The sequence below is a fragment of the Sparus aurata genome, chromosome 3, assembly GCF_900880675.1.
Source record: "Sparus aurata chromosome 3, fSpaAur1.1, whole genome shotgun sequence".
Taxonomy (NCBI): Eukaryota; Metazoa; Chordata; class Actinopteri; order Spariformes; family Sparidae; genus Sparus; species Sparus aurata.
Window position 1 is genome coordinate 19,053,139 of NC_044189.1, and position 121,896 is coordinate 19,175,034.

The 121,896-nt window shown below is 40.5% G+C and overlaps 1 protein-coding gene and 1 long non-coding RNA gene across 3 annotated transcripts; both read right to left on the reverse strand.

Moving 5' to 3' along the window:
• Nucleotides 1-37,186: 37,186 nt before the first annotated feature.
• LOC115579467 (uncharacterized) lies at nucleotides 37,187-39,442 on the reverse strand. 2 transcript variants are annotated; one of them, XR_003983655.1, is made up of 4 exons: nucleotides 39,206-39,442; nucleotides 38,394-38,492; nucleotides 37,690-37,960; nucleotides 37,187-37,592 (listed from the first exon to the last, which is right to left on the reverse strand). It is a non-coding gene; the product is annotated as an uncharacterized LOC115579467 (long non-coding RNA). The 2 variants fall into 2 exon arrangements; XR_003983654.1 differs by lacking the exon at nucleotides 37,187-37,592 and having other exon boundaries at nucleotides 37,649-37,960.
• A 14,795-nt stretch (nucleotides 39,443-54,237) lies between these two features.
• On the reverse strand, nucleotides 54,238-118,666 carry nxph1 (neurexophilin 1). The gene is made up of 2 exons (XM_030413010.1): nucleotides 118,028-118,666; nucleotides 54,238-56,150 (listed from the first exon to the last, which is right to left on the reverse strand). The coding sequence occupies exons 1-2, from the start codon at nucleotides 118,079-118,081 to the stop codon at nucleotides 55,395-55,397; spliced, it is 810 nt and encodes a 269-aa protein (XP_030268870.1). The 5' UTR covers nucleotides 118,082-118,666; the 3' UTR covers nucleotides 54,238-55,394.
• Between the last annotated feature and the right edge of the window lie 3,230 nt (nucleotides 118,667-121,896).

Sequence of the window (121,896 nt, forward strand, 5' to 3'; positions counted from 1 at the left end):
ACTAATACTACTGACCGTGCGTGCAAAATCCAGCTGCTGACCCTCCGCTCCGCTGTCACACAACGGATCCCCCGTCCGCGCTCCCTCTCTCTCTTATAATTGTTTTCCCTGAAAAATAATTTCCATGAAGAAAACATCGCCTGACATTTAAATTTAAATTCCCATTGACAATACAAATCTCAAGAAATCTGGATGTATTGCTCATTTGTAAACACAACACTTATCAGTCTATAGGCAAGAATCTAAAGGTTTATTAATTCAATTCATTTCAAATTCACTTTATTGGCATGAATGCCACAACAACAATATTGCTCCAAGCACCAAGAACCACGAAAAGAATACCTAGCACAGTACCATTGCTGTGTGTGTGTATGTGAAATAATAATAATAATAATAATAATAATAATAATAATAATAATAATAATAACTTTGAACATTATCACAATTAAGTTATCAATCTGCGATGTAAAGAAAATGCAAACATTACAGACTTCTAACCATTTTTCTAAAAGTGTCTGTATTTTAATTGAGAATAGTTTTTATATAAATTACAGAAAAGGAAAAGAAAATGTGATTTGTTTTACCTATTTCAGCCATAAGCGGTCATATTGACCGCACATCATTTCGCGGGATTTCATTCATTGTCTCTCTTGTCTCTATCTTTGTTAGCGGTCTCCAGCTGTGCAACTGTAACACAACTTTGTATGAAAAAGGACTAACACTAATAGCCTAATTCTTATTTCTTACACTTACAGAACTGTTTACGACTCGAAACAATATTATATATGACGTTTCTAAACCAAATGTCGCGGCTTCAAATGCATCAAATTCCCACATCCAGTTACGCAGACAGCTGTCCAGGGTGCTGAACCAGGTCACAGACAAAGTAGGCAGCACTCTGCGTTCTGATGTTTGCTGGGCAGATCTGTCCCCCTTGCTTTCTCATCCACTCTGTTGTGGGAGATCTCCCACAGAGCAAAAGAAAGAGAATTTTTCTCTCTCGGCTGAACTCTGGCTTGAGCCCACTTCACCCAGGCGCGAGCCTGCAGCCCCCGCTCCTGCTGACAACAGACCGGGGGAGAAAACAGACATTCCTTTGCTCAGAACCCATATCAGGCTGTGTCTGAATATGCACAAAGATCGGTATAACGCATTGGAGCAATTTTCATACAATTTCGGATATTTAGCATGATAAAATAATTTCAATTCAACATAGCCATTTGTCCAGCTGAAGCATAATGAGCGTTATGTCAATAATATGAAGTAGGCTTGTTTTGCGGTTAATCAGCCACATGATCCATTTTAACCCACAAAGGAAAAACGGATAAATGTGCAGCCTCTGTTTCCTTTCTGATTGTGTCCGTTCGGAGTTGGGGGGGTTTCGGAATGGAGGGGTTTCCCCAATAGACTTTTCGGAATAGCGGGGTCTATGAAAAAAAGGGAAACCCCGCCATTACGATGAATTGAAGTCTATGTTCGGAACAGCAGGGTTTCGGAAAGGCGGGGCTCCAGGCTATAAAGCGGCCGGTGATTTTGTGACCCGCTGCAGGTGCGTGGGTGTGGGAGAGAGAGAGACATTAGCTTATGGCACTTTGTAGAAGAAGCTTTATAAAGTTCACTCCATTGACTTGTATTAGTTCACGGGGCTGAGCTGCCACATCCAATATGGGGGCGATGTCGATGTACGGTCCAGCGCTGATACCTTCAGTTTATTATCGGGAATACTGACTGTAAAGTACCGTGTGTGTTTCATGGGTCTGACTGTGAGACTGCAGTCTGACCCACAGTCACTGCCAGCAGCTCTTCAGAGCGGCTTCATTACGATCACCGTAAATTTTAGAGAATTTCGCACTGGAAAAAAAAAGTGCGGCTGATTTAACCAAGCAAACGCGAACCATGGCTGGCTTGACCGCAGTACAGAAATGGACATGGTGGTGATTTCCCCGCTGTTTCTGAAAACATGTACCACAGTCTATGCTACCAACACAGCCTTCACACTCTCCTCTTGTCCCTTCTCTTGCTCCAGTGTCGAATAAGCACACCGCCGCCCCCTAACGTAGATGCGTAGCACGGTCGGTCAGACTGGGGGCTGAAGAAGAAGAGAGGCCGCTGACGTCACTCTCCTGCGCCGCTTGAGATTGCGAATTCAAATTGAATTTTGGACCTTTTTTTGCGGGGGGAGGGCTTCAAAACGAAAAAGCAGTTTTTTTTTGTCTTTGTGTAACAAAATTAGCAGTTTTGAAGAAGAAAATGAAAATGCAATCTGGATGATTTATTACTAATTTTATTTATGAGTCAAAAATGCAGCTCTGACTTTGAAATGAGAAAGCATTTCGGCTAATGCATTTTAATTTTCAAATTTGACATTTCAAATTGAATTTTGGTACCTATTTGCTGGGTCATCTTTTGAAAATTAAATCTTAAATGTCCTTTTCCTTATCGTTTGAATTAAGTTACATAATAAGCAGTCTTGAAGAAGAAAATGAAAATGAAATTTGGATGATTTATTACTATTTTTATTTATGAGTCAAAAAATGCAGCTACATTCTGAAAATGAAAAAGCATTTCTGTAAATGCATTTTAATTTGAATTATGGTACAAATTTGCTTCCATAATATATGGGCATGGCCAAAATAATTTCTTGCAAAGTCAACATCAGTGTTTGTCTCTCCCCCTCTATGCGTCATTGATATTACCAAAGCCCGTCTATTAGCCTACTGTTTAGTACCACTGCAGCATTTATAGTTAGGTATTATGGATATACGGAGGTTCTTTGGCAGGTTTTGCCAATACTCACTTTATTGGAAGTGCATTTTTAAAAGTAACGCCAAGCACGGCATTGATAGTAGCAGGGATCTTGGTTCATTTGGCACGAAATGAGGGCGAGTCAACCGTGTTTAAGGGCAGCATTTCCTCTACAACATACCGCCCGACCAACTTCCTCAACTCTCCCCCACTTACTTGTTTTGCACCGAAGTCCAGCATTTGTTTTTTGGGGACCTCCTGCAGAAGTCGAGGCCGTGGCTTTGCTCTCAGCTCTCTGCTTAACACCACCTGGTGAGATCTGCTCTGTCAACTTAACTGTGCTGTGCTGCGACTTCAAATTTGACATTGTATTTTTGAAGCTTGATAGTACTTTGACTAGCACAGACATCCGGGGCTTTAGCCCCGCAGCCAGTGTTGCCTCAGTTACCTTGAAAAAGTAATCTGATTACTGATTACTCCTTTAAAAGTAACATTGTTACTTTACTGTTTACTTGTTTTAAAAGTAACTAAGTTAGATTACAAGTTACTTTATTAGTTACATTCAGCAGCTGAATGTCATGCTCTGTAAACTTAACTGTGCTGTGCTGTACTGTGACTCCAAATGTATCTTCAAATTTGATTGGTGTTTTTAAGCTTGATAGTAGCAGAGAGTGTGCAACGGACCTTAATATTCTTAGCTGCCACAAACTCAAAATAATGACTGTATTTCCAGCTAGAAAATGTGCATCTTTCTCTCCTCCCTCCATTGTTGCTTGTATTTGTGTCGCTACATGGTGTTACACGTGAGTTGTCCTCATGCTGAAAACGTGACTTGTCGCATACATAAAATGACTCCCCGAGAGGGCGCAGCAGGTAATCACACAGGAGGGAAGGACACAGGGGCGGGAGGTGACAGACCTAGAACAGAGACAACAAGGTGAGTAACAAAATAAAATACAGGAAGCGCAAGACAAAATCAAAGGGAAACACTTAGCTGGGGCGGTATGACAGACTTTCTTGATTCCAAATATTCTTGGATTATAACATCGAGGTAGGTTACCTGAGGCAATTAAATCTTTTGTATACAAATCATATCAACACTATTAGTTATCATAAGTTAGCAAGTTAACTGCCACACTTCGGCTTCTGGCTTTTCAACCTTGTCACCAATGAATACAGGCAGCAACCTTAAGAAGTTCCAGTTCCAGTTCCAATTCCATTTTTTTTAAAGTCCAAATGAAGCTGGGAGGTCGGAGGTTGGGGCAAAGGCTGAGACCCTCGGGAGGCCGACGGCAGGAGTGAAGGCTGAAGCCCTCGGGAGGCCGACAGTGGGGGCAAAGGCTGGGACCCACTGGAAGCCGTCAGAAGTGCCGTAGGCTGGGACCCACTGGAAGCAGGCGGAAGCAGGCGGAAGCGGCGTCGACGGAAGCCCTTACAAAACCGGCGGCCTCTGGACTTTGGAAGGGCCACCGACGAAGGACCACTGGGAATTGTTGGCAAGGGGGTCGACAGAGAACCACTGGTAGATGTTGTCCAGGTCTTCTGAGAGGCACTGGCAGATGGCCTGGGTGTCAGCCACGCCAGCAATGGAGAAAGCCCGGCAAGTGCTGAGTAGAGCTGGGGCTCCAGGCAGGCAATGTTCAGAGGCATAGACCAGGCACAGCTCCAAGGTGATGTACATCAGAGGAGAAGAAGCCCTGGGCAGCGGCGAGGAACAGCAGAAAAGTGCACCAGACCACAGGTAGCCAGGACGCTCCCAGGAACGTCGCCCTCTTGTAGGGGGGGGGGCTGGGACAGGTGCTGGCAGGGCCGGCGACAGAGGGACACTGGCAGGTGTTGGCCTGGGAGTCGACAGAGAACAACTGGCAGGTCCTGGAGCGGACAGGAGGCTAATCAACAGACGGCTAGCTAGCCGAAGCCGACAAGAGGCTAGCAGGCAGTTGACAAGCAAGTTCATTGGAAGCACTGCCCTGCAACCCATCTAAAAGCCCCATTAGTCTCTTTGCCTCAGATGCTACTCCAACAGTTCCCTGAACCTCCCTCAAATATGGCCTATCAATAAGTTTTTTTCAAAGTCCAAGATGGTCTGAAGCGTATCCACCAGACCTATCCTACCACTAAGACAAGCAGACCATGTGTCTCGAATGCGCACAAGTTTGCAAATGTCTGCTGGTAATAATTATGGTCAGTTTGTTCTGTCAGGGTGAGGTCATAATTTAGGTGGACCCAAATGCAGACATACGAGAGGCAGGATAGGAGGAGGACAAGAGTGAACTTTATTCCTGACAAAGCTGGATACAAAAAACTATCAACATACTAGAAACCAAAATAGACAAGGACTCAACAAAGGAGCAACCAAAAGCGAAGTTCAAATCAAAATACAAAAATAAGAAATCTAAATCCAAAACATACCATCGGGAGGCAGGAGACAATGGAAACACAGAGTAGCTCAAGGGGGACATCACACAAAACAAACTGACAAACACCAGAGGGAAGACAAAGACTATATACACTGACACACTAATGACAAGACGAAGAACAGGTGAGGTGAGAGGAGAGGGAAGAGGACAGGTGAGTGGAGCATGGCTGACGGGTAGAAAACAGGTCAGCCTACGAAAACACTGACAGACAGAGGGAGACAAACATGCAACAAGAAGGGAGAGGAAAACACAGAGGAGACACTGAAAAGACAGAAGAGACACAAATTGGCATGGAGACACCAAACCATGACAGCATCTCCACATGCATTGACAGCAGGACTGACAAATGGTTTCCCTGTACATGTTACTGATGCTATCCACTGAACTTGCTCTATGTTTCCTGGACATATAAGCAGTAAATGATGATTTCACAGTGAACGGTCACTGGACATGCCACAGGTCGCCCCTCTACCAGATGATCTTTTAAATACGAAAAAAGATCATTCACGGTATGAAATTGGCACTCACACAATGAAATGGCACATTTTAAATCTCTGAAAACGGTGCTAGGAGTAACAGTGGGTATAGGTTAGGGCTGCACAATATATCATTTGAGCAATAGTCACATTGCAGGGCTTGCGATGTAGGAGGCAAATGAACTCATCTTATTTCAAGGGTACCTGACAAACACTGTGCATGCAGACTCTGTAGCGCAGCGATCCACCAATCACATTAGTTCTAATCCAGTGTGCCGAAGCAGGCAACACCCCTGCACATGGAGTGAGTCCCTGGTGACAAAAGAAAAATGAGCAACAGCAAGAGAAAATCGCGGAAAAGAAAGACTTGGTGCCAAAAAGAAAAGCAACGCCAGGTATCTGGAATTATTTCGGCTACAAGAAGGATGATATTGACCAAACACGTGTTCTGTGTCGACAGTGCCTTGCATCTGTTGCCACAACAAGAGGTAACACATAATTTGTTTGACTATTTATGTTGGTACCACACAGCTCAGTGCGGAAGTGCTATTCAGGTCTTCTGATGAAAATTCCTGTATTTTTTCATATCGCAATATATATCACAAGGTTAAAAAAAATCGCAATGTCAGTTTTTTCCAATATCGTGCAGCCCTAGTATGGGTTCATTGTGAACCTGACAGAAATGTGCTTTAAAACCTGCGTAACTACTATATGTCTGTGCACAGTCATTGCCGGTGTGACTGTTTAACTGGTGTTCATTTTAATTGGTAAGGGTCCCAGATGTGCTGGAGGTGTGGTTTGAGAATCTCGTCTCGAGAGGGGTCCTCGGCCTTGTCCGTTAACCAGGAAAAACATTCCTATCACACTGCTCATCGATTCAAGTCATGTATATGTTAGTGACCTGGGGGGGTTGGGACTCCTGCACCAGCAGCGATGACAGGCTTGTCCATCATCCTGCTCTCTCCCACCACCAGCACCTGTCAAGAGGGCATCCCAGGATGGAGCTGGCCTTCTTGATAAGTTTATCAAGTCTCCTCCTGCCTGCTGCAGAGATGCTGCTGCTCCAGCAGACTACTCCACAGAAAATGGCTGATGCCACCACAGTGTCATATAAATTAATCAGGAGTGCCCATTGCACTCCAAAGGACCTGAGCTTCCTCAGCAGATGGATTCTGCTCTGACCTTTCTTATAGGTGGCTGCAGTGGGATCAGTCCAGTCCAGTATTGTTCCCTGGATGTTCACCAGTGTGCAGGATTGTTTGTGCCTGCAAAAATCCACCACCAGCTCATCGGTCTTCCCGCCTCTGTCGTCCCAGTCCCTGATCAGGCCGACAATAGCAGAGTCGTAGAGAACTTTTGTAGATGGCTGTGGGGAGATTTGTGGGAGAAGTCTGCAGTGTACAGGGTGAACAGGAAATGGGCCAGCACTGTTTCCTGTGAGGCTCCTATACTGCAGACTATTGTGTCCGACATGTAGTCCTGAGTCCTCACATACTGTGGCTGGTTGGTAAAGTAATCGAGGATCCAGGACATGAGATGTTGGTCCACCTCGTGAGCTCCAGCTTGTCCCCCAAAAGTGCAGGCTGCATGGTGTTAAAAGCAGTGGAAAGGGAGGTAGAGGCAGTAAACGGGGGGCATGGAAGAGGTGATGGGGGGCAGCAGAGATGACTGAGCCGGGGGAGGGGTGGGTGACTGGTCAAACCTGTTGAAGAATAGGTTCAGGCTGTTCACCCTATCTGATCCCCCACAGCCTGGGAGTCTGGTTTCCTCTGCCCTGAGATTGTTTTAAGGCTGTTCCAGACTCCACTGACGTTACTCTGCTGCAGCTGGTCCGCCATCTTCCTCCTGTGGCTGTTCTTCCCCTATCTGATCTTCTTCCTCAGCTCCCTCTGTACAGCCTTCAGCTCCTCCTTTTTTCCTGACCTAAAGGCCTTCTTTTTCTCCTTAAGTAGAGCATTAACGTAAGGATTAATCCAGGGTTTGCTGTTAGAAAAACACTATACAGTCCTGTGGGTACAGTGTTATCAACACAGAAGTTTATATAGTCCGTTATGCAGTTATGTTATCCTGTTAAACTGTCGATGTCCTTCCTATGAGAAACACACAGTTCTTCCCACACAGTTGAGTCAAAGCATGTCTTAACTGTGTGGGTTTCCACTGGTTGCCTGTTAACAAGGGGCTTGTAAACAGGCGGGAGATGCACCAGGTTTTGATCAGATCTTCCTAGGGAAGGTAGGGGGGATGAGTTGTATACCTCCTTGCTGTTGGCATAAAATACATCCAGTGTTTTATTGTCTCAGGTGTGGCAGGTGACATATTGTGTGAATGTGGGCCGGGTGGAGGACAGAGAGGTATGACCAAGTCCCCAGAGATGAGGAAGAGGGCCTGTGGGTGCTGCGTCTGCAGTGAGCTTGTGACTGAGTGGAGAACGTCACAAGCTGCATCAGCGTTAGCAGAGGGGGGGGACATACACAGTGAACACAATCACCTGTGTGAACTCCCTAGGGAGGTAGTACGGCCTCATGCTGACAGCTAAAAGTTCGATGTCCTTACTGCAGACCTGTTCTTTAAAGGGGCCCGCACACCGCCCAGACTCAAACCAACGGCCAACTGCCTTCATCCGATCCACTCGATTGCCTCTCGTCTGACCCGTTCGGCAGAAAAGTTGCATTGAAACATACTGCCTCGGCAACTGCCAACTATACCGTAGCGTGTAGTGTTGTCACGATACCAAAATTATGACTTTGGTACGATACCTGCCTCAAATATCTCGATACAGATACTGAAACGATACCACGGCGGAAAACTAAAACATCATCAAAATTAATGGCATATATTTTAGATGACAGAATGTGGAACTTGTGATTTATTAGAAATGATTTCTTATATGTATATATGTGTGTGTGTGTGTGTGTATATATATATACATATATATATATATATATATATATATATATATATATATATATATATATATATGTATATATATATACATATATATATACATATATATGTAAATATATATATATATACATATATATATGTGTGTGTTTGTATGTATATATGTGTGTGTGTGTATGTATATATGTATGTGTGTGTGTGTGTGTATGTATATATGTATGTGTGTGTGTGTGTGTGTGTATGTATGTATGTGTATGTATGTATGTGTGTATATGTATGTGTGTGTATATATATGTGTGTGTGTGTATGTATGTATGTGTGTCTATGTATGTGTGTGTATATGTATGTGTGTATATATGTATATGTATGTGTGTGTATATGTATGTGTGTGTGTATGTGTGTATATATATATATGTATGTGTGTATATATGTATATATATATATATATATATGTATGTGTGTATATATGTATATATATGTATGTGTGTATATATGTATATATATATATGTATGTGTGTATATATGTATATATATGTATGTGTGTATATATGTATATATGTTTGTAAAAGCTGCTGAGCTTTATAGCTTCTGTATCCAAGAAGACAAGTGTCTTCTTGTTTTGTTAATTTGTCTTGTTTGCTCTCAGAGATGCTCGATTTGCATTTCATGTTGATATAATTCACACCCTGGATTATTAGCTGCAAACTACATTAGTGCACTAAAGTACAACACAAATGGCCCAGACCTGGTGGAGGTCTGTGCTCTAATCAGACCATTTTCTAATAATATAAATTACAATATATATCATAAATGATTGACAAAAAATGTACATGCTATTATTATATAACTAGTACTGATTGACTTAAAATAGATAATTTAAGTGGATTTGTTGATCAGCATACTTGTAAACACCAGTGCATGTTATGATAAAGTTCATGTTACCAGTGTGAATGTTGAGTTTGCATACAGAGATGTGTGGAACCACATCTGCAGGTGATCATTTTTAGCAAGCTAACGAAACCATCCTTTTTTAAAGCGTTTACCCTCTTCAGAAGACGCTGCATTAACCACAGCTACGCATCAAAGATGTAAACAATGAAAAGAAATATGTTAGCATCAATATATGATTATGACTGCAAAATATACCCTTGGTCACAAACACAAAGTTTTAAGCAATCAAACTGTTATCATACCTGTGCTAAATGTCGTGATCGTCCGCATCATACACACAGCTCTATGCGCTGGCGGACAGACTGGCCGGCAGTGAACTTGGACACTGAGCAGTCCTGAGATAATTGGTCCAGTGAGAGAACAGAATCAAACTCTTCTATTCTGTGATTGGATGAGCAAGCTCATCTTTAAAATTCAAACAGACGTTATTTTGCAGGGATAAAAATCATTACTTTTCGTAAATCCTTACAAATTTGACCCATTTTGTTATTGAAAGCAGAAATACCCCTACTGACATTCCTGAAGTCTGAATTTGAAACCTGACTTCATGAAGTGTCCCAGTATGGAAATAATTCAATTGGTTTATTATTATGATTGATTGATTTAATCGTTATAATGAAACCATTCAAAACTGTTGTTGCAGCCCAACTTTCAATCCCACTTGGGAAAATAACATTTTTAACACACAATTCCACTATACAATTGCGCTATATTATAGCCGTAATTATTTGCATTCATTTTAAACCAAAGGAAAACACACTCTGAAACATTTAAACAATTAATTATTAAACCCCTCATATTAACACAATTTTACTATATTTATACTTCATCTCTGTAAGTATAACATATGAATCTCTAAAATGTAATACGGTTTCTTTCAGTATAAAAATTTACCTGACAAAAAAAAAACTATTATTTTAATACTCACATGTAGTAAATGCAACTATATTGTCTTGTTTTTTGTATTACAATTTTCATGTGTTAAAACTACAGTAATATGTAAATGTACAAGGAAATATGACTCTTTTTACATATAATTACATAAAATTAACAGCATTATTTTACAAAGTATTTTACAAAATATGAAAATTACACACTGGTTGTTTGCATTGTTTCTTCTATTTAAAGTTTTTAAATGTCATGATTTAACAGAACTTCACTGTTAATTTCACAGACATTTTTTACAGTGTAATGCACTGACTTAGAATTCTGTCAAAACCTACCCACAGTGTCCAAATGTCAGGATCAAGAGGCTCCCTGTCACAGCCATTGTAACAACATATAAAAGATTCAATGTCTCTCTGTAAATCATTATGGAATACATGAAAGAATGTTGCCCTACAAAGTGAAGCAACATGAAAGAATGGAGAGAGAAACATATATTAGGTATATTTCTATTCAAAGGGTTAATAAGTGACACAATGCAAAAGCAACTCTTCAGAAACAAGACATTCATTCTTGAGTAGCAGACAGTCATTTGACTCAGATGAACCTCTGGCTGTCAAGCTTAGAGAAGATGTAGTGTGTAGACTCAAAATGCTATGTTAGGGCACTTACTAACCCCCCCCGTCAGAAGACATCTAATTGCTAATCTATAATCCTTTTAATACGCTTTTGCCTTTTCCGATTGATCCTTTTCCAACTGGAACAGCGGCACCGGGGGCTATATTAATCCTTTCATTGAAAGCCTGGAGAATGGCTCTAAAAATCCAAATAGCTCTTTCACCCAGACTCCCCACCCATCGCCCCCCGTTATTGTTGTAATTGATTACCCCATCAAAATGAAACAAATCTTTACTAGAAAGCACTATGTATTTGAATGTTAAGAGGGGAATAAACTCTTCCCACTGTCTTTGATATAGGCACCAATGCACATATTGCAAGAAGAAACAGCAATTGCCACATCTGACGTTACCTGGCTACCAACAAATCACCTTGTTAATTTACTCATAAAGTTAATGGAGTTAACAGGGGAAATGCATTCTACCATCTCGTACTGTCTTTATATTGATATGTTTTGAACAACAGATGATGCGATCATACTGCTCAAGAAGACAGTAGAGACAGACAAGAAGCTCTTTTGTCAAGAAATCTGACCAAGTTTGTTCATCCAAAACCATGACAATAAAAACCATGACAACCCAGAATTGAGACCAGTCCTACATGCTCCTCTGTGCTTCTTGTAGAGCATTTACCCATCCTAAAACTGTGACTGTGTCTGTCCCCCACTTAAATCAATCAGTAAAAGAGGAGTTCCACATAAAAACTTGACTACAACTGTTCAAAAAAATAGGAATGTTGAATGCAAATTTTCAAAATCTTAACCATCGGATCAATCATTGAAAGCTTTTTTAGTAAATGATTTAATATCATATCATAATATTGACTTATGTCTCATTGAAACTTGGCTGTGTAATGATGAATATGTCAGCAATATCAATACTCACATTCCTTGAGACATGGGTGGAGAAGGTGCAGTTGCAGCCATATTTGACTCAAGCCTATTAATCAGTCCTAAGACTAAAATTGATATCTCGCCCAAAGGCTATACTCTTAGTCTTTCTCACCTGACCTGGAAAACAATATGGCCAGTCCTGAGTTTTTGTCAAGTTTAGTCCTTAAAAACAGATATAGTAACAATCGTGGGTGATTTTAATAATCATGACATGACTATAATGATAGTCTTGGTACTACATTTACCTCATTATTAGATTTGATTGGCTTCAGTCAATGTGTACAAGAACCCACTCATTGTTTTAATCACACCCTCGACCTTGTTCTTGCATATGGCACTGAAATTGAAGACTTTTTCCCACATAATCCTCTTTTATCAGACCATTATTTAGTAACCTTTGAATTCCTATTACTGGACTACAGTAATTAGGCCACGAGGCAAAAATATATATTCTGGATGTCTATCTGACAGTTGTGTAGCTAAATTTAAGGACATTTTTCCACTGGCTTGTTATTCAATGTCATGTCCCAACACAACAGTCGACTCTGGTCATGGTCCCTCCAAGATTTGTCATTTTGAAGATAGTGTTGCAAGCTCTCTGCGAATGACACTTGACTCTATTGCCCCTCTGAGAAAGACATCAAGAAAGCATAAGAGACTAGAGGAATGTGAGTAACTCCAGTTATTACAGAGTCATACTTCTATTGATGCTTGTATCCCTAAAAAACTCAGCAGTAATGATTTAGTAGGCTTCTTTGATGATTAAAGATTAGTGATTCATCACCTTTGACCTAAGATGGTATCAATTCAGCCTCTAACACGGAAACTTCAGAAACAGTTATAAAACCATATACATCTTGAATTATTTTCTAACTTGACCTTGACTTCAATGATATCTTTATCTAAACCATCAATGTTAAAGAAGTTCTACCTTTACTTAGCACTTTTATCAATATGTCCCTATTAACAGGATATATACCACAGTCCTTTAATGTAGCTTTCATTAAACCACTTCTTAAAAAGCCGACACTTGATCCAGGGATTTAATCAAACTATAGACCCAAATCTACTGGCTCCCCCTTTTCTATAAGATTATTGAGAACACAGTTGCCAGTCAGCTCCATGACTTTCTAAATAACATTGGTTTATTAGAGAATTTCCAGTCAGGTTTTAAAGTGCACCATAGCACTGAAACAACATTGGTTCAATGGCAAATGATCTCTTAGTTGCATCTGACGAAGGTCTTATCTCTGTGCTAGTCTATTTATCAGACCAATCTTAGTTTGAATCCTCACTGCACACCAAATTTAGTCACATTACTCTGACCAATACTATTCACTTTATATATGCCTTCTTTAGGGAATATCATTAGTAAACACTCGATTCATCTTGATTCAATGCAGATGATACACAAGTATGCCTGCCAGACAACATTTATCAGTTAGCTAAACTTCCGGCATGTAATAAAGACATAAAAACCAGGATGACCTGCAATTTTTCCAGCATATCTTAAAGACTTATATAGAACCCCATTACCCCACTTGCACTGTGGTTCTTAGAGTATCCAAAGATAGAATGGGAGGCAGAGCCTTTGACTATCAACCTCTTCTCCTGTGGAACCATCTTCCAATGTCAGTTAACGAGGCAGAGACCCTCTCTATCTTTAAGAGTAAACTTTCCTTTTTGATAAAGCCTATAGTTAGGAAATGCACAGGCTGTCATAAGTTTAGACTGCCAGGTGATTTCCTATGATACACTGAGCTCCTCTCTTTCTATCTATTCACATTCATGTCTGATTAATACATGTTACTGACTTGGATTCTTGCCGAGAGTGTCTGTGCTCTCTCGTCTTGCTAGTTTCCATGAATAGTGGTTGGCCCTGCTGCTGCGGTCCTGCTTGAATCCTACTATCATCATCATCATCATCATCATACTTTTATTAGGGCCCGAGCACTGACCAGTATGTATCATGCCCAGACGCATAAAAAACCCTCTTGGACCCATACCCTTAGTCCAATAGGAAGTCAGCCATTTAGATTTTCGTCATTTTGACCCATTTCCATGCCTTGTACTTAAACTCCTACAGATTTAACGGCACAGACCACACATTCACTCAGTATCATCCTCAGACACTGAAAATGAAAAGTTATCAAAAGCTTTTGCCTCAGTCATACCTGGTCAGCATGGTGGTGGTGCAGTCCATTTCGATGCTTCGCCATGAAGAGCAGGAAGTCCGTAATTTCCCATCAACACCAAATTGCTGACACATGTAGAGGGTGTCGTCCTGAATACATCTATGCATCAATACAATGTTGTATCCATAGCGCCACCCACTGAGCACAGGAAGTACACCTCATATCAACCAATCACACTTCCTACATGCACATATGTTACGGGTCTCAACATGGTTAATACCTGAGTAACAATTGTTTTTTGGTCCAGTGCCATTCAGGTTCCTGAAAAACACAGGTGAAAGTTCAGAGGAATCGAGACACGAACTGATGCTTTCTCTTCCCAATTTTCCTCTTTATTCCAAGATCTCAACAATATGAAACATATATATGAAACAACTCCCTGTGAATGAATGTCCTTAGTTTTTGTATATATGTCCATCATTTAATTCACTTCGTGTCTTTTTTAGTAATGTTCATTAGTATAGTTCACCTCATTTTGGTCATTGTTAGTTTCACCACACTCTTAGACTTGGACTTGACCCTTTTGTCCAAGAACTTTTCATCAGCATCAGTACTGTATAAATGGCTACTTTAACTCAGTGCAAATAATTCAGCTAAGAGTTAAACTCTGGAATCTTTATATACTGACTTTGTAGTATAAAATAACATACTGGTCCTTTAAAACCTATCAACTGCAGTATGAAACTGTACTTACAACAAAAAACATCAACCATGTCATATAGGGAAGCAGTTTGGCTTAATTCACAAAATTCACATTTAATTTTAACTTGTTGCTTTTCTGCATAAACTTCTTCATGAATCTTAGGAAAATCCTAATCAGAGGAATAACAAAATAATAACATATATGCCAAATGTTCAGGGCCCCAGCCAGTTAATAGTGAGCTTAACCTATACAATACAAATGTAAACATTGTGTGCATATTACGTTGCAGGCAACACAGGCGCCGTCATAAACAGTTTGACTTTCCTACACTTTTTTAAAATTCATTAATGAAACACTCAAGTTCGTCAATAAACTCTATACACTCGCGCTACATTTAGTGTCACTTTGGGAGTTATTATTGGTGTTTTTCACTCCATACTAACCTGAAAAACACAGGTGGAAGTTCAGAGGAATGAAGACACAAACTGATGCTTTCAGTGTTCTGGATACGCTTTAGTCGCAGAGGCTTGGAGTCCAGCCAAGAGTGAGTTACAGTAGTCCAGGTGGGAGATGACCAGGTCTTGGACCAGGAGTTGTCTGCAAGACATTCAGAGATGCACACTGCAACGTGGGTATTGGAGGATGGGGAAACAGAGGATCAGTTTAGTGTTGACTGCATAACAGTGGTTAGTGTGATACTAGTACAGGCATTATACAACATGACCACACACAAATTGCAACAGAAACTCTTTCAATTGTTCTAGTCTCATAAATATGTAATTTATAATATATCAAAAGTCCTAAGAAATCCAAGTGGTGGAAAGTATCGAAAAATACTGACATCGGGAATGCCACAATTTCCCATTGCCGCCCATGTTAAAAAATAGATTTATGCATGTCTTCTTGTCTGATGTCCACACAAAGGGTTCAATACTGTCCACAGTCAACCAGAAACTGTGTTTTAGCTTTCATAAGCAGTGTTTCCTCTAGGATTTTTTTTCAGCAGCGGGGGCCGGCTCTCCGGGGAGCCGTGGCGGCGTAAACAAATGACACTTGACTGCAGATTTTACTTTTATGCCCAGCATAATCCCCCTTTTTATTGAATGGCTGGCATGGAAAAGGGCTTTTTAAAGGCTGAATGTAAAAATAAAAAATAATAACAAAAATACAACAATAAAATAAAACAATAAATAATAATTTCTTGATGGGGCTGTAGTTTGGGCATAGAATACTGCCATAAATTGCACGCGCACAATAAAGCATCCACGCGCGCAATTAAAACATCCGCGCGCACAAATCAAACACCCACGAGCACATTTTTTTTCCCCTAGCGCTTTTCCAAGCACTGGCGAACTATTTTTCATCCTGCATCTCTGCCCCCTGGAGCAATATTGTGGCCTGCGAGGAGAAAAACAGCTCGAGCGTGCGCAGAGTCCGCTCGCAATACTTTCCCCTGCTCGCGCGCGCAGACTGCTCGCTCGCCCAACACTCCTCTCCTCGCTCAGGAAAACTTTCACTCTGCTCGCACGCGAGTGAATTTTTTTAATGGGCGTTTTTGTCAGTAAGGGGGCGGGCCTTGGGTGCATGCCAATCACCATTGTATCCCCGAATAATTGGTTGAGCGTATTGGCCAATCGGATAGCAGGGTACGGCAACACCACTAGGACAAACGGGACAAACCACACAGCCCTGAATGCCTGAATGATAAGTATTGCGATTTGGTGTCCTGACTTGAATGTTTGCAAAATGTCACACAGAGCAATGAACTTCAGTATGTTTGTCCGCGTGCTGTCTTTTCTTTCCTCCATCGTTGACATTAATCTGATAAAATGCTGATCATTTTTTGTAACTTGGACCCTGTTGCACACAGACATTTTTTATTTTGGTAAAACTGTATTGTTCATATTCTCGATCTAGGCTATTTCTGTCTCCCTGAAAATTATAAACGTAATATTATTTTTTTTTTTTTAAATTAAAAATTAAACGTAATAATAATAATAATAAAGATAGAAGGCCTGTAGTTCATAATAGGCGTCAGCAACTCTCGATATGAGAGCAGCACATAAGCCTATGTCCAGATGCAGATGTGTGTCAATATAGTAGGCTATTTCTCTATTTGGGAGAGGCTTTTAATTAATTCCGAACAAATCTTCTGCTCAGCAAAGATGGAAAAATATAATATAATCAACTCATTATTACTGTTTAAAAGAGTTATAGAGAGAAAGAGCCGGATCTGGAGCACACATTCATTTAAGTTTACTAGCGATTAAACTAATAATAATTATAATAATAATAAATAAATGTGTTGCTCCGACCATAGACTGTAGCCATACAGGCTCCAGCTCTTTCCTTGGGTCAGTCTGAGCTCTCAATGGTCAGGCTTGAACAACTCTGTCCAGACGTGCTGGGTTAAGAAAAAAAAAAGGTGTGAACAGGCAGCGAGTGCTGTCAGCAAACACAGCGACATGTTTCCAAACATAAATCAGCATTTCATTAAGAACATGCAGCCAAGCAGCGATTCGGATCGAAAACATTAATAACCTCGAAACAGACCCGGCTTCTAATTGAGGCCGGCTTTTATTTACTCAAACTTGTATCCAGACCTGGCCCAGTAGGAGACAGCGTCGCAGACTGGGATCAGTATTTGAGTGTACACTGCTGACCAAATTGAAATTGTCTTGGCATTAAAGAGGATGGGAGAAGTGACGGCAAATAAACTACTCGTTCATGCATTAAAACAGGACCAGGCACTGAGATTTCATATAAGCTGTTGTTTAGCCCCATACAGTTCATGCAGTAAATAGGGCAACGATTAGCCTACTACAGGTCTACAGAACAAAAGACGAGTTAGGCAAAGATGGCCATGGACACTCTTTTTAAAGTCCGTGTAAACCAAAATCAGCCATTTTCTTCTAAACACATTAAACAGGTCATAAATGTGTTTACTTAAAACATGTAAAAGCCATTCGGCCATGTAGAATTTAATTTTGGAGCTAGGCTCACAAACAGTTTTTCAACATTTCTGTGTTCAGGATTTAATGGGCGGGTCAGAAATCATGCAAATCATGGCCGCGTTACGTAACGCGGCCATATGATTTGCATAAACCCGGCCCTGCTGCGGAAGTGGTATAAATACGTTCAGCGCATCGGCTTCAGCGGTTCTCCCACTCACTCTCCAGTTTTGGATTGCATTGCTTACAATAGTTTGCAGCTAGCTAACCAGCCAACCAGTCAGCTAACCAGTCATGTCTCCTCCACATCGCTCTGCATCTTTCCTGGATGCCACACTGTGCAGGGTGACGGCGCTGTTATCTTATTTAAGTTTCCTTCGGATGAAACGTAAGGAAACGGGGGAGTCCATTGACGCTGGTCAACTCCGTCCCCGGCTTGCATCCTCTCCTCCGCCGACGAGGAGATGTGGCCGCTGCTGACCGCCGCTGACACTCTCCGTCCCGCTGACGGCGGGTCCCACCGGCATGATGTGGCCGCGCCGCAGCCGGCCCTCCGTCCCGCTAACGGCGGGTCCCACCGGCATGATGTGGCCGCCGCACCGCAGCCGGCCCTCTCCGTCCTGCTGACGGCGGGTCCCACCGGCATGATGTGGCCACGCCACAGCCGGCCCTCTCCGTCCCGCTAACGGCGGGTCCCACCGGCATGATGTGGCCACGCCACAGCCGGCCCTCTCCGTCCTGCTGACGGCGGGTCCCACCGGCATGATGTGGCCACGCCACAGCCGGCCCTCTCCGTCCCGCTGACGGCGGGTCCCACCGGCATGATGTGGCCGCGCCACAGCCAGCCCTCCGTCCCGCTGACGGCGGGTCCCACCGGCATGATGTGGCCGCGCCGCAGCCGACCCTCTCCGTCCTGCTGACGGCGGGTCCCACCGGCGGTATGTGGAGGTAGTATCAGGGCCGCATTATTGGTGAGCCGTCCCAGTGTGAACGGATAATCCGGAGGCGCGGAGCGAGGGCGTGTCGGTCTGACAGTCTGATAAATACACAGGTCCTTCACTCAACTAAATACAGAGAAATGTCCCACAAAGCAACGTTACATGACCGAACAAAGTAACGTAGTAACTATAACTGTCTTTAGCAACTTATGAGGAAAACAAATCCCACAGCTGTATGTGGAGAAGCGTCTGTCCTCCTGTCCGTCCCCTCCCTGTCCTCCCGACTCTTCCTCACATTTCTGCTCACAAAACAGCGTCTGTCACGCTTGTCACAAGAGTGTTTAACTCACCGAGTGTTTGACGAAAATAAATCACCGCGACCGCCAGCCCTCCTGACCGAGACTACAGGGAACTGTCCCCCAGAAAACAGCCTCCGTCCCGCGAGTGACAGAGTCAGACAGCGTCCTGTTTACTGATGGTGATTGTGTATAATTATGTAATTTAGCGCGAAAAACTTCACTCCGTCACTTTCCAGGATGTTTAGTGGGTCAGGATCTATAAACTGTCCGCGGGTTTAGATAGACAAGGGGAACACCTGGGGAACACCTGGGGAGACACCGACGTCATTAACATGACGTGTAGCCCCCGCCGCATGGGCGTGGTTCCAGCGCCTCTAACTGACACGCCCCCAGCGTTTCACAGCAGAAAGAAGTGCTTGTTTTTCCATGATTTAGAGACCTAATTTTATATACTTAACATTTTTTTTAATCTTTCAAATTTGGCTCAGTGGTCAATGATACATGTTTCTTTGGTGTGACAAACTCATAACACAATTTTTTTGCCGCTTTACACGGACTTTAAGAGACACAAGATTGATGTGCAGAATAAGAAATAATGTAAAATGATGAGACTGTCGTGCAGGTGGCGGTATGCACCTGACAATTGTTCATGTTCCTTCAGTAACCGTGGCTGACTGCAAGGAGGTAACGTTAATTTCGTATCTAGAAAAGCATAGCTTGCGGTATCATTTATTTTGATTGACAGACAATACAGATACTTTAATACATTTGAGACAAACTGCTTGTAAAAATGGGCTGTACAAATGAAATTGCCTTGCCTTTTAATGACTACACAAAAACGTACACAAAATCTTCACCAGACAAAAATAATATGCAGTTGTTATTATTATCACTGGTTGATGTCATTTGATTTAGCATTTCTAACCAAAAGTTGTGCTGGCTTCACAATATCGTTTGAGCTTTTCCCATGTGAGAGTCTTTGAACATCCTTTATGTCAGCTGTCTGTGTGAATGGACAGTATATGATTGATAATATCTACTGTCAAACAGCTACAGAAAGAAAGCTGGCAGCGACTGTATGAACAAGTAAAGAGACTGAGAAGAACGGCTGACTGTTTTACTAACTTCAAGTGTCACTGTCTTTTTTAACACTATTTGTCTTATTGCTGCTTAATGAAGAAAATTAGACTTATACAGTGTTTAACCTCTGTTAACCGTTATGTCACAAGCGACTCTCTGCAGGTCTTCGTATCTGCTCTGCTCACAGAGCAGCTGATTTCAAAAACTTTAGGGACAGAAAGGGAGAAACTTAATGTAACTACATTAATATCAAAGCCTCTAAAATGATGAATATACAGCTAATATAATTGACTTAGAACAACAGAAGGAGGATAAATACAATGGTTCAGTTTAACCAGGATAGAGATCCACATTATCTAGCTGTATTTTCAAATACACCAAGCTTATGAATAAAAATAATCTTATTAAAATAATAGATGTAGTTTAAGGAACAGTATATGTATAACGACTTCTGTTTGTGTTTCTGTTGTATGTCTTAAGTCTGATAATAGTCCTGATGATGTCATTGTGCGTCATAGTGATGTCATCAGGGTTTTTAAATGGAGAGTCTGAACTACAAATTATGATGCATAGTTAAGAGGAAGCTGACACGTACCAGACAAGAAGGATTGAATGTTTTAAGAGCTCAACTCTTACTGGTGGCTAAAGCTGGAAAATAATTTTTTTAATATTACGTTTATAATTTTCAGGGAGAAAGAAGTAGCCTAGATCGAGAATATGAACAATACAGTTTTAGCCAAAATAAAAAATGCCTGTGTGCAACAGGGTCCAAGTTACAAAAAATTATCAGCATTTTATCAGATTAATGTCAATGATGGAGGAAAGAAAAGACAGCACTCGGACAAACATACTGAAGTTCATTGCTCTGTGTGACATTTTGCAAACATTCAAGTCAGGACACCAAATCGCAATACTTATCATTCAGGCATTCAGGGCTGTGTGGTTTGTCCCGTTTGACCTAGTGGTGTTGCCGTACCCTGCTATCCGATTGGCCAATACGCTCAACCAATTATTCGGGGATACAATGGTGATTGGCATGCACCCAAGGCCCGCCCCCTTACTGACAAAAACGCCCATTAAAAAAATTCACTCGCGCGCAAGCAGAGTGAAAGTTTTCCCGAGCGAGGAGAGGAGTGTTGCGCGAGCAAGCAGTCTGCGTGCGCGCGAGCAGGGGAAACTATTGTGAGCGGACTCTGCGCACGCTCGAGCTGTTTTTCTCCTCGCAGGCCACAATATTGCTCCAGGGGGCAGAGATGCAGGATGAAAAATAGCTCGCCAGTGCTTGGAAAAGCGCTCGGGGAAAAAAAATGCACTCGCGGGTATTTGATTTGTGCGCGCGGATGTTTGATTTGCGCCGTGGATGTTTTATTGCGCGCGCGCGAATTATGGCAGTATTCTATGCCCATACTGTAGAATCAGTGGCAAAGATTGCACCCAGGCTCATAACAATGATTTTTTTCTGGGTTTTGAGAAATATTTGAAAAAGCTCACCTGAAAATGCAGTCAGCAGTTACATCATGGTGTGTATATATTCGGTTAATGCAACTCAATTAGTTTACTCACGTTAGCGACACTGAGTTGAGTTGGCACCGGGCCCAATTAATTAAGCTATCGATATGTTACGTAACCTTAGCTGGCCATCAATATTTTGCGAATGTCTGTTGAACTTATGAAATCTATTATATTTTTCTTAAGCTAATAAGTCTACCTTTTCTCCGGTGAGTCGTTGCCCTATTTTCAAGATGACACTCCCTTGACTCTCCGACCTGGTGCCTGGGTGCTTGCCGTGATGTCACTTTCAAGGCCGCGCTCTCGCGAGTAATTAACGTCGATGGCACCGGTAAGTAAGTAAGAATCTACTCCAAAGAGTAGATACTGAACAAGATAGTTATCTAGTTTACCTCAGCACACGCGACACCCGACCCAGTGCAGGACTCTGCTGTGAAGGTGGAGATATGATGCAGCGGTGGTGTATTTGCGACAAATAAAAAAGAAAAAAAAAGAAATTTGAAGGAGCGGCGGCTAGGATTTAGGAGTGGCGGGCCGCCACTCCTAAATGAATGTAGAGGAAACACTGATAAGTGGGTATCTCTATGGAACCTTTGATTCTTATCAATTGTAACTGTCAGGTAAATTTACTAAGGCCCACACATACACATATCAGTAGTGTCACCAAGGTCCCAGATACATATAGTCCAGGCAAAGTGACTCATTTTGGAGCCAAAAATAGAACTAATTGTAAAAGTTTTTTTTTTTTTTTCAGCTTAGATCATTTCTATGAGGTGTCCAGAACAACATACTAAAAGTCCTAAGAAATCCTAGTAGAGGAAATATGTTAAATTCTCATCAATCCAAGATACACCCCATTGGGGTACAATACACCCCAATGGGGCTATTTTTTTCCTTTACTCCTACCACAATAAAACTTTACGCAATGAAAGGCTACATTAAAAGTAAAATATTTTGTATAAGAAGTTTCTTTGAAAATGAATTTGAATATGCAAATGAGCAATATACTAATTGAATATGCCCAAAATACACCCTAATGGGCTTATTTTTTCCTTTTGTCCTATCACAATCAAACCTCACACAGTGAAAGAATACATGAAAAGTAACATTTTTGTTTTACATGTTTCTTGGAAAAATCAAATTTAAATATGCAAATGAGCTAAACACTAGGCCTAATTGACTTATGGCCAAGAAGCCATAAAGTCACAAGTAGAAAAACAGGGGCCAAATAACTAACACATTCATGTCCATTCAGTAAGTTAACCTATGCATAAACACTACATGGACCCAAAGACTGGGGGTGGCATGTTTTGGATGGGAGATTTATGCCAATAATGACCGATCATCCTGCGGCACCACCAGAAATAATAGATGTAGTCCACTGTAATTGCAAGAAAGACTGCAGCACAAAGAGATGCAGATGCAAAAAGCACCATTGCCATCACCCATTGGCAGGAGGATGATTGGATGAAGATTGGGCCGATGCATTTGTCATACATATGAGTGGTGTTTCTGCCTATGCAAATTATATTCAATAAGTGTGGAGCTCATGTGCATATTCAAATTCATTTCAAAAGAAACTTGTAATACAAAAAGAGTTACTTTTCATGGGTACTATCATTGTGTAAAGTTTCCTTTTGATAGGAGTAAAGGAAAAAAATAGCCCCATTGGGATGTATTGTTGTCTGGCCTTATTGGCACACATTGGATTGATGAGAATTTAACATATTTCCTCAACTAGGATTTCTTATGACTTTTAGTATGTTGTTCTGGACAACTCATAGAAATGATCTAAGCTGCAAAAAATTATTTTGCAATTAGTCTGTCGTAAAACGCCACTTTACAAATATAAGTATTATCTCTTTTACCTCAGAACATTTGATGTCATCAAATTGATATATTTCAACAACATATTTGCACATTCATGACTATTGTGTGAAAGATTATGTTATTACTATTATGTACCATCAAATTAGCCTACTTTATAGTTAGCTAACTAAGCTAGCTAACATTACTGTAGCTAGCTAACTGTTTATGGTTGTGTTGTTGACAATCGTTTAGCTTGATGTGCATAACATGGAGAGACAGATGATATTTCTAGCTTAGATAACACTAGCTAGCTAACTAAGCTAGGTAACATTCCTGTAGCCTATGTGTTGTCGATGTGTTGATGACATAATTGCGTAGCATGATGTGCTTAACATTGAGAGACAGATGCTTACTATAATATTTCTAGCTTGCTTGTAATGACATCAAACCTGTTAGGTAGCCTAGTATCCTAGTAATGTTAAAAATAAACATATTTAAAACATGAAATCATTCATGTGTGGACCAAAATATCATACAATTCCATTGGGATTCCATGTGGTCAGACAAAGTGATCGCCTATGGGCTGGCCTGTCCGTAGATCTCATCATCGAGCAGGTGCTGATGAGAAGTATGAATACCAGTGGTGGCCTCACAAGAGGACAAAGGATGATGGAGCTGCAACGATTGACATGGCTGCTTTCCATGCCAGTCAACAATGCCATGCAAGAGCTGACAGGGGTAAACCACAACACTGGCAAGCAGAACAAGGTCATGACAGATGCAAGACAAGCACGTAACAAGAAGGACACATTCACAGTTTTGAACTATCTCCAAGAAAGACACCCCTTCTGCTCAGATCCAAGCTTGCACAGTGTCTCCACTGGGGTCCATGCGCACCCTTCTGTGAATGTTGATAAGGCAAAGGCCATCGGACTACTGCTGAGTACACTTTCAAGAAGAAGGATCTGGCAATTGCCATGAGTACGAAATCCTCAGTGAAGATTGATTGTGAAGCAGTGCAGGTGGATCCTCAGCTAATTTTCCAGCGACTCACAATTGCTGCAAAAGCTTCACAAGACCTGGCATCAGTGTTCAAGTATGAGCTGTGTAGTCATCCTCCAGCGCTGTTTGACACCTTCCTGCTGCTTCGACAGCCACAGAAGCTAGTGCTAGCAGATGCCATCTGGGCGCTCCACACACCTGACCTTCCAGGAGTCAATGGCCATGTTCAGTATGTGCTTGATGGTGGAGCACTTGTTAAGCGCATCCTGTGGACACGTGGATCCACATACAAGGAGAGGTTGTTGATGACATGAAACACAGCAGGCAAGCAGGTGGGAGGACTGGAGCAACCATAAGCATGGATGGGGACATGTCTGTTACAATGAATAAAGATGAGTTCCTTCCAAACCACACAAACAAGCAGCAGTTCATCAACATAATCAGTGGTCACCTACAGGAGAGGAACTGTCAGATGTACCATGCCCCGGCAGATGCTGATCTCCTCATAGTGCAAAAAGCAGTGTCTGCCAGCGCAACAAACACTGTTCTCATTGGTGATGATACAGATCTGCTCATTCTCCTCATCTACCACACCAACCTCAAGTCACATGACCATTTCTTCAAAACATCAAGGAACATCAAGGCTGTCAAGCAGCAGGTGGGTCCCAGTGTATGCACTCACATCCTCTTCATCCATGCAATAGCCGGATGTGACACTACCTCCCGCCTTTATGGCATTGGGAAAGGAGCTCCCCTCAAGAAATTCACAACCAGTGCTGACTTTCGTGAGCATGCTACAGTGTTTGACACACAGTCAGCTTCCATTACAGATGTTGTGTCACAACACAAGCACGTTTGTGAGAAGGTGGCTACTAGCACTTCTCATGTACAGCCACAGAGTTTGCCACCTACGTCAGCAGCAGCGAAGTACCAGTCTTCGTGTGTACTACCAGGTGCAGCAGTGGAAGGGAACCATAGATGAACTCCTGCCACAAGTATGGGGATGGAAAGAGAGTAATGTGGGGCTTGTCCCTGTCCAAACTGACTTACCACCAGCTCCACAGGAACTCCTACGGGCCATCAGATGCCCCTTCAAGACAGAGGTGTACAGAAGCGTGACATTGACTGCTCTGTTGCATGTGGCCACTGTAAAGCATCGGAATGTGCAAATTAATCTCAGGCTGCATGTAATGATGATAAAGATGATGGAGATGAGCCAGACGACTGATGATGACCAGCAAGTTAAAGTTCAAGTTCAAGTTAACATGTTTGAAGTGAAACATGTTAACTTGAAGTAGATGTTCATCAGTGCCAACATTTATGTTTGCCAATTTGGAAATATTTTGAAAGTCACATAAAAGTGCTATTTTAAGTGATATTTAAATAATTTTCTTTTAAACGTATGTTAATCAATCAATACATTAATAAAACATTTATATGGATTAGGGCAAAATGATGTTGCCTTGCATACAAGTATATAGTATATAGTGATGTTGCTTTAAAATATTATTTTAGGAAGCAAAAAAGTGGTACCAGGGTATGGTTAAGAAAGTCCTAAGTATTTTCCACCACTTGGATTTCTTAGGACTTTTTATATGTTGTAGAGGAGACTTTTATGAGTAATAAACATTTGTCAGATATTCTGTTGCAATTTGTGTGAGGTTTGCCCCTTTTTTTAATAAAATGCCTGTACTATACTAGTGATCTAGTGTATAGTAAAAAAAACAGAAGTGGTCCTAGTGCTGGGCCTTGAGGGACACCAGTTTCCAGGAAGCAGGGTTTGGACAAGGAGCCATCCCATGTGACCTGAAAGGTGCAATTTGGTATGATGTGAACCAGGTTAAAGCAGAGTCAGCGATGCCAAGTTCAGCCAGAGTGGAGAGGAGGATTTGGTGGTTAACTGTGTCAAATGCTGCTGACAGACAAATAAAAACTAAAAACAGGATCTACTTGGCAGAGGCAAAAGATACATTTAAAATAGATCTCTAATGCTAGGCCCAGTTGCCAGGATAAAATGGTAGTGGTTAATGTTCCTGCAATCCACAGAAACATCTATATGTATGTGTCTCACGGTATGTAGCATATTGACATTTCTACTTATCATATCATATCGAGTTCACATTAAATTACCTGACTTTTATGAGGGAGGTGGAGGGGACCACTTTATCACATGTCTTGTTTTCACTGGGTGCTGTCAGTCCAGGAGAGAATCAGCATCTTCGACTCTGCGGCTAGGGGGAGGGACATAAAGTAAATTCCATGCTATTGGCTGCTGCCTGTTTTTACAGGAAACACTATGCTGAGGCAAATACTATAGCGCTCTGTTTGTCATTGGAAATTTGAGGCAACTGCAAGGCTCTTTAATTATTTCTTGATTCTGGTGAGACCTGTGTATGAAGGTTTTAGGGGAACAACTGCCTATTATAAACATCTCAATCTGGCTCGTGTGTGCCTTTGTTTTTAGAAGCGAGTGAAAAAAACAGTTTTAATACTATTTTTCATTTGTAAACACAGCTGTTTGCAGGATGCATAGAGATGAGGCAATGTCTTTATTTGTGACTGAAAGATTGTCTAATCTATTCAAGATTAATAATACAAATTATTAAAAGGTACATCAGCCTCCTACATTACCTTATTGTTGGGCCTCACCCCACATGTTTCAAACAAAGAGAAGGCCTGTAAGGAAAATCTAAAGCCTAAGGGCCTTATCTTCCTGAGGAGTTCAAGAACAAAGGAGCTGAGCCAACACCCAAAAGGCCTGGCAAACTGTAACTCAAGGTACGACCCACCGCCAAAACGTTCACCCGGTCCCAAATGGATTAAAGTGGCTGTGGGCCATAAAACTCTGACAGGATGACCATGACGTCCCTCAGAGTTTAAAGATCAGGAGACCCCTCTGTACGTCGCAGTTCCAGGGTAACGTGATGCTGTGAAGAGACTTGATTCATTCAGCAGTTACCGTAAGGGTGTACTTTGAGAAATGTTTTTCACTTTGCCTGACCTAGGCTTCAGTTCCCTCTTTGCTGGATGAGACAGAGACTGTTTTTTGTTTTATTCCTTTCATTTTTGTTAGAATATTTTTAAGCATTGTTTTGGATCCATAGAGTAAGACTGCACAATCCAGTCGGTCCTAACTGCCTGCAGAAGGAAGAAATTATCTTTAGAAGGAGACGGAACCACCAAGGTACAGTCCTTCCATCTGATCGATCCTGCTGTTTGATAGCAGCCTGCCTTCATCAGCTGTTAGGACGCTGCAGCTGATCCCGCGCTCGCATCACAACCGAGTTGGAGTTTCGAGTCGGATGGGACACACGCTAGTCACAAAGATAGTATATAGCGTGCTTATGTGCTTATATTTGTTGTGAAGGGACCGCCAAGTCCTACATATGGTTTCCTGTACTGTGTACTAACTGTGTTATTACGCCCGCTAGGAGCTCATTCATGCTGATCCACTCAGTGGATAGCTTGTGTAGTTTTGCCGCCGTATGTGATCACAGTACGTCATATTCCAGCTCAATCAGTGGACGATAAATAAACCTTGATTCGCTTACTGGCCACTGGTTGAGGGAGAGAAGACCGCTTTGTATCACATGGTCATTGTGTTATTCTTTGTTTTCTGCTAAGCGCCCGCGTAGCTTCTTTCCTTTTGCTAACTAACACACACTTACAAACACATCCTGAGTAATATTCATGCGTAATCTTATGAGCGATCCGTTGGAAACTTATAGTGAATAACCTCGCTATAACATAAGATATGTGTGTCTAGCGATATTCCCTTTATTGACTTCATAGGCAGACTTCTCTCAGTAGCCCAACTACCTTTTTGGAGCTGTGGGTATCATCCCTCCAATTTCACCTCGCGTGGAATCAAACTGCACACAAAGCCAAAGACGCCAATTCAAAATTTGCGCGCACGTGTAGTGATCACCTTGGGTCGACACATTTATTGCCACCATTTTTTAATTCCAGGTATATGATTCAGTTGAATTGGAATCTTCACCTCGGAATTTATGTTCTCGCGTAACTGCCAAGTCACGTTCAGTGTCTCCTATAGTCTCCCCAATGGTGTACCAACTAGAGCTGGTGATAATAATCTGGCAGCAAGCAGAGAGGAGATCAGGGTATAAGTAGGGAGGCTGGTTGCTCCCAAATGCGCTACAGGTTCTGGCGGGGGCAAAACGCTCCGGCCAGCAGGAAACAACACCCAACTTCTCTCAGCACCACTGAAACATAAAAAAACACAGCAACAGAAAAAAAAACAAGGTGCAGTAAAGTCCAAACCATGACACAAGCATTCTTATTTCTATTTAGCGCAGCATAGTCTTATTTAAATTTCACATCTGCTGCTGTTATGGCTGCACAAGTATTGTATGGCAAATGTCAGCACAGAGTGCATCATCATTTATGATTTCATTGGCTTAGCAGATAATGAACTTGGTTTTAACTGCATAAAAAATTTAACTATGAGCGTTGAAAACTGCCTTCTCTCTTAAGTATCTCTATAGCACATGTGTATAATCCCCCTTATTACCAAACACTTAAGCCTGACCCCTGAGGTCACATTGATGTGTGGAGAAAATGACCGCCTGCATGTGACTCTATTAACCCCTAACTAATATTGAGACTTCTTTTAGTGCTGAGAACATCAGGCAGAACGTTTATAAAGAAGAGCAGTTTCCAATAGTTATGGCAGGAAGTGTTTAAAATAAGAGGAGGAAAGATAAAAGGAAAGGTCAAAAAGATAAGACCTTGAAGGGATGTGACATAGAGGGGTGTGTACTTTAAAAGGTAATTAGCTCTCCTATGCCACATATTTCATCAGATGTTTTCCAATGCCCTGAGGCAGTACTCTTTCAGACACAGTCAGTATTAATTAAATTGTTTTCAATAGTGTTATTGAACTTTTAATAAGGATAACAAACACCCATTGAGAGGTCCCTCAAAATTCTCTTGAGTCCCTTGGGAAATCTGTATGATTAAATATGAAGGTAACCTTAATCTCGGTGTCAGTTCAGACTCACTGATGTAGGTCTAATGGAATTGGGGAATGAGAGTGGGAGGGTTTACAACTTTGATAAAGTTTGCCAAGAACATTAATTCTGGTGATTGACACTGATGTGCCCCTATTATCATCATATGGCCATCATATGTGAAATAAGGATAACCTCAGATCAAAATAGTTACTTAATAGTAGGGCTGGGCGATATGGCCAAAAGTGTTATCACAATATATTTTTTAATACTGATCGATGTCGATAATTATCACAATATATATTTAACAATAATAATACTGTTGAATTTACAGTTTTAAGTGTATTCTCCTTAGGACAGAACCTAAAACAAACCAAAAGCTTATTTATGTTTGTATGTTAATTATGGTTTATAAAATACAATTATTTATTAACCAAATGAATAGATGACAAACATTCAACAGAACCAACCAACCAAATGGCTTTATGTTAAACTCTGAATAAATAAAATTATGAATATGTACAACAATTTGCTCGTTTCAAATATGTCTCAAACATTTTAGAAGTAGTATACGGAACTGAACATTGATTAAAGAAAATAAAAAGTTAAATGTTGAGGATGATTATGCTACTGTATCCTGTGAATATTGCACATTCTTGAGCTTGCAGGTAGTTGTTCGGTTCAGCTTCATTAGCCTCGTGTTCTGTAAGACCTGATGTGGTTCTGATGTGCGACAAGACCACATATCATCTCTGAGCTGCTCCTTCATCTTGACCCTCCACTCTGCGTACAGCTGAGGGACTGATGTTTGGCAGAGTGTACTTAGTATCCCTGACCGTCATTAGCTTCTTGAAGCCCTTTTTTAAAACTCAGTAGTTAATGCACTGGTAATGTCTTTGTATTGCTTCGGTTTCTTCTCATAAGTGAAATGAAGTTTGACTAGTAGATTGGGACGGTACCTAACCGAAGTGGTATGACCTTTCTTCTGTTCAATTTCTTCGTCTTGTCAGTTTCCTTGCACTCAGTTACGCTAGTCCGACTACTCATTTTCTTATATCAGCTCAACATACAGGTGGTCATCGTGAGTTGTAATGTGTGAGAGGGGCCGGAAACTACATGTAATTGTTTCTCTGCTGTGCAATTGACTGTTGGTGTAGTGTTTTCTAGGTAGAGGACAACAGATTAAAAAAAGAACAACTTCATCATTTGTAAAAAAAAAAAAAAGTCATAAATTTATCATCATTATTATGGAAAATTTCATGGTGGAAATGATCGAGATAGGGGGTAGATAGACAGGGGATTACTAGCAGCAAAGCACCACAGGTCGTATTTGAATGCTGGGCCACTATGACGAACAATTGGATGCCATTTGTTCATCAGAATGAATACATGAAAAATAAAGAAAATAGATATAGTATATCTATTATTATATAATGTTCTCATATATTGTGGAACTTATAGAAATAGACGAAAGTTAAACTTTGATAATATTTGTGTGTGTGTGTGTGTGAGTGTGTGCGTGTGCGTGCGTGCGTGTGCGTGTACGTGCATGTGTGTGTTAACAAAGCTAAAAGTGTTAGCAGGCACCCTGTTTGGGAACCTGGGCCTTCTGGATACTTGTGCCATAAATGTTTGAGGACTGTAAAACTTTTTATCAGCTTGGTGAGTGGATAATGACGGAAATTTTATTTTATAGTGAACTCTACCTTGAATATTAACTACATTAATTATATAAAAAGAACCAAATTCTTGCTGATGGTCTCATCTACTTATGTAGGTCGGAGAGGCATTGGTATTAAATTGAGATTGTTTCCTAAAAAATCTTGTCATGGGTGACATTTTTTGTAAACAGAGTTCTACCAGAGCCCATGGCCCACCCAGCTCCAATGGTGCAGCATTGTCCCTGGAGGCAGTGCCTGCTGGTGGCTGACAACATCAGAGCGGGCCATCTGCCCCACTGAAAAGCTGAACTCACAGCCCTCATCCCGGGCAACGACTTCCTCCTCACTCCATAAAGATCTGTTGTGCTCAGACATTCCAGAGGTCTTCCTTGACTCAGCCCTGGTTGACCAAAAAGTAATCCCCATCAAAGCCATTGACGTCCACAAGACAGTAAACACCTTGGATGGACGGCATTGGCTACCATAACACATCGCACACTGTCCATTACCATAACCATATCTGGTAACTATTGTGAGCTCCTCCAGTTGTTTGTCATTCCATCACCCTCCACCAGTGGTATTGGGTCTTGCCTGGCTCAGATTACACAACCCTCACATAGACTGGCAGCCCCCATTCTTAGCTGAAACCCCTCTCTGTCATTTCCACTGTCTCCATTCTGCTGCCACACCTGCCAAGGTATCCAAAATGTTACAAATAAATGTCCGAGGTTAAATGAGGATAATCAGATGGTCATCTTTGCTATTGTCTCTGTGGGGAAGGGCTGAGGTGCTGAAGATGAATATTCTACCAAGACTGTTATTCTTCATATCATCCTTAACCATTCAATTCCCTGCAAGATGGTCCAAGAAGCTAAAATCTTTGTTCTCATCCTCTTTTGTAGTCAAACAAGAAACCAAAAATAACACTTTCAAGAAACTTTCAATACCAAGGTGGACTGATATATGCTAACCTAAAGTCTGCTGCCAGAAATGTAGGAGTTATTCATTCAGGAATACTCTTGTCATTGATTAAACCATTTATTGCAACAAATGATATATATGTGGCGACACGAGGGTTATTACTATGTTATACACCAAATACCAACAACGCCGCTTTGGGTTAGGGCCCAAGGACTCGTACTAAAGGTCAATTATTACCTTCACTCAGGGAGGGCAGGAGACGGAGTTAAATGTTCGCATACAAAACTTTATTGTCAAAAATAAGCACAAGGTTTGGCACAACAGAAAAGAAGAAGGGAGCCCAAATGAAAAGGGGGATACAGTCTGAGGCTTACTGGCTGGAAGAGGGGTTTGGTAGGGAAAGTGACATCCAAAAGAAAAAGAAGACCACCCCATGCACACAGCAAAAAGTGACTTGTAAACAAAGAAAATCTTGAAAAGGGATCACACAGCACACAGGGGACCACCACCACCCAGGAGAACCACCACCACCACTGTCGGCCTTCAGCACTAGGGTGAGAGGAGAAACACAATTAAGAGGGCTCAAAGTTAAAGAACAAACAATGACACTCACAATGCGTGCCAACAAATGATAACTGATCAAATAATAGACCGAAAAGTCTTAAATTGTAATAGTAAATCAACCAGACAAGAGAAACAAAAGAGTCTCTGGCCAGAGATATGAACTCAACGATTAACTAGTTTTAACACAGTTTTAACTAAAATTGATCAAATTACCAACAGAAATTCAACCATTAAGCAGAAAATACATAAATAAACAATTAAACCAAACCTTGGCAGATTGCCTTTAAAAACACTCACGCACACACAAATGCACACCGAACGCGACAGACGCGAATACAATCGCTTGAGATGCTTGTATCGCGCCGCTTGATCATTTTGGACTATTCGTGTCATTTGCACTTGACGCTCAGGGGGAAAAAAAAGACGACGCGCTTGCCCACTCATTTTTGAACCGGTATTTCTCAACCTGCTCCCTTTCCACGTCGATCATGGCTGATATCACCACCGTTGCTGCACTGTACCTGCTGTACAAGTCCCAGAAACGCCGTAAAACCACCCACCGTCGTGTCTGGGTTCATGAAGTCCTCCGGAAACGTACGGAGCTGGGGGAATTTCACTGTGTCCTCCAGGAGCTCCGTCTGGATGACGATCGGAGCCCAGTTCGAGGACCTGTTAGCTCAGGTCGGTGCCAGGATCTCCCGCCTGGACACCAACTACAGGCGCTCCATCTTTGCTTCGGAGCGCCTGTCCATCTGTCTGAGGTGAGTTGCGGTTTCATACTAATTACAGTAGACAAGTAGAGCAAAATGAACATGTAAAAATATTATAGGCTACATTATATAAAGTATGCTACTAATTTTACCCACTGTACAGGAGCCTACGTGGTGTGATAAATGCATTACAACCTATAAACCTGCATAAACAAACCTTTTTAATTTTCACTTCATTTTTTCAGTCAAATACAGTATTTATTAACTCTTTACTTGTTAATGTTATCAGTTTTCCTTATTAAGATTTGAAAATGGTTCTTATTTCAGAATGAGATTACACAGATATACCTAATCTTTTACATATGGATAATATACATTGACTTTTTTTTAATAACAAAGCTTGCAGTTTCCAATAAATGAATAATAAAGTGTAAATGTTGTTAAATGTTTGGAGAATTTTTTACTGATATTCCATGGGCTGTTTTTAAGGTTTTCAAGAAAATTTAAGCCTGACCCATCATCTATTCTATGTTGCAGGTTCTTTGCCACAGGAGACTCCTACAGGAGCATTGCCAACAGTTTCCGTGTGTTTCTACGGTTTCTGCCATTGTTCCTGCTAGTGATGTGTCGGTCACGAACGAAACGGCTCTTAGAGCCGGCTCTTTGAAGTGAACGATCGGAGCAGGAGCCGGAGCCATTTTTTTAGGGCCCGAGCAGGGAACCTGTGAGGTCCCTATTGTAATCGTAATGATTTTTTATTTTTTTTTCCTTTGTCCAAAATAATCGCATTTTTCACTGCCTGAACATACCCCAAATCTCACCAAACTTGGAATATAAGTCACACCTGGCGAAAAATTTTATAATCTATTCTCGTCCCGAATTTCCACCACTAGATGGCGCTGTTATTGAGGAAAGTGCGTTTTGGCTAATAACTACCATATACTTTGTCGCACATTCAAAATCCTTATATCCACGCGTTCAGTGAATTGTGCTGAATCTCGTGGTATAGGCCACGCCCATTTCCGCCGAACGTTTTTTTTTCGCTTCGTCGCAAAATGTCAAAAACCTACTTTTTCAAACTCCTCCCAGGCAATTTCACCGATCTGCATGAAACTTGGCACACAGCATCTGTGGACCCTCCTGACAAAAAGTTATCAAAGGATTTTAATTAGAACAAATAACTTTAAAGTTATTAAATAACAACTTCCTGCAGATTTGGTTTAAAACAGGAAGTGTTGGATATTTCCACAATATTTGGCCCTATTCCCGCACCATAACACTTATGGAAATGAAATTCATAGAGGTGCTATAGAATGGCCCCTGTGACTCACACACCAAAAATGACCAGCAGGTGGCGCTATTTTCAATGCAAAAGCGTTTTTGGCTCTTAACTCCCACTTAATATGTTGCACATTATTACACCTCATCCCTATGTATTCCCTGCATTCAGCTGAATTGCTTGGTGTAGGCCACGCCCACTTTGCGCTAACTTTCCATTTGCAAAATCGCAACAAATGAAAAACGTACTTTTTCGAACTCCTCCTAGGCAGTTTGACCAATTTGCACCAAACTTTGCGTGTAGCATCTGTGGACCCTCCTGACAAAAATTTGTCAAAATAATTTTGATAGTCCATAAACTGCCCGAAATATAGAATGACAAATTCTTGCATATTGTGTTGAAAATAGACAAGCTTGCATATCTTTACAAAATACTGTCTGATTATCTCATAAATGTTCATCATTGTGTGGTATGGGCTGATGAGGCTTTGTGTAAAATTTGGTGCAAATCGGCCTATAGGCGGCGCTCTGGTGGCAGTCTAATTAGTGTCAATGGTATTAAATGGGGAAATCTTCAAGTCCTCTTCAAAACTCATCGACACACCATTCTAACTTTTAAAGAGTCAGAAGACCTCAAACTATTGGGCATGTATTCAGTTTTCAAAAATCTTGTACGGTTTTCAAATCATCACAGTTTTAGCTTTAAGGATTTTTAGGCCGTCTTCTGATTTTATAATGGTGTGTGTATTGCGTGAGCTAGAGTGCGTGACATCATCGCTACAGTGGAGAGCAGATGGAAGAACTGGAGAAAAGTTATCTTCAGCTTGATTTGGATCCCACATCTTTTACTTCACATAGACAATATATACATAGAAATGTAGGAAATCTTGTTGGCTTTCAGCTGATGGTCTTATTTCAGAAGTAGGACTTTTGGCTGTTAAAGCCCCAGAGGGACAAGCACAACAGCAACTCCCCCATGAGCTGCAATTTCTTCCTCTTCAGCTTCAGCCAGCTCCAGAGGCGGACCATTGACTCAGTCTTTGTCCGGGGAATCATGCAGCAGTTCACACAGTTTTTCTGACTTCAGCGTACATTATTTCATACCGGCAATAGCAGGCCACCGAATTATAAAACAACGACTTCCTCAGCAGAAGGTGTTGCTTAAGCATGCCCCGACGGCAGCATGCATGGACAGCAGCATGCCCTGACGCACGTGGACTGCGAGGGCCCGTTCAACGCTGCTTGCAGCTTTAATTTTTTTTCTTTTCCTCTTTTTTTTCTGTTCAAGCCGCACGTGATTGGTCAACTGCACGATGTGTGATGCCGTCTGTGTGTCCGCACTGAGCAGGAGGGGCGGGGCTTAGGGAGAGAGAGACAGAGAACTACAGAGACAACACGCTGGAAAGGTGAGTGACAGCAGGAAATGCAGTAAAATTGAATGTGGAGCATTGAAGGTTAAAATCTCATGCAGCAGGCTCTACAAATAACCTGCACATGTTATGGGGCAGATTGTGGGAACCTAGATGCAGAGACCGGAGACAGAGCTGCGAGACGAAACAGAGTTTATTCAACTAGGGAGGAAGGCAAGTGTATGGTTTATGGTTTAACTACAAGGGGACATTCTCCATTGTCCTCTTGGCCGTGGTCGATGCCAATTACTGGTTCAGGGTGATTGATGTCGGGGGCTTCGGGAGAACCAGTGACTGAAGTATCCTGGCTAACTCTGCCTTTGGCCGGGCACTTCATGCTGGAATCTTCCACTTGCCAGCGGACCAGCCTCTACCAGCCGCAGAACACAGAGGACCCCAGCCTCATTGTTTTGTGGCTGATGAAGCGTTCCCACTCCGGAGGAACCTCATGAAGCCATTCCCTGGGCGCATCCTCCCCAGAGACAGGAGGATCTTCAATTACCATCTGTCCCGGGCCCAGTTGGTGATGAAGAATGCCTTCGGCATCCTGGCGGCTCAGTGGAGGATGTACCACCATGTCCGCGAGGTCCAGCCGGAAGTGGCAGAGAAGTGCGTGAAGGTGAATTGTGTTCTTCACAACTTCCTGCCCATAACAGCCCAGACACCGGGAGTTGGAGGAAGCATCACAGGGAGTGAGGTGGAGCCACAGGTCTGAGAAGAGTTGGGGCGAACAACTCGGCGAGAGAGGCCATCAGGGTTTGGAAGACCTTCTCAGCCTTCTTCTCCACGGAGGGAGTGGTCCCGTGGCAGCGTAATGTTTAGTGCACAAGCACCCCAAAAACGGCTCTTTTAAGAGCCATCCAAATAAAAGTATTGAGCAATAATCCTGCAATATAACTACCACAATTCATGTCTACCAGTCACTGTGCATGTAACATCAATTCATACAATACTGACCTCTCTGATATTACACCATTAAACTTTTTCTTTACTTTAATTATCATTTTGAAACTGGACAGTCTACAATCTTATTGTACTTGAAAGAATGTGTGAAAGAATGACATGAGAAATAGTAGTCATTACGGGATATATATATATATATATATATATATATATATATATATATATATATATATATATATATATATATAGCTAGATAGATAGATAGATAGATAGATAGATCTCTTTTAAATGCGAAAAAAATATAAATCTCTCTCTCTCTCTCAAAAAATATATATAGTATTTATATATAAATATACATAAGAAAATATATATTTATATACATAAAAATAAATAAAAAAATAAAATAACCAAAAATGGTTATGGTTGGTTAATGGAAACAGAACAGTACAACAAAAACCCGGCTTAAAGAACAAAAACGAATCACCAGCCTGGCTCGTTCCCAGCAGAGGCTGCCACCCCAGCTACTCCAGTACATCCATATTTAGTGTAACAATTGTGTTCTCATAAATTAATTTGTGAATTTGGAATTTGATATACTCCCTTTGCTGGGGTGGCAGCCTATGGAGGGAAGGAGCCAGGCTTGATAAAAATCTCTTCTCCTCAATCCTTGCAGGTGGTGGAGGTGGCAAGGGGGCAGGTGGCCTCTGCAGGCTTTGAATGAGGAGGTCCTCGATTATCTGCTCCCTTCCATCCTTGGCCGCATCAACCCCCCTCCCTCTCTTCCTCTTCCCTGTCCGTGCACCTGTGTTATGATAAACAACAGAGGTTGAACCCAAATGCACGACTCGACTCAGGTGATTCAGTTCAAGGTGATATTTATTGTGACCCAGTGAAAATACCATGGTGCAGGATGAAATAATGGAGTGCTGGGGGGGTCCCGGAGTCCCGTGAGGAGTGCTGGTGGTGCTAGGTGAAAACGTGGCGATCTCCCCGGTAATGGCGGAGCCGCGTCTCTACGCGGTCTGCATCGTGCTGGTCGGAAGCTTCCCAAGATGGAGGTCGGGTGGCTGTGACTGGCAGTGGCAGGAGGAGACAAACAGGCGTGGTAGCAAGCAGGCAGACGAACTGACAAGCAGGCAGGCAGGCAGGCAGGTAGGCAGGCAGGATTAACTGAAACAGAGGAATCAACAAGTTAGTAACGCTACACAAGCGAAACACACAAGAAATAACTAGAGGCTGGTGTCAAACTAGGTACCGCTCAGGCTGAGAGTATGAACTGGCGACGAGTGGCTGGGAATATGGAGGTTTTATGGAGAGGTTGATTAGTGAGATGAGACACACCTGGCTCTACCTGCTGGAGAGAGAAGACCACGCCCATGCACAACACTGACTGGGAAGGGGGAGACGAGGATCAGACATACACAGGGAACAGACAAACAAAGGAGAAGAGGTGCTGCCATGATGTAGATCATGACAACCTGTATGAAATCGAAATCACAACATTTCTGTTGGTGACATAGTCTGTAAACATTCATTTTCAATTTAGACTGGAGCCCTACAAATAAACACAATAATCACAATCCCACTTCTGTACAGTACATACCACTGGTCGAAGCAGCAGTAGCAGTAGCAGCAGCAGGACCAGCAGCAGGAGCAGCAGGAGCAGCAGGAGCTGTGCCCTCGCTGTCACTCGAGGATTGATCTATAGAGAAATTACTATTATTATATGATCCAAAATTATTCTACAATAGGGGAACACATAATTTGAGATTTAATGGAAACAAATGTGAGAGAAACAATACACATAAAAACTGCTCTTTCGCCTACTGAATTTGAAAGTGTTTTCACATGTACTTTACTATGTGTATGTCTTCACTTAACCAACCATCACAAACTAATGGTCCTGATGATGGCCCTGCTTCTCCTGACCACAGTTCTCCTGAGGGCCCTGCTGCTGCCTCATCACCCAAGCTCTCTTCGTATGAGTTCTCTGCGGTCCAGTCTTCCTCGACCCCCTGACCCATGTTGCCACTGGTTTCCCTGGGCGTGGTGAAGGGATCGAGGAAAGACAGGACCGCAGAGAACCGCCACTTTTTTAATGTCCCCCCCACTGACCCGCTCCTTTTCTCTCCTTCTCTTTTCTTTTTGAGGTATGTGTCCCTCAGCCCCTTCCATTTTTTTCGACACACCTCAACTGCAAACACATACACGCACACACAGAAAGACATGCACATTGCATAAATTAACTTCTAACCAAATTAAATATCAAGACAATAAACATTCACACAAACTGAAAGTGGTATCCTGCAAAAGGGGATAGATAATGCTATGCAAGTGCTAACTGATGCTAACACTTCATAGAGAAACAAGGTCAGTAACGCAGTAAAACAAGCCACAGATAGCTTCAAAACTTACCGGGGAGTCCCACCTCTTCACTGACCTTCACCCACGCCTCCTCTTTTTTATTTTATCCCGGTAGAAGACGGCAGCAGTGTCGTAGAGCACCGGGTGCCCACACACAGCTACAATCAGCTTCTCCTCCATGTTGGTCTGAGTGTAAACAATCGTACGTGAGGGAAGTGACGTCGTCGGCTCACTCAAAGCAGGTAGAGGCTGGGGGGGTGGGGGTGGCAAGCTTGCCGGCAGCAGCGATCTGAGTGCAGCAGTGTTGAAGGAGAGATCAGTGAATGACAGCTTAGGTTTAAATGAACCACCTAATTTGGAAGAATGGATATGGTTGGTCAGTGACCGATGCTGATCTGATCAGCTGGCTGTCAGCTGATTACAGCTGGGGCTTATGATTTCCATGTCCTGCATCAATTTTCGCTATGCTTCATTTCATTCAGGAACACTCTTGTCATTGATTAAACCATTTATTGCAACAAATGATCTACAGTTAGGTTTGTCGCTGAAGGCTCCGCTCCAAAAGCTCCCCGGATTTGACAAGCAGCATGCTAAGTCACTCAGGGGAGCATAGCCCCAAAGAACAATGGAGCTCAGCACCGGCTTAGGTGAGCCCATGCAAGCATCAGCCAATATGGGAAGAACTATGTGTGGCAGCAGCTTGCTGTGGACTTCAAGTTGTTGTCCTAAACAGGAGCAAGCATGCGTCCCAAGGAGGTCATACTAACTTAGTGTGCCTAACTACGCATTGCAGCAGCTTGCTGCAGACCTCTACAATTCTATTAACTAATCGGGTGCAAGCATATATCCCGAGGAGGTCATACTACTTCAGTGTGCCTAACTATGTTTTGCAGCAGCTTGCTGCAGACCTCTAAAGCGTTTCAACTAATCGGGCACAATCATGCATCCCTGGGAGGCCAAACTACCTAAACTCATTGACTGCCAACCATTTTCAGTACAGAGAGCCCCATACTGCCAAGTGTTTTATAACATTTTGACTGATTTTCCAAGACCCACAGAACAGTGAGTTCTATGACTATGTAAACATCAAACATCTTTCCAAAAGAAAGAGTAGACTCTCTTCTTTCATCAGAAAAAAAACGTTTGTTTCTACCTTTTTCCATTCTTCATCAATCGGCAGTAGAACATAGGTTGGTTTAACCAAAAACACCAGTTTTTGACCAAAAAAGGGAGAAAACAAGCTTTTTGTGTAAAGAAACTTTTTTTGCTTTAGTGTCACCTCCAACATCTGAAAAGTGGTTTCCTTCCATAAAACAGCAAAAACAACATTGAGAAAGGTCTTTTGATGGCAAAATAATAATTTATTTATAAATACACACACACACACACACACACACACACACACAGGATTTCATATAGCTGCGACAACATACAAACATGTAAAGAATTGCACAAAGTCCACCTTTTGACAAAAATGAATTGACTATTTACTTGGTTATCTATATGTGTGTGTGTGTGTGTGTGTGTGTGTGTGTGTGTATGTGTGTATGTGTGTTTCCACCCCTACACAGAATAGTTCAGCTTAGTGTGATAATCTGTAAAACACTCTCCTGAGTGCAAGGGGACACAACAGGACTGACACCACATTTTGGTCTCGCTGCGCAGGCCCCTGCGAGCACAGACCCTACACTTCCTTGCTGGTCTCACCTTCTTGCTTGTGGGCATCAGGTGTTCGAGTTTGTGTCTGCTTAGGTCTCCGTCTAGCCTGCTCTCTGGGTCAGTGTTATATGGTGCTCTCGGATTACGTCGGCCTTCCTCCAAGTCCCCACACCCCTCAACCCCCACACCTGCCCCTTCCTCCTCCACCTCACACCCCCCCACATGTCGCTTTATTGTCCAGGACTTCACTACACTGCGAATTAACTCCAAGAGGGTTTTACACTCCCCTGGGGTTCTGGCTCGGTAGAGGACATAGGCATTAAACATACATATTTAAAAGAGATAGGCTACAAACTTTTTCGACCAGTTCAGCGATCTTCGAATTAAGGGATTGTATGCAATATTTTGGTCCAACTTATCCACCCCATTCATGGAGGAGTTGTACGCAACAATGCACTCTGGCTTGAGCTGAGCAACCTTGTCTTTGTATCCCCTCTGCCACACATCAACCCTCTGCATCGTATCTTGGTGGCAGGTAGTTACCATCCTCACCAACCGTTTGTCCTGCCACGCTACTACCATCACCCTCTCATTGTGCCGCACAACTTTTTCCCCCACCCCCAAGTCAGTATTTGTTATCTTGTTGATGATCTGAGGTTCCCCCCTATTTTTCCTCAGTGTTCCACAGACATTGGTTTGCGTTCCCAGTAAACGTTCACACAATGTTACAGAATTGTAGAAATTATCCATAAACAATGTATAGCCATGACCTGGGAGACGATCAAGGAGAGAGAACACTATCTCTGGCAGAGTACTAGCTTCCCCGACATAAGGACACATATTGAAGCAGTACCCTGTGACAGAGTCACACAGTATGTAGGATTTGATTCCATATTTCACAGGCTTTTGTGGGTTGTACACTCTGAGAGATACGCGCCCCCGCCACTGCATCATACGCTCATCAATGCAAATGTTTTGCCCTGGTTGATACAGCTCCTTGAACTTTTCAACAATGTAATCTAACACTGGGTGGACTTTGTACATTTTGTCAGTTCCATCCTGTAGTGCATTATTGTTGTAATGAAGGAACCTCCATATGATCAGAAATCTGTTCCTTGCCATAGTTTTGCTGAAATGAGGCGTGGCATCTACCTCATCAACACTCCAATACAGTTCAAGGTTTGGCTTTTTGATATAACCGGTGAGAAAACTGAGTCCAAAGAAAGATTTAAGTTCCGGGATTGACACAGGTTTCCATGCATTACCTCTGCTATATGGCAGATTGTCAGGGCGTGCTTCAAAATACTGATGTGCATACAGGTTGGTCTGATCCACAATATGTTGGAGCAGCTCGTCGGTCAGGAAGAGCTCCAGGAAGTCAGCTGGCAGGTCGCTGTCCAGCTCCGCAGCAGCCTTCCGGGGTCCAGGGGTTGCAGTGAAGGGGAAATAGTTTGGTTGCCAGCCGGCTTGATGCCAGTCATCCTCGCGACCTCCGCTTGATGCAAGACCTGTAAATTATAGAAATATATACAATTACCACAAAATATATATTTTTTATTGCTATGGTGTGATGAGGAGAATACTTTTTTTTTTACCTTTCTTCCTCGCTCTGCCAACAGGAGTGGAAACTCTGTTTGATGCACGACCTGTAAATTATAGAAATATATACAATTACCACAAAAATATATATTTTCATTGCTGCCATCTGGTGTGGAGAAAACTTTTTTTTTTACCTTTCTTCTTCGCACTACCAACAGGAGTGGGAGCTCTGCTGGATGCATCATCTGTAAATTGAAAATTGCTTCACATCAGTAGGCAACTGGCAACAGATGTTACAATATGAACTAGTGGAACTAAATGGTGTTCATATGACATGGACTGAAGCTACCAATGGTAGTGGGAGTGCTAGCTCTGCTGGCTGCACAAACTGTAAATTACCTCACATCAGTAGGCAACATATACGTTTATGAACTAGTGGAACTAAATGGCGTTCATGTGACATGGATTTAAGATAACAGTGGGCTAACAGAGCTCTCCTGGATGCACAATCTGTAGCTAGCTGCTAAATTGTAAATTCCTTCACATCAGTAGGGGAAGGGGGAAAAGTTCGCTCTTACCTCCCTCATGTCTTCTTGGAGCCGCGTCTGGGGATGAGGATCTGCTGTTCCCAGTTGATCCAGATGGCAACCACTCATCTGACGAATCCGGGTCAGGTTCGCTGAGCTCATCATCTGACTCGGACCTGTCTGAGCCGAGCTGTGGTGAAAGACGCCGTGTGCTACTTCCTCTGCTTGGCCCAGGATTTTGGTCAGTGGCTTTATCGTCTCGATTGTTTTCAATGTTCGCGACGGGATTTTGGTCAGTGGCTTTATCGTCTTGATTGTTTTCAAGGATCGTGGCACTGCCACTACGACACATACTCTGCTCGAGTGTTAGCTGCCTAAACTTTCTCTTACGTCTCAATGGCGCCATGCAAAACATGATTAACGTCTACGGACGTTTTTGACAGTCAAGGGTTGTATTTAAATAAACGTTCATAGACGTCCGCGGCAGTCAGTGAGTTAATAAATATGATGAAACCCAGCCATCCACTTCAATGTAGCATTTATTCACAGAAAAGTTTACGTGACGTTATCCTGTAAGGTCTTGCTCATGGCCTTCTGAGCATATATGATTTCTTTGAGTTCTGGACAAACATAGCGCATAACCCATTGCCTTGACTGTGCAGGAACAACTTTGGTTGCGGTCAGAGGTGTCAAAAGTACTCACATTTGGTACTTAGGTAGAAGTATAGATACTTGTGTAAAAAATGACACTAGTAAAAGTAGAAGTACTGATTCAGCCACTTTACTCAAGTAAAAGTAAAAAAGTACAGGCTAAAAAGTAAAAAGTAAAAAACAATTTTTGCTGTCAATGATACACAATACCTCTTTTGATAACTGAACAAAACGAAAAGTTCTTGGCACACAAAATAGGATAGTTTTTTTTTCCCCTATTAACTACCTGCACAGTTCTGGTACAAAGAAAAATAAATAAATCACTGGTCTGTTGCTGCAAGTTAAATTTCAGACAGAATAATCAAGACTGAATTGACCAGAGGTCCTCATGAGCACCTGGATAATTCAGCTTTATAACAGCTTTGGTACTCTCAATACTATACTTAACATATTACTTTTAACAGAATTTGTATCTTTTAACACTTTATATAGAAAAAAACTTTTGTTTTGACAGGCTTAATTGACGCCAATGTGCAAATCAGTTTTCCATTTCAGCAACGAACTTAAAACATTATGATCAACATGGAAACTAGTTTAATCAAGTTGTTTTTCTTTGTGAGATATTCACTCATCTCTACAGGAATCCCAAAATAGTTTATTTAGCCGATCTGGTTCTCGAAGTTCTTTGAATCCAGGCATGTACTTTTGGGTCTGAAAATCAGTCCTGCAGTGCTGAAAAGCCTCTCGCAGGCAGCTGAGGCAGGTAGAGGTGTGTTGAGCTTCAGTGACACGTTGCAGACTGCTGGGAAAGATTTCAGGACATCCATGGTATCATCCGGGCAGGCCAGGTAGGACTCTAGCTTGGTTTCCTACAGTTTATGCTGCTTGGATGGGCCTTCATCTGAGGTAGACTTCCTCTTTAAAGTAGGTGCAGTGAGGTTTTTGTATCTCTCCAAGTGACTCACGTGCTTTCTGTAGGAGTGACAACACACACATATAAGACACAGATATACACAAAGATAAGAGAAAAGTGGTTCACCTGACAGATTTGTTATATAAATGTTTAACATTGTCTTAGTGCGGAGTTGACGTAGATGATTAACAACTATTGGCACACATGGGACATTAGCCTTCAGACCTTTCGGCTTAAAAGCTTTTACTGACAGAACATGTATTTATTTTAACCTAAATCACCATTCAACCCCTAAACCTCCCCAAGAGGGGCTTTCTGGCAGAGAGCCCAGAAGAGTAACGTCTCACAACAGGGGCAAAACGGAAATTAATTGAGGATTATTGGGTTGTTGTTTTTTTTAACCAAGCGCTTGCTAGTGTTAGCTCTAACGTTATAGTATCAAAACAATGTGTTGTCATAGCATTGCTAACGTTGTAAACTGGCCTACAAGAAATGCTAAATGAGCTAATGATAACAACTGAAAATACACCTTACCTGTATGTGTTTATTCAGATTTGACGGAGAGTTCTTTAACGCCAGAAGCTCGTGGTTTTTAGGTTGGCACAGGACACAACGCATTCGCCATGAATCATTCTTGGAGCTGACAACCTCACACAGTTCTCTTAAATAAGGTCATGAATGGGGAATATCTTGCTTCTCCGAATATGATGCGTCGCCGTTCCCTGGTTTGTTCACTTTCTTCCTCCATGTCGCTGCTGCAAGTTTTCTCTCCAACATAACCTGTAACTCACGGCTCTTCTCTCCGCGGTTGACTTTCCCTCTCTAGGTAGTTACATCTTATATGTCGCGTCGTCATCCGCGGAGGGAAAAAAAAAAAAAAGTAACGAGCCTGTTTTGACAATGTTTAGAAAATATTTTTAAATGTAGGGAGTTAAAAGTAAAAAGTTGTCAGAGAAATAAATACTCAAGTAAAGTACAGATACCTGAAAAATCTACTTAAGTACAGTAACAAAGTATTTTTACTTTGTTACTTGCCACCTCTGGTTGCGGTATACATTTACAATTAGCAAATCTGCAGACATTTTCATTTAAGTTGATGCAAGCGATGTCTGCCATGACTTTCTCTTCGGAGTCACCTTGAAAATGTTCTTCTCTGCCATTTTTTGAGACACTTGGGATTGCTGGTCATGCTGAATCACAGTTTTGGACAAAGACTAACTGTGTGTGACAAGATCAAAACACCGCACAAGAGAGGGCCTGGTGCCCTGTGAAACATCTGCTAATTTAAGTCAGATCAACAACAGACCAATCTAGTCTTTGGTTGAATTTTTTGGATGTAGAGGGCTGCAATTGCTGAGAAGGATTTGTGATACTCCAATGTACCTCCATATGATATGGCTAGATCTGAGATGATGGCCAAATATGTGTCCATCTCAACTCTGCGCTCTGGGTACACTTTACAGATTACATCTCCATAGACGCCAAAGGCTACATTAAAGTCTGCCATGGTTAAGTTTTTGATAGTCTGGAGTCACTCTCTTTTAAAATCACTATAACATCTCCACAGTCAACCAGACGTCTGCCAGAAGAATCAGCAGAACACAGTAGGATTTTAACCAGATTACCGTCATTACCTGCAAGGATCTGATTCCTCAGCTGAGGAGAGACAGCAGCAGCTGGCGAACAAAAGTAACTGCCGCGACTGCATTTCCTAGGGTTCTGTGTGGCGTGATGACGATGGGGGCGTGTGGGATGCGGTGGTCGCCAGTGAGACGTCCGGCGGTCCAAGCTGAGGGGATGTGTTTTGGATTGGGATACTAACGCTAGCGTCAGTGAACTCATTTGAAGTTAGAATTGGCGCTGGAACAGGAACAGTTCTTCTTGGCTGCGCATTTCTTTGAAGGGGAAGAAGGAGTGACGGGAGAACCAGTGGCCACATCAGGAATGTCAAGGTGACGCATGGCGAATTTAAAGAGCTCCTTATGGCTTGCCCCCGAGGGAGCAGGGATGTTACGGTTATAAAGAGCTTCCACAATTTTTGACACGGGCCAGTCTTTGTAATGACGGATCTTTGTTGCTTGCCAGCTGGGAGCTAGGACGAACCTGGCAGCTCTCGTCCACTCTTTCCTCAGATGTGTCCTCTCATGAAGAGTTTTGAGGACGTACCCGTCCAAATCAGATAAATTGTCCGGCTCGAGATGGGACATCATGAGCGGATAGGGGTATGTAATAAAAAGATATTCGATCAAATTGTATACTCAAGCTTGCCGCCAGCAGCGATGTGCGACTGATGCTGATCTGATCAGCTGGCTGTCAGCTGACTACAGCTGGGGCTCATGACTTCCATGTCCTGCATGAATTTGCGCTATGCTTCATTATTGGATTCTGATTTAACCTTTAATCCACAAATCAAAAAAGTTGTCCATCTTTTAAGAACCATTTCCAAATCAAACCAATACTATCCCACCCTGACCTGGAAAAAGTCCTGTTCATAAGTTGATCTTTTCACGAACAACTGCAACTACCTTCTTTCTGGTAACACCCAAAAGTCTCTTTCCCGCCTCCACTATCCAAGTTTGTCTCCATTGGGACCCTGTCTATTTTAAGAATTGATGTTATGATTTTAATTATTTCTTCTAAAGTTAGTCTGGGTCTTGCCTCGGGGTGAGTGATATATGGAGTATATGTAAAATATTCTGAGACTTGCTCCGCGTGAGATGAATTAAATGATTATCGCGAATATCAAGTACAAATTGTCATGTGAATGTTTTAAGCCGTCAGCATTTAATTTGCTTTGGAGTTTTGCTCTTCTCACTCTCTCCTAATATCCTCTCACAGCAGACAGCAGAGTCCCCCGTCCATCCAGAAAACTTTTGTGTATGCATTCGTGTATATGTATCAGGAAAGGAAGGAAACAAGCATGGAGGGAGTGAAAAAAAGTGAAGAGGCAAAGCGAGTTTAGGAGTGTTCAGAGACTGTAACTGAAGATGGAGATGGACGACTTGGTTCCAAAGAGTAGTGGCAGTGGTTTGGATTTTGCCAAGCAGACGGTTATCTGAAAAGCCATTGCCACAAAAAGTGACAGTTCCATGAATTTAATTCACCACCTGAAATGCCATCGCTTTTTAACGAAGAATGCCGCAAACTCTGCTTGTCCACATCGCCACCCACACCAAGTCATTGCCAAATCCTAACCATATGAAAAAAAGCCCAAAAAAGCAACAGAGCACAGCTGCAGAAACAAATATCAAAGACCTGACCCCAGTTACTGGGGAAAGCCAGGATTCAAAAATGTCATTAAGACAATTGAAAGTACCTAAAGTTTGATTTACCTGGTAGCAAATTTCAATGAGAGAAAAGGTGGCCCACCATGTGCCAAACTACTCCACATATAGATCTGTGGTCTAGCAGACCCTTGGAGTCTTATTTTAGCTTAACTCCATCGACAACTGGGAGTTGAAAAGTTTGTGCCTCCAAACAAGCTTTTTTCCTGATGATCATACAGGCTTGTCAAGTTCCGTGACAGGAGAGCGTCTTGCAGCTATTGTGCAATGAGCTCTCCTGTCATGGAACTTTTCAGAAATCAAGTGAGCATCACCACAGATAACAGGACTAATGTAATCAAAGCTGTGAGCCTGAGTGAGTGGACAATAGTATTTTTAATGTTTTTTCATGCAATTCCAAACTGTGTGTTAGTATTTCATGTTTTTTATGCAGTTAAAAACTATGTAAGAGTGAGATTTAAGAGCTAAGCCTACCATGGCATTATTTACTTAAAAGCTTATGAATGCAGCTGCCTGGATCAACATAGAAAGTTTGTTCAATTTAACTTGAATGTCATTTTATCCTTTTTACATGCAAATGTAAAAAAAATCCAATAGAGCGGCTACTTGAATCATCATATTAGAATGTTGGGCCATGGGGGGCTGTGCCTGGTCTAAAATGGTGTCTGGATGGTTGATGTGCCTCGGGTGGTGCCCCCTTTAGTTTCGGGACCCGGGGTCTCCCGGCGTACTATTGCACTGTGGCAGGGTGGCTGGTGTTGTTTGCTTTGTCTGTCCGTTTATGTTTGTGTATATGTGCATTAATACATTTATGAATGTATGTATGTATGTATGTAGGTATGTATGTATTTCTCTTTTATTGCCTTCTTGTTTTAACTTCTCCTTGTTTGGCTTGACTGTAGCATTTATCCTGTTATAGTATCTTTCTGAATGTCCTGCTTTCTGTCAAAGCACTTTCTAAACTCTTTTTTTAAAATTGCTCCATAAATGAAATACTACTACTACTACTACTACTAGTAGTAGTACTACTACTAATAATAATAGTTATTATTATTATTATCATTATTATTATTAAAGCCATTAGCTACAACTTAAACAAAAGTCTTGTTTTTCTGTAGTGTGAATATAGTTTAAAATGTGATCACATTAGCCTACCATTCAATTACATTTCTAAGTACTGATCTCTTAAAAATTATGTAATGTCACAATTTTGACATGGCCAATTAATACAATTTTGAGCAGCAAGACAGTGTTTGTAATTTTGTGTTTTTAAAAAAGGGAAGAAATACACATACTTTCAAAACACAGTGCATCAGTGTTCCTATTGGCCTTGGTCTCTTGCTGATAACATTCATGGTTATAGATGAAAAAAGGTGAATTCTGACCTCTAAATCAGCTTAATCCATAGACAGATTTCCCGGAAACAGGACAAGTTTTCTGGTATTTGTCAGTTTGTTTCTGTATTGTTTTCAGTCAAAATTAATGGATGCTTAGTTAATGGGTGCTAAGCATGTAACCCATGCCACCCCTCTAGTTTACTTTAACCCTTTCAAAATGTCCTGCAAATACTTAGATGGTCTGTCTATTTGTAGAGAAGGCCTGAGAGCTGCAAGAATTCAAAGAAAGATTAATTACTAATCCAGTCGAACTTTGTCACTGTGGTAAAGAGACCTTCAGAGAACTCAAACAACTTCTAAGAACATTCACCTGCCAATCCAAGATGGGGATGGGAAATAGAAATAGGACATTTGAGTTATTATTGAATAAATGTAGTATGTCTGTAATCATATTGGTTACTTCAGGTTTAGTATTGCACTGGTGGATTTGAATGCCTTTAGAGTTTTCTTGTTACCAGTGTTACCTTTCGGGTATTGCTGTACCTGAAATTATCTTTAGAAGTTTCTCTAAAAACAAAACAAAAAGAGGCCGGAAAAAAAAGGATTTTAATGAAGTAAACATCTTGTTGCACCCAAGATGAAGCTTTCCTTACATCTTCTGAATTCCATGTAGATCATCCAAAACCTTGCGGTAAGTCACAAGCAACAGTTTGGAAAGGAGTTGTAATGGCAGGTGTCTAATTGTGAAGATTCAGGAGTGATTAATCAAAACTAATATTTCATGGCAATTAAAATGATTAAAGCTGGAGGGCTTTTTTGCTGTTAGTCTGAATTGTTAAAGGAATGAGGTGGCAACAAAGCTGGGAAGCAAATTGCATTTGTAAGTTGAGGAGAACTGTATTAAAATGCAAATGTACAGCTGTTAATAGTTCTTCAAAAACCAATAATCCCCCACAGTCAGTCATGTGTCAAAATGGTTAATGGAAAAATATCCCAGAGGCATGCAGGGTCCTTTTTCCATTCCACTTTTGATTAAAGCAGAAATTCTGTTTGGGGAAAAGTGGGGTTTAGGTCAGGGTGGGACTGGCAAAGATGGCTTATTGTGGGCAGGATCCCAAACTCATTGTTCTGATGCCCTGATTTCAAAGATATGACTTCTCATGGGAAGAACCCTTACCATGAGCAAGAGGTAGCCAGGCTGCATATCAGATCTGCAGTTATTACAGGCATTCATCATACAGCTGAGTGGAATACAACCTGTGCGAGGAAATATTGACATGAAATAACATTATTTGCTGCTAAATAAAGAGGAAGGGTTTAAAATGTGTCAGTGGCAGGACCAATACTGTATACATGTTGTTGTTTGTTTGTTTTTTGCTCTTTCTTTATTATATGTTTGCTTATATATATATTTTTTTATTTCTAATTAAATAAATGAATAATACAAAAACAGTATGCCCCACAACTTCACATCTAAAGCCTCAAGCAAATGAATGCAAATTACATTACATTCCTCAATGTTAAAGTGCTGGAGAGAACAAACATATTCATGATATTGAATTATATCATGATATTTGAGCAGTGCAAGGAATGTGGTAACTGGTCCAGTATTATCATGGATTAACAAATGTTGTTTTACAGAAATAATGGTATAATTGTCCTTATATCTTGAGAAAACAAACTCTGTTATGTCATTGTCAGACAATAACATTCTGTGTAGAGTCAGGGCTGAATGAAACAATAGTCTTACATACAGTGATCAACCCCAGGCAGATACGTTATTGTCCACTAGGCTGCCATTTTGAATGGTCTATGTTAATAAAATGTATATAAATGAATAAGATTGAAGTGCACTCTGATACATTCAACTATTAACTATTATTTTTCTTTATCTGAAATGTGTGTTAATCAGCTATGGCACATCAAGACTCATTATCTCAGGATACCAGAGTTATTTTCCAGATCTTGAGAAATTGTTCTTGTTTTTGCTGGAAAACAACATTTGTTATTCTGTGATAAAAGATTTGTATCCTTGTAAAAACAAATAACATTCACCTTGTTATCATGAGAAAATAGATAAATGTGCAATTATACTTGTATCATGTAACTAATTATATGTACACAATCTTTTTCCAAAACTTTAACCAAAGATTGTGTAATATACATCAGACACAAAGTCACTCAACCACTTTTTTTAATATGTCTGTAGGATAATTTCTAGTTTAATAAAAGCTTAATTAGTTAGTTGCCAGTTTTATTATCATCGTACTCTTCACCAACCATTCTACCATCTATATCAGCCAGTCTATGTGCTGTATATTTCTCACCGTTTTCACAGTTCTCTTTCATTCAGCTATTGTGCCACTTACTTTAGTTGTACATAATTTATTATTGTCCGTGTAAAATATAACAATCCCCCATGAGTCTGCATGGAAATTCAGTCACAGCGTTTTCTACCCTTATTGCATTAAGGTTAACAGAAAATCAATGGCTCCATACAGAATGAACAGAAATGGTTTCTTCATGTGTTTGCTTCTACACTGATGATATTTAGCCATATACTATGAAATCCCTTCTGGCTTGTTAAAAGTGAGCATTGAGGGCAAACTTTTGGCAGCAGCTCCTTAATGAGGACAGCTATAAAAGCACTCCATGGACCGCCAATGAACACACAAACCTGGCATCCACTTTAATTACTGATAAGTTGTGAGCCAGCTAAAGGCTGCGGATATCCCTCCCCCAGAGCCCCTAATCTGTTTAAAGCCGACTGCTGATCCTAACTGCCGAGTCGGAGGATTCGATGGCAGGTGCCACTGTGAAGTCCCAGAACAGACGCTATCAGCCTCGCATCCCAATCTCCACATCTCCCAGGGACTGAAATACAAGTTCACCTCTATGTGTTCAACTTTCTGGCATGGTGAATTATTATGAAATCTGCTCAATCACACGTGGTGCAAAATCAGAAGAAGATCCAAGAAGTAATTATAGACAGGCATGGAGCTTATGTGTTCTGGGCCACTTTGAATGTGGAGGCATTGTGATGTTTTCCACAGGCTGTTGACATAGATTGTTTATATACTATACACATGAGAAATATGGAGGCTCTGTAATTTGTCATAACGCATACCAAATACTTAATTAATTCCATCATCCAGTCACTTCTTCAGTCTTGAGGATTAACACAATTTAACATTGTACTGCAATAAATTAAACCAGTGAAGATAGCTAGCTCTAGGTACCTCGTATTGAATTGTAAAATGTAGGGCAGACTTTTTAGCATTGATAAATAGCCAACCCTACATTTGAGTCTGGACCATTTTTTAAACACCGAAAGTGGCAGAAAATTACTGAATATTTGGTTATTGTACCTGCTGCTGGGTTGTACATCTTGAATTGTTGTCTTTTTATAAACTTCAACACTTTTGTTTGGTGAGCTTTTATAGAGCTCAATTAAGGCTGGCGATATATATGATATTGTTCGTATTGTGATATGAGACGTTACACTGTTTTAGATTCTGGATATCGTTATATCATGATATGTTATGAGTGTTGTCTTTCCCTGGTTGTAAAAGCTGCATTACAGCAGTAAAATGATCTAAACATACTGGACTGTTCTACTTGTCCTAGTACTTGCCTACCCACTGGGTGAATTCATTTAAGCTAAAGTGTTATAATTTCTCTTCTAACAAAATGTTAAAAAGGGCTTGTACTATAAGTTTAGCAAGTATTCCAAGTGCATGAAATCACATAACTTCATAGGGGTGATGTCACAGAAAGGGGAAGGGCACTTGTCAATTACAAAGCATCCCAAGGAGTTGCAAGACATCATCAGTGACACAGGATTCTGATATGATTAATGTTAACGATACAATGTTGTTATCAAAACATATTTTTTTATCCAGGAAAGTTATAGTTGATTTACTCATGATGTTAAAGGTTGAATTTTAATCGTTAAAAAATATATGATGACATTTTAAATGAATGTTATGGTTATTAATTTGAATTAATTAACTTGATGAAATGTTCGCTTTCGAAATATAGTGTAGTTTTCCTTATATTTGCTCTATGTAGTTCTACATGAAAAATGACTGTGCTTTTATATGTTTATGTGAATTAATTAGCTTTCTATGAATGATGCATTTTCTTAATCAGCATTCTGTTCTTGTTATTTTTTTCAAACAAACAAACAAATGGTGATACTGATCCTGGCATGCATAAAGTCAGGTGATTTAGCCTTTTTTAAGCCTAACACACGTGTCTCAGCTCATTAAATATTGGAAGTTTTTTTTTTTTTGTACAAATAGGTGTGGCATGTCTCCTCTCGGTGTGATGTGTACATTATTTTCTTCTGTTGTAGTTAGATATCATCTAAGGGATTTCAGAGAGGACTGATGTGTTTGATACGAGTTGAGCAGATATTTTACCAGCTTTAGGTTGAGACAAGCTGGGTCATGGAGTAGCGGAAGGGCAGCCCACTGTTGAGACACTGTTGCAGTGAGGAGTGGCTCTGGAGGATGAGTGACCCAGAGACAGCTCAAAAGCCACCAAAAACAGACTGCTACTTCAACAGCTATTGAGTGAGTTAACAATTTTAATCAAGCAAAGAGAACACAACCAATGAAGTCCTCCAATCAGAGACCGAGTAGGGCATGTCTTGTGACAACTCACGATCTGCATATCACTGAACTGAGTGTAAGAAGGGTTAGAGTGCCCCCCCCCCCCTTTTGGATGGTTAAGACTGTCAGAATTGTTGCAGTCTGGTAAGGTCTGGGCACTGAAAAATGTGTTTAGGTTATGGAAAAGACCATACATGACACAAGTATGTAACATTTATGTTTGTTCACTGACTTATGCAAAATGCATTAAAAACAAATCAATCTCGACTTTGAGTGGCAAACAGGGTATATGACCTATAGAGGGGCACCATTGTTTTTTTTAATTCAGTGTATTACTTTACACCACTGCAATTCAGTGTATTACTACACACTGGTGTCGTAGCCTATTCATCTTAAACCAATTGACAGGCATAGTGACAGCAAGATTTACAGAGAAGAACTCACACATACAAACATTCAATTGATAAAATGTTCTGTATTCTTTAATTCATATGTACAGCCCGACCCCCCCACCCCATCCCAACCCAACCCACCCCACCATCCCCCAATAAAGAAACTTTCAATGAATACTTTTAATATATTTAGTCAGTTTTACAGCTTCTGTACAGGATTGCTGTTTTCATGAAATTCACACGTAGGGCAGCAACATCTTTTTCTTTGTTAGAGGAACCAAGAACAAGCATAAACGGAGTGAACAAGATGATTTAGCAGTTAGGTGGTAAACACACAGCTCTTGGAGGGAATGTACAGAAGCAGCGCAATTTGGATAAACTATGTACAATACAAACCGTTCATACAAATTAGGCTCTAAGATATATAATTCAATACATTACATTTGATATATAAGTGACAATGAGCAAGCCCCATCCCCCAACGAACGACCAACTGATCAATCAGTATGGTAATCAGATCATAAGTCAGCCGAGAATGAACTGATAACCTAACAATCTCAACATCTAGCTGCACTAGCAGGAACACTCTGATGACAGCTGAAGAGCGACAGTGTTACAGTATCTGACCATGTGAAAATGTTTTCTCTCCTGACTTGCCTGAGGGAGAAGCCAGCTAATTTCCAGCTCCTCCCTATATAGTTACATTTTTCATAGGGCTCTTCACTGTCCTCTTCAGCCGCCTTGCAGGTTTTGTAAAAATGTCTGAAGATTTATTTCTTAATTCTTTTGAAATGAGGAGTTTTTTGATTTTGATTTCCAGTTATGCAAGATAAACTGCAGAGCATAAATAGCACAGCAGGGTCAACCAGTTCATATGTTGTAGTCCAAAGGGTTCATATGCTGTAAGAGGCAAAATTTTACAAATAAAATGTGAACAAAGAGCAAACAACATCTAGTCTGAAAAGAAGTGTGAACTAAACATGAAGCAAACAACAAAGGGCATCAATGATAATCCCAAAAGGAGCAATAAGGGCAAAACACAATTCAGGTAGAATAACCTAATCCTAACTGACAAATAACATTATTTTTTATAGGTAATTTTTAAGCATATAACAGCCCTATATACCACCATTTAACAGCACGTATCTGCTCTCTTTGCAGCTTTCAGAACATTGAATTGTGAAATAAATTGGGATAGTTGACGCTCTGTTATGGACATTTTTAGGGACAGTACAGCTAACATTCACATTTCTCTGGTATGGGTAGAAGCCCGAGTCTGTGCTCCACACATCCATCTTTTTGTATGTGAGTGTACTGGGAGGTCAGCCAGAAGGGAAGTAGGGAGTGTCACTGTGGTAGTTGTAGTCAGGGCACACTTTCTGCACCAGTTTGTAGTCGGTGCTGTAGAAGGAAATAAAGATGCAGATGACTTTGAAAGGTTTGGAGCAGAGCCAGGAGACGTGGCTCTGGGTCTGCTCCTGGTAGCAGGTCTTGGATGGGTCAAAGTTGCAGAGCGTGTTCTTGGCACCCTTCTCCACCTTCTCGTACTCTATGCGGCAGTTGAAGGACTTAGAGTCCTTAGCATCGATGACGGACTGCTGCGCTGCCACGTCAAACTCCACTATCTTGGTTGGAGGTACTAAGCTGACAGAGACGTTGCCCTGGCCTGTCGAGTTATGCCGGAAGTAGACACTAAAGGTGCCGTTGCCGTGATCCACAATTTTACCAGTGATCAGTAGGTTGAGTTTGACCGTCTTGATGTTAGAGTGGAAGTCCCCCCAGCCAAACATCTTCTTGAACTTTCCCGTCTTGACCATTGGCCGCCGTTTGGCCCGCGGTCGTGAGTCCTGCAAGTCTGTGGAATTCCTCAGCCAGTCCCATAGGTCCTGCTCAGAGTAGGGTTCTGGGGTATCATAGCGAAGGTCCAAGGCTGTGCTGTTCTCTTTGCCATGTAGAGTTTGTGACAGCAGCCTACTGATGGACATATCCTTACTGCTTTCTGTCCATATATGCTTTAGTGTGGATTTGGGGCTTCCCGACTTGACAATATCCGACTTTGAGGCGTGGGCACTTGTTACCTGTGGAAGAGAGAAACAACATCTGTCAGCTTGTGTGTAATGTGTGTAATGGGATGATATCCTTGATCCATGTTGTTGTTGTTTTTGTTCTTCTCATACACCAATCAGCCACAACATAAAAAAACCCACGAAAAAACAAAGACCAACAGGTGAAGTAAATAACATTGATCATCTGGTTGGAGTGCAGCATTCTGCTGGGTCCTGGCATTCATGTGGATGACAATTGACATGCAACACCCAATGAAACCCAGCTACATACCAAGTATACACCTGCATGACACTGGCACTCTCCTATGGTAGTGCACCCCTAATGCTGGTACAAAAAGACTACAACAGTGTTTGGATGGATTGTGTACCAGGGTTTCCAGAACATTGCATTGTAATGAGATGATTTATGTTATTCACCTCACCTGACAGTCCTTTTAATTTTTTGCTATGTGTACTTTGATTGCTGTGTAAAACCTGTTTAGTTGTTTATTGAGAGCTACTTTTCTTCAGGCCTCCATTTAATTCATCCAAAAACTGGCATGACCTAAGGTATTTTTGTCAGGGCAATAGAACATACAAAAATGTGAAATTTGTGAATAGACAGGCAAACATTTCAGCACATACAGAGAATAAAGTAATCCAAAACAAGTTAATTATTAATACACATTTTCTTTGTTATAAATGTAGCAGTTGTGCCTCTCCTATGAAAAATACCAAATTACAAAGTTTTCACATAACTGTCATCACCGCATTTCTTAGCATGTTACTATCGCCAGCTGTCAATCAGTGGAATAGCATGAAACAACAGGCGTGTGTGTTATGTCATTAGAGTTCATTTGCACACATGTTTTGCATTTTAGTTGAGTGGAGAACACAAACAAGACGGACACCAGATCATCACAAAAGTTCTCCATAGTGCACCAAGGGACAACACTCCACCTTTAATCATATATAGAAAAGGTCGTCCCACCTTCAACCTGAGCAGAAGCCACAATAAGTGAAAACACCCGTTTAAAGTTCTCATGAAATGGGTAAGTGTTATATACTTTGGCATAGTTACATGTTTACTGTCAAAAGAACCAGCTAGGAGGGACTTGTAGCTAGTGGTCTGCTGACTCTGCCCAGAATACCAGCTCCCAGTCAGGGATCAAGGTGGTTTTCTTGCCATAATTGACCCCTGACACCTTAGGGCTGAGTCAGTATATAGGACTGCTAATAGGCTAAAGGTGATCAGTAGTGAGGGATCACTTTAGCTACAAAGGACATGGTAGTCCAAAGAGGAAACCCCATAAAAAGCATTCGTTGATACTGTAACTGCCTTTCATTGTTCTTGGAAGCCGCATATGGCCCCGTTCTGGAGTTGTTCATTGGGAGAATCCTGGTTAGCACAAGTTAGCAATGACTTTAGTAACAAGTAAAGCTATCCATCCAGAGTTTAGGCAGAGCGTCAGAAAATACTTTCTGTATTCACTCAAATCAGTGACTTAAGTTCTAAAGTTTTGTATTGGCACAGTAATGGTGGGGTCATGAAAATTGCGTTTATTGGACACAATAAACGCAATTTTTTTTCAATTTTATTTTCAGCTTCGAGTGCAGGGTGAGTCATCAATATGTTTTTACATTTCCAAAAAGTTACAAACCTTGAAAGAACGAAATCCTTCAAAATAGCTTTTAGCGTATGTTTAGCCTTATAGTGACATATAGGTGAGATATAGAGACAAAGAGCCAATACATATTGATAAAAAAACACTTTAACATGACTTAATGTGACTGAAAAAAACATTACTTGAATTTGATACGACCCAGAAACATCTCCTAATCCCCAAATTTCCTGACACCTCATTGGTAATATGAAGTCAACAGTGTTCATAGCTGAGGACACTGTAACCAAATACATATCTTTAAAAGACTTACGCTCTGGTTTGCTGTAATCCTGTTCAGTGATTCACATTCTCATGGTCACCAATTCCACTTGATTACAGTATTGAATCCAGTAGAATTTCAAGGATGGGTGGGGAGGAATTAAAGGCCTAGAAAGGCATGCCAATACTAAAACATACTTCTATATTGGGTGAAATATTGTGTCACGAGATATAATTTATCTAAATCATTCACGAAATATAGACCTTCACAGTCAAGCATGCAGATTTCTACAACATTGACTACTCAAATGTATTCCATTTGGGTTTAAGGAAATCAATCTTTGCTTCAAGATTTGAATTCAAATCGTGGACAGCCTCAAATTGGGAATAATAGCACATCAAGCTGAGTGCGAAAGAGAATATAGAAACATATTGTTCCCATCTCCTACCTTTGTCAAATAGGGAGTATCAGCTAGCTCACACAGATAAATGCAGTGGCCGTTCAGCATGTTAAGACTGGACTATTAACTAAAGAGTGCTCCTTGAATTGATGATTGATGAACCCAAGGGTATTCACTATTTCACACAGATGACTAGAATTGGGCCCATACAGGCCCCTTTAGAGGTATGTGACATTGATTGCCTGATTTGTACTGTAAGACGTGACAGCAGATCTGTCTTGCTGAGGTTTTTGCATTTTGTGGGTCGCCCCCAGGATCAATACTTTGAAAATAAGGTTTTGCTACCAATCAGTTGGTCCTCGGAATTGAATTGCCTCACAGTTGTGTCTCTCAACACCATGGGGACATGCAGAAAGCTCTTTACATACTGTTTCATGGAGACAATGTCTGTACTATAAAGTATATCACAGACTTGGTAGACTGGCTGGCTGGAACCCAAATATGGTCAATTCGTTACAGGGTTAGTCAGAGGTAGAGTTTATGATATAATTTCCTTGTGCAAATCAGCAGCAGAAAATCATTTGTCAGTGTAGTAACTGAGGAATGCATTGAATCATTATTAAATTCAGAAGATACATTTCTGGATGTTTTTAGGCCTAATAATTTAGTCATTAAAACAGCTGTAGCCTAAAAAATATGTATTACTGAGATCTACTGATTTTTTCCCCTTGATTTAATTAACAGCTTTAAGGCGCACTATGTTGTTTTGGAAAAGCAATTCAGGAACTCAGAGTAAATCTAGTATTTATTATTGATTAGCCTAGTTAATGATACAAACTCAGAAATTTCCACAACTACATAAATAAGCCAAGACCCCCTGACCCACACTCTTTGAAGCAAGAAAGGTGCTGGGGCCAAAGACATATAAATAAAGTTGTCAGAGTCAGTTTGTACGGTATGTTCAGTTTATTCACTCATGAAAATGAAGAGAGATTGTTTATTTTGTTTAGGCATGAAAAACAATCCTTCATTAATTTAAAATCGTCCCATTTAATTTTCTTCCCAAAAACGACCTAGTCCACCCACAACTATTCCCCATTGCACATTTCCTTTGTCTTACTTCCATTAATATTTCCAATTTCATGTTTACAAATGCTTTTACTTTGAGCATTTCCTTTTAAGATTTAGCATTTTAAATTTTACTTTATTTATATATATTTATATTTTATGCATTTTACCTTTTTTTTCAATTGAGTTTTTCTTGGTTTAGGTAATTTATGACCTGATTACTCCTAGTTGTGTAGTAAAATAATAATCTTTAAATTGTATTTATTTAATCTTAAATTTTATTTAGACTTTGAATTTTAATAATGACCAAAAATATCCTCCATACAGAGGATGCTCTGAGCACACTAAAACTGACACTGAATTTCTGAACAACAATTTCTGACTGAAATTACATATGAAGGCACTCATATGTATAGCTGAACAAACACACACAATCCAGTAATGAGTCAGCTTCCCACAGATTCTTTTGCCAATGAGCAAATGCTGCTCCACTGCCTGGACAAATCCTGTAACTTTGTCCCTCACTCACTCACTCTGAAAAAATCGTGATATTGTTACTCTGTTTGAACAGCCAGCATTTGGGAACTACTGGATCTACAGAAAGAGTATGTCTGTTGTATAATAATAATAATAGTATGCAGTTTACAGGTAAGTAGTGCATTTGCTGCTAACACCTGCAACCATGGTAAATGCTAATTTAAATAGCTTGAAGCAGCTGTCCTGATAATTCCTGAGATACATATTTTAAAAGCTAAAAGTTTAATTTTGTGTCCTTTGGAGAGTTTATAACTACAGCTTTTAGTTTTGCTGATTAAATGTGCTACAATATTTGTTTCTATAAAATCAGAGCAGATGTACGGTGTGAATCTTAGCCTAATATCTGAATAATGCACCCTATAAATAGCTGGAAACAGACTGTGCCTTGAATTTCAGACATGCTTCTTGTTGGCGCCAGAAGCATGCTGCCTCAAGATAGCAATACACCATCAGTGCGCCTGACCACACCTCACACCCTTAAGACACGGCCAGGGGCAAACAGGTGGGCACAATTACAATTGCTATTTACACAGCGTGGGTGCTGGGAGTGAAAAAGACAACTGCATTAATCTGAACCTAGCAATGAAAAAAACTATAACAGGATTCAAACCTATTCACACACTTAGTACAGAGAGTTAGATAATGAACCAGTCACCCCCTAGAGAATGTTTTTCTTATTCAACAAGAGGAAAATCAGAAAGGAAGAAACAAACAGAGGCTAACTGAAGTTCACAGCTCACTTGGTGGAGTTGAAGAGGGTCTCAGGTGATCTATCTTAAGCCTCAAGGATTAAAACTCAGAGAGCACTTGGCTGCATGAGGCAGACACACTCAGCAATCATTTTCTATTCAAACAGGCGAGGTGGTCTCCTCATCTTGACGAAGGGTGAGGATTACACCGGATTGGATTTATGATAATGTGCATGCTTATGAAAGAGATCTGGAAAGTCAGTTTTTTCATGGTCCATCAATAGAATAACAAAAAATGAACTAAAAACACAAGACAAAGCGCTTTAGATGCGGTTGCTTTGAGGGGATTCATCTGATTTCTCCAGTCCTTGCACAGGTAGTCAACTGTAAAAACTATGATTTAAGCTAGCAGTACAGAAGCACCAGAAATTGTGCCCTGTAGCCACTTTAAGTAAAAGTAAAATTACAACTATCAGATAGATGTCGGTAATAAATGTTTTAAAATGAGCTCTGAGCCCCTATCAGGACAAAACCCCTGGAGTGCTCAGTAAATTGGGTGGGAATGCCTTAACTAATTTATTTTTAATTTTTTTAAAGTAGACTTTACTGCTGCTTATTGTCAATGAAATTTGCAATTAATTGGATTACCATAAAGTGATTGCCAAACAGCAATGAAGGGCCTTTGGGGTCACTGAGAGTCTTGGATCTGTTGGTAGGAAAACATCCTTGTTCGGTTTAACCACATATTCATGTAATTTCATTGACAACCATACCTACGTACATACATGACTGCAGATATGTTGTTTATGTGACTTAACTCGACTATGTTAGTTAACCAAACTGTCTTTCCCTTTTCACACTGGACAAGAACAGCTATTTCCTTGGTGGATGTCCTGTGCTTGTTTGACCCAACCATCAATCTCCGACCTACTCCCGACTTTTTGGCTCTTCATACTACTTCTCTTCGCTTCTTCCTTTTCTGCCATAATAAATACTACGGCCACTAGAGGCTGGACTACTCTAGTGGCTGAAGACTACTTCAGCAAGATCAAAGATGTTCCCCTGGGAATTCACACCACTCCGTCACCAATGTTTCTGATATTGTTATATTAATGATCAAGCCATTGACAAACTAGAGTGTTTTTATCACAATTAATTGCAGTGGGGCCATACAACTGTCACTGAGTATAAAGTGTGCAGTCTGTGGTTGTTTATCTGTACTTGTTTGTCTAGTCCTGTGGGTGGGCTCTATGCAGTGCATAGAGGCATATTTATCTGTGCAGTTCTCAGGTTCAGGCATCATCCAGCATGTTTCAGGCAGCGGGCCAGTGGGTTTGCAGGATCCAGGAGCTGCCAGCTGTAGTGTGCTCACCTGAGGGAACAGTGCATCTGGTAAACATGGCCAACACCGCAGCCAGCACAGGCCTTGCAGATACCTGACTACTGGCCAGGCAGCCAGTTGGTTGCCCCCAGGCAAGGAAGACTGCTGGGCAAGGCAAGCAGTATAGTCTCTGTTTGTTCAGTCCAAACACAAATTATTTGCTAGAGTCTCTGCACATGCTGTTAAGCACTTTGGCGTTTGACTGCTTTCAAAAGTTTTCGATGTTTTGTAGAGCCTCTCAATCCTTGTTTTTACATTCATTCCTGAAGTCAGAGAGATACGCTTTTTAACCATTCAATCCAAAGTGATACATCTTTTTTAGTACATGACATTTCATTTAACAAATACATTAGTGAATTCATTAAATGAATTTATATAGCCGAGAGAAGTAAAACAAAGTAACTCATTGCTGATAGAGGTATCTGTTAGGATAACGGAATAGAGACACACCTTGTGACAAATCTAGAGGAACACCTGTAGCTGAACTGATTTTACACATCAGATTGGTTGTCATATGGAGTACAACTCAGCTAATTAATGGTTCTGTATTATGTCCTCTGTGGCTGAAGAGCAGGGGTTCTCAAAGTGTGAACACTATTACTAATACTATTTATTTTGTAGAATAGATAATGAACTGCTGGCTGACCGGGGAGTACAAGGAAACAGTTCATGCATGAAAATTAAGTACAAGACAATTTTTATTCTCAGGTTCCTCTCAAGCAGAAAATATAAATGTAAACAAGTTAAATATAGACTATAAGAGTTATCTTATCAAACTCTAAATACTCTCCGTGCTTTTACCATCCGTCTTTCGTGATACTCTCACAAGTAGGCAGCTTCAAGCAGACCGAGCATTATATTTACCATCTGAAGTGATGTCTTGTGGGTTTACTTCCCTGCTTTGTGCAAATGTACACCTACATCTCTGTAATAAACCAATGAGATGTTTACACAAGTTTTTATGAGAGTCTCCACGGACAACAAGAAGTAACCTATATTAGTTACTGTTTTCTGAATTTGTAAAACTGTACATGTTTACTGTCTATGTTATATTCCCCTTACACATTTGGTGTAAATGGTGAAATCAGTTATTGACAGTGTGTTCAAAATACTGCTTGGACAAAAGACGCAATTCAGACACAGAAGCAGACGGGATGCACTCTAAATAAGCAGGCTTTTTCAGCGATGCTGCAGCAAACACTTGTTAAAAGATAAGAAAACATCTTAATGTTTTGTGTTAAAAGCTGAATTTACAAGAAGGCACTGATGATTTAATTTAATTCAATTAGCTGTAGCTGTTTTGTAAAATTTGTCAAGATTCTCCTCATGCAACAACTCTTAAAATCACGCAAGGATTGTAAGGGAGTCCAGGGATATTACCGTAACTTATATATATAAGTAACTTAAATTCATTATGTGGTCTATGTCCTTGACTCACACACACACACACACACACACACATAGCTCACTTTTTGCAACAAATGTATCAAGTGGATAACGGCAACAGTTAATTAAATATGAAATGGTATGACCATGCACATCCCAGAGAGAGACACTTCATTGCTGAGAACATATTGACCCTCATTTATCAAATGAACGTACAGCAGAAAACCGTGCGTACGACCATTTCCACGCAAACTTCGGCATTTATCAATTTGGACGTGAGCGGAAGCTACAATCAGATCTCACGTCAGGTCTGAGCTCGTGTACGCAAATCTGAGTCTGTGGATTTGCGGTGCAGCACAGCAAAATCTGGCTGAGTCTGAAAAGAATTATTAAACGAACCTCAGCTGTCATTAAGCATAAGCAGTCACATATTTAGAACAGATCAAAACGGATTCTTAAAACGAATGAAACAAAATTAAACTATTTTAATACAAAAAAAGCCCACGTTTTTACTGATACCACTTTTTTGTAAAATAAAATATGACAATTACCGGAATACCTTACCCCGCTGGCAAACCCTGCCACAGAGCAGGAACGCAGATTCAATGGTGCACACACACGCACACGGGTCACAGTGGAGCGCTGCTTCAGGTTACTGAAGGGCAGGTGACTCCGTCTCAGACCAGCAGGGGGAACGCTGCTGTATACTCCAGAGAAAGTGTGCGATATTATTTTGGCCTGTTCAGTTTTGCACAACATTTGCATTAGTGAACGGAGTGCCTTTGATGTGCCAGCGCTGCCAGGATGCCGATCTCCATCTTGGAAAAGTGTCTCTTCTTGCCAGTCAGTGCGTTTACATGCACAGCTTAGTCAGATTACAGCCATAGTTCGACTATGCTACTCAATCAGACAACTGCAATTATCCGAGTATACATGCCGGTGAGAAAATCGGATTATTGGCCGGAGCATGTCATACCCCGGTACGCTAGCTGGCACTGTACCCATTTCAACTAGTGGTAAAAGGGCCACCTCCAGCTGACCTCTTTACGTCACCAGCTGCCTCGGTAATCAAGAAAGATGGCGTACGAAGAGCGAGACAAAGCTACATCTTTGTACACTTCGTAAATGGTGTACATGATAATTACACAAACTAGGGGCACAATGGCGGTCTTTCTTGCTGTAATTTCGGAGGAAAGACGCCGCCACCGCCGCCACCGCCGCCGCCGTCGCCGCCGTCCGTCTACTTCTGGCTCACGGCCCCGGGGAAAAATCTCGCGCCTGCACCGAACGCAAAATCCGATCCGATTCGCTGGAACGTATTCATGCAGGAGTAATGCGACTATCAATCGAATAGTCTGGGTGCTTTAATTCGACTATGAGAAATCCGATCCGGTCCGATTTTAGTCAGACTAAGGTGTATACATGCATCTTAGAAATCCAATCATAGTCAGACTAACACAGTAATTCGGTTTTCTTGAGTGTCATGTAAACGCACTGACTGTTTCTTCTTTCCATGTTTGACCTCAGTGGGCGAGGCCTCCCAACCAGGAATATTTAAGGGCGTAACATGTTAATGACGATCCAATTCAGCCGCCGCATTTATCAAGACCCGATCATTCGTGCACTGGAATTGGTCAGATACGAATGTTTCATAAATCACACGTGTGTCCTGTCGTAAGACCAATTCTGCGCTCAGATCTGCACCCGTTTTCACGCAAGATTGATAAATGAGGGCCAATGTGTGTACTTCCTCTGGAGAAAAAAAAAAATCTGTTAATCTATATCATTAATGTAAAAAAAAATATACTAATTACACTGAAAAAAAAATCATTATTTAATGTTTAAAATAATGGTCGTGGGTAATGAATTAGCGATCCTACAGATGTGTGATTTTACTGCTTTTATGGGAGCTCAGCTCCAATTGACTCATTCATAATTTGAACGCAGATTTGCTCTCCGTTGTAATTTTACATACTCCTTCTTCTCCCTCTCTGTCTTTCTTATCATTATTCTGACCTTTTGATCTAGGCTTTATTCCAGCTGGTATAAATCACTGGTCCTCTTGATGTCCAGCTGTTTCCACAGGTGATTTGCCACAATGTGTCACAGTGTGTGTATTGGTGTGTGATGAAAACTGTCTGATGACTGTCTGGGACTTAGTCAGAGTGGATTTCACCTGATGAAATTCAATTACGTGCTTTGCAGAGAGTAGGCAGGACAGGATATTGCGTCGGCTTACAACAGCATTCCACAAGTTGTGAATTATAGCTTTTTGTCATTTTACTGCAGCTCACTGCAGCCAAGCGACATCCATCTCTTACTGCTGCTTGTTTTATGATGCAATGTTAGAAAACAAGTATAAACAATCAATACTGCCTGGATGACAAATTAACCCCACCGTCACTTAAAAGTGGTACACTGAATTGACAATGTTCATTGTCACACTTGATGGAGTTTTTTTTTATGTTTATAAAATGAATTAAAATGGATTTGGCAACCAGAGATTTTGGGCTTCATTGCTAGTTTCAGACCAACCCCTGTTCATCCCTGGGCACGGTGGTCTTAAAGTGAGGTGTGGTCTGGTGTAGAGATGGCCCACTGCTATCTTGATGCAGGAGAAAATGACAGCACCATAGACCAACAAGAAGCTGGTGTAAAGTCAAAGGCTATTTAAAGGACGTATTATTCAGATGGGATGATGCCCTTACACAGGCGGGTTCACAACATACAGACACTTGTTTATGAAGCTGCTTTTAGTAATTTTTAACATTTCCATGCATAGTAATGTCACTGTAACAAATATTGTGGCACATTTAAGTAACAAAACCAAAACCAAACTCTGTAGAGAAAACAGAATTAATCATTTAGCTTTTGAAATAAATACTTTTAGACCAAATGTCAGGATTTATCAGGACAGTGGCTTCACAGCAAACTATTTTACTATATGATCCGGACTGTGTGTGTGACCTTTTGATGTGTCATAGAACATAGAACACAAATGAACATGAAGTACTAACTGATCCTTTTGGCGAATCAGGAGTTTTAAACAACCAAAGATGTTTATCAGCTGCTCCTCGCTGCAAATGTGCATGTTAATGTATAGAGATACACAAATAGTTTCTGCTGCTGGGGGATTACTACAGGTAATGTCATTAATATATTTCCACATTTAAAACATATTTCAACCACCCACATCCCACCTGTTATTCACCAGAATGATCATTTTATTACCCGTCCCACCTGATCCAACGAATGAGATCTGCGCAAACACAGAGGGATGTGCAGCAACGCGCCGCCTCCTTCTCCTCAGTTAAGTATCTGTATTTTCTCATATTCAGTCAAATGGAGTTGTTGATGATTGTGAGGGTCCAGCGGCAAAGGACAGCATTCCTGTCCCTCAGCGAAAAATGAGTGCAGCTATTTAAATGCTCTCAGTCCTTGTGCATCTGGCTCTTAAAGGTGATAGGAGATAGCACCCTGATTGGTTTAATTTGTGTGTTACACAACCGTTGACCGTTGTCTATTTCTTCCCAGGTGAAAGTGGTCCTGGTTGATTTAAGCTAATCAATAACCAACTCCACCTGCAAATTGGTTTTATTGTTAATGTTAGATCTTTTAGGTTATTTCTTAAGGGTATCTTCACACCCAAACCACACCCATGACTAATGAAGAGTCCAAATACAACCCCTTTGTGCCATGTGCCCTACTTTACGCCCAGATTATCTGCAGTCTAACTTGCAAAATTGACCTGGAAATGCCCTAAATGCATTTGCACCATGCGCTTTCAACCAAGCACTATAGATCCTTTAAAAAGAGCCCTTTCTGTTCCTTATTTTGTATATTCTCCTCCCTTGTCAAAACTTGGTGCCTACATTATAAACAATGCTACTCCACAGCCAGCAATATAGAGATATGCATGTTTTAGTAGCAGACAATGTCATCTGGAGACAATAGCAGCAAGCAGAGCTGAGGAGCATGTGACAGAAGTCTGGTGAGCCACCTTCCACGCAGGTTTCAGACTGTATAAAAATCCACAGAATGCGCATTCTGGTAGAAATCCTTAACAACATGCGTACCGTGCACTCAGTCTTTTCAGTCTGAATACTGTGATGTTTCGAGTGGGCAATAAAGGACAGGCAAAGTGAGAATTTAACATTTTTATTTACAGCAGAGAATTTTTTTCCACTAAATTGTTTTAGGATTATATCTAGAGTTTAAAAAAAGCCTTCACTATGATTACACCGTGATGCTCTAGTTATTAACCTTCTTTGTACTGTCTCTTGTAAAAATCTTTTTCATTATGCAACGTGATCATTAAATGTGAATGAGAATAAAAAAATACATGAGGTTAAATTATTATTATTTTATCATTATTTTATAATTATTTTCCTGTATTGTTGGGGAGTAAGAATAACTTCAGGTGTGACCTATTATCAGGTCCTTTAAACTGCCCTGTCTTACCCTCATTTTCTCTGTGTGCTGACTTTTAATTATGTTTGTCATAGGATGGAAATTAATTAAGAAATCATTGAAACAAACGAAACAAAAAACAACACATGTTAAATGCGTGTTAAATTGCCAGAAAATACATAACAGCAAAACAGCCCAACTTATTCAAATTATTAGTCTTGGTATTATGAATGTTTGAAAGATGAAATATATGTAAATATTTGTAAAATTCTCACTGATGTGGGATATCATCACAATGTAATTATACCTGTGTGTTCAGCAAAAAGCAACAAGTTAATTACAAAAACAAATAAAAGAATTTCCAGGAATTCTTCTTAAAATAGCACAGGTCAGAGCGACACAGAGTATCTTTGTAGATAATCTTCAGGGTGTTTTCTGGATCCAAATGAGGCAAAAGGAATCTTGAAGATGGGACTTGAGCTGGATTTAACAGCATGTTCCGGTTCCTATCTGAACCCACTATTTTGAGAAAGAGTGGGTTCAGATAGGCAACAAGAGCACAAGCAAGGGGCTACCCAAAGCAGGACATAATTCCTCCCTGGCTTCCCACCGGCCAAAAATCAGGTTGCAGATTAAAGCACAGTTTCCTGTGACCTGTTAAATCCAGTTTAAGTCCCACTTAAAACTTTTGCCTCATTTGGATCCATAAAACACCCTGAAAATGATCTACAAAGATGTACTCTGTGGTGCTCTGACCTGTGCTATTTTAAGAAGAATTCCTGGAAATTCTTTTATTTGTTCTTGTAATTAACTTGTCACTTTTTGCTGAACACACATGTATAATTGATGTGGCTCTGTTATTGCCAACAGCTGAAAAGTGAGACAATAAATCAAATCACAACACTAGCATCACGATCCATGTTGTATTTTGAGCTCGATGGTAATTTGCTAAGATGCAAATGGCCTGCGAGAGCAGATTGTATTATTGTATACTGTAAACACAACAGAAACCCTAGGAACATACAACCACTAACCATATTGGTATTTCTAGTTTTATGACAAGCAGAAAACAGAGTCCAACGTAATAACATCCCAGCCTTTGTTTTTTCACAGAGTGAGTTTGGCACCATTTAATTTGCTTTTTTACATTAAAATGAGACTGAAGACAAAAGATCTGTGATGAGATGAGCTCCAGATTCTTCATCTCTTTTGAAAATTTCCAGTCGTCATACACATGCAGAGAGAGCTGCAAAGCTGGGCCAGAATAAAGTGATGGGTGAAGAAAGATGGCCATGTGGTGTTTGAAAAAGAAGTCTTATGAAAGCTCCAGAGAATGAAAACAGAAAGGGAGGAAGAGAAAGGGAGGAAAAATTTGAGGGTGTTAGCTTAACAATATAGGAAGAGGAGGACTGAGGAAGCATGACCCTGAACATACAGACAATTAACCTTCAGTTCAGCAAAGTATAAAACTAAACTGAGCCTTCACAGGCTGATCACTCATAAGTCAACATAACATAAAGGCCTGTGAGGATGTTCTTTTAACAGGGTGGGCCACACGTGTACTATTTACATGTTTTCTAATTCATCACAATTATCAATGACTGTGCAGCTGTTTTTGGTGTTCAAAATTTAATCTGCTGGCAAGTTACCAACTCAAGCATCAGAATAAGTTTTGGCAATTTATGTTTCTGCAAACCACAGATATGCTAAGGCTTTACATTTCTTTAGGTTGCTGCTTTATTGTTTTTTAGGTTCAATATACAATTGCATGCTCTGGCAACACTGTGTATATGGGCAGAAGATATGGTATTCTTTATGTGTATGCTGGTACTGAGAGCATACTGGTGAGGGACCAAGCTGGCAGGGAAGTGGTCTTTGATGTGTTCAAGAACCAATTCCTCAAAGCACTTCATCAGGATGGGGGTCATTAAGACTAGACACAGCAGACTTTTTAGGTACAGGGCCTCTGTACATGGGATGCCCGCTCTACCCACTGAGCTAAACGTTGCCCCCAGTCTCCACGTTAAAAAATGTCAGTAATAACATCAGCTAGCTAACCGGCATATGTTTTTTTTAGTACACGGAAGGCATATTATCTGGACCAGCAGCCTTATTCATATTCACTCTCGGCAGGATTTTTCTCACATCTGCTGTGTTGACTGACAGTGGCCCATCGTCTGGAGGTGGAGTACACTTCACAGTTGAGTCGTTGTTGAGTAAGTTATAAGTATTCACCCCCTTCAAGTCAGGAATATTGATTAACCAATGACTGGACCGTCCAGAAACAGGTGTTTTTGTATGCAATCGCTGGAGACACATTCACTGAACTGAGGTGATCTCCATTTCACAAATTGCAAGACGACTAACACCAATTTGCTGGACCTCTGCTGAATTCTGTCAACTATCAGTCAATTTAAAGGGGCTGAATATTGCATGCAATCACTTATTTCACATCCTGAGTGCTGTATCGTAGGCAACTGTGCTTGTTTCAGTTCCTTGAAGACATTTCACCTCGTTCAAGAGGCTTCTTCAGTTCTAGCTAAATGGAGGGGAGTCACAGGCTTTTAAACCCTGTGTGGGAGTGTCCTTACAGAGCTGTTAAGGACACATGTGAGCTCTGAGTTTCAGTCGTTAGAGCCACTTGGCTCAACCGACCTTCATGTTGGTTGCTAAGGCTAGGTGAGTCCAAGTGTGAATGGTTGTTTAGCTGTCTCGGAGGGGAACTCAGTACTGTATTGTCGGTGGGTGATAGGCAATGTAGAAGGGCACTTTCTCTGTTCCCATTCCAGTTTGACATAGGTGGAATCTTTTACTCCTCTTTTAAACCTTCTGTTTTCTCTGGCCAAGATGTGGACAGCAGAGTCTTGGCTTGAGCAGTTGACCCTCCTGTGTTGTGCCATTTACAGAGAGGTTATTTTGTCTCTTCAATGTAAAAATCTGTACAGTCCTGGCTGCATTGAACGGCATAAAATACATTACTCTGCTTATGCCTGGGTGTTTTGTCCTTAGGATGGACAAGCTTCTGCCTCAGCGTGTTGGTAGGTTTAAAGTGAACCGGTATGTTATGTTTAGGTCCTCCTCAGATATTCCCGCGACATAAGGAATGATGATGTTGTTAGGTTTTCTCATTCCTCCTCTCTGTCTGCTCTGGATCTTTTAGAGGTTTTGACAAAGGGCCAGTTTGGGTAGCCACGAGTTCTAAGTGCTCCCCTGAAGGGCTTCTGTTCCCTCTCCTTCCCCTCTGTCTTTGTGGACACGGTCTCAGCCTGTTGGTTTGAAGTTCCGATGACCCTCAGCTTGTGCTGCAGTGGGTGATGAGAGTCGAACATCAAGTACTAATCAATGTGTCTAGGTTTTCTGTTCACTTCAATGTTGAGGCTTTTATCTTCTTCAGTGTGTACTGCACAGTCCAAGAAGGGCAGACTGTCTCCCCTGACATCTAGAGATGCACCGATCAATCGGCAACCGATCGCAATCGGCCGATAATGCCCCTTTCGGTTTTGATCGGAGTTCTCAAAATAGATCACATCAGGCCGATCAGATGACATTTAAGTATAAAGACAGTGCATTAACTGCATGCAGGGAGGGAATTTCATGGCCGCCGTTGCCCCACACTTTGGCCTTGATGCCCCGTGAAAAAAAAACTCATCATACGGCCACAGTGGCCTCTGTGCCCCTGGCCCGGTCAGCTTAGCGAGCTTGCCTTTAATTACAGCCACCTGAGTGCACAGTAGTCAGTAGTCAGTAGTAACTTCAGTCAGTTTGCGGTTTGCGCAGGTGGAGTCTCATCATCACGATGATCTCACGTGAAAGCCTCTCAAACAGCAGCAGCGTCTCAAAACAGAAGTACAAAACTTACAGCACAGGTGCGAAAGCGAGCGCAGCCGGTTTTGACATGATACGCAACTGACTTATGTGGTATGATTTAGTCCGGTAAAGTTGGAAATAGATTCACAGATTCGAACTTCCCGGATCAATAACTCATAAGTGAAACCTTGTTAAAACACAAACGACGGGTCTTTTCTACCGTAGTAAGGTAGACAACGGGCTACAACCGTATGTTAATCAAAACAAGCGCCTGGACATTAACTCTGGTCTGTATGGTCAGCCAGCTGTGAGACGAGGGCGCAGGGACCGTCTACAAAGTGCAACACCGAAAAGAGAAACTACAAAAAATTCAATAACTTCACTATTATTCAGAGTGTAGTGTCACCAAAATCACTCCACACATCAGTGGTCTCCTGCTGGTTATTCTACAATTTTTTGTTTGGAAAAAATGTGCTTTGCCATAATTTTGGGGAATTTCTATTGGGAGAAATATTCAATAACACTAATATTCAGTGAGGTGTCACAAAAATCACCTCACCCTAACCCTACTTAACAAAAACTACTTTCTAATGTAACTTTAACTTGAGTTTGGTATAAAAAAATGTTTTAATACACAATCCATGTCTTATTATAAATTAGGATGTTATGGTATCAGTCTGAAAGGTAAATCAACACATTTTACCCAGTGGCCTTTGTGCCCTGTCATGTGGCCTTGGTGCCCCTGAAAAAAAAACTGAAGGCCAAATGGACTTGCCCCTAAAATAACAAAATTCCCACCCTGACTGCATGCATTCCCACTAGTAAGCTACAGTTACTCTATGTAAGCTGAGTCCAAGTTGTCTCTAAGAGAGTCTCTAGAGTGTGAAATATTGCACATTGCCTCAGCCTGCAATAAAACGGTGGTCAATTCATGATACTTTCTAATCTCCTAATTTTTATACTTAATAATACAATGTCAATGTTGTGTAAGAAGAATCATTAATTAAATATATGAAAGTAATACAAGACAACAATATAGAAGAATTTATGGATTTGACGCTGTGATCGGTGATCGGCAATATCGAGATCGACAGATACTGCTTTCGGTGATCGGTGATCGGTGATCGGCCCCACCCTGCACCTCTACTGACATCTTCCCACGTGAACTTGAAGTTACTGTCCACAGCATTTATGTGTTCTGTGAAGGCTTCCACTTTCCCTGTTCTGATTTTTATCCAGGTGCAGTCCGCAAGTTGGGGTGCCTACTATACAGCACTTGTATTTACATTGACCTCGATGACTGACCTTCAACAACATCTTATTTTACTCAATACATTGTTAACTAATTAACATTACTTTATAGAAATCCGTTTTCTATAAATTCTTGCCAAAAAATGCGAAATTGTATTGACCGTGATTCCATTTATAAAAGCAATAAAAGTAGAATACATCCTAGGGCGTGAACTTTTTATAGGCACTGTATATTCTTCAAGATTGATGGTCTTATCCTGAGTGGCAGCATTTCTGAACAGTTGCCAGTCTGTGCACTCGAAACAGTCCTGTAGGGTTGATGTAGCTTTATTTGTTGACACGTTAACAGTTTTAAATTATGTTTTGACCCTCTTTATCAACTGAGGATGTAGGAAGAAGAAGATCGATACATATGACTTGAAAGGCCAAATTTAGGATATGGGATAGCTTTGTAGCTGCCAGGAATATTTGTGTACACTGTACATGGTCTAGGATAATTCTTCCTCTGGTGAGGATCTGGACATGCTTGTAGAATTTGGGTAAAACAGTTCTGCGGTTAGTTTGATTAAAATCACCAGCCACAAAGAAAATTCCATCTGGTTGTTTAGTCATGTTGCTGCTGATGACATCATACAATTCCTGCAGTGCTTTTTTGAGCTTGCACCTAGGGGAATGTACAAAGCAACAATAAAAACACGGGTGAATTCTCTGGGTAGGTAATATGGACAACATCCTTGCATCAGCAATTTGACATCTGGTGAACTGTCCATTCACTTTAACTGTTTTTGAGCATGAAGATTAATTAGACACAGAGCCTCCCTCCTGTCAACGAAGTCCTGTGTCCTGTCGGCTGTGAACCAGGTCCGCTCATTGAGGACAAAAGCTTGATCTGGGATGCTAGGGATTAGCCATGTCTCTGTGTAGATGTGCGCGCAGCAGTCTCTAATTTCCTGAGTCACACCTCGTCTACTTTATTCTCCTCCTACATAAGCACGAAGAGGGCTTGGTTATGGAACAGCATTTGGTCTTTAAGTCAGGTCAGCTTAACTTTGATGCTGCATCTTTATCCTTTCTTCTTGGTGCAGGTTACAGCGCTTTCGGTGAGGTTTTGTCCTGCTGGCTGGCTGATCAGCAAATGCTGCTGGTTGAGATCCTTTGCCAATCTGCTGCACTCAGTCCAAACCCCACACTTCCTTTTCATTTTGTCTTTTTGATAAGTGAATCTGTATTGTAGATTGTAGTCCAAATACTTCCATTTACACAACCAGATATACAGTATGTATCTCCCTTGGCAAGATCATTTAAAAAAAAAACTACTTAATCTAGCATTGATTAATGACTATCCATAAGCTAACACATAGAATAATTGTATTTTTGAGCTAATGGCATAACAGAAGTTTTAGCATCTGCACAGGTTCTAATTCATGTCCAACAGCTCAGTGAAACCTGTATGTGATCGTATAGATGTGCCAGGACCTGGAGCATTTCAACAATGCCCCGTACAATCATCAGCAACTCCATTTGACTGCATTTTAGAAAATACATGCACAGATCGCAGTCCGTGGGTCATAAAACTGGTCATTCTGATTAATAGGTGGGATGGGATGCAGATGGATGAAATATGTGTTAAATGTAGAACATATTAATGACATCCTACATTATCTTGATGCTTGTCTCATTTTCAAAATATTACATGGGCTGGCACCTCCACCACTGGGTGAGTTTATACAGCAGAAAAACAGCAGTGGCAGGGCAACTAGGGCAGCCACCAGGGGAGACTGTGTTATACGCGTGCCTCAGAGCAGGACTTACTCAAAGCACTTTGATTATTACAAGTCTGTACGTCTACTTGCCTTATGTCAGTACATATGCACATATCACATCCAACCTCCACACACGCATCAAATCTAAATCAAAACCAAAACATTCCAGTCTGGCTACAAGGAATAAAGTCTGCATTAACATGCGCAAAATAACCTCTGAAATACTATATCACGCATCAACAGTGTCGGTCCGAAGAGCTGCAAGCAGAATAAAACGTCGAAGCCCGTGTGTGGTAATTGTGCAAGAGCGCACTGTAAACCCAAACGTTCAAAGTAATTAAATAGATTAAGTACTGTATACTCAAAGTTTTAGAAAAAGTTCTACTTACTTAATTATGTCAAGTTGGTGTAACATGTTGTTCCTTTTTGAGTAATTTTGACCAATCATTTTTGATTAAATGGAACTATTTTGTATTTAAGTGAGCATAACTTAAAAAACATCACTTAATCACAACTTAATAGAATTAAGTTATTACATGCTAAGAATGATAAAGTCCTGTTATTTCTATGGTTTTAAATAGGGATGATTTTAAAATAAACTTAATTTATATAGCACATGCTAAAATACAATAAAATCTCAAAGTGCTTCTCCAAATAAATAAAATCAGAAAAAAAAAAAAAAAACAGTAACAATTTGATTGGGACAAATCGTCTACAATGCATTTGACATTAGTGGAGGATCAGTTTACTCTAGCCTATATGTTTTTTTTATTTTTACTTAAGTGTTGAGCAGCTGCAGCGATGATGTTTTATTTCGAGTTCATCTCTTATTCACCCTTCCGAAGCAGAAGGCGGCGCTAATGTGCATACTACACTGATTCCTTACCGCTCTTTGAAAAACACAGAAGAAGAAAAGTTTGAACTGCAGAGATGGTTGGCAACAGAAGGCAGAAAGTTCGACCTATGCGGTAGCAGTCAGGACTTACTGTAAGTTTTGAAGTTGAATATTTATTCACTTTTACTTATTTAACGCCATGGATTGTAAGTTTACAGCAGAGGCAAAACTCCGCTGGCCACCATGGTGCTAACTAGCTAACAATTACAACGAATGTAATGGTCAGCTGCTAGAACTAGCGAGCTAACATTAGCTAACCTAGGTTACAACCTAATCTTTCAGAGGATCCAAGCTCACAAACAGTACATTTTGATATGTGATGAATGTATTTCCCATCATTGCATCTCTCTCTTCCAGTTTCAAGAAGTTAAGACTTAAGAGTTAAGGAAGATATAACTGGAGATGTGATAAAGATAAATGAAATGTCATCTGTTCTGTTCCATGTGTTAGTTTGTGATTAGTGTCTCTTTTTCATCCATTCAGGACGAGTTTGATGAGCTAGAGCTTGATGGTGTTGCCGTGGGCCTCCTTACTGTCATCAGTGACCATGATACAAGTCCAGTTCACTACCACCCTGTGAGAATCTCTGTCGTCACTGAAAGGAATTAGCCAGATCGCCAAAAGCACTTTTATAGCTGCTAACGAAAGCTAATTTCATTTGTGTATTATTTATTATTGTTTATTATTGTTTTTGATTACTCCAATTATTTTCCTGACTATCTGATTAGTTGTTTGGTCAGTATCAGAAATTTGTGAAAAATATCTATTTCCTAGGGCCTTAAGTGACCAGGAACACATTTGGAAGGCTAGAATCAGAGAATTTTGAGTTATATGAGAGAGATATTAAGTTTGTTAAACTCTATGTAATTGAGGCAATCAATTGCCTCAAAAATGTTAAGTTTTGAATCACATGTTTTTAAGTAAACAAACTCAACATATGTGACTAATGTGTACTCAAAACAATAACAGCACAAACTAATAAACATTGAGTTTGCTTAACATAAAATGGTGTGGTTGTGTACTTATTTTTTAAAGTTCTGTGAAGTTATTCCAGTGGTTTTGAAAACTGGAAACTGTAAGTCATATTAACTCAAAATAATTGAGTTGCCTTAACAGAAAACTTTAAGTCATACTAACTGCAAATTTTTGAGTTGAGCTAAATGAACACTTTAATTTAACGGTTATCAAAAGGTACAAGTAGCAAGTCATCCAACCTTTTAAGTTCTGGAAAATGTTGACTTTTGAGTTCATCAACTCAAAAACATTGAGGCCTCAATTATTTTGAGTTCTGGTAACTTATTCGGGTTTACAGTGCAGAGGTAATCTGTGTAGACTGTGACTAGTGATCGCAATGGCTCTTTTTTGTTTTAGATCAGCTCATTTGCAGCTTTTTCGATTATTATTAATTTTTTAATTTATATTATTAAGTGTTAAAATAAAATGTTTCATAAATGTTAATTTTCGTGTTCTGAGTTTTCTCTATTAAAATCTTGTGTAAATGCAATAATTACGGTTTGCTATGTGCGATGATATGAATATCGATTAATGTATAATTAAACTTGTTTAAATGTACGTGTTGGTGTTATTTCGTTTTTTGAAAAAATATCATGACACTATGAATGCATTCATCACTCAATTGGGTATTTACATGAGAGATTATAGAGTTAAATCTAGCGGTCAAAATGACCGTTTACGGCTGTTCTAGTAGTGTTGGAATTCCGGCCCTTCTAGTGTTAAACAGATTTATTTCTTTGCATAAGAAAAATACTTCTTGTTAATCAGGATCATCTCTCTCACCGCTGTCCACGGTGCTGAACCAAAGAAGCCCTAACGCATCACCACCTGCCAAGTCTTGGAAATGGATTACATTTGTGGGTTTATTTTTATTACATTAAATGCTGCAGATTTGTATTACCTTTGTGGTTTATTTTACGTTTGCGGACATTATTACATTGGCGAGCATTACATGCTGCCTACCAGAGATCCAATCCTCAGCAACATCATATACAACACAGTGCCAACAATTAATAATACAGTTACAGATTAGCCCTTACCGCTTGGCGCAAACTCTGTCTCAAACTGTTGTAAATGTATTCCGCATCTGTTCCTTGTGTCAGTTCTGTAATGTCTAAAAATACATCGTCCGTTTCCTTTCCCTTTCACATCACACATAATGAGGTATGAGGTATTCTCTCCACTGCTGGCTGGTCCAGTTAGCAGGGAGAGAGAAGCAGGTGGAGTCACCGTCATCAGCGGCCTCTGAGCTGTCTTTAACCCCATCTCCAGCCTCTGTCAGCTCGTCCTGTATCATGGTCACCCCGGGCCCGGCTGTTGGCTGCCTTTCACCGGCAGCAGTCCCCGCAGGTGCAGCGGTGGTGACGGATGTCCTCAAGCTAGGATCTGCCGAAGAACTCGCCTCTTGCCGCTCCTCAGAGTTATTCGTCTTCGACTTTTTGTAAATCCGAAATTAGGTCCGAGTAGGTCTCCCTGTTTTCTTTTAGACGTGATGACTGCAAAACATGGCAGTAAATACGATACAGCACCGAAATTGAGCAGGTCCAGCATCTCCAGCGCAAATGGTCCAGCGTGGTTTTTTTTCGTTTCCGATGTCTGATTTAAAGTGACATTTAAGACATAGCGCCCCCACGCTTCAATGGTGAGGACAAGAATTGCACGCAGGCCGGCGTCTTTATCAAAGTGAAATAGTGATGCGCAAATCATGCATTAAAAATAGCCTAGTTTTACACATGATCCATGATTATGACAATATAATTAAACAAAAAACAAAACAAAAAGGAAATGCATGGGAAAAACAGCATTTTGCCAATATTTTAGAGACACCCCCCCTCCCCCCCCCCCAAAATTTTATAAATCATGTTTTCAGGGGAGCTCATGTCTCATTAAGGGGGGCTGAGACCCCCCTGGCTCCCCCGTAGTTCGCACCCTGCATCCTTTTAATAACAGAGCAAAATACTGCACCTTTAACTTTAAGCCAGTTTTTTGTTGGTCTATACCGCTGTCCCTTTCTGCTGCCTCAAGATAGCAGTGTGCCATCCGTGTGCCTGACCACACCTCACTTGAAGTCCAACACATCCAGGGGCATTTGCTGAGCTGCTTTGCAACATGCTTAAGATAGAGCCATAAGTCCTTTTGAAATGATTTGACACATATCTTGATACAGGATCCATTATCCATTAATAATTTGAAACGTGAATAAGAAAAAAATAATAATGTGATGAATTTATCAAATGATGATTACTACAATGATTATGCTTATTACAATGAATATTATAGACTGGGTTCAGAAAAAATATTTTTTTTCAAGTTTCCAGTCAACAAAGTTAAATTTTGCCTCCATTTAATAACACTGTTGCGTGTTTGCTCACTGCACGTACAAAATGTTAAGATTTCAGGCAACTTTTTGACACTTTTTTAAAAGTAAATATTTTTGAGTATGTAAATAAGTAAGTATATAAATAAATAGCTAGTAGGAGACACACTGACAGACAAACACATAGGCTATAGGCAACTGGCACAGCACGCGGACAAAAAGTCAGAGTTGCTTGTAATGAATGATTGTCACATAGATTTAAGTCAAGTTTTCCACCAAATTTGCTTCAAGTCTGTGGTTGTGTATAAGTATCCCTCTAAATCTCGTATCATAGTTTCAGTGCTTTTGTGTTAATGCCCTTAGTCTTGTCTCTAGTGTCACTGTGCAAGTATGACAGAACAAGAATTAAAGTCAAGAACTTAAAGTCAATTGCAGGTAAGTGCCACTCTGGAAAGATATACCCAAATAATTTCTACATGTGTGACCTTTGTGGTTAACACATTACAAACTATCCCCTGCTTATTTTTGTGCTCATCTACATTGGGGAGCACATTGAGAAGTGACTGAATCATTGAGGGCTGCTACCAGTCCCTGTGTCCGCATCTCATGAAGTGTTCCTCGATGAGAACAGGCTATGAAACACAGCCCCTAAAAGCTATCACCACCCACACCACGCAATGCGAGGAAAACTATTGGTGCTTGGGACCGCATTGCTACTAAGCACTGCTGGGATCTCACAGTTTGCCCTTGTACTTGAGTGTCTAATGGTCATTTAAGCAGACTGTTAGACACATCATTAGAGCAAACTTTCTCTGCGTGAGAGCAAATGTGCAGACTGCGCATATGTGTGTGTTTCTGTCATGTAAGTATAAGCTCTTTCTGTCATTTTTCTGCTGTCATCAACTTAAGCATGTCTGTTCACAAAACTGTCACAGATTTATGCAGGCGCAGTAATACAGGCCATCTAAAAATCAAATCATGTCAACGTTACAGCTCAGCAAGAAGGCTACCGAGCCAGAGACTGTGTTTCAATATTTGTAGGTTGAAACCAAAATCTTTGGTGCAAAGTCCAGACATTTATACAGCCATACTTGTGATAAAAAGGGTCATTCTCCTGGGAGCATATTTGTGTGTTCAGATTATTTCATGGACACCTGCTCAGAAGTATATAAAATAAGTCAATAAGTCATATGTGTGATGTCTTACATGTGTGATTTATGAAAAAAGACATTGAAATTGAGGTTAGCTACTGATGCCAGAGAAAATGTCAGGAAGTCCTCAAAATGTTCAGGATTCACCCTCACAAGTCACATTTTAAACAAACATTAGTTTATAAAAAAACAAAAAAAAACAAAAACAACTTAACGCATTTTTACTGGTCTGTCTTTTTGAAAAGGTTGAGCATTGCAGACAAAACTTACTTCAAGTGTGGAGTGCCGGTTGTTCAGTTGTTGTTCAGTGGTACTGAACTCTGAAGTGAAGGCATGGTGTGCTTAAACTGTAATTTGTATATCATAGGTTTTCTCCTACAATGACTAAGTCAGGTGTAATGTGGGAATGATAGTCAAGTCAAGTCAAATTTATTTATATAGCACATTTCATACGGCAAGCGTAAACTCAATGTGCTTCAAGAAATTAAAACAAAGATACATTGTAGAACATAAAATAGCATATAGGATAAATAAAAATAAAATAAATAAAATAAAATAGAATAAAAAACATTTAGGACATTATAGAATCACACAAGAATGTATTTTTATCATCATCACCAGGGACCAGACCAGGGATCTCCCTGGTGTGTATTTGGTGAGCATGTCAGCAACGTAAGAGGGAGCCAAGCCATTACAATATTTAAAAACAATAAGAAGTATTTTAAAATCAATTCTTTGTTTTACTTGGAGCCAATGAAGAGATGATAAAATAGGAGTGATGTGCTGATAGATCCATTATCAACTAATATTTTGATATTGGCCGATACACTTTGCTATTCAATATTGGTTAATAACTGATGTGTTAATTCTAGTAAAACATAAAAATGCCTCTCACTTTCATTGTCTTTTTTGTTTACAAGTGGAGCTGAGACTTGCTTGTGAGACTCCGGAGCTTATAAGTCTCGAGGTGCCATAAATCAAAGCCGGCTTTATTTTGTCAGCCTGCAGATGGCCCTAATACACAAATCACCTCAATTAAGACCTGAGGAAGGGAGCTAAAAGGGAAAAGTGTTTGGAGAGGAAAAAGGGCACCTGTTCGCCTGTCATATCTGCAGCTCTTCTGATCAGCGACTCGGAGCTTCCCCCTGAGCTGTTCAATGCTGAATTAATGATGGCAAACAAAGCCAAAGCCTCCTCACAGGCCCTTTGTGAGTTCATTCTCTTTCCACTTTGGTCCCTCTCAACTAATCTTCAGTGTCACACTTAATGAGATTTTCAGTTTGTAAAGTAAGTGGAGCAGTAACTCCCCCAGCACACGCCACCATTGCCATTCCCACCGTCGCTTCGGCTGCTTTTAAGCAACCACTTATGCACCTTCTGTCTATTTTTCCTCGCAGTAAAAGATGCATTATGAAGGATTATTACTTATACAAATTGCATTGAATTATTCACACCGCAAAAAGCTGCAGCTCAAAGTACAGTATGTTAAATGAGTGCTGTTACTTGCTTCATTATTCATAATGAGCTGTTTCTGCAGCTTCTCCAGTCCTAGAGAATAACAAACAATGAGCCATTAAAAAATTACAAAAATAAGATAAATATGCATATCAACATTAGCTGAAATGAATGGAAATTAACTGTTAATTATAGTGTCGTCTGCGAAGGCTGTTTTACTTCATATAATTAATGTTTTGATTTGTGTGATGTTAATCTCTGAGAGGATCTAATAGAGAGCATCTCATTAGCTTTTGACTTGTGTGCATAGAGATGTTAACTTTACTGGATTCTGCTGCTCCCCTCTTGCTATCACGACATTGTATTCTCCATCTGATGGTTAACCTCACACTTAAGTGCAGGACCGTAGTACTTTCTCTCAGTTCTGTGATTGGTCTCAAGATCTCAAGACTAGACACTTAGAAATATTCTCTCTTTCAATTTATGACTGAATAAATTATAAAGAATGACATTTTGTGACACATTAATGTTGTAACAGTGTTTTAGTTGGTTGAAAAGAAGATGACAAGATGTCTCAAACATTCAGTCAGACGATCAACGAGTTTTGTTGATTTCAAGTTAAGATCAATGTTGAAATCCCCGGCATGCACACTGGGATGTATGGACTTGGTCTTGTCAGGGTTACCATGTAAAAGTATAGTTGTGGTACCGTCGTTTGAATTGTTCCCTGTTCACTGTTTTTGAGAAGCTGATTCTGCTGGCTGGCATTCAGCAGAAAACGTGCAACAGTGACAAAGACACTCCAACATGACAATGTATATTGAACAAATAACAAAGTGAAAATTAAATCTATCACACACACACGCACACACAAACACTCAAATACCAAGTTATTCCACTTGTTGTTAATCAGGTAAAAGTCTACATGAAAAAGTGACAAGTGACAAAGAACACATAATGTTTAATAGCCAATCTTTTCACTGATGTTCTCATTTGCTTTATAGAGGCATCAGTGTTCTTATTCTTTATATTAGTGCTCAACTGAAACTACATTACCTTCTCCTTAGTGAACTGCTTGTTGTGTGTGTTTTATTTGAGTCCCCAGAGAGAAACACGAATGTTCCTGAATCTTAAAAACAGTGGGAATAGAACGGAAAGTCTGACCTAAACTCAGTTCAGGATGTAGAGTTTGTTTCTTTTCCTCAGTGTGTTCATCAAACACTTTGCTCTGGCATTAGTGTAATTATTTTGATCACTAATTCAGCTTTAGTGTAGTAGTAGTATAGTAACATGGTGTAAATTATTTTGACTTGGCAGTTTATCAACTCTGCTATTATTTGAAAACTGACTTGGCACATTGTCACATTTGTTAACATTCATACATGTCATTGGCTACCTACCATAGTGACAATTCTTTAAAACGAGTGGACACAGAGGCTTGTTATAAGCACATCATAGAGGTGCAAGGCAGTGAGGTAATCATAAAATTCCAATAAAGATGATGTTTTGATCACACTTGGATCTTCGTCAGGTCAAACTATTTTAAAAACATCCAGCGTTGCTGTTACATTGCAAACATTTATTCTGGTGATTGGGTTTTGTGCATTTGGCAATGATTACGACCCTTGGGATCAACACATTGTTCAGCAAAGGGTAAGCTATGAACAATGACCAAAACATATACTATAGACCAGGGGTACTCAAATACAAATCTTAAAGGGCCACAAAGATTTTTTTCAATGACTCAAAGGTCCATGTATTGAGGTCGGTCAGGCCACATGCAATAAAACTGTAATATTCAAAACAAAATGTCCTTTTCATTCTAAACAACAAAATACAAACTAAAATAAAATGTAATTTCCATTTTAACATAAATCAAAATACATAGTTGAATATTTCCTCTTTTTGTTTGCCTTCAAACATTGTGTCCATCACTTCATCATGCATTATTTTATTTCATTTTGACATAGATGTGACAAGAATCCTGCTTGCAGCTTGATATGACGATTTCAGTGCATTTATTTGTGTTGTGCTTATCTCTGAATTTTGAGGAAATGTCTCTTCAAAATTCCTATGCTTCGTCTCATAATGCCGTTTCAAACTGGAAATCTTCATCACAGTTTCTCCTGGCATATTGTAACGCCCCTTGTGGACTGTGGCGCAATGACTCTTGGGTATTCTGTTGATGTTAGTGTAATTATGGTTCGTGAATGTGTTTGTGAATAAGATGATATGTAAGATGATTGTGGGTAAATTCACGTCATTTGTTCTTTGATTAAATGATGTTGAGTTTTAACAAGGATGATACAAATTTTGGCACCGTGAGTGAAAGGGTGTTTGCCGGGATGAACTCCCCGTCCGTTATGCTACAGATGATAATGTATGATGAGACTTGCTAAAACATGTTAAACAGCGTAAGTGTGTGTCACTGCTGCACTGTCAGATCCGGTTCTGTCCTGGTCGGAGGGAGAATGAATAGAAATTTTAAGTTCCTACTTCTATGAGTTGCCGATTCTCACTGTCCACTTTATTATAGCAATTCACTTGGAACACGCCATTTCAATCTCTTGCCACAGGCAAAATGTGAATACGCAACTGCTCCGAAAACGAAAGTGAAAGTTAAAAGTTGCGATCGCAGCGGTGAGTGACCCAGCTGTCTTTGTATCGTTGGCATAGAGACAAGTCCCGGTGTACACGTGCTGACCCAAACAAAACACATGATGAAGGAATAAAAGTTTGGGGGCCACAGACAGGAGGCCGGCCCGCCGCCTATTGAGGACCGCTGCTATAGACAGTAGAAAAAGAGAAGAAAAGAGTAAGAATTATTAGCCATTATTAGCCATCTTTGATATCATGAAACTACTCTGCTGACAGTTTTTTTTTTTTTTTTTTTTTTAAATGTAAATGCTTCCCCACCCTGTGAAAGCACCTTTGCCTTCCTGTAACTTGCTACATTGTATTGGCAAGTTACAGGAAGGCAAATAGGGTGTCGCATTGTCTAATCATCATTATCAAAGTATTGTCAGGAAAAGATTTACACCGGCACTGCAGGGTTGATAAAGTTGGTTTAGTTGGAACAACCCTCCTTCAAATCCCTGGTGTCAGACCCCAGACTTCTCAGACCCATGGATATGCAAAATATATATTCAGCAATATGATTGAGAGCAGCTTGCTGCTTTATTTGATTTGCTCTTACACACATAATGAAGTTTGGTCTTCTCTCAAGAGTAGATATGTTGAGAGCTGAATAGAGAGTGTGCTAGAGCTGAACTGGGGTCTGTATGAGGAGGTAGTGAGGTAAAAAAAAAATAGAGCCACAGGAGCGCTGTCATGTCTCATTGCTATGCAGAGTTGTTGCCTGGAATCAAATTAAACCCATAATCCAATGAGGCACCATTTTTGCTTCCACTGACAGCAGAGGGCCTCATCTCAAACCTATGACAAAATATGATCAATTGAAGAGCTGAGAGCACAAATAAGTCAGCTCAACTTTACATTTTTTTGATAATTATGTGTTATTCTGATTTTCTTAATATCACTATGATTACATAGGCATGGCTGGATTACGCTGATTTTTTGGCCCTTGTGTTGTGTAGTGTTCATAAAAATATCCAAATACTGAAATGCATGAAATGAAATAAGCCATAAAAAAAAAAAATGTTCCACTCATCTATACTATACTCATCTGCAGTATCTGTATTTCCAACAGTAAGTTGACACACACAACATACATGTTTTAAAAGGCCTAATCTGAGAAAGTATTTAAAAGTGTAATATTCAAAGTTTACCACGAACTTTAAGCTGTTCTCTTCTACAGCCAAGAAATTAAAAGTCATATCTCATTTGTCATCTTATAGCCTTTTTAATTTACATTTTAGGGTTGAAGGAGGAAGGACTATTGTTTTTGTGTTGGTTCAAAATTATTTGTCTCGTACGATGGCTGAAATTCCCGTGGGCAGGAACGAGCTAGACACATGAAAGCTGGCACAGTTACTCAAAATGGTGTGCAAATGCTTCCCAGGAAATACAAGCCAAATCGGCCACATAGAGGTGCTATTACAAATTCACTTTTCAAAAGGCCACAGCCTAAACATAGTAAGTCTGATTTAATTGAACTTAGACACACATGTCCAGCTCTATTTTATCTACAACAAAGTCTCAGGCGCCTGATGGGCCTTTATGACAGATTTTGTGCCAATTAGCATACACTGAAAAACAGTTGGTCAGAGATACCCATCTCCATTATAAATGAGCAAGATCGGTTGAAAAACATGGCCGCTATCAATCAAAATATCCTCGCATGGGGAGGACTTATAATTAATTTGCCATAACTCAATAACCATTGGTCCAGTCTTTATAAAACTCAGTAGATATGTTCAGGCCCAGGTTGGGAATATATCTACAGAGTATATTGAGCCTCCAGGGGGCATCACACATACACAAAAAGTTTTACCTCAAAACTCGGTGGACAGAATGTCACACATTTTGTTCAAACCTGCTTAGTGCTGATTGTGGTTATAGTTTCGACGAACTGAGGTGCTTGAGTAAAAAAAGCTTGAACCCACCTAATGGCCACATGGTACTGAAAATGGTATCTAATAACAATATTTTTAGTATTGTATCTAAGTTCTAGTATCATGAACACTGTTGGTCAAGTTACTTTCAAAATGCAATCTATTACATGTTATTAGTTACCTATTACATTATTCAACTATAGTTTTTAGTAACTTTTAACAAAATAACCTATATAGAAGATGTTGATGAAGGTTCTCAGTCTTCCAGGTCATGGTAATTCTAAGTGCTGTATTGGAGGCAACTGGACTTTCAGTTTCTTGAAGATGTTTCACCTCTCATCCAAGAGGCTTCTTCTTCTGAAAGGGAGTAGCAGGCTTTTAAACTCTGCATGGGTGTGTCCTCACAGAGTCTTAAAGGGCATGTGTAAGCTCTGAGTTTCAGAGCCATAAGGGCCACTTGTGGGTCACTGACTGAACCAGCCTTCATGTGGGTCCAATCTTTATGCTGCCTAGCAAACTGTGTCCTTTTTTTTCAATTTGGGTATGTCTTCTGACATGCTTGTTTAAGAAATGAAAAGCTACTCACTGCATCAGTTAAGGTTAAATGACTTTGCTAGCTGAAACATATTAATCACTGCAGTAATTATCCAATGGAAGGCTCTTATCTATTTGCTTATTTAAATCCAGGTGGTGACTTTTGCAAGGCAGTGTATGTTATAAGATAGGAACAAATACTTAAGCAATACATTACTGAAAATTATTATTAATGACACATTATATTACTTGATTACCGCTTAAATGAATATTTTTCTGTAACGTGTTGATTTTGTAACACGTTACACCAAACGCTGATCATGACAATAGTGTTGTTCCCCCCAATGAGACATATTAAAGACTTATTGGTAAGCTAAGATAAGAACATAGCATATCACAGCTTTCATCAACCTTTTTATCCAGCAACAGCAGGTAGCTGTTTTCAGTGATAAAGCTCAGATTGACCCACTATAGTAGGTAAGCAACTAGCTAATAAACATAATGGTGCACCTGGCAGGCTAAGGAGTCAATTATTCTTATATTCTTAAGAATGAATGGAAACAACACAGGAAAGCTAATATTGGAATTGGAAAATTGGAAATTTGTATTTGCTGACACAAACATGAAGTACTGAAGTATCATTTTGTGACTGCTTGATGTATAAATAGACAACTGTATGCCAGAAGAACTTTAGGAGATGATAATGATAACTTTTTCTGTTAAAAAACTCAAATGTTTGTAAAAATATATATATTTGAATAAAGGGATTTATCCATCAACCTCAAATTTAAATGACTGAGGAGGTCGATTGCCAGACACTGACCTTAATATATGTGATACTACGTAACTACGTCAGTAAGTTAAAATAACTCACTTTTGACTAATGTTTGTACACACGACACAAATCCTCACCATGCAGACTTTGTCACTCTTTTTACTGTACTACACTTGAATTCCTTAGTTGAGTAACTTCAGCTCTTTTCAGTTCCTTAAGGACAGCTATAATAAGAACTAAAGCTCAGCAAAAGAAAGGTGTCAGTTGTGTTAAAAGACCAGACCCAACAACATTTTAGAAGCAATAACAATCATAGGTACTCTCCTCTGTAGAAGGGGGATTGGGACATAGCAAAGGGAAATTCTTCAACCCTGCTCAGTCATCGCAAAATTACACTATGTTCAAAGTGTACCTCCACACAGCTGAACATTCTATCTGAACACTCTAGCAAAATGCAGAAAATCAAAGGACTAACATAGATGGTAGACATTATGCAATATACATTTCTTTCCAAATCCTCTAAGGGAGTTTGTAGGGCTCAAGACATCCAGAACCATTTTCTATACACCCTTCGTTATCCAGCTAAAGCATTTACGTTCATGTAATCTTGTTAGGCAGAAATAAGTGGAGTCAACATACTAGAGTGTCAGAGAGCAAGACAAATGTGAGGCAACGTGGGCACAAGGCAGAGACAATTACAAACTTAATGCGGCCTGCATGGCAGACCGAAATATGTCATGATTAGAAAATGCAGTGTGTGACTGCTATCAGTATCCGGCATAACTACAGGCCAGTGCAGATTAGCAGCAGTTATATAAAAAGAAAAACTCTAACCATCACAGAACAATTACTTTTGCAAAAAGCAAATGACAGGAACACCAAAGCAAACAAATTGTATAACATCATTGCGAAAAAAAGATAAGTATTTAGAGCATTACTTCAATAAAGTCTCATATTTCGTACAAATCGTTTGATAGCATTGTTGGCGATGTGGTCATTTTTCACTATAAAAAACAAGACAAAAAACATATAGTTCCTCAACTGAAAAATTATATCATGACATTCTGTAAGTGCTTAACCATAATTTTAGCTCACCAGACATAGGATCTTCAAACTTCATCAAATTGTACTCACTCATAGATGCCAGCCATCTAAATAAACCTCCATCAAATCCATGCATCATAACAGAAATATACAACAATGCCTTAAAATCTCACCATGTTAAGGAAATTGAGGAAAAATCCAGATCTTCACCAAAAGTTAATGGAATCTATTCTGTGCCGAGACTCATCCTAGATACAAGGATCATGAAAATCTATTATGGTACTTTTTTTTGTAATCCTGCTAAAAAAACAACCAATCAACAAACAAGGGTGAAAACATAACCGCTTTGGTGAAGGTAAACAAAGCTTTTTTTCCTCAGGTCCCTTTAGGGGCTATAACATTGGCTATGTAACGGTGTATTCAGCTGTGTGCCAGCAATGTCGCTTGGCTAGATGGTCATCAACTACCTTTAGTTAGACTGAAATATCTCATCACCTATTCAATAGATTACTATGAAATTTGGTGCAGACATTTAAGGATGAAGTCTTGATTCTATGATTTCAAGTGTCAACATGAGGTTGACTTTTGTGCTTTTGAGTGTAATAATTCACCTACTATACAATGGATTGTCATAAAGTTTAGTAAAGGCATTCCTACAACCAGTAGGTGATTTGTTAATTTTTAACAGGGGGGATGGCCCATTGGGAGCACCACCCTGCCCTGGCACACCTATGTACACCTCCCAAAGGACATTGTTGCAGGACGCCTTAACCATAACTGACTTTTCTAATTCTACAATTCCATTTAATCCCTTTATCTTCCTTTTTTCCCCACTGCAATTGTCTTTTTATAACAGAATTAGAATTATACACCTCTAAATTGTATGCAGTGGACTGAGTTTATTCAGGCAGGTTTTCTCATGCTTCTCACATTATACTTCAAGCAGGGTTATTTTAAGTTAGGCTACATGACTCCTTGGAATTTTTTACCATCTAATTCCTTGAAGGACACACAATGAACATTGTGCAAAATAATAGAGCCCGACCAACTTATTTGTAGGCCAATTTTATTGGCCAATATTAGAATATCACAGATATATCGCCTTTTGCCTGCCCGACTTTTATGATCTTGTAATTTTTTGTTTTTATACAATCAAGAGTCTGCACAGGGTGTTTTATTTTGAAAATTGACCGGATGCTCTATGCCATTCCTGTGTCTCTGACTTCCTGCCGGCGCGATCTGCTCTGTGCAGCTTGTTGCGGCTTTCGTCAAAAATAAACCAGGTAGCCGATTCGCAAAGCAGCTGTGTCCAGCTTGACTCCACAGTGCGCCGGAGCTGATCGCGACAGCTTGTGATTTGTAACACACTATCTGCTACTAGCAGATGGAGACTGATGTCAGGTTAACAAGGGGGATGCTTTTTGGTAATTTTGCTAACAGGGGCGACGGCATCCCCCCTCATCCTCCCTCAAATCGCCTACTGCCTACAACCAAATAAAACTAATGACAATCCCATCAGCCTCAGCTGTACTTTGTGTTTAGTACTAGATACCAAAGATTAGCATGCCTCTGTACAGCCAGCCCGTTCTTACTCCCAACACAACAAATACAGCATGGTCAGTGGCCCTACGCTTGATGCTGTGGTGACCCCTCTAGCACCACTTCATGAAGCACCCTGCAGTGCAGTAAAAAGAGAGAGAGAAAATCAAGTGGGTGGTTGGATGGGTCATACAGTCAACTTTTTATCTGGAGACTGGGATTTGGATCTAAACCTCTTGCCAAAATGCAACCGAGGCTTTTTTTGTGAATGTATATGAGTCAAACCTTCATGTAAAGGCATAATTACAACGAAAGAGGCACTTTCAAGATTTACCGTATTTTTGGGTCAAACTCATTTTAAATGGGAGTGCTAGGGGCAAATTAGCGATAGCATCGAAATCACTATTTTTAAATCAATAGATTTAAAAATTGACAACATTGTTCTTGTACACAGAGTTTATAGTTTATAGTTTAAAAGAAAGTTTTTGAACAACTCACGTTAGCAGATGCTTGTTCCGCTCGCCGCTATCATGGCAGCCGAGAAGTATCAATTTCAGAATGCAATGTAACATGGATGAGAGTTAGGTGGAATGCTACTGTCTTCCGGCAACAACTATCCACGCGATATCTTATGTGACTTTTCCGGCTTTTGATTTTAGTATTGCTTCTTCTATGAGGCTCCTTTTTCAACTTCAAGGTCAATATTGTTTTTCACTAACAAAACAACAAATTATCGGTGCATTTATATTGAAATAAGCTTTAGAAGCGGTCCACCTTAACTGTCCTCCATGTTTTGTCACATTTGGAGATTGACACTTTTTGACTGGCAGGGCAGTGGCAAGCGGACAAAACATCTGCTAACGTGAGTTGTCCAAAAACCTTCTTTTTTGTAAACTCTGTTTACACAAACAATGTTCTCAATGCCTGTGTTCATGTGTAGAGACCCTGGTGATACTACGAGCAAAGTTTCATGTTGTGTCGAGCCTTCATAGTGTTTTAAAAATAGAGTTTTTGATGCTGTCGCTAATTTGCCCCTAGCATTCCCATTTAAAAAATGAGTTGGACGCGAAAACGAAAATACCGTTAATCTTAAAAGTGCCTCTTTCGTCGTAATTATGCTTTTACACAAAGGTCTGACTCATGTACATTCACAAAAAAAGCCTAGGTTGCATTTTGGCGAGATAAAACGAAACCAAAAACCCAGGTTATGGTATCATCTGTCCAAGCCAGTCCAAGGTAAGATATTTATCACACACAATGTATATATATATATATATATATATATGCACTACTCACAATAAGTTAGGGATATTGTTATTTACATGAGTGCTTTTCCTATTTGGTCTGAATTTTAATTAAATAAGAAAAAGTTCCCTTTGATATTACTAATAATGAATGAGAAGAAACACCATTTTCATTTGTTTAATATTTATTACCCCAAACATTTAGACAATAACAAGGATAGCCCAAAATAACAAAAATTGACAATGTCAGTAGCGGGTGTTTCCACCATTTGCCGCAATGACAGCATGACAGCGATGTCTCATGCTCCTCACTAGCCTCATGATGTTGTTCTGAGGCAATGCGTTCCACTCCTCCACAAGTGCTACACGCAGTTCTGCCAGGTCACGTGGGAGTGGGGTACGATCATCCAGTCTCTGCTTCAGCTGGTGCTCTATGGGGTTCAGGTCAGGGGACATTGCTGGCCATACCATATGAGGCACTCCGACTTCCTGAAGTCGAGCTGTGACAATTCTGGCACGATGTGGTGGAGCATTATCATCCATGAACAGAAAGTTGGGGGTGTGCTGGCGGAATTGGGGGATGATGATGGGTTCTATGATGTCTCTGAGGTAAGAACGTGCAGTGACTGAGCCATCTACAATTACCAAATCTGTTTTGCGCTGACCGGTGATGCCTGCCCAGACTGTTGCACCTCCTCCACCAAAGGGAACCCTGGGGACCATGTTGACCTCGGCGTATCGCTCACCTCGCCTTCTCCAGCAACGCTGACGACCATCATTTCTGTGCAAGGTGACCCAACACTCATCAGTGAACAGGACGGTAGACCACTTCTACATTGTCCAGGTCACATGGTCTTGTGCCCACTGCAAACGTTCATGGCGGTGTCTTGGTGTCAGTGGAGTCACCTGCAACGGTCATCTGACATTCAAGCCAAAGCGGTGGAGTCGGTTTCAAATGGTTTGTCTGGAAACCCTAGTACCCCTCACATCTCGTAACTGGGCCTGCAGCTGTGTGGCAGTTGCATAACGATGTCTGAGTGCATAGGTCCTTAGGTACTGGTCATCGTTGCGATCTGTCACTCATGGGGCTCCACTCCTGGGTCTGTCATGAACTCTGCCAGTAGTTCTGTGTCTTGATGCAAGTCTGCTGATGACACTTTGAGACACACCAAGTTCACCAGCAACATCTGACTGCCTGCCACCGACCCGAAGGCGAGCTATGGCCAGGTGGCGCTGCTCGTCCGTTAAGTGACGTCGTGTGTTCATGGCTGTTTGAATGATGAACTTGGAATGACTTACTGACAATACCAGCTTTTTATACCCAGAGAATGTTGAAATTGATGCCACATTGAAAAGGGTTGTCTTTTAGTTTTTTGGTATTGGCCCCAATATGTAAGGCACACTGTACACAGTGCGACCATTACGTGGAAAACACAAAATGAGGTGTCTATCACCCCAATACAATTGCCTCCCTATCCCAAAACTCTCTGAAGTGAAACAAACACTGTATGTATGAAATCCACTGAGTCTCTCACAATATCCCTAACTTATTGTGAGTAGTGTATATATATTTATATATAGTATATATATTTTTTTTTTAAAGATGAATGAAATGAAATGTTTACTGCATTTATTGTTTGTATACAATTTGTTATTACTTTTTACTGGAGGCACTTTTTCTTTCCTTCTACAGTAAAATAAAAGGAGCTTGCCATGTCCTAAGCATGTGTAAAAAGTAGCCATATTTTTTATTTATTTTTTGTCAATGAATGATTGGACTATAGAATTACAAAACCATACAGCAGCTAGTAGCAATCCCTTCCTGCCTCTGGCTGTGCAGCAGGTCTATCAGGGCACCCAGGGGTGTGTGTCAAGGGAAGGTTAGCCGAGAACAGGCATTTGGCCGTGGGTCCCACCGATCACCCTCCCTCTTGTTGTCCAGCAGACTACCAGAGCCACAAAAATTGCCGTCATGGTAACTGGCACGTTATCATTTCTTAACTGTAGTGAGCTGTGGTTTCCCTGCCAGTAAACACACCGCCTGGCTGTTTCTCACAGTGAAGATCAGCTCCGTAAAATGAGTACAGAGGTCAGTGTGTCAGTGTGAAGATGTCGGTGTGTTACTCCAGCTCAAGCACTGCTGGAAAAAAAAAATAACATTAATGGAGCTTCTGAGTGTGCTGACAATTTAAGTCAAACATTGGGAATCAAACCAACGAAGCCAATCAAATATAGGTGGAGTAGAGAAGATCTTATGAGAACGTGTCTGTTATCTTGAGCAGTATGATTGTGCCCTCTGCTGTTCAAATATAACAAAAAAATGACAAGGAGAGATAGTGGAATGCATTCATGCTGATTTGCCTTGTTAGATCTATAAACCTTATGAGCACAATAACCACATCATTGGTTGATAGGTATAGTCACAGCCCCACAGCGGTATCTCTGCATTTTTGTTTCATCCCAAAATTCTGTATATTGTCTCATTTCTAATAGTAACTATTTATGTTTAGAAAAGGCTGCTTTAGTTGTAGAACTGATATTGTTCATGCTTATCTTTCAATGATTGAACTTAATTGGGATATTTATGTTCTCATAAATATTTCCACAAAAACTAAGCAGCACCATTTTGTTCACTGCTACCATCATGTTCAAATTAGAAATATTCACAAGAAAACTGGTAGAAATATGAGAAATCAAGTAAAATGATTTGAATATTAATGAAAACATTTCAAGATAAATACTCTCAAATCACATCTCAAATGTATCCCCCCAGATTTTTAATAGAATCCAAATGACAGTCAATTCATGGCCTTATCATTCCATCAATTAAATTCACAACAGCTGCTTCCTATTCAAAGAATGTTGCCCAGCTGCAGCTCTTAAACACACTACTGTGGAGGGAGTTCATTTTCATTCCAATGAAGCCGACCAAGTGCTCACCTGCATCTAAGTGCTGCAGCCTCTAAGAGGCCAGAAGTGGGTACGAGGGCCACCACACAATATTAATGTGGATTCTGCGTAAGCTCAACGGTAAATGAACAGCAGCTAGCCTGAGATTAGGTCTTATCAGACTGACTGAAGCCCCTGTGCTGGGGGGAGGGAGGAGGAGCATATGCCATCCACACTGCTCCTTTTTGAACATCATAAGCCCGGTAGATTTAGGTAGTATTTCCTCTACTCCGGCTGCTAATGGGAAAATCAAAGGCCTGTGTCGTGTCTGAAGCCAGAGGGTGGAGGCTGCTAAGTGAATGCCACGCTCCGGATTTCATGCCATGTCTGTCTTTCTCTGTGCACCTAATCAAAGTGAAGCAGCAGAGGAATATCAGCTGTTATCCGTTACCTGAGGACTAATTGGCCCTTTAATCCCATATCAGATCTGTGCTCACTTCAGCCATTCTGAACTGACTGAGTGGCCGAGCAACATCGTTGTATCAAAGCACTCTGTCAAGGTATGGCATATAGCAGACCTGTTAAAAAGTCACCCATCCATTTCAGATGGGCTTTGGGTGCCTGGTGGGTATGTCTCGGGCAGTGGGGTATATACCGGTCGCATTTAGAAAGGATGACACTGTGACAAGATTTCATGTTCATATCACTGATCATATCATTTTAACCTTAATAATAACAATAATGAGACGAAATTGTCTTTCACACCTCAGTACACTTCAAATGAAGTGCTTGTATGATCCTTTAAGGGCATCTCCAACCCCCTCTGTGATGGCAAATACATAGGGAGTTGCATCTGAAACCATCTGCAACGTTTTCTTGAGCTCACTAGCGAGTGCAACACCATTGATGCTGTTGAGGCAACGCTGAAAGTGTGTATCATCCCCATGTGTACAATTCCCTGTTGACTACAAAAACCACACAAAAAGGTTGAACATTTTTGACCTGATTAAGATTCACATTCTCCGAACTCAAACCTGGGTTTCATCCTCTATGGACCACGAATCTTCACTTAAATTGTGATAAAACAGTTGAATCTAGCCCTAGTAAATCATGAATATCTCTAGTAAACAGACAATCTTGCCAATAGTTCATTGAGATATTTAGTTAGATAGTTAGACAGATGGCTGGACCACCTCAGTGACTGCCTGACTTACTTCCATTACTCCTGCTTGAGCACCAGTAGAGCAACAGAGTGAAGAAAGTGTATGTAGACGCTTTAGTATGAGCTACATCCCTGCTGCTGTCTCTACATGAGAGCAGGAGTGTGTTTCCTCCTCACTAACCTTATACATTTGGCAATACCATGCACAGCCACTCATATAGCTGATCAGAATAACACACATTTTCAACATTGCCCGCATTTCTGAACTCTCCATTTATCAAGCCCTCACTCCAAAAACAAGCACTGATATTTGAACAAAAGGTGCACACGGCGACTTTGACTGTGTCAAGACCTTGCCTATTGTCCATCAGCGCGATGGGGCTTTTGTAGAAATAATGTCCATTTAAAATACTGATTGTCCTCACAGTGCGTCTTTCAGCCTGACTCTGTGTACCATTAATCACAGAGGACAGCTGAGGCTGACATCCGCAGACAAAGGCAGCGTCTAATTGTACAAGCCAGAGAGGTAGAGGGTTGGATTGTGTATACTGTATATGCATGATTGTATGTGTGAGAGAGAGGGCCTGAAAGAGTGTATGCCAATGCATTTGTATAGAACATTAAGGCCTGATATGTGTTATTCCCCTGTGCCATAGGGCTCTGTTGTTTTCACAAAAACTGTTGTCTGTCCTCAAATACATCCATGAGCTACGCTGGATGACTTATTCCTTCATTACCCTGAGCACACACTGTAGTCAATTTTGCATGAAATTGTACTCACTATTAGATATTAGCCACCTAAATAGAACAATGCATTATTCCTGGAGTTGAATGAAAGTTTTTACATTTTCATTTCATTAACAGGAAACAGCATTAACAGCCAACTAAAATAATAGCTGATCTGAAAACAGGGACATGTCTGACTAAAATCTGATAGGATATACTTCTACAAACAAGATAAAATAATACAATAATATAGAACTAGATGCCATCTTGCGTTGCAGGAAACACTGATCAACTTTATTTTAATTGTCAGAACAAACAGCTAAACTACGGAAGTGTATTGCTGCCACACAAAAAACAACACTATCACATTATAACGTGAAAACTTTATTGTGCAATTTTTGCACAATATAATTTAAACAATACATTTGTATTCATTTTTTTTGTATGAACATAATAAGTCTATTGTACAAACGTGATGAGTTTCACATCATAACGTGATAATTCATATTGTTATTATATCTCATTTACATAATTTGATTACGTTTTACTTTATGCTTGGGTTAAGACAGGGCGAGACTTTATTATTCAGCATGGCGGATGGCATTGTGATCAGCATGTGTTTAGTAAGAGGGATTTTAAAATTCAGGGGGCTGGGTAGAGGAAGGAATCTTCCTCCCTCTGGAGAAAGTGTAATTTCTCATTTCATCTGACTGTATATGAGCAAAATGCTCTATTTAAACGAAGAAGGAGGAGTGCTGCGGTGAATCTCTGTGTGTGTAATGTGATGCGTGGATTGCAGTCCTCTGATCGGACAGGACAGGTCATAAGAACTTTCATTCGTATTAATAGGGGACGGGGTGTGGGTGGGTAAAATAGCTCATCTTTGATAAGGAACATATCAGTAACATAACCTGCAACAATCCTTCAGCATGCCTTGCCTGCTTGATCCACAACTAGTCACACTTAGGCAGGCACACACAAACACACATACACACACACACACACACACGCAAACACACACACACACACACACACACACACATACAGTCAGAATGTCTCTCCTCTACTTGAATTTGGCACAAAACTGTCTGATGTGATGCTGCAGAGTTAAACTGCTCAATTTTCCACAGTATTTGACAGTCATTGGAACAGCTGCAGCATTAGTTGTACAGGGTATTTCTCCTGGTGACGGAGAGCTGCTCATGGCCACTGGGGATTTAGTCCAACTTTTTAAAAAGGGGGGGATTAGAGAGCCAATTCCATCCTCGCATAACCCACTACAGAGTTCTGCTGGAGCTCTGCTAGTGTGTGTGTGTGTGTGTGTGTGTGTGGTGCGTGCGTGCCTGTGTTCGATCTGCTTGGTCATAACAAGCTAAATAAACAGTGAGAATGGGGATATTACTGTACAATAACGGAGCAGAAGCCGAAATTTCAATGCATGATTATTTAGACACAATCCTCGGGCTAATGATTAAAAACATTTCATGTGTAAAACATTCAGCCGGATACGTTCTTCCGGAGTGATGAATACATTAGTAGACAAATTCATGCAAATGTCTTACTAATGATAGGACATGATTTATGATTGGCAGGTGCTTTTTTATGCCAGTGAGTAACAGCAGACAGGCGAGCACGAGGGGCTTGTAAGAAATTATGGTCAAATGGCGACTATGGTGTTAAAGAGCCTGCTTTGCTCTGACACGCCAGAGGCTAAAGAGGCTTTTGGTCTGTCAATCACAACGGGATGGGCCTTCAGGTCCAAGCACACACTATCAGTACAGTAATTCCTGTCTTATCCTCCCCTCCTGCTCTGCTGCAGCCTGAACTCTGCATTTATGCTGACTGTAAGAAATCTGCAAGAGCAAACACATTCAATTAACTCCACAGCATTTCTTTTGGAATGGCTTACTGCCTGAGCCATTAACTTGAAACTTAGAGCCAAATAGTTTAAAATTTTAGCTGAGTCGAAGATATAAATTGGGGTTTTATTGGAGAATGTGCAACTACAGGAGAGATTCTGCAACAGCAATACTGCATCCAGCTCTATGCAATGTTGGGCTCATTACTCAAAAAGTAATTTTCAGACTTATTACTGTCCAGGTGCAGTAATTCACGACACTTGATTACACTGCTGCTTTACTGTTCAACTTTGAAAGTGGTGAGTGTGTCTGTTTGTATAAACAGAGATCAGGTTAAGTTAGCTTCTTCTTATGTGAATCAGAATTTTACTTTGTTCAGGTATTTACTTATTCTTAACCTAGCGTCAGCTTCTCTGTATCACCCTTTCAGATTTAGAGGCGCAGTCTAGCATATTGTCCGTCTTTCATTGACTTGATCGTATAACACATGTTGGAACAATGCTGATCACCTTCCGCATTTTTTTCCAACTAACATAAACGTATCAACTGTCCATTATTTTCTTTGCTTTTGTTTACTGTGCTTCGTTTGTATAGAGGTCATGCTCCTTTCGGTGGACCACCATGGGACGCTAATTCAAGAATGCTATGTATGGCAGTTGGCAATGGCAAAACAGAAATAATTTTTTGGTCCAGTTTGCGTCATGCTGTGAATTGTAACCAGGGCAGCACAGCGGCGCCATGGTAAGCGCTGGTGCCTTATAGCAAGAAAGTCGTGGGTTTCGGAACCCAGCTGGAGCAAGGCCCCTCTGTGCCTGTGTTGGTTCTCTTTGGGTACTCCAGCTAGGTGTAAAAGTGATCTTAAAAGGCTATTTGTCCCTATATGTGAATTGGCGATTTGTCCAAATGTCAGCTGGGTCCAGCCCCCCGAGAATGATAAGCGGTTACAGATAATTAATTAATACATTCAAAACATGATGTTTGTCATTTTAAAAGATTATTTTTTGAACTTGGGATTGGGATCACTATTTGCTTTCATACAGCTTATCAAGTATAAGACCCAATCTGACTAAAAACATGTAACTAGAAAGACCTCAAAGCTAACAGTCATGTAAGTTACGTTGTCTCGTTTAACATTTAATAAAACCCATAACCAAACCCCAAAGGTCTGATCCCATATATTAGCTAGTGCTCAGAACTGGCTAACTCTCCTTTAAGATAAATGCAGCTGTTATTATGTTATGACTTGTTGAGGTTTTACCCTTCTATATACTTTTCTATGCCAAGGTGACAGTCATGTTGGTGAAATGTGTTGAGCAAGACGAAGTAGTTCACTGAGTGGTTTTACAAAAAACACTAAATGGTACTTTTCTATCTTTACACAAAAACTGTGACTTTCTTGACTTGCAAAATTTTGGCAGAATTCAAACAAGATAAAATAAATGTGTCCCTCGCTGATGACTACTGTACAATATTTTCCAAAATAAGGTCAGACAGGGCACACCAGAAGAGAAGGTACTTTGTCTCGCTAGTTTAAATAAATGATGTAAGTCTAAGAATTGGTCTTGTTAAAAAATCTTTGCATCCTGTGATTGCAAAAAGAGCCCCTCTTCAGACGTTTTCCATCTGCCATGCATCACAGCTACTCAGGTAACTTCTCCTGCACCGGCTGGTCTGAGGGTTTCTCTCTCTGTCCGATTTCTGCTCCTCGCATACACACAGCGGTCACACTGAAACCTCTTGTACCTGCTCAGTGGAGCTGTTCTCTGTGTCCTGAGCAGCTAATGTTTTAAGTAATGGCTTGTGAGGCCTGACAGATCGGCCATGCTCTCCCCGAGCTGCAGGCCCCACGCTCAGAGACCAAATCCATCAAAGCGACAGGATGAATTAGTGCCGAGACACCTCACTACCTGTTAGGAGGAACTCCCATCAGCAGTAATTGATTTGATAAACGCTCGAGCATACACGGAATGAGAGACGAGGAGAGAGACAGAGAGCCACACAGAATGACAGAGACAAATTTTTATACTGAATTAGGTTTGATAAAAACAGACGCCTGTTTCCAGCGGCCAACAGCAACTTTTGATCCAGCTCTGTCAACTTTATTTAAATTTAACTAGGCCACAAAGTGCCCAAAAGTCATACTTGAATAAAAGTAAAGGTATCGTGTTAAAGTATTACTTCAGCAAAAGTGAAAGTCACCCTTATGAATAGTACTAAAGTAAAAAGTCTTAGTATCTGATATTAGATGTAGTTAAATTAAAAACACAAGTAGTTAAATCATAGGTATATTTGCATGAATTTACATTATTGGCCAGGCAATTTTCAGACCTGATATTAAGCTTTTTTCACAAGCAGTTCACAATGCACAAAACAAATCCAGCCCACAAGTAAACATGGTTTGCTGTTTCTGATTGTACTTGATTTGAAACTTTGACCATAAGGTTTCACATTGCAAAATGAAAATGTGTTGTTTCCAAGAGAGCTGTTACTGAAAGTACCAACTTGAATTAGAGGAAAGAAAAAGAATAGACACTTCTCTATGCTAGGGCAGTAGTTCCCATCAGGTTCACGTCCTCAGCATTGTTCCTGGTAATTTGGGGCTTTTACACAACATGAGGAGGAGTTCATGTTCTGCAATTTCATTAAAATTACATTTCATTTATAGGCTGACTCTGGTAACCCAATAATTATGAGTTTGTGTTTTTTAATTTTTATTTTGGTGAGGCTGAATCGTACAAATGGTGACTCCTGACCTCTGTATTGTTAAAATCCCAGCAACAGCCCTGCTTCAAAGCAACTTTAAACTATAGATCAATACTACACCTTTCTGGCTTTACCACATCTTATAGTCTTACTGAGCACATCTAGCTAAAATGTGTTTATTACTGTGTAACATTTGTATTAAGAAATATATACTCAGGGGAAATCTTTCATCATTATTATTTGTGTTATTTATAAATGTCCTTGAGGGCTGTTTGGTACCAAATGGATGCAATAGTCCTAGATCTAGTAATAACAGATATATAAGACACATGGTGCGCAAATGACACCATTATGGCTAAAACAGGAGAAAGACAAAAATTGATTGATCAAATGTACAACTAAAGTGACAAAATGTGTCCACTGTAAAACTGGTGATTCCTAGATTTCATCTGAAATTCCCCAAATATACATTAAAAGTTAAAAGGGCAGCTGTGACTCAGGGGTAGAGCCAGGGTCATGTTATCGGAAAGTTGCTGGTTCGATTCCTCTGGTCTGCATGTCGAAGTGTCCTTGCGCAAGACATTGAACCCCAAACTGCTCCTGATGTGCTGGTCGGCACCTTGCATGGCAGCCACCTCCAACAGTGTATGAATGTATGTATGACCAAAGCGTCTGCTAAATGCCTTAAATGTAAATGTAAAATGGAAGATAACCATGCCTCAAAAAGTTGTGTAAATAAGATAATATTATCTTCAGCAAATGTTCGATCGAAGTTTTTCATGCAATTGGTTGGATGAGAGATTTGGTATTGTTAAAAGGCTGAAGCTTGCAGTTTTTGTTTTTTAAGTATTTCATAGATCATTCGATCTCCATTGTGAATTTAAGGGTGACTTTTGAAAAGTATCTATTCTGTGAAAATAGGAGGTACACCCAGGCTATCTGTGATATCCAAGTTTCTAATAAGAGAATTTCCAGTATAGGATGTACTTATCATGTTCTGTTGGATTATAAAACAAACTCCTTGTTCTTAACAGAAGGTACCTTTCCAAAATACTTTGCAAATCATCTGTCTGTGTTTAAACGTGCAGACTGATGAACCAAAACCGGTCTGATTGTGATTGCGATGCAGGTATAATGTACACAGGAATATGAGACTTGATGGAATTTCACCTGCACACAAGCTGCATGTCTGTTTTGAATTGCAGCATAAGCCGCTGCCCTGACAAAACATTGATAAATAAATCAAACAGGATTTATGCTAGCAGGCAAACAGACACATGGCAGCAGCGTGTGCTGCTATAAAGGTGATGCTCGCTGAACACTTGCTGACTAAGGGAAAGAAACGTCTCCTCATCTGCGACAGCATCCTCTTCACCTGCAATAGACCCAATACTTTAATCCCTCCTCTACAGCGCCGATCTGAATTCAGACTGTTTTGACAGACAGGGCTGAAGGTAAACAGGGACATGCATGGGAGCATGTTTACACTGTATATTGCACTCTGCATGAAATTCATTTTCTCTGCCTGGGGTAGAAACAAATGAATTGATGGCATTGGAATGATAAGAGAGAGGTAGACCTGGAAAATGGCAAACAAAAAGGTAGGAGCACATCCGATTCCCAGGAAGGGAGCGTTTGAAATCAAGGTTCAGCTCGATAACAAGAGTTATTCTCGTGAGTCTGAGGAGAGGGTACGGAGAATAGAAAGTCGGTGGGAGCGCGCACCAAACAAGGAGACAGAGAGAAGCAGTGAATGAGAAAGAGAGATAAGGGAGGAATAGAAGGCCTCCTCCTCCTTGCCTTTCACCGATGTGACGCCTCTCTAAAGGATGACTCTCATCTCACTGACATGTGATTGACAGCTGTCAACCACACACACACACACACCTCAAGGCTCTTTTCTTCGCCCTCCGCTGCGACTAAAAACCATCCACAGGCCAAAAAATAGAATTGTATTTCTGAAAATCAATACGACCTCAATTTTCAGGGCTGCTGTAAGTAATGAGGCCCTGTCATTTGCAGCATTGGGGCGCTGATAACGACTGTGATTGGTCTATTCCATCATGGAGCCTCAGATAGAAAAAAAGGACACAAAGGTCTGCCCTGTAGTGTATTGATTAGTGAACCAGGATAAGCTGCATTTAAGTGTGTTTGCAGTAAAATTAATGTGGTTATCATTAACGACATAATTTCTGATACAGTGCCCAACAGCGCCCCCTGGGGTATGTATCCGGAAAAAAAAAAGAAATTTGAATCAGCTGCAGCCCATTTAATCTGGTGGAGTGAGCTGACTGACACGGCAACTTATGTCTAATAAACTCTAGCAATTATTTACTCACTTTCAGACCAAAAATGTAATTTTATGAGAGCGGGGAAATGACTAGTTTGGACTATCCAGCCACTCCACTCGCTGCAGTGCTTTTCTACTTCTATACTAAAAGAAATAAATACAATGTTTTTCTTTCTCAATTACTTTTGGCAGGAACTGACTCATTTACTTCAATTGACGATTGCCTGAGCAATGATAAAAATGATCCACTTATGCTACTGGAAGCTAATTTTATAGCAGGGAGAGAATATTGATACCTTGTTACCTTGTACCTTGATGATTTTTATCTTTCTTTTTTTATGTGAATTATTTATTCTAGGGTAAAATATATTACAACCATTACAAACATCAGATTCATAAAACATATTTTGACCTATGATTCAAAGATGAACAGTGGTTGGGCCAAAAAAAAGGCTGGGTTTGTTTGTTATGGAGAATTTGAGCTGATATATTATACATTATACAAGGAAAGCTGTTCATATTAACAATGTGTTATACAACAATGCATAATGTGAAAGATATCACCAATATTGCCATATTTCAACAAGCAAGCTTAGCACGTGCAGCAGACAGACATAGTTAGAGACCAGCTGACTGCTAACAGTGGAGCATATAACAGCTAAAGAAACAGATATTTAAATCAAGAGTTGGTTGAGAACAATTTGTTAAAAGTTGAATAAATATTGGACCGCACCAAAATAAAATCTACTGTTGCTTTGTGTCACGATAAACATGCAATGTCTGGCACTTTCAAACATTTTTTTAGGGGACATGATCATGGTTCATTCAAAGCCTGGATAAAAGTCCTGTAAGTGGGCAACCCACCCAACTTTCTGGCTCTTTATACTACATTCATCATTTGCACCAGTCATTATCTCCACCTGCTGGTGCTGTACGTTCATTGTGTGTCATTTCCACGCCTTGACAGGTTAAAACGCACTATCATCTAATAGTTTGGTGGGTCTTGGTGGGCTTGAGTAAAGGCTGCCCAACTGTTAAGGTTAGGGTTCACCAACATTGACTGTTGATAGTCCTCCATGTCACAGCTCAGACACCTTCCCTCTAAGAAGCAAAAGTCTTGATTTGAATGCTCGTGGCTTGTAGCTTGTCAGGAAAACAGTTTTAAGGTATTTCGACAAACGACAGATTCTGTTGGTGAGGAAAGGCTTTTTTGGGGGTGAAACATTGCTTGTCAAACTATGGAGAGCTGGGGTTGGGGTTCCAATAACAATAATTTGAGGGAAAGATTTTAAACATAAGACTGACCACTGTTCATCCCAATATATCAACTCAATGCTACTCTGTATGAAACCACTTGAACTGAAACATGTATGGTTACACAAATCCTGAGATTTCCCGCTCAGCATGTCATACAAAAAAAAATCTTGTATCTCAGATGTTGAGAGCTGTTGACATTCTCTGTTCTGTCTACTTTTCCTTCTATCTACGAGCAAGGAGGCAGAGAGGAATAACACACAGGTTGACAGTTTGTTGTTAAACCCTAAGAGACTTTATCATTGTTACTCTTCAAAAAACCATCAGTGTTGACAATTTTCATCCTGCTTCTCCTTGGTTGAATTATATATCAGCTTGTTTGCTCGGCGTGACAGCAGCAGCACAAACAACCCGGCCTGACAGACGTGTCGGTGTTGACGACAAATTGGAGTACTGTACTCCTAAAGCAGGCCGAGCATAGAAGGCTCTCACCTCCCTCCTCTTTTCCTTTTTTCCTTTTCCTGTTTTGTTCCGCATCTCACATGTTCTCTCAATCCATCTGGTTTAGACATTACTACAACGTCTGAAAGTGATCCGGAGAGAGCTGCTGCTTTGAAGATACACTGTGGTCATAAGATTTTGTGTTGTGCTCTGATATGAAGATCTGAGAGGGAAATCAGATGTAGAACATGGATAATAGCAAAATTTAAAAAACAGCCCACTTCACAGTAACTAGCTACACCAGCTTGCAAGTCTTGTTTTTTTCTTTTTCTGATTATAGCAGTCAAAAGTGAATGAATATCCAGGACTTAAACTAATTGTGATGAAATGTGACTTTTTTGTGGTATGTTGCAGGAAATTATGATAAAAAAAAAAAATCTGCGTTAAGTCAGACAGTCACACTTTGGTAGGTTGGTGTATGCGGTTAGTTAGCATTATAATTTCTCTGCAGATAGCTGTCTAGAATGTTGACCTTCCCATGGCCTGTTTAGCCCTGAATGTGGTCTCTCAGGTAGTGCTTCACCCAGACTTAGTAGCACTCCCCGAATAGATATAACCAATCAGATGAGTAAGTGTTGTTTAAGAAGATAATTTCTAAGATAACACAGTCTACAGTTGAATTTAAGTGATGCAACTAACTTTATTGGATTATTCTTTATTTTGATCATTTGATTAGTTGTTTGGTCTATAAAACGTGACAAAATTGTGAAAAAGATTTGATAAGTGTTTCCCAAAGCCCAAGATGACATCCTCAAATGTCCTTAACACACATGTACTTAACTGTAATAGATTGGTAAAAAACTAATATATCTCTATTACTAATAGTAACTAGAGTGTTTGTCTTTCCTCCACCTGCTTATGCATTAAGAGAGAAAATGACTTTTCTGGCATCCCTGCCTACTTTATCCAATCAGGACAGAGAACTCCATAAAGAAGCAGTCCCATCTGCTCAAGAACGCACAGAAAGCAGGATCCTCCCGTACGCTGCTATGTCTGGTGATTACCACTCTGCGTTCCTGAGGTGGCATAGAGAGGAAGGAGGGGATAACAAACTGCAAACCGGACAGGATGTTAGCTTAAAATGGTGACAGTGCTCACAGCAGCTTCAAACTTCAGGGCCCGTATTCACAAAGACTTTTATCTTAACGTTAGGAGTACTCCTAAATCGGACTAAAAGTTTTTATGTAGGAGTCGTTTCTTAAAAGTAATTCACAAAGCCGCTGAGACCTACTTTTAGTTATGAAAACAGCAGGGGCGGTTCTAGGGGGGGGCCAACAGGGGCCAGTGCCCCCGTAACTCTGAGTCTGGACCCCCCTGTGGCCCCCCTGACAGGGAGTCTGCATTAATAATACAATGACAGATTTCTTGCAATAATTTTGTTCTGAAGAGAAAGGCAGAATTAAAGTGTCTCAGCAGTTTACTACCCAATCAAAATTGCTGAAATTGTAAACACTGCTTTGTCTGAATGAGGGATTTATCCTTTTTTCCGGGTTGTATGTGCCCCCTAACAAAAAAGCTGGCCCAACCTGGCCCCCCTATTAAAACTGGTCTAGAGCCGCCACTGGAAAACAGCGAACTCCTAAACTAGAACTAAGTCTCTTTTGCTATGGATGATGTCATTTTATAAGGACGCACTTAGAAGCGGTGACAACGGTGATTGGTTGTTGAGTGACAGGGCAGCCCATTGAAAAGTCATTTAGGCTACGCAATGCATTAAGTGAAAAAAAGGAAGTTGCCTACAAGCCCATGAAAAAGCCTATGAAAAGATATTGGATAAAGAAATGTATTTATGAGGAGAATTAATTGCCCCCCCCCCCCCCCCCGCCCCCCCAACAAAAACGCTTCGGACAAAAATAACAAATTAGAAGATTGCGATGAAAAACCTGAATTGTCAATAAAAGCAGCATTTGCTCGAAAAGCTGCGTCAAACCACTCTCCATTAAAATTCGGGAATCTTGTGTTGATCCGGGCCATTTCGCAACAGTGTCTAGTATATTGTAACGTGTCAAAGACAATTTGTGTATTGATGGAATGCAACTTTTTCCGATTGACTAGACCTATTCACACGGGACTAGTATAACCTGGGACCTCCAATAATTTGTAATAATTGCGGAGGTTGTCTGTGATCTTAATCCCGTGCGAATCTGCCATGTCCGTAATTTGTAAAGTAAAAATTCCACCGCAAATTACCTACCATATTTCGACAAACACAGAGGTCATGTGATAATATTAGTCCCGTGCGAATCGGCATCTCTGTGATTTGGGGTCGTTTTTTGTTTTTCTTAAGGTTTTTTGTGTTTTCCCACACTTTTTTTCTGCCTTTTTCCCGGTCGAGAATTATGGAGGCTGCGTTGGGAATTATAAATGAAAGTTTTGACAGCATTTTAGGTGCAAATTCAGGAGGCTCATCAGAAGAGCGAAATTTCGAAAGATGATTAGATGGATTACATGCATGGTGGCATGCGGTAAGGAACATTTTTCTGTCTTTCAACAGGCTCACCAGTTATTATATTAAAAATATCTATATCTAACCGTTGTGCTGCTCCAGCAAGGGCTCCGGTGCTATCGATCCGGGGGATAATGTCAGTAAATTCGAGTTAAAACACAGACTTCGCTTATCCTGTGCGAATGCGCCACACGAAATACGGACGTGGTGGGATGATTTCTAAATCACTTGAGGTCCCCAGGTAATACTAGTCCCGTGCGAAGAGCTGCATTTTCCCCGTAGCCAAATACCGGAGTGTTGCCAAACATTTTAACTCTGGCGTCATTGGATTGTTTCGGTTGGTTGGGAACGTTATTGCGTCCCTCACCAACTCAACCACAACTTCAATCCCTTCGCGGTCCATCCAGTATCGTTTTAATAATTTCCTGTTATTTAGCGTCTCCAAAACATTCAGCTGTGACCAGGTCTTAGCGAGTTAGGAGTCCTCTGGACTACTTCTAAGGTCTCCCAGACATAGGTGCTACTTTTAGGCTTAAAATGTTTTGTGAATAACTCTTATTTTAAAAAATTAGGAGTCCTAAAGTTACGACTGACACGCCCATTATTTTTAGGAGTTGCTCCTAAATTCGCCTATTAGGAGTTACTTTTAGCCTTAAGATTCTTTGTGAATACGGGCCCAGATGTTTAATCATATTTGACTAATTCTGGAAGACATATTGGTGGCATTCGACAAAATTGTCAGAGAAATACAGTAATGGTGATTCCCTTTCATCAGAGGTTTATAGTCCCATGGTGTGGAGCAAAGCTATACAAAACCAGTTTTGTTCCAGCAGCTTTCAAAGTGGTAGCAAAATTTACACTGATGCTATATGCTATGGCTATATTTAGTTTTTAAGTTTTTTTAATATATATTTTTTTCCTTTGTTATTCTCAAGGCTATTTATTTAAATTTGTTTATGTTTATTCTGTTTTAAATCCAGATTAGTGGAGCTTTTATCATGTTTTATTATATCTGTGATAAGATGGATGCATTGTCTTCTACTACAAACTAAGTCTACCTATGGGTACAAAAAGTAAAAAGTGTAACCTTAACCTGATTTTATACTGTTTTTTTTTATTGTCTTCACTGGTTTGTATGTTATTGGATGTATTGTGAAAGGATCACCGACTAGGGATTTTTTTAATAAAGTCAGTATTTGGTACAGATCATTTTCCAGGCTTTTGATACATTTTAGGGTGTGAAACCAGTAATTAAGAGCATTTGATATTATTCTCCAAGAAACCAAGTCTAATAGAATTCTTTGACAGTTCTTCAGACATGGCGAAGCTGACTTATTTGCAGCTTTTACACTGTTAAGTAAAAATCCTTCCGTGTTCCCTGTAACAATTTCTCTGCTCCAGAAACACTCCAATATTGTCAGCCAATATATGGGACAAAACCCTGGTTTGAAGTGCTCACATGAGTATTCATCGCTCATTGATTTTTTTGTAAGTCATCCACACATGTCTCTGGATCGCGACAACAGCGCCTGCATGGCCAGTCACTGTAACCTAACAGGATGGAAAGATCTAAAGGAGAAGATAACGGACATGGCTAGTGATTCCCATCAGTGGGCGCCATGACTGTCAGACTGTGCAGAAGACGTGAGCTCCAATGGCAGATCCATCACTGCCGACGCAGCGGAGGGAGGCCGACACTCACATATACTGCACACACACACCTCCTCTACATTTCCACCATTTCCCCCACCTCCTCCCTTGAGGAGTACAGCATTGCAGCCATCTCTGTGTCACTGGTCAGTCAAGCCCGTCATCATGTTAGAAAGCAAGGCAATCCATCACTTTACAGCTCCAAATCCAAAGCCTGCATCATATCCAGTCAGCACCAGAGCACAGACACTGTTTTTCATACAGCATCTTCCCACCAGAGTTAATTCAGCATGAGTAGCTGGAACTGAAACAATTATCTCTTCAGTATATACCAGGCTTGGTCAAGCAATTCAAAACAGTGGAGTCATTAATCTCAATTTCAACCTTAAAGAAATATCTTTCGCAAAATAGGAAAATTCCAGAAAACGAAAGTCTCTCTAATTTGATAGTTCTGAGGAGAATTTAATGAAAAAAATTGAATACGAAAGGGATAATTTTTACCGTCAATGTATCTATGATGTTTGATCAAGTATTTCAATCTTTTCAGTGAAGAATTTAAATCAATGTGTGATCTAACTTGTGTGCCTGGAACACTGACACACAGTGATGAAGATAAGGGTAAATTTACACCTACGCTATATCTTCTTAAAATCATGAAGATAATAGATTTTATAACAATTTGTCTGTCATGTCCTTATTGCCATCCACAGTACCTGTTTTTAATGTTTGGTTGCTGTATTCTGCATAAAAAAATGTGGGCAGTGTGGGTTTCATTTGCAGAGCTTGAAAACCAGTCACATTTAGATAAAGTGAGGGTGTCAGGTCCCTGTAAAATGATAACTTTGTGTATATATTTTGTATGTATTTCCAAGGAATATCAATTTACATAATTGTGTATTTTACTTATCCAAATCAAGCATCTAAATATAGGGTTATAATAAGTATCCAGATGTCATACTTATTAAAATGTTAAGTCTTCGATAGGATTAGTATTTAAGTAAAAGTCTAAAATACAGTCCTAAATAATCTCATATTCAATTCAAATCAAACTTAAATATCAACAGTAATTTTTGTGGCACTAAATATAACTTTAAAAATACAAGTAACAATAAACTATTAATATATTTAGAAGTATGGCCTGGCTGAATGTCGGATGTCGTAGTACTGGAGTTTTTTTTTCTTAATTTTACAGATTCAATAAATTAATTTAAAAATGCACTACTGTGGCTCTGATGCAGCATGTAATCTGTAATATAACTTTTCAAATAAATGTAGTGGAGTGTAAAAAAGTATAATATTTTGTCTCCAAACTATGTGATAAGTGTTGTAAAGCAGTTTGAGTGGTCAATAGACTGGAAAACCACTATCGTAATGGCCTATTTACCATTCCATTTACAAGTGGAGTATATGGTAGTCGAAAAAACAAAATACACAAGTACCTCAAAATTGTACTTAAGTACAGTACCTTGTTATAATCCTTTTTTTGATAGTACAGTTGAAGATATGACAGAAAACAGGGAGAGAGAGAGAGAGAGAGAGAGGGAGGGAGTGACACACAGCCAAGGGACCCAAACCGGGAGTCGAACCCAGGTCTGCTGCAGAGCCTCAGCACATGGGACACACGCTGTACCAACTGAGCTAATCGGCGCCCCGATACTTAGTCACATTCCATTACTTGATATAGGGTGTATGTTGGTTATATAATAAAGCCTAGTGAGGAATCATTGAAAATATAAATCAGCACAAGAATGACGGTGTGACAAAGTCCTGAAATGTCATTTTAATAGAGAATGTGATGAATAGATTGAAAAGACATTTGAGAAATATTTGTAACATTAGGCTGTTTAATTAAATTAAATTGACTTTTCCACTCAAATTGCAGTGGAAGAACCCAGGTAAAGGATGTCCTTGTCTCTTGTCCATTGACTCCTAATGGCCGTGAACATGCGTGAAAGACTGAAATAGAGTAAAATGTGATGATTTTTTTAAACTAAGAAAAATAAGTTGCCAAAGACATTTAAAGAAATTTGTGGGAATTGGACGCAATAACTTTAATCAGGTGATTTTTTTAAAGTGTGTGGATGAGGAACACACAGGGTCATCCCTATTTTTCACACAAATTAGGGGACAAGGGGAGAAGCGGCCGGGCGTGGGGGTGAGGCTGGTGATGGGATAAAATAGCTAAAACAGGACTGAAAAAATGTCACAGTTAGAATAGTGTGAGGAAAGATGTGGAGCAGATTTCATGAAGCGTCTTTGGAGACCAATCAGTGAGGGAGAGACTCTGATCAGACCAAATGTGTCAAATGGACCCAATCGCCAGTAAAGCCACCGCCTATTAAACACACTCATGCGCAAATGTTTGCTAATAATAATGATCGTTAGATGGCAGGAGTAGATTCTAAAATCAAATTTTAGTTGCAAGCATGTGTGGGAGTGTTCGTGCTTGTGACACATCATTGCACGTGAACACACAGTTCAGTGTCACTATCTGTGTCCACTATGTGGCACTAGAGAACAAGGACTGATTACATGTTAGGTTCAAGCGTCTCAAAGGTAAACCTCATTGAGAATTTCAGGTAAATTGAATGATAGTCACCTGTTGCCAGTAGGTGACGCAAAGAATATAACTTCTATCCAGTAGGTCAGTGTGGTAAGGGTATCACTCTGATCAAACATGAAAACATTTTCGGGAAGATTCAACAATGTACACTGATGTTACAACAACTTCCTGATCGATGGCAAATGATGTGTTGCCATTAACAGCATTTGATGAAAACTGATCTACGAGGTCAATCTATGCGGTCAACCTGCTTGGAGAATAAGTTCATTAAAGTGTGAACTGTCAATTCCTGAAGCCAGTAGGTGCATTGTGACTATAACTGAATATTCGCATTTAACTGTCTTCAGACCAGGATTCTTAAAAACATCAGGAATTCGTTCTTGGCATACATTGACAAGCAACCAATTAAAGCTGTTCCAGCTTACATGTTACAGTTGCCTACTGACACATCCAGCACATAGAGGAGCAATAGCATTCATTTGTCCACCCGATGAATGTAAGTCCAATAACTCAGTGTTTGAGCACCACCAACCCCTGAGAAAAATATCTTGCTCTTCAGCTTTCTAAAAACGTCAGTTGTTCACAAGCTTGTTGTAAATTCTCTGTTAGCTTACTTATTGCTGTTAGGGGAGTTTTGCTGTAAAGTGAGATAATTTGAGCTTTTTTGCTGCTGGTTTTCGCTGTTCTGGCAGCAAAAAACAAGAGAAATAAACAGTAAACTTGTGGGTTGTAAATTAGCTATAAGGACCCAAAACAACTAGCAGAAGGACACTAAAAAGGTTTTGTGAAGCCCAGGGCATAACATGGACTAAAAATGATCTGCGTTAGTCACTAAAAATGAGCCTCTTAAATACATTTTTAATATAAAACATTTAAAAAAGTATAAATTGCTACATTTTTAGATACACGTCTGCTATTTTGTGGATTTTAAATGTTAAATCTTCATAAAAAAGGATAAGTCATGAAAAAGACGGCGGAGGCAGGCGCTGAGTGGCATCAAAAAGACTATTGAATCATCTCATGTGAATGCAGATATCGGTGTGAGTGCTGGAGAGGTCTGCTCTATCACTTCAGCTGCGACGAGCTGAGCACACGGCAGACTCCGGAGTCACAGGAGTACCTGGAGATGCAAAGCAGTTTGGACGAGGTTATCTAATCGCCTCCTGCCTTCAGAGACACTACTCTCGCCAGGCTGCTTCAAAGTGCTGCTATCAATGTACCACACGCTTTGCCATAAACGGATTGTTCTACGTGGAGAGGGAAGCACGGGGAGTGTGTGTGTGTGTGTGTGTGTGTGTGTGTGTGTGTGTGTGTGTGTGTGTGAGTTGGGGGTGGGGGTGTCTAGGATCAAACCTGGGTCGGGTTGGATTTTCTGAGAACAACGCCCTTCAACAATCAGCTCCAGCTTTGACCTCTGAACTGTGAACACGATTGAAAATCTGGAGCAGCGCGTGAAGGAGAGAATAGAGGCTGTGGTCATTAATCACAGATGCCGACTGCCTCAAATATATCATCTGCGCGCAGACACACACACACACACACACACACACACACACAGACACAGACACACTGACAGCATCAGCATCCAAGCTGCAAAGTCAGATTGTGTAGTTGCTGTGTTAATATTTGAGGGAGTTTCCCCTCCAATTTAACACCATCAAAGATTCAAGGCAGATTTTTCTCATTCACCCCCCTCTGGGTCTCCATAGTCATCCCTGCAATCATGCACGCAGTGAAGAAAGATTTGGTTATTTTCACTGCAGTAGGTGCTATTATCATTGGCTCTATGGCCAAACCAAGGTCGTGTGTTGTTTTGACTGTTTGTGGGAGCGTGCGGCCGCCTGAGGAGGCTGAGCTCAGATCAAACAGCCCAAGACTCACCCTGCTGATAAGTCCTCGGCCCCTCACAGAGGTTACGCAGAGGTAACAGTTCACGCAATATAGAGCACTACAACAAGACCGAGCCACCTTGATGTGTCAATTCCAAAGTTGTGCACCATTAATCTTTCTGCTGAGATACACAGCGGCGCTCCGATTGAAGGTCAAAGGTCAGCTTTGCATATGAAATACCTCAGCTTCAATTTGACTTCATTGTATCAAAAATTAATTTCATTAATTCTCCTCTTTCAGAATTGTGGTTGTATAAGCAGTATGTGTTGAATATAAAAGAGCATTTTTTCTTCCTTTTTTTGGTGAAACACAATGTGTTAGTAGATTAATTAATTGACCAACAGAAAATTGTGATTCTGATTCATCTTTTCAATAAGTTTCAAAGTAAAATATTTCAAATGTGCGTGTACCATCTTTGGCTTTTGAACTCTTGGTCGGACAACACATTTAATTTGAAGACATCGTTCAGACTTCACACGTTCGAGTGTGGGCAATTGTAAAGACTATGTTCCACATTTTTATGTTAACAGACAAAATAATTTGCCTGTGTGTGTTTGTGTGTGTCTTAAATGTGAAAAAAATGTCTAATTTTACTAGTTAAATAGAAACAAAAAATTAATAATTTAATCACTTCTCATTTTGTGTCAAGCTTGAGGGCTGGGGTTCAATTCCCAGCACCAGTACCTTTGGTGTTCCACAAACACAACTTACAGTGTTCCCAGGATTGTGTCATTTTTACTGCTTTATAGTGACTCCACCTGGTTGTCAGGGTGTTTGCATGGATGGAGGAGGGATATTGGGAGTTAATCCTGGCATGCGTTTTTATTGACTCAGTAATGAATTCAACAACTGTGTCGTTGTAGAAACGATATGATAAAATACGAGCGCCAGTGAAAGAGAAACCTTGAATTATAGTAATCTGTCGTCGCCTTTGCTAAATTTGATCATTTGTCCTGAATTGAATTGTTCTAATGTTAAATTTGCTGGAGGTGACCTGCGTTGTCCTTTCAGGACCTTTAAAGACAACCAAATGACTCTCAGAACACTCTCAAGGACTAGAATCACCCGAACGACCTCTAAGACAATCCAAACCTCCCATGACACTTTCTAAAGACCTGCCCACCTTCTTCAGTGACACATGGAACCTCCTTAAGAACAAGACAAACCCACTTTTAGCACCATTGGAACCTCCTCATTGTTGTCCAAATCCCTGCCATCCCTCCAACTGGATTCCCTTAAGCATTGCTTGATCTGCATTTTGTGGACCCCCCAAGACATATGAAAGCAATCACCGCAGCTGGCAACCACTTGTCACTGAGCGGAATCTGGCAAATTTGACAGCGCTGGGTAACTGAGGTGAGGCCACGGAGACGGCGGCAGTGGCAGCATGAGGATCACAATGTTGTGTTGTTCTCAGAGACTGAACCCTTTTCCCTTTTGTACTTCACTCTCCCCAGCAGCCGAACTTGAATAGCTCCAAAGTGACGCCTCCATGCTGCTTTAAAAGCTTTAAAAGTAGCACAAAGGTTGAACAAGGAATCGAGAGAAATGTTCACTTAGTCAACATCTGGGCTGAAAAATACAGGACGCGCTCTCCACGGCTCTCACTTGACAGCCATGCAATGCACTTGTCTGACTGCGTGTAGCCTATATGTCTGTGCTTATGTGCGTGTTTGTTCAGTCTTGGGGGGTATTGTTGGGGAGGTTCCACACTGTGTGAGCTGCACTGAAGTGATCTCAGGGCGACTTTCTTTCCTCTCCAGCGTGCAGACTGCATGACAGCATAGGCACCATTTGCATTGATAATAACATCTTAATGTGACTGCTATGACTGTTGCCAGTGGGATCTTTTACATCTGTTCCCCCCGGGGAAGAAAGGGGGGGTGTGCAGGCAAACCACAGACACCTCATCGCCTGACCCTCAAGTCAAAATGTGGCACCGAGGCCCGGACGGGAAGCGCATTTGCCAGTTCTTTAAAAATTAAGCAGTGTCAATACACCTCGGTCCTTAAATCCCTCCTGTGGTCTGACTTCATATCTGTGACTAAAAGGCCAAACTGATGTGAAACAAATGTAATGATCCCACAACAGAAAGACAGCCGCTAAAGCAGCAAATAATGATACAGCTCATAATATGAACAATCCGAGGAAGAGCCAAAATGTACAAAAGCGGCATGTTCACATGTGTGTATCAAGGATTTAAGACCAATCAGAGATTTAACAGACAGCTAGATTGAGAAGATGAACAATAAAAACACATGTTAATAACAGTAGTACTTATATAGATGAAAATAAGTGGATTTCAGACTAAATCAAATAGCTGTTGGGAATTAAAGAATTTTAGATTATTTCGGTACAAACAGGTCGATAGATTAATCTAACCAGAAAACAAATACTTTACTATTCCTGTTCCTGTTTCTTTATATTTCTAAAATAATCTCAAGACAACAATATATTATGGTTTTAGAATTCCATTGTTTTTCCCTAGAGTTTGACATGAATTTAAGCATCATACAGCTTTTTCCTAAGTATAAGGCAATAGGCTGAATTGAGCACACATTTCACCTTATATCCATGTTAAATGCTGCCAGTTTAATAACCAGAGGTTTCAGTGCAATAATGTAAATAACAAAATCATAAAAATCCCAGATGGATATCTGCTTTGCGGAGTAATAGTGTGCGCGTTAATTAAATATTGGACCCATAGGTGCTCGTCCCCGCTCTGTGCCATGGACTCTAATGCTGTCTATACCTGAGCCGTGGCTGTTATCGGGGTCAAGGCGCGGCTCTCAGACAAGAGGCTTAAGCAGAGACAAGAGCCTTTAACACGAAATAAAACCATCAAAGTCCAGCCCTAATCCCCGCTGCCGTGGATAAGGCTGACTGTTAACGGGCTACACAATAAGATCAGTTTACTCTACGCGGGGTGGCTTTGTATGTGTGCTTTTTTTTCTCTCCTCCAGCTACACAATTCAAACCAAGACAACACGGCGGACCAGATTTAGCGGAGGAGCAGTATGGCATTTTCTTCAGCCGTGCGCTTGTATTTAAAAAGTCACACCTTTCCCTTGACAGCAAGGAATTTGACACGAAATGAACGCTTATGCCTGATGACTACTTATGAAACCAGGCTTTCGGGGTTTTAATTCAGAAAGAGAGAACAAGTGGGTATTCGGAGATTTCTTTTTTCTTTTCTTTTTTTCAAGAGGGGGGAAAGTGGCCGAAATTCCAGCTTTGCAGTCAAAAAAAAAATTTTCTTGTGTCACAAGCAGAGACTGGTGTCAAAAGGAGGTCAAACCATCCGAGCTTTAAACATCACTTTCAATTTCAAAACGAGTATTTATCTTTCTATTGGAAAATAAATTTAGTTAGGCCCTTTCCCCATCTGGCTCCTTACAGAGTATTGCTTCTTCATGTATTTAAAGGGGAAAAGTGTGTTTAAATGACTTTAGCACCTTGGAGAGCTCCACATCCACCAGCTGTGTGTATCACTTTGTGTGTTTCTAGTTTTTTTAGATAAATGAAGAAGTCACACACGTTCACACACTAAAACCCACTGTGGATACAAACTGCCAGAAAGAAGGGTTTGCACGTATTCATAATGTACGGGAAAATGCGGAAAGTTGTAGAATTACCAGTGTGCTTGATACCTACATTTCGATACAATTCTCACTGGCAATTCTCACGGATTCGTATCCGTATTGCACCTGTTGGCAGTTGGCTGAAATCCAACAGTTGAGATCAATTGCATAAATTATTAATAGGATAATACATGCAAAACTATGCACGTCAAAAATAAATGAAATTAAGCAGAGCAGCTTTTGGATCTTGAATGTGTGTCTAATTAGGGAAGATTGGGGTTTAGATTTCCTCTCTGTTCAGGCCTGACGTTCCAAATCATTTGGCGATCTAAAAACTAGAATGTACACGATGTGTTAAAGGTTGGAAAAAAGCTACATTTCTTTCTTTTCTGCTCCTTTGTGTTGAAAAGAGGGAGTGTTAATTGATTCCGTCCTTTTTGAGACACATTCAAAGAATTGGCAGTAAAGTGACGGACAGTTAACCCTCACCCTGACCGTCAGTCTCAAAGCTTTACTCATACCAAACAACTTCAACTGAAGCACATTTTAGAATGTGTTTCAGCTTTATATTCAAGAATAAATTAAGTTCTACCTTTAATCAAAGGTTTCTTCTCACCGCGGGATTGTTCTGTCTATGGTCTGGATGACTCGTTTTAAACACAAGAACAAGACCGAGGACAATACAAGTCTATGTTCATTTACACTTTGTAAAAGAAGCACTCATTTAAGGCTCGAAACCTCTTTCACTGGGTCCCAGTATTCCCTGCTTCCAAGTTTCTGGTGTCCACGCAAGGAGACATGGAGTTTTGGTCTGTTATGGCGCCCCCGTGAGACGATTCCGTTGCTCGTGCCTGTTAAAGATCGCCGTTTTAAGCGCCAGATTACCAACAAATTGTCTAGAAAATTAAATTAATAAAACATTTTTTAAAAACTTTCACTCATTCACCTTACATTACCATACTTGTTTTTCCCCCGCGATCAAATGCCCGATTTTCTCAGTAGTTAGTATAAAGTAAGTGAATTTTATGCACAGTGTTATCGCGCACGGAAAATGACCCCTTTCGCCTAGCTTTTATTATCATACAAATATTAACAAAAGGTGCTCGGATTAAGTTTTTAATCCGCGCTTTACACACTTTCTGCGCACTGTGCCGGACACTGGAATAACCGACCAGCGTCTCTGCAGACGCGCGTTTGTAAATGCGCAAGTTCAGCCGACTAAAGTCCGCTCAGAGTGAGACAAATTCGAACATTTATTGTAGACTTTGTGTCAAAACAGCGTGGGGCAGAGAAAGTTGGGCTGGAAGAACGGGCTGAGGGCAGAAGTGTGTAACTCACCAGACAAAGTGCGGGCGTCAGGAGGAACACGGCGCACCAACACGTCACCTGCATCCTCCAGGAGCTCAAAGTTCCACTAATTTCCCTCGGCTGGCAGTCGCAGTTTTGCGGACCATAAATCCACCTGCTATCCGCTTCACAGCACGGTCGAGCCCCTCAGCAGCCCAGGCAAAAAGGACACAACGCACCCCATGACCGCAGAACAAAGATGAGAGTTGGGACGCCGGGGCGCAGGACGGAGGAGCCGGTGAGGAGACTGCTGCTGCTGCTGCTGCTGTGGAGTGATGATGCTAGAGGGGGGAGTGGAGGGGCGACGAACAGGCCTACTTGAGAGTTAATCCAGGTAGAGAGAGCAGCGGGGTCATAGCTGTGAGCAGGTTCACGTCCTGATTGTCTGATAGCTGGTGGGCGCAGCGGTGGGAGCGCTCAGATCTGAAGGAAACGGCGGGGCTTACTGCTTTATAACGCGCGCCTACAACACAACCGGAGAGTCTCGCTCTAGGGGGAGGGACGAGATGGGGGAAAAGAAAAAAAGGCAGGAAAAGACGAATTAAACGAGAGGAGATTGGTCCAAGACGCAGCCAAGAAAGCGAAGTTTTTTTTTCCTCTTCCTCTCCCTTTCCTTTCTCTCTCTCTCTCTCTCTCTCTCTCTCTCTCTCTCTCTCTCTTTTTTTTTTTTTTTTTTCCTTCCTGAAACAGACGCTCGCGAGGAAAAAGCGTTTCACCTTGGCTGCTGGTTTGTGCGCTTGATGTAGATGAATGAGCTGCCATTCAGAACTCCGCTGCCAATAGCTCCAGGCAGCCTCCTCCTCCTCCACCCGGCCCCAAACAAGAGAGCCTCAAACCTGACCAAATACAGCACAACAGCTGCCGCTCATGATGTAATTTCAATATATTAATACTCATTATCACTGTCAGACCCTACAGTATTATTGCTGATAGTAATGCTACGAATCCCCCCCCCCCCCCCCCAAATAAAAACGACACTGTTGCTGTACACACAACAATGTCGTACGTATTTTCATGCAAATTCACATGTGCCAGCACGCGTCAGCTGAGAAGAACCTCAACTGAAAAAAAATGTCCGCCTTACCAAATCGTGTCAAAATAAACGAAACACCAAATAAACGTCCAAATAAACGAAACATATCGAGGTTTTTTCAAGAGGCATCACCTTGTTGCACTGACTTTTCTAGAAGTGGCAGTGTCTCAGAACAACACAGGATAATACGGCTGCTGCAGTACAATACAGAAATAAACTTAGTTGTTGATTAAAGCTCCAATCCTTTTGATCATATCAGATTTTTTTTTATTTTTTTTTATCCTTTTCATTGAGGGCATTTATTCTGCTATAGGTGGATATTCACAATCAGTTTCTGTAGAGTTATTTGCCTTGTCAGTGGCAGGGTGTGCCGTGTGTGCTGTTTGAAAATAGCATTCATTAGCACAAGAAATTTACATAAATGACATGAACACGATTTGTGCATATCTGGATGAGTAGAACAGTGGGTTCACAGCATTTTAAAGAGGTAACATATATCGGACAGTAGAAGTTTAAGCATAGTAACAACTGCTTATAGGGACGACTATAGGGGTATAAAAGAATACACAAGTCTTTACCTGGTGTACCCCTAAAAGAGAAACTGCTTAAAGTATGATTTCTAGCCCAAAAGCCGTGGAGGTGATATTATCAAAATGTTCTTAGCATTACCACCCAATCAACCAGAACTGAAATCTTAAAGATTCTGCAATAAAACCAGCAGATATTTGTTTTGCGGGGCCACTACTGAGCCCTCCCCAAACAAACACATTCCCAGAAACTCACCAGATAGATTTCAACCAAATGTGGATGGAGGATGGGACTTGGCCCAAAACAGAAATCTCCTTTCCTTAAAAATTGTGATTGTTGTTGTTGTTGCTAGGTTATATATATATATATATATATATATATATATATATATATATATATATATATATATATATATAGATATATATATTCATTTATTTATTTATTATTATTTTTTTTCTTATACATGAACATGTTATGTTATGGATATTCTATTACATGAGATAATCTGGTGTATTTAGATGGCTGGTATCTTTGAGGACCGTTGGTCCTTGGTGAGGGGATGCACTCGACTGAGTGCCATTCTAGTTGTATATCTTGTTTAAGAACATCCACCATGTGAGCATAATATTAACAATTTATGGTGTCAATATTTTGCCTTGGGGTCCCTCAAAAGCCATTAGCCACCTTGTGATTTTATCATTTGAGTTTGGGGCCCATGGGCTGTTTCCCACACTGCCTTGCTGGTATTCCAACCCAGGATGAGAATAATTTATGCAACACTTTATAATAACCATAATTAATAAATGGTACATTCATAGTTAATTAAACATTAGTTAATAGTTATTTCACTGTTAACAAAATTAAATGCTTTTTTTATAAATGATTTTACTAAACCAATTTAAATATGTGTTAATATCAGTTGCAGCTTTATGATGTCATCCAAATAATGTTCATAGATGAACTGAACAGTATTCATTTACCATTTACAAATTGTGATAAACATCCACGCAACTTTACAATAAACATTTATTTAATTAAATGGTTTATAAATCATTTCATTGTTAACAGTGAGGAACTATTAAGTAACATTTAATTAACTATACATTTACCATTTGTTAATGATGGTTATTATAAAGTGTTATATATAAAGCGGATATTTCTGCAGTATCGGAAAGTCATATGTTTTTGTCAATGCCAGGCCCATTCACTGATGAAGACCATGAGGTGTGCTTAAAAGCCATGGAAATGCCAGCTGGTAGACTATTGTTTTTTGTTAGTAATGTTGAGAACTCCATTGTCAAAGAATAAGATTGCACATCCAAATGTATACAATAGGAGGGGTCCAAAATGAATGTTGTGTCTTTGTGTGTGTGTGGGTGGGTGGGTGGCTGTCTACTCTAGATGCCAGCAGAGGCAGGACAAGGTGAGAGTGTGTTCCTGGCTTGGAGATAGATAGATAGGGTCCTTTTTGTCAAGGAACAGAAGGGGTGGAGATGAGCAGAAAAGAAAAGACAGGAGGTGCTGTGCTTTAATAAATCCCCAGCAGACTCATTGCTACAACATTATAGTGGTCAAGCATTGTAGCCATAACTCAGCCAGTGGGGCTGATGGGATCTTGCTCTGAATGGCCCAGATAGCCTTCACAAGCCCAGCATTGCATTCAGTGGTAGAGCAGGCGTAGATTAATCAGACGAGTCTGGCTGACTTCCATTGTGGCTGCAATGAAGCACAATCTGGTCTCTGGTAAGATAAAGGACCCGCAATTCAGGATTAATTCAACATTCCCGCATGTTGATCAAAGATTTATCCAGATAGTGCCTAGTTGGCCGGTAAAGCCGGTTTGCAATATTTGAACTAAGTGCCCAAGTGCTGCAGGTTTCCCTCAAATGCAAGCCAGCTTTGCAGAGGCCAGTAGAGTCTGGACTTTGAAGGGCTTGGCCAAGTATTCCTAGGAATACATCTATACGGTACAGTACCCTATGATTTATGTTCGGTGCCAATACAGGAGAAAGTAGCATATTCAACTTTCAGAGACCAAAGTTTTCTTTCTGTTTTGTCACAGACTGTAATCAGTAGTCAGTGTCTTCTTCCCGCAGTCACAATCTTTATTTAACCTTCACCATAACACATTTGTCATAATCCAGGGTTGGCAGAACCGTCCATTGAGCATTTTTGTCTGGTGACAGGGCTGCCATAACCATATCTTAACATGAGCAAATTATATAACCTTCACCACAGTTTATTTGCTGTAACAATATTTTCTCCCTAACCCTAACCACACTGTGGTTGCCATGCACAG

Coding starts and splice junctions, on each gene's coding strand:
- nxph1 (XM_030413010.1), bottom strand. CDS start 118,081: ATGCAGGTGACGTGTTGGTGCGCCGTGTTCCTCCTGACGCCCGCACTT. Junction 56,151..118,027: donor TGACGCCCGCACTTTGTCTG/GTGAGTTACACA, acceptor TCTCTTCCACAG/GTAACAAGTGCCCACGCCTC.